This window comes from Vicugna pacos, chromosome 9 (assembly GCF_048564905.1).
Source record: "Vicugna pacos chromosome 9, VicPac4, whole genome shotgun sequence".
NCBI classification, from domain to species: domain Eukaryota; kingdom Metazoa; phylum Chordata; class Mammalia; order Artiodactyla; family Camelidae; genus Vicugna; species Vicugna pacos.
In genome coordinates, this window is record NC_132995.1 from 74,004,953 (window position 1) to 74,149,131 (window position 144,179).

The 144,179-nt window shown below is 41.3% G+C and overlaps 1 protein-coding gene and 1 long non-coding RNA gene across 4 annotated transcripts; both read right to left on the reverse strand.

The window, feature by feature from the left end:
- Window positions 1–4,362: 4,362 nt before the first annotated feature.
- ABCD3 (ATP binding cassette subfamily D member 3) lies at window positions 4,363–68,325 on the reverse strand. Of its 2 annotated transcripts, none has more exons than XM_006197335.4 (23): window positions 67,896–68,325; window positions 51,381–51,417; window positions 45,272–45,370; window positions 41,728–41,816; window positions 35,289–35,358; window positions 33,817–33,914; window positions 33,335–33,458; window positions 31,097–31,153; window positions 29,040–29,182; window positions 26,367–26,436; window positions 23,992–24,061; window positions 23,802–23,899; window positions 23,586–23,677; window positions 21,912–22,003; window positions 21,758–21,821; window positions 21,561–21,624; window positions 15,874–15,951; window positions 15,706–15,771; window positions 15,515–15,604; window positions 14,921–15,040; window positions 9,319–9,423; window positions 7,832–7,888; window positions 4,363–5,858 (listed from the first exon to the last, which is right to left on the reverse strand). In XM_006197335.4, the coding sequence occupies exons 1-23, from the start codon at window positions 68,003–68,005 to the stop codon at window positions 5,781–5,783; spliced, it is 1,971 nt and encodes a 656-aa protein (XP_006197397.1). In that variant the 5' UTR covers window positions 68,006–68,325; the 3' UTR covers window positions 4,363–5,780. The 2 variants fall into 2 exon arrangements, with proteins under 2 accessions (XP_006197397.1, XP_072824272.1); XM_072968171.1 differs by lacking the exon at window positions 67,896–68,325 and adding an exon at window positions 67,431–67,535.
- Window positions 68,326–97,342: 29,017 nt separating this feature from the next.
- Window positions 97,343–100,236, reverse strand: LOC140698540 (uncharacterized). Of its 2 annotated transcripts, none has more exons than XR_012076358.1 (3): window positions 100,096–100,236; window positions 98,829–98,882; window positions 97,343–97,651 (listed from the first exon to the last, which is right to left on the reverse strand). It is a non-coding gene; the product is annotated as an uncharacterized lncRNA (long non-coding RNA). The 2 variants fall into 2 exon arrangements; XR_012076359.1 differs by lacking the exon at window positions 97,343–97,651 and adding an exon at window positions 98,448–98,655.
- Window positions 100,237–144,179: the final 43,943 nt, after the last annotated feature.

A 144,179-nucleotide genomic window follows, 5' to 3' on the forward strand; every position in this document is an offset into this window, starting at 1 on the left:
CGTGGGGCTGCCTGGGACACAGAGCTTAGCGCATGAGACAGAACAAGCTCCCAGAGAGGACATCTGACTGGGCGATTCCATCAGGCTGCTCTCTCCCTGCCAGGAATAATAAACAGCACTATGCAATTCCGTGGCCTCATAATCTAAGGAATTTGAATGGTCCCCTAAAGAAAGTACTGGCAGTGTGAAGCCGGTCTGGGTAGCAATGAGGTGTCTGGCTGTTCACAGGGAAGGAATTCATTACACATCCAAGTAAAGCGGTGCTGCAATGATGGGGGAGTCTGGACACTGCGGATGTTAATCACCATGCAGGTTTCCACAGCCGTCCTCACAAGGAGCTGCTGCTAAAACAACACCTTAATCAGCGCTGGACAGAAGACCACGTTCTACTTGCTGGCTGGTGTCCAGAAACGACTGCCCTCCAGTGGGCCAGATTATACTTCATCACTTATTTTTGCTCTTAGTTTCCCATAAAGCTGATTGTTACTAAACTAAGCTTTCATGCTCTGAAGACAGATTTTTACCATCTTAAATTATTAGCCATGTTTGACTTAACATATAGAAACACCTGTGAAACCCAGACACACTCACCTCAGTTACAGCTGACGGCCTATAAGTTGAGGGCCCGTCTCTGCAATAAACAAAGAACCAATGGTCTCTATCAAGTAGTGAATAAACTCATCCCCAAATCCAGTTTTCACCTGATCTAAGACGTGTATTTAGCACGTATTATTCTTCTCCAGTGGCGGCCTGAGCAGCTTTCTGACTATTCCAGTGCGGACGCTCACAGTGGACTCTAGTTCTCCGTTCCTGCAGCCCTGCTTTTCAACTGCAGACCGAGGTGCTCTGGCTTTGGTATGCAGCACATTCCTTCCTCGTGGCTGCAGAAAAACTGGTTTCGGGGGCAGACGCGTGACCTTCCCCAGTCTGGGAGGGTGAGTCCCAGGGCTCCTGCTGGGAATACCGGGACGCTCTCTTTCTTGACGAACATGGTGAAGAAACAGGCAGCCCATGTTGGTTAATCCAATGGTGCTCAAAGTGTGGCCCCGCATCTCAGGGGATGGAACGGGAATTAGCATTCCTGAGAGTTTATTAGAAAAGTAGATTATAACCCTGACCTCAAACTTACTGAATTAGAAATCTGTTTTAACAAGACCTCCAAGTGGTTCTAATGCCCAATAAATTTCAGAAGCATTGGCTTAATCTGTAACTTACTGCAGTGAGAGGCTGGAGCAGCTCTTGACCCGAAAGGGGGCTTTCCCAGCTCTGGGGGAGGTCAGAACGCAGCCTGCTGTGCAGCCAAAATCAAACTGAGAGCACCTGAAGCACAGACAAGACCCTCTGTCCGCAGACTACGCTAGAAGGTCTGTGACACGTGGGCCTGTCAGGAGTCCTCCTGTTGCAGGAACAGAGCCTCGAGAGAACTTAAAACTGGGACGCCTGCTTTCTCCTATGTCAAGTGAGCTAATTGGCCTAAAGCTGTCAATCTCTTTTAACCCAAATCCCATGGTTATATGTTACTAGACAGGGCATCAATAATTAATAATTGAAAGATAACACCCTCTTCTTTCTGGGAGAAATGAAATTACTTGTTTGAAAAAATCCAGGAATTCTGAGACAGAAGTTGCAATTTATCCTGAAGGTACAAATTTTAATGAACTTTTAAAATTTAAAAGTTTAAGAAATTTTTAAAACTTAAAAGGTTTAAGAGAAACATTTTTGACATAATAATCTTAGCCTGATTTTCAAAACCACTGGAAAACCATGCTCCATCTGCAAAGAAACTTGTCTTCTCTAAGCATGTATCAGTCCAGAGAGTAAGAAGCATTCAGAGGGGCAGGAAAGTGTTTTCCCTTTGCGTAACAGCATTTGGGCCTTGTGTCCTTTATGACTAAGATTGTGGCGCCACCTTGAGTTCTTGAGGATTGCAACTTGACCAGAATTACGGACTGGATTGTAAAAATGAAGGAATCTAAATTAAAAAAACTCAAAAACACCTGGAAATGACTAAGAATGAAGGAACACAGTGGGGAGGGGTGGCCAGAATCACTGAACCAGAGAATCTTCTCTGAGCTGCTGCATCTGTACCTGTGATGGTCTCCTTAGTCCACAGCTGGAGCTCCCACCCCGACCCGCGACTGAGCATCATTTGAGAGCTAGTCAACCTGAGATGGAAGTTCTCGGGCCCCACCCAGACCTACTGAACCAGAACCTACGCTTTCCGGGTGACTACATGCACATGGAAGTCTGAGCATCTCTCCTGTCTGTGCTTTCCCCGAACATTCCGCCCGCTCCCCCGGATTTCACAGAGGCAGGGCAGGGAAGTGAGCGCAGAAGGGAAACACACCGCCCCCGTGGGTACGCACGGCCTTGACAAGAAGATGCCATTTATTAAACCTGAGTATCAGCCAGCTGCTAACCCGTGCTCGAAGTGCAAGCAGAGCCACGATCATACTGCCAATCCTACACATTTCACTAGGACAGTCCTTTGAGGACCTCTGTCTGCCTTAATCAAAAACAGGCAGCAGAGTTTATGTGCTCTGAGCCAGAACAGCGGCTTTTCCAGGCTAATCGTCGGACGAAGACGTGAAGGAGGCCTTGAGGTGTGACACAGTTCTGTTTCTTAGGCGGTAATAAACATGCACACGTCCTAAAACCGCGGTGAGCCTGTTGCGGCTATGGGCTTTTATGCCTATGTGTCAAGCTGCCATAAAGTGCTTACAATTTAAGAACGATGGAAGTGCATGTGGAGGATGTGGCAGGGGTACGGGCAGCAGGGAATGTCTAAGATGGACGAATTAAGAAACAGCCACATGGCACACTGTTTAAAAAATAAAAAGTAGTTACCACAGAACAACTGGAAGTTCAAAATGGCCCTAGGGTGTGGGGACGGACTGTTATTCATTCATTTTTGGGATTAGATGTTTTTTTTTTGAGAAAAAAGTTTTATTTAGATAAGTTAAAATCTTTTTAAGTATTAGATTTTTTAAAAGCAGCATGTATATGATATGCTTATAGGTTAGAATTCCAACTTTTCACAAAAGGCAGAATAACTGACATAGTTTCCTACAACTACCTACACTAAGGTCCATCTGATAGAAGAAAGTTCACTCTGCTTTTAGGCAAATTATGGTTTTTAAACACAAGTTAAAAGATAAAACATTATATAAGGAAATGATAGATGCCATAATATCCCCACAGTTTTAAGCCAAATGCTGGTCATTAAGGGGGAGGGGAAGGGGTGAAGGAGGGCAGGACATGCCATCCCAAACAGGCCACATCAGCACCAGGACCAGTCTGAGCTAAAGGCACTTGGACAGCAGGTGCAGGAAGGGCGCTCTGACCCTCCCCTTCTTCCTGAAAACAGGATAAAACTCTCCACCAGAAGGAAAATGACACTCTCCCCAAGGACAGGACACTGACGCTGAGACAATTCTATACACATAACCCTGAGTTTCCTTTAGCCTCTCCACATACTTACTGTTCCACAATTGCTTCTCTTTGTTCAGCCTCGTAGCCTTTAGGTTTTGCCACTTCTTTGGGGCTTCGTTTCCTCAAGAAGGTTTTCATGTCACATAAAACTTATTAAATACATTTGTACATTTTTTTTCCTGTTAATATGTCTAACGCCAATTTAATTCTTAGGCCCAGCCTAAAACTCTAAGAGTGCAGACGTCAAATTTTGCCTCCCTTACAGAGGCAAACCCTAGATACACTTTATCCTATGAGCAGTGTGCAGCAAACAACTCTCACTATAGACGTTTCTGTTTTCTCACTATATAAAAAAGTAGTGGGAAAAGATGTGCCCTGATCAGTCATGTTCTGGAAACACTGGATCCCTTTGCTGGAGGCCTTCTTAGAACCACCGTGTTAATGGGCACTGTGATTCTCCAGGAAAGGGATCTTCCTTTATGCCTCAAATGGTGAGGCACATTAACGTTTGTTAAAAAGGAATAAAAAAATACAGAAAAAAAGCCCAAAATGAACTTCTGGTTGCAAGAATCCATCACAGAAGGAACCAGGAGGCAGGCGAGGAGAGCACTTCTACTCACAGTTCCGGGGGAACCTAGGAATCTGAGACCCCCCACCCCCCCAAGCCGGAACAGCCTTCCCGGGACTTAACTCTTATGGTCTCCTGGCGACTTGGTAACATTTGTGAAGTACACTGAAGATTTTTTATGCTTTTTCTAGAAGAGAAATTCATTCTGTTAAAACCACACTTGACAAAACTTTTTTAAGAAGAGACACTGGGTGCTACAAGGGCTTTCCGAATGTTATTTTTGTGTTTTTAAGGCAAGACTGTATGAACTCTGTATGAACCACCGAGGACTGAGATACCAGAACAAAAAGAACAGGTAAAGGTTGTACAGGATATGTGATTTTTTTTTTAATCTGAACAGAAAATAAGTAAGTATACAAGTTTGCTAAAGAGAGGTGGTAAAAATTGAATGTTCTGTATTACGGAATCAGTACATCAGGTTTTACTTTGGTAGTCAGTGATTCTTACAATTAATTCTGCAAAAAAAACAAAACCAGTTATGCAGAAATAAGAATATAAAAAGCCCCTTTTTGAACTCCACTTTGATAAAACTGATTTCATATCTAGCTCACTGATAGTATTCAATTTCAGTTCTCCCTGTGAAAATAATACACATAGTCATTAATGGTGGCTTGGTGAGATGAAACTGATTTCTCTTAGGATACAGTTCAACATAATAGCCCAAATATAAAAACTTCATTAAAGATTCACAGAGATAAACCAGTGCCTTAGGAAACGTAATTCACCCATGTGCATAATTTTATAACATATTTTTAAGCATAAAATCACAGTCGAAGACAGTGATAACATTGCATACTCAGTGCTTTAACTTTATGTAGTGCATTCCTATGGCTCATCTGGAGTTTAACACCATGTAACCACCACACTTCTAATGAATGGGCTTCGAACATACACAAATCCATCCAATTCTTCAAACATTCTCAAACTCTTACAAGACCTTGAGCTCGACATGTAAAGACTCTGTGTTTGAACATCTCAATCACTGGGAAGATTAAGCGCAAAACATAGTAACCATCCCTTGTAGGCAAGACTGCACATACACTTTTGTTGCATCACCACAAAGAACCCTCAAAAAACTCAATACTGAAAACTGAGAGGGGCACATTTATTATTTAGCCAAAGAAATTTCAAATGGCTCTCCTGGAGTCAAATGCACCCCAAGACACATACAAGGAATGAGTATTAACTGTGGCAGCTAAAGACATCTGCCACCACGTAGTAAATGCTATTGTGCAATGATGTCATACATTTTGATAATACACTATGATCTGCTTCCCACTGTCGTGGGACACAAGAAAATGAAACTCAAGACTATCTTGTTAGAACAGGACAAGTGATGACCCCAATTTTAAACAGGGTTCTTCACTGAAGGAAAAGATAGAGCCAAAAAGTCAAAGTAGCTGACTTCAAATGGTTTGCATCCCAGGATGAATCAGGTTACACTGATTTAAGCCCAATTTAATTTAGGCAGATTTTTAACCACAAGAATAAGGACATTCTTAGTACATATTAATAATTAAACCAACATATACACAATTAGCAATATCCTATATAATATTAAATGTTTCAACAACTTGTTCTCAATTATTTTATATCCAGTTAATTTGTTGCTTTGTTTAAAAAAAAAACAAGCTCAACATAATCTTACAGTGTACTTTGTGTTTCTAATCATATTGTGTGGTTATTTCACTGAAGTGGGTACAGTGCTGCTCTCCGGAGTCTAAGAGCCAAACTCAACTGTATCTTCCGTTATCTGTTTGAATTCGTAATTGCCTCTGCCGTCCATGTGCAGGTAGTACTACGGGAAAGAAGCGGGGAAAAACCAGTGAATAAGAATTTCCTTTTTATCAGGAATCCATGTAGAGGTTATTGTGTAAGAAAATGATTGGAAATAATTATTTTAAGCTACTAAAGTCTTTTAAAGTTGATACTCAGAAATGCATACTATTTTCCAAGGAAAGACTAAATGAAGAAGTCTGCTCTTTTAAAACAGTCACACTATACCTCTGCTGGGAGTGGATATAGCACTGTCCTTTATGAGAGCTAAGACACCAGACTTCATGATTTTAAAGGAACCAAATCTACAAGCATCCCACCAATTATAATGCGTCTGTCACTCCGCCACCAAGGAGCCGACCCACCACAGTGCGAGTCTGCTGGGTACGGCAGCCTCTAAAATACTTACCTTACATCAGCTTGGGACCTCTAACTTGCGGCTTTTTGTTTGTTTGTTCTTTGATTTAGCAGAGGAGGATAGAGCTACAGAGTGAGCCGATACATCCCATCCTATGAAGGCACTTTGAGGAGAGCAGGTACAAAGCTTTCTGTTTTATTTAGTGTTTTTTTTAATTTACAGAAGCAACCTCTGTTTCTCCACGTTCTCTACTGTTGCATTTAAGCTACTCTGGACTCCAGCACCGGAGTGCCTCGTGTCGCCCTCCTGCACGCGAGCACCGGCCTGATGGTTATTCTGCTGCCTGTCTCCACCCCCGGGGGAGAGGGGAAACCTATGGCTGTCATGTTTATGAACTTCTGAGAAAACACAAAGGCTCTGGATATATTTTTAAACTGCTTTGATTTCTTGCTATTTAATTTCTCATTCAAGTCATGAAAAAAGGGCAAATCATAACATGCCATTAAGATAATAAAAGCTATCTTTAAAAGTCAACAGCTATACAGAATTTCATTACAGTTTCTTTCATACAGGCTACCTCTTTGCTCCTCGTGGTCATCTATGAGACAGCCAGGCAAGGGCCAACAACTTTATTCCCTGAAGGAAGGGATTAATGCCAGAAACGGTGGTGCCTGAACCCGGTTTTCTGACTTAAATCCCATGCTCTTCATTTCACTACCTGTACACTATCACCTAAACCGTAAGGTTCTTGAAAGTAAAGACAGTACTCTGTTCCTTATGACTCTTACTCCATTTACTACATTTGGTAAAAAAAAAAAAAAAGTGCCCAATCAGGTATGCATTTTATGGGACAAGATACCCTTACCATGTTCCGATTTTCCTCAAACCCTTTCTTTTAACTAAAATTTCTGTATCATTTAGTAAGGAAAAAAAGGAAGGAAGAGAAGAAGGAAGGAAAGAGGAAAAGGGGAAGGAGAAAGAAAGCGCGAAAGAGAGAAAAGAAAGAAAAAGAAAAAGAGAAAGAGAAAGAGAAAAAGGGAAGGGTTTAATTTTAGGGTTTAATCATTTTACATTAAGAGTTGAGAAGAACTGCCGTAGGGAAGACGGCACTGCGGGAGCACTCACGCCCATGTAAACCTCGCTCCAACATCTTTGTAAATTACCATGAGCACCTAATGAGCTCCATTTTATCACCGGGTAATGACGAACATAGCTAACATTACTCATCTCCTTCCTGTAGTCCAGACCTCTACCAAAACTGTCCCTAAACTTTCTGCTGTCTAGTCCTTCTTTAGATTCTTTCCCTTCTGTCAATACAGAATAGGAAGAAAAAGTCCATTTGGCCACAGCTGTGATGAGATTGTGCACATTTTAGTCAATTATACAACTGGAGAACCACTAACTGGTTCTCCCATCTATAACCACAGGTTGTTTACACACAGTGTAGCTTTGAAATTGACAACTACAATAATATTTAAGAAGATCCTATTTTACTTTATAAAACTGAATTAGTCACTTTTTTCTTTAAGGTATATATTTAAAAAGGAATATACACCAGGAAATCTAAAACCATTATCACCCGAATTCACATATGAAAATAAACTTTCACTATACCATTCAATGCAGGGAATACAAACCTCATGGTGTTTCCAAAGAGACTTTCTGTGCGACACAGTGAAGAGGGTGATGCCAACCTATACAAGGAAAGTGATCAGGTTTCTATCAGTATCACAGCTGCAAATTAAACTAATCTGTATAATTTAAGTTGTTGAGATGACTGTCTTCAGCAGCTATAGTTAAAAATCAGTGCCCCAGAGAACAAACTACAACCAATGCTCAGTGTTCTAAGGTGGCGCGAAGGACAGGCCACCAACCACATGATAGAAGCTAACAGGTCCCAATCGAGTCTTTAAGAACAAAACTAAACTAAGAGGAACTAGCTTAATTAAGTGTATTATTCTGTTTGGGGCAGAAAATGTATATTCTAGCACATTTTCTATTTTATTGTGAAAAATATATGAAAAGAGTATAAAGAAAAAAGCAAAAGGTTAAAATCGGGAAAATTAAATCAATAAAGGACGGTCTACAGTAAATTTGTTTTTCAAATGCAGGGTCATAATCTTTTATTGCGAACCACTGTTTGGGAATGTGTCTTGGAACTGAGATCTTGGACAAGGAGTACTGACCACCCCCAGAGGGTTCTGGGGCAGAATTCTGTATGCTACACACATCACTAATACTGCAACAACACACATGGACGCTGACGCTCAGTGAGACGAATGAAAGAGCTTAAAAATCTTCGTCAGGCGTGGTTTGGCTACCCAGGGAGCTCTCTACAAAACAATGACAAACCTGGTTTTAGAAGCTTACTGGATTTTAGACGGTGAGTAAGGGTTTGTGGGTCATACTTCAGAATTTCAAAACCACAACAACAGATACAGCTCGTTGCTCTAGGTCAGTGACTCTCAATTAAGGAGAGGAGGCAGGGACACTTGACGATGTTTTTTTTTTACACTGTCACAACTGAGAGTGCTACAGACATCGAAGGGTAGAGGTCAGAAATGCTGCCAAACATCCTACAGAACAGGGGACAGCCCCCCACGACAAAGAGCCATCCGGCCCTAAATGCTGACTACTCCATAATCACTGAAGGAATGAAACCAATGCAGACGGCCTCAGAAAAGACTAAAAGGAAGCTTTGGTAGAATGTTACCCAGGCCAGAGAAAAAGGCGAATAAATTAAAAATTGCCAAATAACTACTGTTGAGTTTTCTTGATTAAACAAAATTATACTTAGTTAAAGTTAATGGAAAAGACTAAAAAAATCAATGTATTAACACTGAGTACTGGGAATGAGGTAAAAAGGAAACAAATTTAAATGTTTATTCCATACGTAATACATGGCTAAAAGGAATTACATACAGAATTCATTTATAATTCTTTTTGTTTTACTCACATCCATTAATTACCAGTTCAAAATCTCCGTGAAAGTAAGATACAGCCCCTGGACAGTACTTCCAGTAATTGTGTCACTTTAAAACTTGCAATCTCCTCTTTGGCCAGATACTCGGCTGGACACAGAGGACACTGGGGGTGGAGGGCACTGAGCACCGGTCACACTTACCTTTCGACAGTGACTGTAGATGTAACCTTCCACATCCACACTGACTGCACTTGTGCATTCATCCAGGATGGCAAACTGTGGCTTATGATAAAATAATCTTGCCATCTGAAGCATAAAAAGAAATATTTTATATAATCACATGCAGACTGAAAATTAGTAAGCTAAAGCGGATTTACTTTAAATATACATTTACAGTCTTGTAAAGCAAGGGTGAAAACTATTGTCTCAAAAAATCTATCTGTCAGAAACAGAAACAACACAAAGAAACCCAATTGTTTTTACTGTCTTCCCGAAGAAAGGGAAAAAACATAACGTGTGGGAAATACTGTGAAGAGTAAAACAGAAACTTCTAAGACTGATGTGAGATGAAGTTGAGTTTTTAACTAATATTAAAATTCTCTAAATAAGATTAAAGGGTACACACTTTAACCAAATCTTCGAATTCAGATGACGGATGGCTCAGGTGCAAAAATGGGACTATTTTTAAACATTCTGTTGCTTAAGTAATGACATTAATTTTAAGTGGCCAGCTAACATTCCCACCAGCAGCGTCTGGGTGCTCCTGCCCCGCACCCCTGTGCTCAGCACCGGGCGCGCCCAGCTTTCCAAGCCTTGCTTGTTTTGTGCATGAAAATCAACGTCAAGGTTGTTGCAGCTTGCCTTTCTCTGATTAGCAGGAATGCTATTTGCCATATGTTGTTTACTTTCTGGGAATTATTTATTCTGGTTCTTTGTCTATAGATATTCCAATCTGCCACCTGCTCCTAATGACGCTATCTATGTTGCAAGACCAATGGACACATTTCTATCCTTGCCCAATTTATCTTCTCTGCAACGTACAACTCAGGTGACCACTCCCTCCTTCTTGAGAAAGTGACAGTGAAACCACGGTTTTAAGCTTCCTCCCATTTCTTAGGCTACTGGATATCTTAGAGAACTCTCAGACTTAAAAAATCTAAAACTCACTGACTTTTTAAATTTCTCCCTTAAAATCCATTCATCCATTCTCCCCATCTTGAACATTTCAGAAAATGACACTATGAAACAGCTGCTAAATCTAGAAAGCTGTGAGTCCTCCTTGATTTCCCTTCTCCTCCTCCCTCCCACCCCCGCCTCGCCACCTTCAGTCCACCGAGTCCTGTGGAGTTCATAGTCGACTCAGTTCCCCCATCTCACAATCCCGCCCACAGCCCGGGCACAGTCCTCTCCTCCTGGACGACCACATTAGCCCTCTTCTTCCTCTTTTGCTCCTCTCCAGCCCAATGTCCATGAACCAGAGAGGATCTTCCAAAACTGCAAGTCAGAGAGTTTCACTCTTCTGCTTAAAACCCTTCAGTAATTTGCCATTTCACTTAGAATAAAAATCAGACTCCGTCCCGTGGCCTACGAGGCACTACACAGCCTTCCTCTGACTCACCCTCTAACCTCCACATTCCAGCCGCCACCGTCTCCTCTCCACTCTCAGGGCACGAGGTGTCTCAGGCCTTAGGGCTTAGCACGTCCTTGTGTCCCAAACGCCTCACTCTGCTTCTTGCATCTTTCAAAGTTCTGCCTAAGGTCCCCTCCTCAGATAAACCTGCCCTGACGCCTCCCCGCAGCCCAAGCCGGCCCCTCTGCAGCGTCTCTGCAGCCCTTCGTCCAGGATAAACTGCACCCTGACCGTTTCTCTGTGTCCTGCATAGGCTGTAACATCCACAAAAGCTGAGGCTCTTTTAATTACTCCTGTACACCCAGCACCTGAATAGCACAGGAAACATTCGAATATCGGATAAATGAATGATCGAAACACATCAACAGGTTTCTTGGGGTTTGTATCTTGTTTGTATGAGGTGAGGAAGGAGAAGCAGCAAGGACAGACCATCAAGAAGTCCGACTGCGCAGAGGATGGAGGTCCTGACTGTGTGGGGCCTTTGGTCAAGTCAGAATTTGCTTGTTAGATCACAGAGACCTGAAAATGTCTTTCTGGAAGAAAAGGACTAGAAGAGATTAAATATAGGTGTGTGTGTGTGGGGGGTAGCACATAACGAAGGAAAGGGATGTGATAAAACTGGATGAGGGAGGGTCCCAAAACACAGACGGAGACACTGAGCCTGTCTCAAGAGGAAGGGTGACGTACCTGCCGAAGCCTGGAAGCACGGCGGTCAGGACGGCCCAGGGCAGGGCTACTGAGAGGAGAGGTCACTGGAGGCGCACCCCAAGCGCCCCTCCTCCGCGCTCACAGTCACACTGCTGCCTGAGCTTGCCAAGGCACCCCCCTCAGCCCCCGCCAACAGCTTTAACACTTACTAGCTATCTTTGCCTGGCAAGCCCCTCCACTGCTCTGCTTCCTCTGTGGAGCAGGGCACACACGGCCCTCATCTCACAGGACTGCTGTGAGAATGAAATGAGATAGCCTGTGGAAACTGCCTGGCACACTGCCTATCACCTATTAAGCACTCAATAAGAATTAGCTGTCATTTAACTGAAATAATAGTTTCTCTTTTTTCTTTAAGGAAAGGTGAGTTATTTGGCTGAAAGTGGTGGAATAGGTAACGGGTTGTAAAGCTTGAGATTGGCAGTTCTCAAACGCTTATCAGGAAAAACGAGACAGAGGGACAAAAAGAAGTAAAATGACTGCCCGGCCATGCTGTGAGCGAGCCCGTGAGGCTCGGAAACCACGGAAGTGTGGCAGCACCGATCCATCTCATTCCCTCATTTCCTCAGTGGTACTTAGAAGCTTACGTCCAGAAATGCCAAGGCAAACAGCTGCCCTTGGGATGGTGTTTAAATAGTCTGAGGAAACAAAAAGTGGGAAAGGAAGTTAAGGGGAAGGGATCATTTGTCTGTTCTTCTAAGAAGTATCTCCTGAGTACCTCCTATGCGCCAGGCCCTGGATTACTAAGTCTGTGCTGGACAGGAAAGGAGGCAGAATCAGAAGGGATCCGATCAACTGCAGAAAAGGAAAGGGTCAATATCAGAGAAATCTCAGTGAGTCTGAAGAATGAGGGCAGTTGCCAGCTAGGTAAAAGAATCAATTACAAAAATGGATTTATAAAAGCACTAAGAATTTTATGACAGCGAAATCTCTGGTAAGGAGGGTTGGGCTCTTCTTTATACTTCTATAAATGTTTCACCTTTCCTATCACATACACTTTTTCAGGATCTAATGTAAGAAAACCCATTGCTGAACAGGAAGAGCAAGAACAGTGATGAAGAAGAGATAACCACGGGTCAGAGAAGCAAGAGAGCCCGACTCACGACACCAGGCAGAGCAACTCTGGCTGATGGTGGCTGGACCCCAATGGATGCAGTGGACATGAGGGACATGGCATTCGAGACTTCAGGGGGCAGTGAGAGAAGAGAAGTGGACAGTCCACCTGCACGCTGAAGGCTGTGCACTGCGACGCAGCCGTTAAGAGCAGGAGCGCTGGGTCAGGACCTCAGTTCTCTCGCTCAGCAAGCTGCTTCCGCTCCCCAAGTCTTCCCTTTGTCCGTACCTCACTTTCCAGGGCTACTGAGAGAATTAAATAGGACCTGCCATTCAAAACTGAGCCTTCCCTCATCAATACCCCAGTGCACGCTTTTTGTAGCCGTGACTGAAGACAGCCTGCCTTGTACAGCAGGAAACCGAGAGCGCTTGGCTCTCCTCACTAGATTGCCTAAAGGCAGGCACCAGCTAAGGGCCCGGCCCGGAGCAGATTCTCAGCTAACACCAAACTCTGTGAAAAGCGTATGATAACTAAGTTTTTTCACTGTTAAAATCGTGGAATAATAATATTTCCCCCTACATTTACGCTGACTTTTTTCAAGGAACTTTCAGCCATGTGCTCATCAGACCTCCCCTTATTCAACAGCGTCACTTCATCCCCTCAGATTCAAATCCTGACTCTCCTGCCCAGGAGCTCCTTTGGTTCATTTGTTTTACACCGACCTTCACTCTTGCAGATTCACTGTTTGGGTTACACTTTTCAAGTTTCTTCTTCCTAAAAATTATGATTTTTATAATTTATAAAAAATGTCTTCTCTTCCCCTCAACTTTTCACTTTGAAAAATTTTAATCCTACTAAAACACTGCAAGAACTGAAACGAATACACATACACTCTCCACCCAACTTCGTCAGTGTTCACATTCGTTGCCTTTTCTCTCTCCCTCTAAACCCTTCAAATAGCAAAACAGGAGGCTCTCTTTTAAACTTCACATTCAGTTCTCCAAACACTGGCCTACACAAAGCCCAACCTTTCAACGTCTTGGCCACGCAGCAACGCTACAGGAGAGCTTTCCCCACTTCCCAAACAGCTCGGTCGCGTTCATCTGGCTTTACGGGACTCCTTCCCCCCACCCCCTGTTCTTCTAAGGCAGCCTCTCACTGTCCCAGGCATGCCCTTGGATTTCTTATCATCAAACAAAACTCCTCTTGTGTACCTTTACACCACACGTACAGGATTCCTTAGTTCAAACACACTTTTCTTTCTCTGAGTTTCCACTGTGTCCAGTTGTGAATCCTGCCTTATCCTTCCACGCCCTTTGAGGCCACAGCGTAGGAATTTAAATTACTTTTCTTGACTTGCAGCTACTTCTACAGGCATTTTCTAAATTGACTAAATCTAAAAATGCCAAATTCCCACTGCTTTAGCTCCTCTTTCCACTCTGGTCGCAGCTGATACGTCTCTTGCCCTTGGTCGATGACTCATCCGTCACTCTAGATTAATCTCCTGTCACAGCGCTAGGCAAATCACAGTGTTAGGTTGATACGAAGTTCATATAAAATGGGTATCATCTGGGGAAAAACAACGTGCAAAACAGTCAGGGGCTCGGAGGTAACCGGGAGGCAGGACACAACTGAAGGATACAGGCAGGCCATTCCACAACAAGCCGCTTCCTCTGCTGTCTTTCCTCGGCTACAGTTTTCCCGCTTCCAAAAAATTAACACTTCCTCGCAAAAGAATCCTCTGGATCTGCTCTAACTATGGTATGTCCAGTTAGAAAATGACTCTTTAAAAGTTCTCTCTCTTAACAGAGCACTTGAGTACTCAGAGTACCACACTTAATATGCCATGTTTGATTAGGGGTAAGTTTTAGTCAACTACAAAATTAAAATATTTTCTTTCAAATGTTTCTTTATATTAGGAAAATTTTTAAATTCTGAATAACCTTAGGTAGTTGATACTGAACCCTGAAACAAGGGAACATAATAATGACAGAGGGAAAGGGCAAGAACAGAATAAATGATAAAATGATAATAAAATTAACCTCTCTACTACCTTCACTTACTTTAGCGAGAACAGCCTGAGGAAGACAAAGGTACGTCCACAGGGAAAAGGCACTGAAAGGGATCTCAGAGCCCGACTGGGACCAGTGTGCTACCAAGTTCCCCAACTTCCAGAAAAACGGTTAATGGTACATAATTGCATCTGCATCCTTTCCTTTCATAGGAATATTTATGAATTTTTCTGAATTCCAAATTTACATGCAAGTTAGATTTTTAAGCCCTTTTAGTATCATTTAAACTAAGCCATACTATAATAATTGCTAAATAAAAAGATTAAAACTGTGTGCCTTGATTATCAAAATGCTGGCTTTATGCAACCAGGTGCATTGTTGTGCAATGGCTTCAATACGTACCGCCATTCTTTGCTTCTCTCCACCACTGAGCACATCCATCCAATCCTGAACACTGTCCCAGCCTCCTTCACGTTCAAGGATATGACCCAGCTGGACATTATCTAAGTACTCCTTCAGTACCTTTCAGCAAAATGATTAAAGATGAAATCAAGCTTAACATAATCCAACGTTCTCTGTCTTGCTTTATTTTTTAAATTAGAATCACTGTAATTCTACTGCCAGTATCACTAAAAAATCACATTTCACAAAACAATGAGGCATAAAGGTAAACCTGAATCCTTTACTTCCTATTTATACTAATTTGGACAAAATATATCTAATAGCTTAAAGAGAGTAACACTACTGCATATAATTAAAGGATGAGGGCAATGAGAAAACAAACAATAGAAAGACAAGGTTAAACACTCGACATGTCATATTTAAGTAAGATGGCTAACATCTTTCCTCAGTTTGGAAAGTGCTAATTGATAAGGCTTTAGAAGGCTTCACGGAAGGCCGGAATAAACTCCCTGGCATCTAAAATACTTAACTGATTAAGACAAAGAACCTGAACGGAGTGTTTTCGGTGGGTCTAGGATATAAACGTTTCCTTACGAGGTCAGATATCCCCTTCTTCTTCTGATCTTCTCTTCCATCTGGATATATCACTTGGTCTCGAAGTGTTCCCAGGGTCATATAAGGTCTCTGAGAGTAACAGAGCAAAAACCATTGGAAGGCAATTTTTCAAAAACAAATAAAAAGCTCTTTAAGTCAAAGATTATAAAACAACTTAAACAAGGTCTTACCTGGGGAACATAAAATAACTTTCCTCGCTCTGGTTTAGTCAGACGTCCTCCAAAAAGAGGCCATAACTATAAAAGCAAAGGTGGGGGGAGGGAAACTGTAAATTTTACAGCGTGGTAGATCATATGGCAAAATAAGACTGCAAAATCTTGAGGCCACTTTGTACTTACTTCACCAAGAACACGGAAAAGTGAACTCTTCCCACAGCCATTTGGACCACAAATTAGAACGTTGGCCCCAGATCGAACCTGAAAGAAAGTTAGTCTATGAATTAATTAAACAGAATATATACTCAATGAGCATTTCCTTAGTCAAATAGTTCTATGCTCATGATAAGCTTTCTATTTTGTCTGTAAATGCGGTATTAGGTCGACGCAGTGAGGGTATGGTTGGAGAGACCTTTTACTTTTGTTTACTTTCAATTTTTACTTAGTTACTTTCTTTCCATTTAAAAATCACAATTGACTGCTATCAACTTAATCCCAATCAGAATACAAAGACCTAAAGTGAATTCTTGAAAACAGTAAATGTGTATGCACACACAGTCTCTTTTTTAAAAATGGAATTGTACCATTTATACTGTTCTACAAGCTGTTATTATATAATATATACACACATGTTTTTCCAGGTCAGTATATTCAGATTCTCCCCATTCTTTCCTTAACAGTTGCAGCATACTTCATAGTAAGGATGTACCACAATTTATTTAAATGCTCTCCCTTTTGTTAAATATTTAGGTCATCTTCATTTTGTTTGCTCTTTTAATAACACTGCAGTGACACTCTGAGTCAGCGAGCAAATTTATGCACGAGTGAGAGATGTTTCCACAGATCGGATTCTTAGTAATTACAAGTGTTGGATCAAAGGATACATGGATTACAAGTATTTATAAAATGCCACCAAATTGCTCTGCAACAACGTAAAGATAAAATCAAATGCAAAAATACCCAGTGGTTAAGCTCTCAACTTACAGTCCCGTGGAAGTGCTAAGCAACCCTGTGAAGAGTCACAGAACCTAGGTCAGGGTGCAGTGAGAGGCTAGCGGGAACCCCACCCCAGCGGGACGAGGGCGGCAGGCGGGTGGGCGTCGCCAGGCTGTGGAGCTGGCTTTGGTAAACTGCTGAGCCTTAGTTCCCTATTATTTAATTCAGTGAATACGTACTGAATACTCAGGGCCAGGCTCTGCTCTAGGCAATGCAGCTCCATTAGTGAATAAAAGAGACCAAAAAAGCCCAAACAACAAAAGCCTCCCCCAGATCCTTACCGTAGCAGCATGCCTTCTAGTGGGAGGGACGTGCACTAAAGTATATGCATAGCAAACAAGCAAGTTAAACAGTGTGTTAGAAAACAAGTGCTGGGGAAACACAGATCAAAGTGAAAAACACCCGTGGCTGGGCAGGGAAGGCTGCACCTCTAAGGTGGTCAGGTCAGGCCTCAGTGAAAGTGACAACTGGGCAAAACTTAGAAAGGAAGAATAACTTAGGAATTTAACTGGAGGAAAATGGTTTCAGTCCCAAGCCCACACACAGAAAACAGCTGTAAAGGCAGAGGCAGGAAGGTACCTGCCCTATTCAGCAACAGAAAGCGGGCTGGTCTGGCTGCAGAAGAATGAGCAGGAGGGGAGACTAGTAGGAAGGGAGCTCAGAGAAGCGAGAGGAGGTGGCAGGGTTAACGGCAGGCAAATCCCGCAGGGCGCTGAAAGGCGCTCAAAGAACTTTGGCCTTTTCTGATGAAATGCAGTCAGAAGGTGGGAGCAACCCAAGCGCATGAATGATAAACAAAACATGGCATTTACGTACAATGGAGTATTATTCAGCCTTAAAAAGAATAAAATGCCACAACATGAATGAACCTGAAGGCATGATGCTAAGAAAATATGACAGACACAAGAGGACAAATACTATGATTCCATTTGCACGAGGCACCCAGAATAGGCAAATTCATCGAGACAGAAAGTAGAACAGGAGCTGAGGGGCGGCGAGAAAGAGGAGCTACTGTTTAACGGGTACAGAGTTCCTACTGTGGTGAGAGTTCTGAAGACAGCGGTGAAGGCTGCACAACACACTAAAGGCACTTAATGCCACTGAACTGTATACTTAAAAATAGTTAAAATGGTAAATTTCATGTATATTTGACCACAGTTGATTTATAATAAAATACCGCAACTTATGCACATCAGTGTTAGAGAAGGAGCTATTCTGATCAACTCTTCCAGATGAATGATGTCTCTTTTTCTGAGAAACTATTTTAAAGAGTCACTTTGATGGACTTCTTCTAAATACATATTTCCTCTTCTTGTAAAACTGAATACAGTGGATATTCCCAATCTGCAATGTCATTACACATAACTATACTCTACTATGACAGTGACATCCTCAGGAGCGCAAGTTCAGAGAGCCATCAATTAGACGGTTTCCTACCACTCCTCATTATTTCAGCAACGTCAGCCATGTGCACTTTTTTCTGCCCCTAACTGCTCGTTGCGGTCTCCTCTGTATGCAACACCCCCCACACCATTTGGTGCAATACGCCAGGAAACCCAAAGACCAAGTTTGCAATCATGTGTATAAACAAAAACTTGAGTTTTCTGAAGTCCTTAGGTACTCTTTTATGCTCAAATGTCTTAAACTCAGCATTAACTCTTCTTTATTCTGTGGCTTTTGATAAGTGGGACAAAATTTCCAGTTACGACACCAGCTATGTTAAAGCAGGGAAAATTTTCCCATTTTAAAGATTTATAGAAACATTTTTTTTTCTGGGTCGAGGTTAAGACTAAAAGCCAAGAGTAACTTTCACTGAAAATTAAGTTCTTAATAACACTATTATTATTGATGCTCCTGAATTCCTAGGGCAACAAAAGCTGTGAACCACCATATATTTACCAATAAAAATATTCCCCCAGACATATCACTTCTTGGTAAGTCCTACTTCCTATGAATTTACTATAATAAATCCTCAAAATATTCTACATATAAATATTTACATAAAAGAGAAATTACATGAAAGTTTGCTGTTCATGGGCTTTAAACATTAAAATATGCTTACTGAAAAAGTAAAAATTTCAGTAAGTTACAGCGTATTATTTAAATGCCCACATTATAACCTGCAAGTTGTTATTTCTTCAGTCTACGTAAATATGTCATTGCTGAGGTAGTTTATAAAGGAATAAGATATAAAATCTCCTATATCAAAGAACCTAAATTTTATAACCCAAAAGGTAAAGTAATCATAAGGTTGGAAACATTTATTTGTGGTGTCCAAGTCTCAGTTTTATTACATCTCTTTGCAATAGAAAGGAATCCTTATTTTCAAGTAAGCCAGATAGATAGAAAACAATCAGATATTAGTAAGAAATGAAGGATGTTTGCTGAATAAAGGAAAACTATGTTATGAATAACTGGACCAAAGGGACAGAAGCCAAAAAAAAACAGCTCCCAATAGAGGAGAAAACAAAATGAAAATCAGGGTAGATAGCAGGTGACCACAACATGGTCGCAAAGTAGCAAGACTCAAGCAAGTACAGGCATAACTGGTAACCAAAGTAAGACTTCCCAAAGGAAACCAAAGTAAGAGCAAAAAAGTAAGGGTCTTCCGGAGATTAAGAAGTAATCAGTACACTGTATAGCACAGGGAAATATACACAAAATGTTATGATAAATCACAGAGAAAAAAATGTGACAATGTGTATATGTCCATGAATGACTGAAAAATTGTGCTGAACACTGGAATTTGACACAACACTGTAAAATGATTATAAATCAAAAAAAAATGTTAAAAAGAAAAAAAAAGAAGTAATCAGGACTGGCCAGAAGTATATTAACATTCAAACATAAGTGCTTCAAAGGGAAGGGCTTTGGACTAAAATGCAAGTGACCACATTAGTGTGGTAACCTTATGACAAAATGATCAATATCACAGATCATAATCATAATCTATTTACTCCATATATCTGTGCATACAGATCTCAAATCCCTTCTCACTACACTTAAGCCACGTGGGCATCTGTATTGTTGGTGTATCCTATGTTTGCATAAGGACAAAGGTGAGGGCATGTGGGAGAAAGTGCCAAGAGGATTCTTCAAAGGAGAAACCTCATGGGCCTTTTCACTCTTGGGCAGTGACAATGAAGAGGCCACTGGAAATCTAACAAAGATGGGGTTCTGAGCTCTGAAATCAAGCCCCATGGGTGGCCACCCACTTTGCCGAGGAGCCCCAGCTATCTGACAGGAGCACCCAGAGCTAAATGAGAAAACCCCTTGGTCACACTTGTGCCATTAAATATTTACCAACTACGTTCACAGTTTCTCTATTTCCCTTTGTGTTTCCTGGCTTTAAAATAAACAAGACAATTATGACAATGTAGAATACTCATTTGTTGAATAAACCCAAAGCACTCTGCCTAACTAACGCTTTCCATTGTTACAGCTCCTGAAAAGAAAGTGGAGGTGTACGTGATAAATATACGTGACTAAGAGTAGAAAAACTGAAGACTGACCTATGATTACAGCACTTTGAGAACAGATTCAATAATTATACTACTTATCTTATAAACTATCAGACAACATTCCTTCAGCGAAAGCAGCTGAAAAGAACCCCCACGTACAACACAAAGTACAGAAGGCCATGGATTCTAGAGCTATGCTGTCCAGTGCGACAGCTGCAAGTCACATGTGGCTATTTAATTTTAAAGTTTATTAAAATTCAGTAAAATCTTAAATTCAGTTCCTCAACCCTACTAGCCACATTTCAAGTGTACAGTACCCACATGTGGCTACTACACTGGACCCTGCAGATACAGAACGTTTCCATCACTGCAGAAAGTTCTATTGGACAGTGTTGTTGGAGAGAAATGGTATCTAGAACTGGAGAAACAGCCTACATGACAGAAAGCTGTTATTAACCTTCAAGATTTTTCAAATGTAAACTATTCACAAAGTCACAATGGACACATGACCTAAACAGAAATCCTTAGGTCTGTGAGAGGCTTATAAAATCATACAAAAACCACTCATCTTTTGCTTTTTCTTTTTAACATGGCCTGCCGTATTCCCTTTTGGCTCGCAGACTACGTATGCACTTGGCATGAGATGTGATGTGACCTGGGTGTGGCTGTCTGCAGGGCTGCTCTGTGGCTCTGTCCCTGTTTTCATCAGTAACAGGGAAGTCTGTATTTTGTTTTTTAGGTACAGATGCTCCTGCACCACCAAAACAACACCAAACCAAATTATTTTAAGGAGACTAATGTTGTATTTGCATGTTTAAATATGCACTTTACACTGGAGATTCCAATTAACTGTATCTTCTACGGCTTCCTTGAGATGGACTTCATTTGCAAACAATTTTTTTGATAGCAGTATTTGAAACTTTGAAGTTCTGTCAATAAAAAAATAGATTTCTTACTGTTTCAAAGACTTACTTTTTGTTTTTCCTTCCAGTTTTATGGAGATATCACTGGCATACAGCACTATATAAATTTAAGATGTACAGCATAATGAATTGACTTTCAAACACCATGAAATGATATCATAATAAGTTTAGTAAATATCCATCATCTCATATAGATACAAAAAAAATAGAAAAAAAATTATGTGTGTAATGAGAACTCAGGACTCACTCTCAACAACTCTCACATGTAACATACAGCAGTGTTGCACATTTATCACACACATCACATCCCTACTGCTTATTTATCTTATAACAAAGTTTGCAGCCTGTAAAAAGGCTTACATTTCAAAGCAATTTTTGGATTCAGAGACTAGGTAAAGCCTTAAAATTATTTTAACTATTCAGACAACAGTTTTCCACTTCACATCTTGAAGATGATTTAAGCATTCATTATAATCACGTAAAAACTTACTTCAAAATTAAGGTCTCGGATCAAGATATCTCCATTTGGTGTTGCTAAAGGAACATGGTCAAATCTAGGGAGGAAATTAATAAAAAGAGAATAATTTCGCACTGAACACTAAGCAGATGTAGCTGAAAGAGAAAGGCTACTGTGTAGTTCAGCAGATGTTTATTTTGGGGTGCTAAAGGACCCTCCTCTATACGTACTTTATAATGTTGTCTGCATTGATGATTTCTCCAGCACCAGGTATCAAGGCAATGCCTTGTTCTCCTTCAATACATTAAATGGAAAATCACTATTAGAGCACTTCGTCACGTCAGCAAAAACTCATACAATGTGACCTACTGCATCCGTATTTACCCTTTTCCTGTTGCGAGACCATGGTGCGTTCATATTTGCCATGATTTAAGTCCTTCAGTACTTGCATTAATTCTGTAATTCGGGCAGTAAAACTGAAATTAAAAAAAAAAGGAAGTCATAATCAAAACTTCAAAGGCTATCGTAGCTTTTATTTTTATTTATTTATTTAAATATAATTGATATATGACATTGTTAAGTACATATCTTTTATTTTTATACAAACTTAAATAAAGTTCCTAAAATTATTAGTTTAGGTGAAATAACTTAAAAGAAGTCTCATCAACATAAAGTATTAGTAACAGTACACATGATTCATTATTATGTTTCAGTAGGAGAATAGGAACATGAGGCTAAGAAAAGAGGTCTCAGGGGGTCTCACCTCAGCAGCTCCTCACTTCATCACCAGTAGGCCAGGACAGTTAATTGCCACTAGAATTCTAAGGAACTTTCTAGCAGATACCACAAAAGGACTAATGCGAGTGCATTCCTCAGACCCAGGGAGCGTGGAGCTTGAGCCCCCGCTGCCGTGAGCTGTAAAGCCATGGATACAGCTGGTCTTGCTCTGAGGAAGTCATTTATTTTAGGCAAGCCAAATGCACATTACTTCCCTGCAAACGTGGAAGAATCTGGAAGACTCCTCTCTTTCCCCGAAAAGGGGAAAAAATGAAATGCTCTTAATATTAGACAGAAATCGCTATGGGGATAGAGAGAAATCAAAACTAATGACAGGAGGCTGAGGAGTATGAGGCTGACAGGATGGTCAGAGCGAGAGCACTAATCAGAGAAGCAACACAGGATCCTCCTGTGAATAAAAGGCAGAAACTTCCTAAAGAAACAGAGCAGCCCACACGTCAGGGCTGCCAAGGACGAGAAAAGGTATTAACAAGCAGGAGGGGTGTCAGCGTTCTCAAGAGAAGGAGACCCCTCGTAATTGTTTACAACTTCTGTCTTGCCGTGAAGACTCCCTAACTGCCAAAAGGTGGAGAAACAGGAGGGAAGGAAACGAGCAGATTAATCCCAGGCCGCCACAGTCATCCCACTTCTTCAGACGACCTGAAACTTACGGTGCTTCTTTACATTATAGTGTTTCTTATACCACAGCAAGCCCTGTATATCAGACCTTGAACTACTGGAATATTTAATTCCATTTTATGGCCTAAGAACAATTTTACTAGACAACGTGATCACATTTACAACTAGACCTACAGAGATCACAAGGTAACATTTTTTTTTCCCACTAAAATAAACTTCATCTTTGTTTGTTTATCTTATGCTAGGTTGCCAGTATCAAAGATCTAAGAGGAAAAAAGTATGGTAGGGGACAAAAAAATTCAAATGAGAAAATTCTATTCACTAACTTAATAGTCTGTGAATTACGGAAAAACTGCCACAACTCAGCATTTCCCAGCATACTGAATACCAGTGTGCACGGAGCAGGCAGCCTAAGAACCACTAACCTAGTTTACAGCTCAAAACAGCTACCTTAAAGAAACATGAAAAGTTCACTAACAGAGAAGAATCTTCCTTAATTTTCTATCAAAATCAGCTTCCAAGGCCAGGACATGAGGCTTAAGTTGCTCCTGATCTTAACCTCAACTGAGCACAACTGTTAAGGATAACATGTATTTTTAAAATTATTCTCTGCAATTGCTCATTATTACTCATCTTACTTACCCAGCTAACCTAGTCATTTCACGGCCAGCCAGAACTATCCGACCCAGAGCTTGAGACATTCGCAAAAGCATTCTTCCACTTTGGTAGTAATCCTTAAATAGAAATAAATATTAGCCTTCACTTACATTTCTAAGATTAAAGCTAGGTTTCCTTTACTTTTGCATTTAAATTTTCAATCGATCACGCCCATGGTTCTGACTACTCCTAGCACCGTACCTCCAGGAGTTCTGAATGCGAGCTCCTGAGGTGCCGAGGATGAGACAAATCCAGGAAGGGACGGCTGACAACCAGGTAACCAACCACGGTGGCAAGATCTGAAACACGACGGTTAGGGTTTTAAAAACATCAACAATACTTCACTTCCTACAGAAATCTCATTCCCCCATCTCTTTAAAGGCATACTTACATTTGGCAATTATGCTATCAATGAAGCCCATAGAAAACCGAAACAAAATGAAATTATGCAGATGTTCCACCTGGCAGAAAGCAAAAACAAAAAATATATATATACTTTCTATGTATTAAAAAAGTGAATCTACCATGAGGACAAAATACATAATACAAAATTTATGTATTAAGCAAATATTTACTGAATGCCTATGATTTCTGATTATAACATACATATTTCTTTGAGCACAATGCTGATCACAGAGCAGGTACCAAATACTTCCTGAAACCATTTTTATGCAAACAGAATGGAAACTATATAAAGAATGTTGATGCATATCCTTTGCATGTAATAGTACAATGATACTGTATTCATAATACTGTCAGATATATATATGCTACAACTGATCAATAATCAAAACAAAAAAACAGAAAGAGGAGCTGATTTAGGCAAAACCCTAGCTGTCTGGAAATGGCACTCAGCACTTTGCTTCAGCTGGAGACACACGGTCTGTGCTTTCTCTCAGAACTGTATTACGCTCAACTTGAACCAAGTGCTAATGCAGCGCTGCACCGTTCGAGTCTGCAGCTTTAATCCCAGCATGTGTTACCTCAGAATTACAAGTCTAAAAGTGTATTTTATTCTCCATGTTTAGTGTTCTCGACTTTTCCACCTATCGGATTACCCAAGGTCCTGCCTAACCTGGCGCTGGGCTCTGTCTTAAACCTCGCCTGCTTTAGCTTCGCTCCTTCTCACTGAGCTCCAAAAATACTGGCTCCTTAAACCTGCTCCTGACGTAGTGCTTTCTTCCTGCTGGTCCCTCCGTCAGGAATACTGTCTTCCTAAATATTTACATTTTGTGACTAACTCCCTTACTTCATATGGGTTTCTGATAAAATATCACCTCCTCAAGAAAGGCCTTCTTGCCATCCCAGCTGAAACAGTTAGGCAACAGCCCCTATCATGCTCTCCCACTTTATCCCATTTTATTTTTGGTCATAAAATTCATTACTACCTGAAGTCATTTAAAATATCCAGTTGTTTACTTGGCTACTGTCTCCCTCACTAAAATGTGGGTTTCCTGGGAACAGGGTAGCCTGCTCTTAATATCTTCTACAGAAGAACACTGGCTAGAGCATCTATTCAGAGAATGCCTGCTGCTTCATTCCATGCTCAGTGCTGGAGATAAAACAATGAATAAAACAGACAAGGGCCCTGAGCTCACGGAATGTACATTCTAATGAAAGAGACAAAGCAGTAAACAAACAAGATGATTACAAATTACAATATAGGCTTTTAAGAAAACAGGTCATTAAATGGCAAGTAACTGGTGGAGGCCATTCTAGACCAGCTAATCAGACAAGGCCTAACTTCAGGGCTGAAATCTAAAGCGTAAGGACGGGCAAGCCACGTGACGAGCGAGCTGGTTAACAGCAGTCCCCTAGAAAACCACCTTAAATGTATTTCATCGGTGAACACTATCAAGGTTCAGTCATGTTAGGTATAAATAAGGTAAAAATTTAATTTCTGAAATGATTTTAAATGACAACTTCGTTAACCTTTTAAAATCACCTCAAATCTGTAATTAGTTTCAAAAACTTCCACTAAAATGTAAGCTCCTTAAAGGCAGGATTTGGTCCATCACATTTACCACTGTTACTACACTAAGCACCTGGACAAGCACATGCACCTAGATGGCACTCAGTATCTTTTAAATAATAATAAATAAAATTAATTGAATTCAAATTTTCTAACTGGCAAGTAAATAAAAACTGAAGAATAGTTTTCATAAGAAACAATGTTTATACTCTAAATCAACAGTCAGCAAACTATGGCCCACAGGTAATATCTAGCCTGCCATTCATTTTTATAAATAAAGTTTTATTAGAACACAGCCACATCCATCCATTCACACACAGAACGTGGCTTCTTTTGCGCGGCAGAGCTGAAGAGCTGCAATAAAGACCACAGGGCCTGCGAAGCCTGAACTACGCGTGAGCTGCCTGGCCCTGCAGTAAACAGAAGTCCGCCGCGCGGGCTCGGAGTGACAAGGCGCACATCTCCACGAGCACCGCAGGGCTCATCCTTTCCGTGACCGTCGCTCAGTCTGTCCCTAAGTGAGACTCCTAAGTCACCTCTCTGAAAAATACACTGACAAACATTTTAATAAACCTCCCACTTTTATTATTGGGCAGCTTAACAAATCGACGTGACAGTTTTTAGATAAAAACAGTATAAAATCCTTTACAGCTATTTTAAAATAAATATTTTAAAGATTAAAGATATATAGATACACACACACACACACACACACACACACACACACACACATCCTGGCACAGGCCAAAACATTCTTTCCCATAAATACTTGAGCCCCAAACGTGTCATCTTACCAGTTTTCGGAAGACTGAGTGGATTGTCTGCTTTTCTCTTTTATTTCCATTGTAAAAGGCAATTTCTTCACTATTGAAGAAGAAAATTTGGCAATTAATTTTAATGTTACCTAAGCCTAAAAAATAATGAAATACAGTATTTGATGCCTGAATGTTTGTATTTAAATGGACATATTGTGACTAAGTTCATCGGGTACATCTCAAGCCACAGTCTGAAACTGGCTGGCCGAGCGGAGCTCAGGAACACACACCTGACTGGACCACAGGCCGGACCACCCACGTATGTTCCTTATGCCACATGTAGTCTGGCTGGAAAAGGTGCTGGGCTGATTCTCAGAAATATGAATAAAGAAATGAGAAGAAAGTTTCCATGACACACAGGAAGGCAGGGCTGGGACAGCCATTAAGGACTACACACTGAGTACAGATCCAGCCAGAAGGGAGAGGGACAACAGAAGTCAGAAAAGGTAGTGATGTCATGACATACAGTCTCTGAAAGACAGAAAAGCAAACCAAGTCCTTATAAGAATAAGCTGTTCTTATTTTTGAAGCCCCACCATATCCTCACAACTCCCCTTTCCTTGAGCTGATTTGAATGGATTCGCAAGGGCCACAAAGATCTTAACTAGGAAAAAGGGGGCATTTTTATGGATGAAGAAAGGTTCAGTGAAGTTAAGTAAATTTGTGAAAGTCATGTCAAGTCAAACAGCTGAGATTGTAACTGGCATCTGACCGTAACATCTAGCTTTCCACTCTATGTACTATGATGTAAACTTGCCCAGAAAAGTACCTCTTAACAGCAAAGGAAAGTAAAGATTTACATAGGAGTCTAGAAGGCATTGTTAAAACGGCCTTCAGTAAACACCTATTATTTCTTTAAAGTCTTTTTTTCTTAAAAATTTATGTGAATTTTATATTCTAGTCCAAAATGTACCTGTATGTTTTTCCATCATAAAAACAAGGTAGCTCTTACTTCAGCCCCTTCAAGTAAAATTAACTTTCCATAAAGACGTATCATGTTTGACCTGCACTTCAGTTTCCTTTACACAATGATACAGAGAGCCCCGGGGAATCAGAATCCCAGTTTAACACAATTCTGCACTTACAACCTCTTTCTTACTTCCTTCTACTTTTTTTGCACATTTAAGTCTACGGAGAAAAAGGAGGTGAGAATACCACTTCTCAACATTTTAGCCCAAACCTAGAACCTGAAAGAAAAGCACATCCTAGAATACTGACAGCTGCATCAACAACTATCCTCTCCTGCGTTCTTCCTTCTAAGAGAACGCCAATCTTCTCAAAGTTCTCCATCCTCTACTGTGCACCCATATGGTTTAGGAATGGCGTTAACTCCACCCACAGTGGAACAGTTTCAACCAGTCTAAGCCAATCAATTTGCTGTAATTGTTTCAGTGACAACTCTGGCCAATGAGCTGTGAAAGAAGGTCTGCTGTGGATCTCCTGGACAGTTTCCTTGCTCTCTTAAAGAGACAGCAGAAATGGTCTGTTTTTGTTTCTGGATGTTTTGCAAGGGAGGAGGGCTGGTGAGATCTAGAACTACTTCTGCCATCTTGTGATCATGAAAGAATTAGCTGGAGGAAAAGGGCAACATATAGAGGAAAACAGAGCTAAGAGAAGAGCCAGAGCCCTGATCATGCTGTGCCTGAAACTGCTCTATCTTAAGAGTTCTTATGTGAAATGGTAAACGTCTTTATTGCTGGAGCCTTCTGAGTGAGGGTTTTCTGTTTCTTGCAATAGAAAGCATCTTACTTGATATCATCTTTCACTCACTTGGCAAAGTGCCTCCCTACTCAACCTTCGATTCTTCTGTCTCCCTACAGCACAAAACCCTGTTTAAAACTGGTATCATTTTAGCAATCCAAGAAAATAAAGGAAGAGGGAACTGTTAAAAGAATAATTTCCCAAATAAATTTGTAAATGACAACAGAGCAGTAAATAAATACTAGGACTCAAAATGACTTAAGGTTGACAGATCATCCATGTGTGAAAATTCTACTGAGTACTTGCCACATATTAAAAACAGTGCTGGAAGCTTTATATATATTTCATATTCAATCTTTTCAACAACCCTATATTATCTACCTAGTATAAATAAGAAAAGTGAGGCTATAAGTAACTTGTCAAAAGTCATATATCATGTAACTGAGAAGTGAAGGAGGTAGATTTTGAAACTAGTCAGGCTGGCTCCAAAGCCCAGTAATTTTTCTTTCTATGTTGGATTTTTAAGCTACCTAGAAACCAGGCAGAGACACACGCAGTGCGACTGGATTAACTCTGAGGATTCCAAACATAGTCTCAAATAAAAATATTTGCAGATAAATTGGAACAAAATTTTCTTTGAAGAAGTAAATCTGAATTTGAATGTATTCTGACTTTGCTTAGAGTGAAATTAACAGAACAGTAGTCAGCAGAAGACATGAAGAGGGAAGTCAGGGCTACCACACACTTAACAAGAAAAACGGTCAGCGAGGTAGAGGATCACTACTGTGTAAAACTGATAAACTTCATAATGCATATTTTCAAAAAAGGTAAAAACACACATAATTTCAGTAACAATGTTACTAGACTTTCTGGAGTCAACTTACGTGACTTTACCATCCATACAAGTGAAGTTTTACTACGGCTAAATACATCTAATACGCTTGTGCTTGCCTGTTTGTGATCAGCCGAGAATTAACGTATCTGTACTCTCCTTCAAACTTCTGCTCAGTTATTGTCATCTTGCCGATGGGCCTTCGAAGCCGAGTCAGGAATAGCCCAGAAACAATCAGGTAGGCCATCATGCTTGCTGGGCCCTGTTATTATTGGGAGAGGAAGACGGACAAGGGTCAAAGATACAAGAAATTCACTGAATGCAACACGCACAATTTATTATAATCAACTCCAGTGACTTTAAGAGAAATCGCTCTTTCAACTAATTTTTTTTCCCCTTTAACTGTTTTGTTTCTGAGAAAATGCACACTGGGCCTCTGTGTTTTCACTGCTCATCTATTCCTGCTCCATCACTCACCTCCCAGCTCTCCCAAATTTGCTCACTTACAAACTCCTGATTGCAGTCCCACTTTCTCTATGGCGTCTAAAACTCTGCTGGTAGAATTCGTCCTGATGTTTTCTTAAGATTCCATGACAGTTCTCAGGCAACTTTTTCACTTTCTCTTTGAATGTTAATGTTCCCTGAGGTCTCTTCCTTGGCTCTCTTCTCCTCCCGAATTTCCATCTCTAATCCCATCAATCTCAAGAATGCAAGATATTATTTCCAAATGCTATGCATCTTCAGCTTAGTACTCTGTAGACCCTCAAGCTCACTCCCCCCAAACGAGCGCGACCTGTCTTCCCGTCTCCCGCATCTTGCTTCCAGTGCTGCTCTCTCTCATGTGGCTAAGTACCTCACCCCCCAAGGGCCATTCCAAGGCTTTCAGCCTGCCTTGTCAAGCTCATATACATCTTATATTCTGCCACACTGAAATAACTGTTCCCTGAACATGCCATTCAACGAAGTTGTTCTTATATCCGGCAAGCCTGATGTAACTGATGGACACCTACTCATTCTCAAAGCAGCTCAAACATCACCTCCGATTCTCCGGGACACAAATACATTATTCCAACTTCTATTACTGGACTTGGAACTCTGCATTACGGTTGTTGAGTCTCTACCATCTCACTGGATGGTAACCTCTCTTCAGTAGGAACTGTATCTTACTCAACTTTCTACTCAGAACTACCTGACGCAGTATGTGTGGAATATAGAGCACACTCAAGACTTTAAAAATTCAGCATGATTGATTCAACTTATTTCAATAATTAGTACAAGAATAGGCAAAAGAGATAATTAAAATACAGTTTCTACCTCTAACAAAAGCAGGATCAGAAAACAGGAATACATGGAAATATATTTCAGTATTATACACATGTAGTAAGGACCACAAAAATACTAAAATACACAGATAAGGGGTATTTAGCCTATTCATCTGTTTATAGTAAAAACAAGTTATAAGAATGACTAAACCTGGCTCATGGGATATCAAGATGTGAGGTAGATAAGAAAATTAAAATAGAAAACTGCTTTCCCCAATGTTTTGGAAAGGAACAAAAACCCTACATAAATTATTTATTAATCAACTACAAAAGGTATATACGTACACATGTACATATTTACATAAAGTCACCACACTACTATATGGTTGTGTTATAAATATGTAACAATAACATCACACATTAAATGACTAAAGTCAGACTTCAGTGAGAATACTCAGAAAGTGTAAAGGTCATTTTTACCAACACAAGTGTCAAAGAGACAAGGTAATGAGGCTCATGGGACAGTCAACCATTTATAGTATAAATATTCTTGAAACTGTCATAGCCATTCTAAAGGTATTATGACAAACATTCAAATTTCACACTAAAATAGCTCTCTCCAAATATCTTTTTAAAAATTACCTTGCAACAATAAACACATGTACATTAAGTGTTTAAGTACTTCTGGTTATTAATGCCACAAAAATTTTCCAAGTATCTGACTTAAGGAAAATTAAAAAGCCAAATTAAAATACTTTTAAAATCTCTAGTATAGTATTATTTTATAACCATACTTTATTAGGTACATCTTGTAAAAGCACATTCTTTGAGATACATAAAAATTCTTAAAACCACCCAGCTATTCACAACCCAGTACTGCAGCAATTTAAAAGACAGAATAGAAGTCAACTCACCTGAGCTCCAATTGCAGTCGTTAACTTGAAGATATACAAAACTATGTCTAAAAATGGCTGTAAAGTAAAAATCAGAAGGTACAGAATTAAAAAGAACTAAATTGCCTAGACTTACAGCTAATACAACATGTCATATGTAAACTGCTATTCAACACTTGACACACGATTTTCAGCTGTAACTTTATGCTGTAACAGTATGTAGCACGATGAATATACAAAAGACACAGCTCTTATTCTTAAGAGACTGAAAATGGAGACAGTGTGACCAATGTCTACTGATCATCAAGTGGGATATTTATTACTTTCCATCAACTAACATAGCTCTACTGTGATCATTAGCCTTTAGTAACACAGTAATTTCTCCATTTAGTATAAAGACACTGAATAAAATGGCCTGAATTATAAGCTCAATTCTGCCACCAGCTTTTCTGGTTTCTATATATCTTCACCTGAAAAATGAGAGGGTCTTTCTGCGTTTAATGTTGTTTGATTCTACTACTCTATCACAATGTCTATATGTTGAAACAATCAAGTGAGCTTATGAATCTAATTTTCTGATATAAAACTCAAGCTTCTAGAACTAAAATAATACATTAATGTAGTACTCCTCACACAGAGACAACTCAACTGATGTACCAAAAGTTGTACATTATTTTGAAGTTTTTCAAGAAACTCAAACTCACTTTAAATCCATAGCTACTCCTTTCTGACTAATATCTGCATTATCACTAGGATAGGTGGCTTGGTTTAGTACTTGGCTTGTACTAAGCTGAACTTTTTCTTTTTTTTTTGCCTTATGAATTACCAAGAAGTTAGACATACTTACAAAAAATTCAAGTACATTTAAAAGTTATTGACAAAAATAATGACTCACTTAAGTCAGGGTTCAAGTAGATATTTTAAAAAGTAAATTACACTGCAGTACATAGCACCACTACAATTAATTTGATAATATCTTTCTCTATTGCAGGTATGACAAGTCCTGAGCTACAGACTTGCTCATGTGCCAAGATGTAATAAAGAATATATAACAATGTCTACAGAATTAATGAAAAATAGCATATACAGCCCCCACCCCTCAAATACAAAATCGGGAACAAACTTTAAAATGTGGTAATAGGAGCAGGAAAAAAAAAAAACAGCTGAATTAACTGAACAGTTTTTAGTTGTCAGTTTCTAAAGTTTGGATCAATTAGTAAAGGCTTACAGAGAGCCAAATGAAGAACAAAGTTTGGTACGAAGTAAAAAGTTATGTTAGTAGTGGGCCCATCATGAGGGGGGAGGCTCTTGTGAATATGGACCACTCTTCTCAGAACTGCCTATGCTCCCGCCATCCACATGGTGGAAGTGGGAGCACTCCCGTTCTTACAGGGTAAGCCCACCCCTATGATACAGTTTTTTGTCTCAAGACTGGATCTCTCAATCAGTTGTGGCTAGAGGCAAAGATAATGATCCAGTTTGAGACAAGATCGGACCCCAGACCAAGAGCAGTCATGTGGATTGGAGTGGGAAAAGGGGTATCCAAGATGAAGAGGGGAGGGACAGCTGGGGAGACAATCTTACAGGTGCCCAACACATATCCTAGTTGGTGCAGAGTTCATGCAAAGAAGACGGCTTAGTGAGAAGACTATAGCCAAAACTGTGAGGGTGGTGAGATGAGTCAGACAGGTAAGAACTGAGGTCATCAGTAGGAAGAAAACTGGTCTTTATCATCAGAGTCAAGAGCTTTGGTAATAGTCTGAGAAAGGGGGAAAAACTGTCCTTAGAAACACTGAAATAAACTAATATCTTGTGGGAAACGTTTTGACTATTATTTAAATAATCTATTAGAATTAGAGATACTGAAGCAGAGAAATGGGCAGGAAGAAGCCCAAGTCTAGGGTTATGGATGTGGAATTAAAAATAAATTGCCATCAATCTCTAACAACTGCCAAAACTACACAGGCCAAGAGATAAAAATTCAAATTTCTGATGTTTTACTGAAATCAGCCTGAAAAATTCTTATATAATCTTTATAAGACACTAAATTCGCAGTTCTCAGTCAAAACACCTCACAGAAAATAATATAGAAAATTAAATACTTATAGTTAAGACTATTACAACAACTATAATTTTCTTATTAAAGCCTTAAATATCTATATGCTGCTGTTGTGTTCATCAAATCAATTCTATATAAATAAGCTCAGATTCAAAATTCAACAAATTAACAACAATAACAACAAAAACAGAGCAACTTACCTTACTAAGATTTGAATACAGATCAACTACACTGTTACAAAACTTTTCTACATCTTGTGTAAGCAGCTGGTCTGGATTAGCTATTCTGTTGTCCAGATTTCCCATTTTATAATATGTGAAAGCTCTAAAATAACAATAAGAAAATGACTTTAAAACAAATAATTTTAAAAACAAAAAAATTCACATTATTCTGTGCAGTGCAAATTCATAGAAACAATAAAGTCTGGAACTGGAAGAGGCTCTAAAGATTGTCCCAACTTATTTTAGAGATGAAGTCAAGTCCAGAGAAGGATGACTTGCCAACAAATGGAAGAGCCAGGGTTCGATTCCAAATGCCCGAGGTCTTCCCTACATGCTTCTGGGTCTAAGAGCAACGTTCTTGAAAAACATATCTAATAAGAAAGAAGACTTCCACATCTCAACATCACAAGTGTTACTGTTCAAAGTAAGCAGCTTTAATGTAAAAACAGGTTACCACTTACTGGAGATACTCCTCATAGAGGTACTTAGTCAGTCTTATTCGGAAGCATAGTTTGAGCTCATTTAACCCAAACTTCAAGAAGTTATTAACCAGAGAGATCTAAAACAAACAGATACATATTACCGGTTTTGCTTCATTTCTACTTACTAAATTATAATTTATTTCCCCATCACTGGTTTTGTTTCCAAATCCTATGATTTTTAAAACTGGCAGTCCAAATTGATGTAAGTCAGTTGTTTTACTTAAAATTTACAAAGATACAAAGAGAACATGCTAAACTAAATGCAAGTAGCTGTATTACACTATGTTAAACTTTACCTGGAACTTAACTTTAGAATATGTTAAGATCATTAATTATGAGAAGCACCTTGATCCCTTTTTTAGGTGGGGGAGGTAAGAAACAGAAGCCCAATCTGTCACCTTTCCATCCAGCGCACAGAGACTGTTTCAGGAGCCTGAAATTCACGCTTAGTGTATCTTCTCTTCCTACTACACTGCAACCCCAGACGACAGAATTCCATATACACTTCATTTGCATTTGTTAAAAAAAAATACTGCAAGTTTTATACCAACTAATGCCATTTTCTGGATTATTTCTGGAGTCATCTTTACTACTCTTTTCTATCATTTATTAAAATTAATTTTTTTATAGTTCTCAAGTCACATTTACATAATTTTCCCAAGAAAACACTGGTCTTGGACTGAATCTCAGTCTTTGATTTGTATCAGTGCTGCTTATCTCAATTTTTTATTTTAAAAGGTCTTAAAACCATATATGTCCGTCATCAAGCTTTAGTAAATCTGACATATTTTCTCATTAATTCACAATCAAGCCCCTTTCTTTTATTCCCACATCTGTAATACTGAAATTCTTACAGTGCCTATAAAATAGAATAAAGGTAAGAATCAAGCAAAGAGAATTGCTTATGATTTAGACTACTTAACCTTTATTCTTAATAAATTCAGATAATAAATGCCAATTCAACTTAAACTACATTAGTGGCTCAAGTTACTACAATCATTTGTGACCTAAAGCAATGATTCTCAACCTGAACTTCTGCCACCCCCCCATCACTCCCCCAGCCCCAGCAACCTCGCTATAGGCTCCCATAGGAGATCTGGCGGTGTTTGGAGGCACTGGAGACATTTTCTGTCACCGCAACCAGGGGAGCTGTACTACCTCCATCTAGTGGTGCTACTAAACATCTGAGACCCTGGACTAGAAGTCAGAGAAAAAATCCACACATGTGTATACCCACAAACGTATACAATGAAACTAAACCATAATTCCTTTAAATTTGTCTGCCTAGTATAAAGGTTTGCATTGAAAAATTCCTCTGCAAGTTACAAAACTAAACTTGAAATAGAAATTTAGTATCATAAATCTTTAAAGAACTTGAGTAAAAATCCTTAAAAGATTTTAGTAAGATGTGATTTTTCCTGTGCAAAAACTTTTTAAAGAATTACACTTACGAGAGGCATGGCAGCGATGAAGTTGAATAAGTATCTCTTGAAATCTTTTCTGTTACGACCAATGATACCACTGCAAACCATCACATGCAATGCATTAGTTGCAAAAGAAGCAATATTCAACACTAAAAAAATCTCTGTAAACCTCTAGAATTATTTTTGGAAATTTTTATTGAATCACAAGAATCAGTAAGAAAAAAGATGCTAAATACATTTTCTTACAAAACATGAACTTTTGAAATTTTATCATTTTAAACAATTTGCTTGAAAATCACTATAAATGGCAAAATGAAATGAGAATAATAACTAGTTCTTTCCTTAGTAACAATGGTCATTTAAACAGGCTTAAGCATTACAAAAGGGGTTTTATCTGGTGAAAACAATTAACAGCTTTATAGACCGAGGAATGGATTACTGTGGATCAAACAAACCAGTGTTTCTTTGTCTGTTTTTAAATATTTTAATATCCTGATTGTCATCTGTATGAGCTAATGGCAGGGAGACAAACTAATGAGAGATCAACTAACTCTTACTATAAAGGGCCAAGAGCAACTATTTCCAGCTTTGTGGACCATACGGTCTCTGTTGCAACTACTCAGTTCTGCTATTTGTAGACAAAAAACCGCCGAGAATCAAACTGACTGCGGTGCTGAGAAAATTCTACCTAAACAGATGGTAGTGGTTTTCAACTAAGCCAGATCTGTTACCTCTTTTTAATCTGCTTTATTTATCTGTTTTTAAAATATCCATTAAGAACTTAATTAAAGTAAGGGTTCTTCTACTTTTTTAAAAAAAGTCTGAAAACTATTGTATCACTATAAGTAAAGGACTTCTGAGTTTCAAATGTCTGTGAAGCATAACAATATAATTTATTTGATCACATGCTGTTTTTTCAAGCAACATTTATTAATATTATCAAACGTAAATTAAATATATTTTGAAAAACAATGCACTAAATGATTCAAATCTAGGTCCACACATGAAAATGACTGGTATACATACAACAAAGAAATAACTTGCTTTTTATGAGGGAGAAGGTGAATAATGCCAAGTAATATGAACTGGTCTTTTAGGGCAAAAAAGTTCCATGGTCAAATAACTATGGGAAAACCTGTGTTAAACAAAGCTAACAAATGTCTTTACCAAAGACTTTCTCAAAGCTCTAATGTATCAGATGCTGTAAAACTCTCTGAGAGGGCTTTGTGGCACTGTAGCATTTCCTTCATCATTGCTAAGATTCCCAAGAATATACTTGAGAAGTGTTATTTTAGATCGATAGAAAAATAGTCTAGTTTTGACATAACTGCTAAAAAGTAAAAAAACAAAAACAATTAAGCTGAACTAGAAAAAAGTTAAAATAGAACCACACAAAAATGTTGTTTACAGCAGTAAGTATATTAGAGACAAGAAGCAATTAAGACACACAAAAAGTTTAGAGATTCAAATCTAAATTGTTTGAACGAGACTTTACATAAAACCAAAGTGCTTTCGTGCTGCCCAAGCTGTGAAACACACAAGATGATAAAACTTTGGTAAAGCACATGCCATCTTTCAGCAATGGTTTACCATTGGAGTAGCAGCTATAAATTTAAAAAATGGTTTCTTGAATAAAGTTTTATCTCTGCTTATTATTCCGCTGCAAAAGAAAAATAATAATTAATAAAGAGTAATTTGACAGTAGCCCCAATCATAATCACTTATTTCATAAAGATCCCTACATGCTTTGAAAGTATTTCAAGAAAAGATAGTTCAGTAATTTTAAAATACTACATGTAGCCACATAAAATACTACATGTAGTTTATATTTATATATAAAGTAACATATATATATTATGATTATATATGGCAGTATAGGGGAATAAAATTTGCCACCCAAAAATGTGTTTCTTTGGCATAAGGATTATTTCAGGCTGGTTATTTTTAAGAAACAGAAGACTCAGGGAGTCTTTCTTTCGATCTCCCCCTTAGCTGCTCAAAGAATTTAAATAAAAGGCCAGCTTTAGGAATAGAGCTGTCACCAGAGATACTGCAAAGAACACAGGCTAAGTGTGGTGGGTGGAACACAGGCTACGTGTGGTGAGTTTGACACAGGCTTAAGTAGGCAGGAGCTGGAGACCAGAGTCTACTCTGTGTCCCACAGTCTTTACCAAGCATCTGCTTTTCCGTCTTCATGTGAATTGCCTTCCTTCCCTCTGAAGTCCCAACCTACTACCCCAACATCCTCTTTTGTCTTTAGCTGAAGATGGTGTTTAAGATGAGGACTTCGGCCAGTTTCCTAGGTCTTTCCCATGTATATATGTTAGTAAAATTTTGTTTGATTTTCTCCTGTTAATCTGTCTCACATCAATTTAATTCTTAGACCAGCTAGAAGAGCCTAGAGGAGCAGAGGAAAATTTCTTCCTCCCCAACAGCAGCAACAAGATATGAAGGATTAGCTCCATTATCATGGAAGGACCTCAAAGGACCTTCTACCGCAAAGAAGGGGTCTATTCTATTAAAACTTGCCCCTACTCCAAAGTCTTTAGTCACTGTTAACAAGTAAGCCTAAACGATGTAAAGAATATTAAAATTAAGTACATTAAGGACCATAACAAGTCTCTCTGAGACTATTTTAACAGAAATACACAAATCTAAACATACTTTGGAACGGGCAAAATGGAAAAGGCAGATAAAGACATTTACAATGTAGTTTGAGTAGCAAATTAGAGAAATGTGTTATTTTTTAAATAAACTATTCTACATTATGAATTCACAATATTTTAAAACTTTTAATTAGATCAAACATTAAAGATCTCATGCATGGCAGAGGCTCAAATATATTTACTCAGAAGAAAGTTAACAATTAATTCTAAAATGATCATTTCATAAGTAGTGTTTTTGGTTAAGAGTATAAGAAAGTTCCTTGTACTGTTGTTGCAAGTTTCCTGCAAGTTTAAATTATAAAATTCTTTTAAAAACTTTTAAAACTTTAAAAAAATTTTTTCTACATCTCATAACTAAAATTTAAAACTGAGTACCCAACAAGTTGATTACTCTATCTAGTAGAATTATAAACTGGCTCAAGCTACAAAATAACTATCCTTTTGTCCACTATCATCGATTAAATTAATGCACTATCTACTCTTAGTAATGCATTTTCTCCAGGGCATTAAGTCTTTGGAAATCCCTAGTTTAGAAGATTAAATATTATTCGTTTAGGTTACAAAAACATGAAATCACAAAATCTGAATTAAAAGGAAAAAACTTTTAAAAATAATCTTCTATAACATGACTGTACAGGGTTCTTTATATGTATTATGTAGCTGATTCTATACAGATATCTAACATAATGTTGTTCACAGTGGATATAACCTGTTACTTTCGTCACAGGTAATTAATAATGCTATAGTTGGGGAGGCTGTAATTTTATTAGTAGATATGACATTTAAATAATAAATCATTAAAAGAAAAAATACAAAATTCTATAATCATGCAAAAGGACAAGAATGCCTTCTCTACATTAATTATAAAAATGACTCAAATTACTCATGCAAAAAATTCACAGAAACAGAGCTTAACAATGAAACTGATCCTCCTAAAGCTGATGCGGTAGCAGCAATGAACAAACATTTTGATTATGTTTATCTTAACTCCTTAGATCTGTTAGAGGGTTCCTCACTGGGGCACAAACACACAAAACCAACCAGAATCCCTCTACAAAAGCCCTTCAGGAGAACCAGACAAACAACAAAAACAACTCAGCTTCCAATAAATTAAATATGAATATACAGCCGCAAGGGACTGCTTGAGGAAAGCTCTAACATGAAGGACAAAGATCAGAACAACAAAAGACAGCGAAGGAAACAAACAAAGCAGCAGGGAGCTAAAAAAGAAAAGAAAAAAAGTCACAGGCTTGAAAGAATGATGGCTACCGAAATGAACATTCAAACAACAAAGACAGCTCTTAGAAATAAAATTAAAACAAATAAAAATTCAGTCATAAAGTTAAAAGAAAATATCTAGAATATAGGGGAAAAAGGTCAGAGATGAAAATAATAGAGAAATTATAAGATAATCAGATGATTAGTCCAGGGGGTCCAACACTCAACTAATGAGGATTTTAGAAAAAGTACCAAAAAAAAAAATGGAGAGGAGGAACTTTTTTTAAAGACACAAGAAAATTTCTCAGAATGAAGAATGAGTTTCTAGAGTGAAAAGAGCCCACCTAGTGCCTGGCACAACCACAGTGAGCGAAAAAATTCACACCAACATTTCAGTGACATTTCCAAATACCAGCAACACAACATCAACAATGAAGGAATAAAAGCTTCCACAGGAAGGAAAAACAGACCCACCGGCATGGAAGGCAGACCAGCACAGGGACGGGCCCCAGCCCCCAGTGTGGAACCTAGACTAGCCGCTTTAAACCTTGGCTGCACATTAGAATCACCTGGGATGCTTCGAAAAGCAATAACTAATTGAATCAGACTCCAGGGGTGGGACCAGGCACTAGCAGTTCTCGAAACTCCCCAGATGATTCCAACAATCCTGCAGCCAAGGCTGAGACCCACTGAGCCCTATACAAGACAACAGGGTGATGCTTTCCAAATTCTAACAAAAAGTGATTTCCAGCTTGTAATGCATAATAAACAGCTAACTTATCAATCAAGTGCAAGAACAGAGGACTGATTTATCAGATTTACAAGATCTCAAAAATTTACTTCCCTTGTACCCTTTTCTCAGAAAAAGCCTGCATCTGCCAAAATGAGAAAGTAAAAAATGAAGAGGAATATAAAAGATCCAGAAAACAAGAGCAATTTAATGCAGGAAAGATGAAAAAAATTCCCAAGATCACAACAAAAGTAAATTCAAACGTAACTGCTATTTAGAGGAGCTCAAATGTAATCAATCCTGATGAGAGCAGGAAGACAGAAAACTAACAAGATGTATGGGGTGGGGTGGTAACAGATAAAAATCAATAGCTTATCTGGTGTATCTGACATAATACTGAGATTTTATAGTGTTGTCAATAAGCTTGAGTTGAATTAGTAAGAAGCAGGCAAAAACTTAAAGCACACAAAAACTTCAATTTATAAACGGCAGAAAAAAACAAAAAGTTACATACAAAAGAAACTACCAGAGAAGAGTGTGCGACTCAGCTGTAAACAAAAGTCAAAATCATGAAGACAACAAATTCTGATTTAACAAAAAAACTGCAATACAACATTGAGAGAATGAGAATGAACCTGGGCAGGAGTGTAAAAGAGCCAATTCTCCTCTTCCAAAATAGAAGTAAATGTACGCATACTGAGACTGAAAAATCTAGGAACAGTAACGTGTTACGATGAAATGCAGAGATAAAATGAGAGAGAAAACAGGAAAAAGTTAGAAGACAGCTGGCTGCAGGAGTGACAGTTACGGGCAGGAGGAACGGGGCACAGGACTGAGGTGCGAGGCGATCTGACATCATGCTCACGTTTTACTTTTTAAGCTATCCATGTATTACTTTAATTAAAATAAAAAGGCATGGGACTGACCACAGGATTCAAGGAGACTTGAGCTCAACATAGGCGTCTACACGATTTACACATATTCTGAGGTATATTGTTAGGGTTTTAATTCTATGCGATAACCTTTATTCTGCCAGGGAGGGGTCAGAAAACATGAGCATAAGGCACTCTTCCTCTCCTACAAATCCTCTAAGAAGCAAATCAGAGATACGAGGGGGAAAAGCTTTCAAAATTAGGGAGCATTTAAAAATTTCAACTACTGGCATTCAAAAAGTTATCTTAAGTTAAGTATTTTAAGAAACTTTCTGATAAAATACTGCATACCAGGAAACAAATACTAACAAAAAAATTTCTACTCTGACATTCAAATTGGTATCATAAGGAATAAATTCTTTATTAACAGATAAATGTTAATATTCTGACTATTATTTTTGTTTTTAAATTCAAAATCATTAGTTGCAGTGATTAACAACACAATATGTACAAAGACTGTAATAAAAAAAATATAAAACATTAACCAGAAATGGAAGAAAATGTCTAAGACTTTTTTGCCTCTTAATAAACATTCTCAATGTGATTCCCTGAGATGCTTCGATATGTTCCTCAAATTATCTCATTAATTTCAAACATCCAACTTTGTGACTTTTTAAAACTCCCATTACAGTAATTATTACAATGCCTTTACATTTTCTGTTTCCTGTCTCTGACCCTCTAAACAACGCCAGCTCTGCAGGGCTTGGCACAGGGTCTCGCCTGCTCACAGGTACATACCTACAACTGCCTGCGGCACACGGGAGACACTAAGTAAACATCTACTAAGTAAATGAACAAAGGCACAATTTGACTTAAGTACTTATACCTAATTTAGAATCTATTTCTTGCTTAAGATAATGCTTAAATGTAACACAAACCAGTATTTCACACATACAGGAGGAAGGTGAAGAGAAAAGTACCTTTCAATGAGTGTCCCATTTTGAATCATCCAAACATCACAATACGTTCGAGACACCAGCATAACAGCAATGAGTACCAAGTAACCTGTCTAAAATAAACCAGGTATAGTAAATTAACCAAACACACCTCAGAAAGTAAGAGAAACACTACCTTGGTGGAGACTTTTGGTTTCTAAATTCAAAGCTTCATTTTAGCTTTAATATAGTTGGCTGACATTTTACCTACAGGCAATTTTTAAATACAATTTTAAAAGAAGTTTAAAAATATAATGTAAATGGAAAAGGCCTTATAGATCATTTAATCTAACTTCCTAATCTGGAATTCAAAAGTGAATCCCAGGCAGGTCAGACGACTTGCCTTCATACAATCAGTCAATGACAGAAAGCAGTAGTGTTTACTTGGGTACCTGACTCACAGTGCATTGTGATTGTCATATGTTCTCAATATACAATTCTAATAAATAAAAATGACAATAACTGCTAATACAGAGTTAAAATACAAACACTGAAGCCTAAAATTTTGCCTAAGTAGAAAAAATTTGGTTCAGTTTGTTAAAAAAATCTCTAATAGTGCCCCTGCCCCTGCAGGGCTTTCAATTTAGTTATTAAGGCAAGATTTACACGTAAAAAGTAAGAAAACAGACCAGTGTAGGTAAGTATATTTGCATCACTTCAAGTGATGAGTGGCAGGATGGGAAGGTCTGAGGTAGCAAAAGAGGTTTATGACATTAGAAATACATTAAACAGACCAAGTAAAACAAAGTTGAGAATGAGGATTATGAGTTAAAAAAAAAAAAGAAAGATTTAATGCAAAGTAAAAAACAGACTAAACCATAAGAATTATGGTTTTGAATATCCAGCAGAGCTACCTGTTGCAAGCTTCTAGGCAGAACAAAACGTTAAAAAGTGTTGTTTGGAGAGCATTACATAAGCAATGTTGGGCAAGATGGATGATCGAGGGAGAGAGGTGAGAGGCTGAGGTACTGGCTAGAAGTCAGTTGCTGTGTGAAGCAAGAATCTACCCTCCAGCCTCCAACTCCAACACACGCACATTCAAGGTGGACCTTCAATGTTCTAAACTGGAGGACTATGACAGCAACCTAGAAGCTGAAGTCAGGGAAGAGGGTGTGTGACAGGGGAATGTTGGCTGGATTATGTGTTTGATTTCAAAGTTACAGAATTGAGGGGCACTTACACCTACGACTTGTGTAATTTTTGCAAAATCAGTATTATTTTTTTAAAAGGTGAAGGTACTAAAAATATAGCCCTTTAAGTGAAAGACAAGGTGAGGATTCATAAACACAGAAGTAATAAATGAATCCATAAGAACGAAGACAATGTCAAAGAAAGCCGATGCGACTGAGCTGTGACAGCTGCCCCCCTTGTCTGGGGAGCTGGCTAGTGGGGAAGACACCGTCTCCCCACCCTGTCGCACCACCTCAGAGTTAGCTATTCAGCTGACAACAGAGGAACGTGCTGATTTTCATCAGTACTATCTGTAGGTGACGCCTTAACTGTAATGCTAACTTCTAATTTAGACCTTAAACACAGTCTCAGTGCTAAATTAAGCAACTGAAGAATAAAGCTAACATTAAACAAAGTTTTTTCCTTTATGTTCTTTGCTTAATTTTTTCTTAAAATAAGTACCAAGTTTACTTGTTTCACGTAAGCAAAATCTGCCCAACTTTGATGACTGACAGTCCTGGAATGTCTTTTTACACAAAAGATGTCCGTAGAATCACGATTCCATTACTGGGTTTGTAGAGCACGTCAGAAACTTAAGATCAGTCTGTTCAGACAGTCCCTCGCTTTATGATACATATGAACTTCCATATATTCATACACAGTCTCTTCATTTCTTTATTTCACACAGTGATTAATTAATCTATCTCTAACTTCAGTCATCTATGATTTCTACGGGAGTTCATTTCACTTCCTGAGCTGGGGTTTTTATACCCCTTAACGATAGTTCATAAAACAGCTCTGTGGCTTGAATTTTAAATAAAGATTCTTCAAAGTCAGACAAGTTGTAGAATGAGAAGTAATTATGTCTGAAGAGTCATGGGACACTGCCACAAAGAAGACGATGAGCGTTAGGTTGCATTTTAAATATATTTATCTTTTGGAGGTGTTGGGCAGGGTCAGGAGGGGGGAGGTCGTTGAAAGTATGAGAGCACAGGGCCTGGCTGTAACACAGCAAAGAATCTCCCAGGCAAATGGTATTGAAAAGAAGGGCAAAGTCAGCATGTGATTAACCCTATAGGAAAGACAGAAGCCAAATGTGGTTTTTTTTAGAGTTTTAGAAAGAAGACTAGTTAGAAAAGGAGAAGCAAAAAGACCAATTAAGAGATTATAATAATCCAAGTAAGTGAGAACAGTAGGAATGGAAAGAGACTCATCTAAGAGAAGCTCAAGGATACTTGGAAAAAACATTTAAAACATTAGGGAGGAAGCAGATTTAAAAAGTGTCAGTGTGATCTCATTTTTATTAAAATATGTGCTCACACACAAGAAGACTGTACACCAAAATGCAAACAGAGGTTCTCTCTGAGTGGGAGGCTAATTAGGCACCGAGGGAAATAAATAACTACATGTTCTAATTTTTCCTTAAGAAACATATTATTCTCTACCTAACTGAGAAAAATATTATTAAATTATTTTTTAGTTTCTCAAGGCGGAATCAACAAGACATCATGCTGACGTGAGGGGAAGGAGAGCAAGCGTGATGGAGGAGTGGGCCTTGTCTCGGAGAATTTCAGAGCTTCAGAACGTCTTAGCCTTTTCCTGCTATCAACAGATTATGAGGCTAATGCTTTTAAAAATCTGAACAATGGGGAACAATTATGTTTTAAGAAGACATATTTGGCAGAAAAGATTTAAAAGGGGGAGATTCTTTGGAATGAGACTAATTAAAGAACACTGTAGTATCTAGCCAAAAATGTTTAGAAGGAAAAATTAGCAGACACCAGCGACTGAAAGGATGAGGGAAGTATGGGGAGGAGAAAGAGTCAAAAATGGTGTATTTAGTGTATAAAAGGAGAATACCAAGGTGACTAAGGAGGGAGATCACAGCATTATTTTTTTAGTCATTAAAAATACAAACAAATAATGACAAAAATAATCTTGATAAAAAGGCAAAGGAGGGGATAACAAGACTTTATTCTTACAACCAGCTCACTTCCTGAAAATACTTGAATTCAGATTATCATTTAGGTATCTTAAGAACATATTTAATCAAATATGAAGAAGCAACCCTTGAACATCTTCCACATTAATGTGACTTGTTAACATCTTAATGCGATAAAAACATCTGTCTTTCTAAATTAAACCTTGTTTTCATCATGTTATAATAAAGCAGTCCTGGACAGGGTAGCTGTGCTGAAGTATTCTAGTATCTCACATAAAATACGAACAAGAAAACACTATTTAAAAACTGGCACTGTTTAACAAGGGTACTTGTAGGACAGGCAATGATTTAAAGATAAAATTACATCATGTGACCTTTCAAGTTCAACACTTAACATTGTAATTTCATAAGACTTACCTCTTTGCAAAATGTTTTGGGGATCATGATTTTCAGAATCTGCGTGAGCCTCAAAAAAAACACCTTGTCCACCACAGCTCGCTCTTTTTTCCCCTCTTTCTACATTAAAAAACAACAACAAATCTTTAAAACAGCTATAACAAGTAAGATTAAAAAACTATGTCTCATCTAAGTCAACATAAACAACCATCAAGATGGTTGTCACATTCAAAGAACACAGGCCTACACTGTTCTTCATCTTCAAACATGCTTTCAGGAGAATAAGGTGTTGTCAAAAACTGAATAATGAAGCAAGAAGCTCTGAAGCCAGAGAAATCTGCGGCAGAAGGGCACTGCGCCTGGAGGGAGCAGCCAGCGCCCAGACCCGGTGGAAGCCCGGCTCCTGTGCTGCGGGCGGTACGCAGGCCGCACGGCCGGCCGGGGCGCGGGCCGGGCAGCAGCGGGGGGCCAGGCGGAGGGCCAGCTGAGGACGGGCCCCGTGCTTGCTCACTGTTCACTATCCTCCTCCTGGCCAACAGCAGGATTCTGTGGAACTCCTGAACAGGAATTTTCCTGCTATCAATTTCAGGAAAATTTTGGATTCCTAGATTTATCATTTAGTGTTTCCAGTATGCAATCTGCCAATTCACTTCCTCTTCCTTATAAACTCACAGACAAGGTTCCTTCACTCATACAGTTCACATTCTAGCAGAGGAATCATAAAAATAAACCAACAAACAGATTGGTACAGGTAGACAAGGCAGGGTCGTGAGAGAAAAAAAGCATGATTCAGAAAGTATGGTAAGAGTCTCTTTTGGGACGTGATGGTTAAGCGGAGACGTAAATAAAATGTAGTCCCGTGATTACCTCGGGAGGGGGAGGGTGGTAAAGCACAAGGAACACCAACCACAAAGCCCAGTTCAGGAGTAAAACTGGTGTGCACACCGGACCACTGCAGAGCAGAGGGGACAAAATGAGCGGAGCGAAGAGGTGGGCAGGGCCTGTGAAGAACTGAGCCCTGAAGCCACAGGATTTCGAGTTGGTTGTCAGTGTGCAGCGTAACCACTAGAGCAGTAATTCATCTTATTACCCTCAGACATTTCTGCATTTTCACTGGTCCATGAAAACAGACGCATAAAACAGTTTGCAAGGATAAGGAAAAAAGTGACCTGAACTGGGCATGGTGGAGGTTATTTGCTTTATTACCCCTGGGCTCTCTGGAAGAACAGCCAGGAGAAACTTCTCGGAACAGGCACGCCTCTACAGAAGGACCCCATCCCCTAACCTAGCCCCTCCCCCAATGCCTGTAACCACAGCTCACGTATTTATTAACTAGTGCACTCTTGATAAACAAATATCCATGGTGTTGTAAACTCTATTAGTTAGACAAACAGGTATAAATATGCTTTAATGAAACTAATGTCTAACTTGATAAACCTCATGTGACTAGTCTGTGTACTGAAACAGAATAATAATAAGCTGCCACCCCTATGCCAGACACTGTGCTACGTGTTTCACATCTGTGATCCTAACAGACACTGTGTGTAGTACAGAACTGCAGACCAAGGAAGGAAGTGTGAAGACAGAGTGTGTAGAGTTAGATCTGAAGAAGAAAGAACTGGATGAGAACCAGCCGACCCTGTAACTGCTGGAACAGAGTTCAGGTCTTTCAAACCTTATGAAGGGTGCAGACTTCATCCAGCTGACTCATAGGCCCAGTCCACTTCATTCGCATCTACATGCATTCATTCATTCAATAATGAATGACTTGCCCAATGATGGGGGACGCATCAGAGAACAAAACAGACAAAAAGCACTGCTCACTGTCTGTTTACGTTAGCTAGCCTACTCTCCTCAAGCCAAACCTTGTAACTTCAACCTAAATAATTCCCCAAACCGAGAAAGGATAGGAAGAAAAGAATAAAGAGAAGGCAATGCACATCAAATGCTTTTTTTAAAAAAAAAAAGTTAAACTTGTACTCTCAAGTTTTTCCTCCTGTCTCTGCCTCCCTACCTCAGCTCATCCCGCCAGCAGGCAGCATCTCCTCCATTCCTAGACTGAGCCTTGGACAGAATAATTCCAAGGGAAAATGGCCATCTTCTGATTTAAACAGAGAACTACCTATTTCTAGCTGCTCTCAAGAAGTGATCTAGGGCAAACAATCAGGAAGCTTTGAAAAAAAAAAAAAAAGCTCTAAGTCAGTAACAACGAAGCACCTGGTATAGAATTAGCAGTTTACCTGGTAGGTAATTCCTCCTCGTCTTCTTCTTCTGTTCCTGTTGTCACTGCCCCTATTTCTTAAGCTGTCTGAAAGCTAACTTTATTATTTTCATTACATTTGAATCCATGAAAAGAACTATATACTTCCTAGAGTCAGGAAACACCAAACACCTGGACTGGAGGACTGCCTCAGAAAGGCTGAAGGAATATCAAGATGCTCTACCACCCTTGATGACATAGTAAAACTCATGCCTGAAACCAATCTAAATGCAAACACCTACAGAGAATGTGCATTTCATAAACACAACTAGTCTCTCCTAAGAATTCATTTTAAATTCACAATTGACTTTTCCCACCTCTAAACTTCCCAGTAATTTTTAAAAGTACAAAACAAACCCCACTTTAATGATACAAATCTAACATGCAAATCATAGGAAAAGCAATCATTAAATAAAGATCATCTAAGAAGTTAAAGTAATAAAGCAACCAGAATGTACTTAACATTCAGGAGTCAACAAAGGTCCAAGAGCAATGAGAAGTTCCCGCTGATGTGTCAAATCAACTTAAAAAGGTGAGATGAACTAGAACTGACTGAAAAAGATGTTTGAAATAGCAAGTAAAATGAAAGGCTATGGTGCTGACAAGAATGTAAGCATTTCTGAATATTGTTAGAGAACGTGTAAACTGATTAAACTATTCTGTTGCATCTATCAAAATGTAAAATGTACACTCATTGTAAAATGTGAAACAACCCAGCACATTTACCTTTAGAAACTTATCCTAGAGGTACTCGTGCACGTACGGTTAACACATAAATGAAAAAAACTTGTGCACTGCTTTATACTATAAAATTAGAAACATAAATGCACATCAACAATGGCATACTACATAAATCATGGTAAATTTATGCAATGAAAATTCTGCACAACTGTAGAAAAGGAAGCAGCTCATACTCATATAAGAGAATAGTATAGAGCAGTTAAAATTCACTAGATCTAGTCATCAACAAAGATGGATCTAAAGAAATCATACTGAAAAAAGGTAGAATGATACATATAATGATTCAATTTATAAAATTTTTAATATGCAAAATAATTCTACCTATATTGTTCACAGATATATATATATACACACACATTCCAAAAGTATAAAAATATGCATGGGAATGCTAAATATCAAGCCCAGCAGCGTGTACCTTTATATATTTTGAATTTTAGACCCTGTGTATTACATGAAAATTAAATGAATAAATATTTTAAAAATCAAGTCAACTATCTCTTTATACTATTTTCTAACTCTATTAAATCTTTTCTCCTTAAATCTTGTCTTACGAAAAGTATCACACTCCAACCCATCTCACCAATGATTATTAAAAATTTCAGTGAAAAAAAGTCCCTTTTTAACTGCTTCCCCTCATAAGTAACATCCTCACTATAGAAAAATATGATGAGCAAAAATAAGAAGCCTACGCTACCAGCGAGAGATACCAACTGTTAATATTTGCACATCTTACCAAAGTTCATTTTACCATATGCCTATGTGTGCACTTCCTATAAATTTTATATATTTGGTATCAGTGTGTACACTGTCTTATATCCTTTTTTTGCCAATCATTTAATCTATCCTAAATTTAGCATGCTTATACCATATGACTAGCAAACAAGTATACATTTTAAAAACTGTACCTAAAATGGAAAGAATTTTAAAATGAGTGCATGAATTTGCTGGACTGAATAGTTGCAGTGATGTCCTAGAGCTTGCAGATGTGATGATATGCAGATAGCGGCTGTAACTCAGGTACTAAGGTTTGATCACTAGTGTAATTTAGATATGAGAGATTGTGAAGATGGAGATTTGCTAGAAGACTGGAGATAAGCACATCTTGCCCCATTTTTCAAACATTATGGAAACGAAAGAACAGCACTTTTGATGTCAATCTCCAGAATATTCAGAGAACAGACATTGACATGGGGGGCTTGGGAAGACCTGACAGACACGAATCGCTAGAAGCCAGCCTGAGCCGACTACAAATAAGTCACATGAAACCCTTCTGATTTTCTTCTTTAAGGATACTGTACCTAGTACATTAGCTGACATGTACAGCATAAATCCATGTGGGCAGGAACCGACTTTGATAACTGCTGTACATGCAGAACCGAGAACAATGCCAGGCATATATGAGGGGCTCAATCAGTATTTGTTGAAAGACTTAATAAATGAATTAATAAACTAAGGAACTTAATGTTATTAAACTATTGTGCTCTTCCAATGGAGAAATAAAGACCAGATTTTGTTACAGCTGGATATAGTCACAGCTGAATAAATCATAACCAGAAATAAAAACAAACATCAAGACATGCCACAGAGGAATTTTCTTGTCCTAACCTAGTCAATACTATTGAGGAAGATAGAGAAGCACGTTAAATTTGTAGGTAACACTTTCCACCTAATGTACTAGATGTTAGGATTACATTCAAAACTACGCTAATAGAATAGACATACCACAGAATAGACTAGTAGACCCTACAGACTGAGATTTACAGGGATAAATTAATGTGTATTTGAAAGAACACAACTGAGTTACCTTATGACCCAGCAATGCTACTCCCAGGTATACATCCAAGAGAAATGAAAACATATGCCTACACAAAAGCTCGTACGTGAATGTTCATAGCAGCATTATTCATAATGGCCAAAAAAGGGGAAACAACCTGAATTTCCCTCAACTGATGGATAAATAAATGTGATAGATCTATATAATGGAATATTATTTAGCAATAAAAAGGAATAAAACACCGATACACTCAACAACACAGACGAAACTTGAAAACATCATATTAAGTGAAAGAAGCCAGTCACAAAAGGCCACATATTTTATTTCTAAGAAATGCCGAAAATAGGCAAATCAATAGAGACAGAAAATAGACCGGGGTTACCAGGGGCCAGGAGGAGAGGGTAATGAGGAATGACTGCTAATGGGTATGGAATTTCATTCTAGGGAAATGAAAATTTTCTATAATTAGATAGTGGTAATGGCTGTACAACTCTGTGAACGTACTAAAACCAGTGAATTGTATACTTAAACAGATGGATTTTATTTGTGTATGAATTGTATCTCAATAAAGCTGTTATTTAAAAAAGAAATAAAGAAATCAACTGATAAAATACGGATGTAGGAAATCTGTCAACAGAGATGTTCACCAGAAAGGTACCTAAGGTTATAATTGACCATAAACTCCACTTAATGTAAAGCAGTTATGACTAAAGAAGTAAAAGCAATTTTAGGCTGAATTTTAGCAATATGATACTCATATCAAGAGATGTAACAGTGCCAAGGCATTCCACATTAGGCAAGTCACATCTGGACGAGCACACTCTATTCTAAGCATAATGTACAGAGAACTACCTGGTACAGACCCAGAGGAGGGCGCCCTATGTACTGAAGAACTGTCAGAAGCCATGTTACGTGAGAGATACTTAGCGGGATTAGGGTTGTTTGGTGTGGGAGAGAAGGACTCAGAAAACACAACTATCTTACAAAAATACAAGAGTCTGTTAGAGGAAACAGAGTAAACCTGTCCTGCTTCTACAAAAGACAAAACAGAGTCAGTTGTTAAGAGGCTACACAGGGACGGTGAATCTTGTCATGGGCTGGAACTACGACACACGGCTGCCTCCCGGGCACTCCCACTTGCCATGAAATGAACCAGTTCACGTAAATACCAGAAGTCACCTTACACAGATTCGTATTTTAGGAAGAATTTCTATAATACGTAGCAGATTGGAGGTGATATTTAAGTTCCCCTTTAATTCTAAAAATCCATGATCTTATCCTAACGCAAAAACATGTAATGAAATAAATGAAACAAAAGCATGAAATCCTAAAGAGTAGATGCTTTAAAATTTTACCTCATTGTTCTGTAATGATGGCTTTCCATTCTTCTTACTGCAAATAAAAAGAAAAAAGAGCGAGAGAGCTTTACTTGCAAACTGTTCCCATCATAAAAATTATTTTAAGATATCAAAAGAATATATCAGATTCTCCAAATGAGTTTCTTCTTTTACATGTCAGCCTGAGATAGACTATGTTAAATGCAATAGTCCAGCTGTCTCTTACTAACTATAATTCACAGGAAGTGCTCAGTACATGTTGACTACTACAATCATGCATCAGGTATTATGTTGGTAATTTAAAAAAAAAAACACATACACACTTATTTTACAAATTCTCCCATGGAAATGTGGAGTCTGTTTTTCTATCTTTGAATTAAGGCATAGCAATGTGAATGGCTCTAACCAACAGAACATCAGCAAATTGACACAAGCAAGGGCTTGAAAGATGTTTATGCCCTGGGCCCTCTCTCCTGCTGCTAGAAATCTTCTCCCAGCCATGTGAGCAATCCTAGGTTAACTGCCTACAGGAGAGCTCATGTGTCCTTTCCCTGTTACAAACGAAAACACTGTCTTGGAAGAGTCAGCAGCAGCCCCCAGGTGACTCTGGCACTTGAAGCCGGGTCTCACTACTAACCCAGACTCTCTCCCTAAACCCTGTAATATCAGGCTTGAGTTCTTTTCATACACACCATCCTAGCACGCCATGCTTCTACATAACATTGATCACGTTCTAAATCTCTGTCTCCTCCCAGTAAGGTAGTTCCATGAGATCAGAGTTACTGCAGGTTGGCTCTCCAAAGCAGAGGTGAGGTGGTGTTTGGAGTACAAAGTGTTCATTAGAGATCAATGTCTGTGAAAGGAAGGTGACAAAAGGAAGTTTGGGCAGAACTCAAGCTGTGATGTAGGCCCAACAAAATTTCAGCCAGCCGGGCAGGGAGCCCTACAGCAAGTACTGTCTGTCCATCAGAGCGCTCTGTCCTGAGCTGAAATGGTCAAGTCTTTAAACCTCCTTCCAGCACAGTATGCAAATGCATGCTGCTCCAGGGAAGTCATGACCTGGGGGGAAGATGGCTCTGCAGCTAAGGGGGACTCTAAGATGTGTGCGGAAGGGGTTACCTGATGATCTGCATTCCTCACAGCTGGACAGTAAGCCCTTCTTTGAAGGGAATGTGGGGAGCACATCTCCCTGCCCACCGCAGGGCTCATGTATCACCCAGCCCACTACGTTCAGCACCTAGTGGAGCTCCAAAAACTCTGTAGAATGAACATTTTCAGTAATAAGACACCAGGTCATTCAGTAAGGCTAGAAAGGCAAACTACACTTTGGTAGGCGCCATCATTTTTAAAGTGCTTGGGGTTATTTTTGATTCTAAGTTCAGCTGTATTACAGGATTATCTCATTTTAAATTTTCATGAGATGGCAAAACTGTTTCAGAAAATGCCTGCCATATACACGTTCAAGCATGCACAGTTAATTACGAGCACCTTTTATAAGGCTTTCTAAATTCCTCTTTTTGAAGAATTCTTTAATGTTTCCTCAGTTTTGAAGATTCCAGCTACATAACTCACACAGATTAAGATAAATTAGAGTAGTATACTAGAATCCTATTTAACAGCTTACATTTTTTTCACTTGAAATGCCATGCTAAAGATTGGAAAAAAGTTAATTTACTTTCAAATACAAGATCTACTAGTAGACAGATTCAAGTGTACCAAAAATTCAGTATTTTCCTTTTCTTAATAATTTATCCTATGAAACTAAAAAGGCTCTACAACAGACATGTCTTCTACTCCTGTGTGTTCTACTACTGAAAAAAATCTATTTATCCACTAAATCCATTAAAATAAAAGTTTTTGTGTTCGAAATATATTACCGACATGCACACTAAATGGCAAGGTATCTGTAATATCTACAACAATCACTGACTATCAGTTGTCTTGTTATATTTCAGGGTTTAACCAACTGGAGTTATTTTTAAATCTAATTTTGTGACTATGTGAATCATGATCACTCATACAGCCAGTCTACTATACCAGCATCGATGTCCTTTTCAGTCAGGAGCTGCTCATCTATATTCTTCTCGCTCAATAAATCAGCACACTTTACAAAATGACAGCAGTTCATATCAGTCCTTCCACTGCCTTGCCCAAGAGCCCTGCCTGGGCAGAGGCAAGGAAAAGAGAATCACAGGACCAGGGTAAGATACAGAAAAACAAGTCGGTTGCTGAAGTGTAGAAGACACACACACAGAAAAGACACACTATCAAACGCATCTGCTACTGAAAAGCCAGGTAAATTATAAAAGTGACGCGGTCAAGAATCACTCAGATGTGCACAGCTGCCTTCTATATGCTAGGAACTATTCTTGATCAGTGTTTCTCAAACCTGTGGTCTCAGGATCCTCAAAACTTTTATTTTTGTTATATGGGTATTTATCATATGGAATTTCAACCTTAGAAATTTTTAAAATATTTACTCACTTAAAGATAAACACATTACACATTAAATAAAATTTTTGCAAAAACATCTGTATTTTCCCAAACAAAACCGCTTAGTAAGAAAAGTGGCGTTGTTTCATATTTTGGCAAATCTTCTTTATGTCTGGCTCCATAGAAGACAAATGAATTCTCATATCTGAGTCTGCATTTTTTCCTCCCTACTCAGTACAGATAGATATTTGTTAAATAGGAGTATTCTAATAATTGTGGATACTCTCCTGTGATGTTATAAGATTTAATGCAGTCTGAAATCACAGCAATAAACTTATACTCTGATACAATAAAACTCACTGGTCTACACTACATTTTCAATGGCTCTTTTTACCCATTCAAAATTTTCTAAGGTCATGCATTAGTCATTTGGAAAATACTGGTTCACTGAGTTATAAAGTAGACCTTCCAAATATATTAGACAATATTTTTAAAAAATTGTATTTGTTAATATTGTTGACCAATCTTATCAGAAAGTTCTCAAGCACTGGGGAGCTATCAAGCTCATGGCTGCACAGAAGTTCTCCAAATTCTAATTTTCAACCACAAAGCATTTATTATGCTGGTTATCAACAGCAAAAGAAAAACACAAGAAAAATTTCCAAATGTTTGTAAACTGTGGTAAATTAAATACTGAGACAAATCCCTAAAAAGGAGGAATCTTTTTTCCCATCCTTGAATGTGGGCCAGGCTTGTGTCTTTTTCTAGCCAACAGAATATGGTGGAAGCCTTTCTGCTTTCACCTTGGCTTCTTGCAATGCTGACCTGCAATTACCATGTGAGGAACTAGTCTGGCCTACCAAATGATGTAAAGTCGTTTAGATGAGAACCAAGGCCCCCCAGCCACCAGCCAGCACCAACCATAGATGTGAACATCCCAGCCAACCCTCTGGCTGAAAGCAGCAGAGGAACTAACCAGCAACCCACAGAATTAAGGGGGAAAAAAAAAACTGTCTTAAGCCATTAAGACTTGGAGTGGTCTGTCATACAACAATAGGTAACTGACATAAATAAATTCACTTGTGAAATGTCACGGGTCAAAGAAATTTTAAAAATTTGAAATGAATGATATACATATCCAATGATATGCTTACAAAATAACAGTTTACCTATCAAAACCCTGTGGGATGCAACCAAAGCAGTGCTTAGAGGACCTTCTAACCTTAAACGCACACATTAAAAAAGAAGGCTGAAAATTCATCATCTGAACAATAGAAAAAGAAGAAAATTAACTGAAGAAATTATAAAGAATAAAAGAATACAGATAAAAGCAAAAAATGATGAAATAAAAGACACTCAATAGAGGTAAAGCAAAACTAAAAGTCAGACTTTAAAGAAAAAGAACACATTTAAAAACTCAGGGCAAGACTGGTCAAAAAAAAGAGAGGGCAATATAACCAGTATCAGAAATTGATCTCTGAGGGTTACATAAAACCCTCCTCAAAACCTCAACAAGCTGATTCTACATTTAAACAGATATAATGCAAATGCAAGCGGTGATCACTAAGGCACATTTCATGCGTTTGTAAGATTCACGGCATTTATTAAGTAAGGTTCCTCCAAAGCATCTATACGAGAGCATGAACGTTTAATTGAATCAACAGGTTCATAATGACACTTAGGAAGAACTCGTTGCCCACCTTCAGGAAATAACAAGGAACTAATGTATTATTTTAAAACCTGATAAATAAAGAAGCAAATACTTACCTTGCCTTTCCTAACTGAACTGTACCACTGGGTAATCAAACAGTAGACGAAGGAAAGTTTCTCTTTATGGAAGCATTCCACCTTCTACATGGAGTAGTAACAGAATTCAAATATCCCCATTTTGCAAGCCCTAATAAACTCACTGATTGAGGCATCACGTATCAGTGGCTGCTCAAATCAAAAAAAGAGAGCCAGCCAGACATTACATCCCTTGGGAGAGAGAGTACAGGACATCGGTAACTAGGAAGTGCTCCTGTCCAAAAAAAACAAAACAAAATCTAAATTTGATCAAGCTTTTAGATCTGACTGCCAATTTGCAGGAAACACAGAATACGAAGGAAAATTATGAAACTGGCATAATCCAGATTACAGAATCTGTATCAGTCAAACACCGGACTGCTTCAACAAATAAACTGTAACAAAGAAAGGGGAAAGAGAAATGGCACGAAGACACGCAGGTTAAAAGAGACCTGAACGAGAAAAACACCAATACAACTAAATGATAGTGCTCCGGAGCGCACATTTGGGTGGTAAAATTATAAAGTCATGCAAAGATTCAACTGCTATCTAGGTCAGGGTGGCAGAGGGAAAGGCTGTGATTGGAAGGGGCATGTGGAGGCTTCAGCGTGGAAGGCAAATACATTTCTCGACCTGGGTGGTAGTTACCAAAAAAGACATTAATTTATGTATGTGTTTTATGCAGTTTTCTATATTTGTTGTATAATATACAATAAAAAGTTTTTTTTTAATCTTAAGAGTCTCTCACTATGACTATAATGTTTTAATATTAACATGCTACAATAAAATTTTAATAATTAATTTCACTTTGAATTTAACATAAGATTTTTTTTTTAACCCCTGCACGATTTTTGGCTGTTCTTTTGAATCTGAAACTGAGTTCTCTTACTGAGTTTATGATGAATCTCTCCATCCAAAACTTTATCCCCTTTCTGGTCCCCTCTGACTTCTGGCTAACTGAACTAATCAACCAGAGTCAGACGACTAAACCCGCTGTGGCTCGTCTCCCACTCCCTTGCTTAGTGCCCTGCACTAAACCCTTACTTTGCTGCAAACACCTGCTGTCAAGGGTTCGACTTCCCACACAGCGGGCACATGAGGCTTTGCTTGGTTAAGTCCGTCTGAAGGATTGGATAAAAATACTTTATTCTCTCTTGCAGCTTCCACATGGCTAATTCAAAGTTAAGAACTCTTATAATCAGGTATCATTTGTATCTTTCAGATTACTCACTGATAAAATGAAGATTAAAAAAAAAACAACTATCTCAAAAGACTGTTGTGAGGAATAAAGGCAAAATAGTTAAAACCATGCCTATACTAAGTTCTCAAATACCTACTAGTAATGCTACCAGTCCCTCCAGTCTCTGCAGCCCCTTGTTCTCAAATCAGAACTCCACCAGTGTCGGCCTCTGCTCTGGCTGCTTCCCCACCTAGAACGCCTTTTACCCCTTTTCTCTTCAGATCAGGCACAGATATGAAGTCCCCCCAGGTAACACCCAGAACAGGTAAATAGACAGCCCCAGCTCAGTGCTCCCCCCAAGGTATGTGTCCACCACAGGCCTAGTCATAGACCAGACTCGTGCAAACTTTCCGTGTATTTCTATTTCCACAACACTAGGGTTAGAAGCAATGTCCACCACTTCGGTATCTCAATGCCTAGCCTAGTGACACACAACAAGCAGTCAACAGAATGTACCAAATACATGTTGTATTTCCTCCTACACTTCCTTTCTTCTATAAAGCGAGGGAAAGTAGCTATCTGTTGAGCCAGTGATTAAATACATAGAGAAATATATTCACTCATTCAATAAAATGGAAATTATCAAATACATTAAAAAAATGAGATCCTTTCATTGATTCTGTCCTACACTTGCTTTCTCCCCACCCCTATTCCTTTACTAAATAACACATCTTGGGCATTATTGCAAGGGGAGGGGAGAAGCAAATGAATACTATAATTGAAAACACCTTAAATCTAATTTCCTAATGCAACAAAATTGTATTCACAGGTAAATGGAGAATAATATTTTAAATAAAATATACCAGGAGGTTTTTTTTTTAACTAGAAATTTGATGTGAAATGTTAAGAGACAGGATTCTCTCAACAGCCTGTGAGTTTAACAGCAGAAATCCTGTCTAATTCAATTTTTAATCTTCCCAAGTGCCCAATACAAAGCTAGAATGAAATAGGTTGTCTTCTCCCACCACAGGATCCACCTAGGAAACAGACCTCTCTCATTCGCTACTGCGTGTCCACAACACCGAGCACTAAATGCTGAATGAAGATACAGGCTTGTATCACACCCCTACCTTGAGAACAGGACCTCTCACCTCTACAAACCCAGCCTGACACATAGCAGGAACGCAACGTTCTCTAAGTTAGTGCATGATCTTTGCGTTCCTTTCTTTGAGTGGTTCATTGATTCCCACGCCAACCTACTCCCTCCAGTCCTAGTTCTGGAATGAGGAAAAGATCTGATTTGACTTCAGTTTCTCCTTTTGCTATAACTTAAGTTCACCTCCAAGATATAATGAAGAAAGAAGCATAAATTCAAATAATACTGAATTGGAAGTCAGAAGATTGAGTTTGATGCAAATTACTACGAAGCATTTTCACAAGCAAGTTAAAAGCATGCATAGTAAAAAAGGAAATGCAACAATACGCTAATACCATACTAATCAAAGCTAAGATGCACCGGTTATAAACTGCACCCTAATTTCAGAGAAGATGAAATGTGAAAAAGCATATTTACATATGAAAAAGTGCATCTTGGAATCAATGAAATATGACAATAATCATTACAGGTGTTTAGTCTCTTCTTTTTTTCTACTATTCAAATTTTCCAAAGTGTGTATTTATTTTGATACTGCAAAAATATTTACTTTGTAAAATATAAAGCATGGAAACAGTATTTAATTATGAAACAATTTTTTAGGTCTAGTCCTACTCACTAAAGATAAATTTATAGGACCATACCTTTTCCTTCCAACAAGATACCATGTCTCACGTTGCTTACTTCATAAGTTTATGAAAGTGTACAAATGTTTTAGTGACATGCAGTGACACAGACACAGCATGCTGATTAAATGACTAAATTATTATTTACCTAGAGAAGTTGCCTCATTCCACATAGTACATTTATTTTTAATGCCAACAGGTAACTTCTTAAGCATAGAGTAAGTCATACAACCTACAATTATGTCTACTGTTACGACACCATGATGGCAGTGTGCGAGCTTGCTTACACCTATTCACAGACATCAAATTAGATGAATGCCTTGGTGAGCTTTATTTTTGATTTTACAGTTTATTAATTTAATTGCATTAATCCAGGACTGCTAATCTAGCCAAAGGACAACAAATGTACGTTTTAAAAAACAAACAAAAGCACCTGTAGCATACTCACTAGTTCTACCTAACAAGGCTTCAAGCTTATCTTAATGTGCATAGTGGTTCCCACTGAAGAGCACAACCGCCAGTCATCCAGAGTGTTTTATCTTCACATTTATGAAAGGCTATATTCTCGACAGAGATGCCTAAAACAAAAGTGATTTCCTCATAAAAAGGATGTTTTGAGAAAAGCCATATTCTTAAGCAAGGGCCTGATGCCTATTTTTTTTTAAGAGAAATGACTACAAATGTCATTTTTAAACAACTCTAACATTCTGTAAAAATAATTCCAAAAAAATAACAATAGAGAAATACAGTACCCATTTTGCATAAAATTTAATTTGGCATATGTAATTCTAAAGAAAATTACAAAGAGCACCTATCTTTCTTCCTCATAATTCTAGTGTGTATTTTATTGCAACAGATTAGAAGGTGATGATATTCATCAGGTCTTGGATGAGTCTGACATTGAAATTCTGGGGGGAAAAAATTAAGAATTATTTATGTAAGTGAATAAGATGGCATAGGTACTTAGAAGAAAGTGGTAAATTCTAAGAGCAAGCATGAGTTCACCAAAAAGTCATGTCAGACCAAACTCATTCCTGTCTCTAAAGGGGTCATGAAAATCCTGTAATCTTAGTTTATTATGCTACAAAGCATTTGATGACAGAACAAATCAGGTGTTCTACACCTTTTCCATGTAAAAGAGACGGATGCCACATACAGCTCTAGGGTCTTGTCTCATTAGCTCCATGACCAGAAAAGAAAGACTCTTCCCCACTGGCTCCAGCAGAAACATCACAAAGGAGGAAGGACTGACTGGCCCAGTGTGGATCGGGTGCCTAGCGCTGCTGTCAGAGTGCTGGTCATTGTCAGAAGGACAGGTGTGAAAAGCAACAGACAAGTTAAAAGTGAGAACCAATACAACACCCAAAGGGTATCATTTAAAAGAAATATAAATACATTGTTCTGTGCTTAGTCCTCTCCAGGAACCTCATTTATTGACAAAATATGCAGAAGGAGCACTAATTAAATGTGCAGGATGCAAAAAAATTTAGGAGGAAGTGATGTGCCCAAACAAAAATAAGTGTAAAGATCCACATTCAGGTTTTTAAAAAAATCAAACACAACACACTGAGAAGGGGGAAGTAAGGGAAAACAACCACGTAAGCTACATATGACTGAAGAATAACAACTGTCAAAAAAAGAAATGTAACCTCACCTATTGTAACAAAAGCTCTGGATTTACAAAGCAGGTAACAGTCCATTTCACTCTGTCAGTCAAACCTCCTCTTAAAGGGGTGGAGAAATAAAGAGGACCGTAGTCAAGGAGCAGCAACCGAAAAAACAGAGGCCTGAAACCACGCCACGTAAAAGCCACTTAAATACTGTCCAACTGTCCAACTCTGATTCTACCAACGCAAAAGGCTTCTTCAGGGAGATTTTCATGGCATATTTGAGGAAATTTTTAGGAAGACTCAAGAGTTTCTGCGAACCTAACAGTGGGATGTTTTGCTGTCCTTTAGCAAGCACAGGGAGAGCTAAAGCGGTCTTTTATTTACTGAGCTTTGTTCCAGCGGCTGAGTTAGAATGCTTTCTTATTTAATCCTCACAACTAGTGAGTTAAGTAAATACTATCATCCCTGCTCTACAGATGAGAAAACTGAGGCTTAAAGAGGTTGAGTAAATTGACCAAGATGACAGATCTAGCAAATAGCTGAATAAAACTCTGAATCCGTATCTAACTCTGAAGACCATGTTTTATCCTATACCAAGTGCAGCCATAATAAAGATAAGTTGCTGCATATAAAAAAATGCATTCTTTCAAATTAAAATAATCCTGTAACATCATTTTACACCTCTAAAGTAGACCCCCAATTCAAACACTCCTTAATGGTAATTAGAGGATTAAATCAGCACTCATTCATAGTATTCTATGGAACAAATTACAAAAAGTAAAGTATGGAATTTCTGTAGCTCCAGAATGTTCATACATTTTCCACAAACACAAAGGAACACTCATAACCTTCCTTCATTAACCCTATTTCTGGCAATTTATTCCAATGAAATAATTCAGTGGAGACAGAGATGTTCACTCACAACAATACACAGTATTATCTACAAAAAATGCAGAAGCAATCAAGATACTCAATACGTAAGGGTAAAATAAATTATGATACAGTCACACGAAGAAATATTTATCTTTTTTTAATATAGTAATGAAGTTCATGTAGAAACACAGGAAAGGTGTCTATACTTAAATGAAAATAGCAAAACATTACATAACTATGTAAAAATATATGCACATAAATAATAAAAGGTAATAAAAATAAAACAGTATGTGTGTTATGGTGATGACATTATGGATAACTTTCAATTTTTAAAAACTGTCTCTAATGTTTCCACTCTATTGTTAATCTTCAAAAGCAGGTTATAAAATGATACCCATTTTTATAAATTTGTAAGATCTGCTTTATCCATGTACATAAAAGGGACCCAGCTCCTAAAGAGCTCATAATATACTTAAGGATACATTTACATTTGCAGCAAGAAAAACACTGTTACTTAAAACAACAGTAACCACATCCCTAAGAAATGAGCATCACAGAGTTGGAGTCATTCAACGAACATTTTTGAGTGCCTACTATTTGCCAGCCCCAGCTCTAGCCACTGGAGCTTGACAATGAACAAAACAGACAAAAATTTCCTGCCCTCATGGAACTTACATCCTAGCAGCAGAGACATATAATAAACAAGTTAGTATATAAACTAAATAATGCAATTGATAGTGCTAAGTGTTAAAGATAAAAGTGAAGCCAAGAAAGTGGGCAGTGTGTGTGTGCAGGAGATGCTATTTTAAACTGAGTGGCAATGGAAAGTCTCACTGAGAAGGTATCTGCTAAAAGACTGACAAATGGGAAGGAGTAAACAGCGGGGCTACACAGGGAAAGTGAATTCCAGGCAGGGGAACAGCAATCGCAAAAGCCCTAAAACGGAATGCCTGACCAATGATGCTAACGTGTCCAAAACTGAGAAGTATAATTAATTACATGGTCTACACCCAGTTTCCCCCAGCAGACCACAGACAGCTACACAGTTCTGAGAAAATAACCAGCATCTGCTGGTTTCTGTACACAGCTGCTTTTCCTGGCAAATCCTTTAAAGCCTTCTTTACCTATGATTGCTTAAGCGTTTCGTTTTTACTCTGAGGATCCATACGAGGCCAGCCCCTTCAACATTCATGCACATTTCATCCTAAGGGTCTCCTGCAATTTCCAGCCCCTCACCTGACTCATGCTTGTAATTCGCAGAACATTCAGTGAGCGTATGAAACAGAAAGGTAAAGCCAACCCCTTCTAGAGCTTGCTTTGAAAGGAGCAGACCCCAGGAAGGAAAGCGGAATTCAGTGCGCAAGAGAGCTGTAGGAGGGTCAGCGGGAGAGAGTACGGGGGTAGAATCTAAAGATGTGAGAACATCCATGGGTAGAGAGAAGACCCAGTGACAGGCCGCAGGGCTGAGGCTCGGTGAAAAACAGCCAACAAATCTCCAACAGCGAGAATATCCAAGAAACTTGTAAAAAAAAAAAAAAAAAAAAAAAAGAATGTCTCCATTTTAAGCTGTTCACTGCCGCCAAATAATCCCTGTCACTAGTCTCACGTTTTCAGTAAAACTCTACCACAAACACCTGCTTTGTGACTGATGCTTTAGAGGAATCAAGGCAGATACCAAAATGACAGGCTCAAGAGACAAGACATAAGTGGGATCTAAAATAGAGCAGAAACAGAGAAGGAAAGTTAGACATGACTGAGAGAAACACAGCTCCCTGAAACTTCTCAGAAATATTTGGGGGAGGAAAATGTGTGCCCACCATCTATCAGCTGGGGCTTTGGAAAGGATGAAGGACCACTCCGTAAGCTGGTGGACGAGGCTACACTGATGGCGAACAGCTAGATCGAACCCAGTCAAGCAGTGAATAGATGAAACAAGGAAAGGACCTAAGTCCACGGTTCAGAGGTTAAAGGGGGATGATCATCATTCAGATCAAGAGCTGCTTCAAAATACTTCATGGAAAAGGTGGCCCTGACCTAACTCTTAAAGGATAAGAGCTAAAGAACAGAGGACAGAGAGAGAGATATTCCAGGTGTGGCTAATATTATGAATAAGCCTCCAAAGCCAGGAATGAGTGCAGTTTGTTCAAAGAGCAGTTCAGAAACTGGCCTACTTGTAACAGAGAGTAGTCATTGGCAAGCAATGGCATGTAAGGTTAGCCAGGTAAGGGGAGACCAGATAAAGAAAGGCTCTGAAATCCAGCATGAGAAATCTGAACTTTGGCAAGGATCCATGGGGAGGGAAAGGAAACTGCTTTGTTCTGTTTTTGTTCTTCATTTGGTTTATTTAGATCATAAAACAGCTTAACAATCCCACTCCTAGGCATCTATCCAGAGGGAACTCTAACTCAGAAGGACAGATGCACCCCATCTTCACGGCGGTACTGTCACAATAGCCAAGACAGGGAAACAACCTAGATATCCACTGACAGATGACTGTATATTTGGACAATGGAATACTACTCTGCCATAAAAAAGAATAAAATCATGTCATTTGCAGCAACATGGATGGACCTGGAGATAGTCATATTAAGTGAAGCTAGAAAAAGAAAGAAAAATATCATATGAAATCACTTACAAGTGGAATCTAAAAAAAAAAAGATACAAATGAATTTATTTACAAAACAGAAACAGACTCACAGACATAGATAACAAACTTATGGTCACCAAGGGGAAAAGGAGTAGGAAGGGATAAACGGGGAGTTTGAGATTTGCAGATACTAATTACTATATATAAAATAGATAAGCAAGTTTCTACTGTATTGCACAGAGAACTATATTCAATACCTTGTAGTGACCTACAAAAAAAAGAATATAAAGGAATCAAAAAGGAATATATGTGTGTGTATATATGACCGAAACACCATGCTGTACACCAGAAATTGACACAAAACAACATTGTAAACTGAGTATACTTCAATTAAAAAAAAAAAGGAAAAAAATAGTTTGGCAATGTAGACCGGTCCCTTCCCTGCCTTCTAAAAGTGGTCCACTGATTTCCCAACCCCCAGCACATGTTTTACAATCTCAAGTACACAACTGTCACTTCTCCGAAGACAACATCTCTACTTATGTATGTCGGTGTCTCTAATTGCCTGCCCATCACCCTTCTTCAACTATCCTACATCATCTGCTACTCTGTACTTACTGAATGTCTATCCCTTGACATGTGCAAACGAGGAATTTAAAGATGACTCAGCCCATGCCCACCAGAAACTCAGAGTCTGTCCCAAGCAGAAGCCAAGAAAATAAACTAGGACCACATAGCGTGGTAACCAGAGCAGAGGAATGCTTAGAGCAGCATGAGAGCAGAGGAAGTAACATCAGATTGGAGATCAGAAAAAGACAGAAAACATCTAAGAGAAAGTGCTAAATGAACTGAATCTTGAAGGAAAACAAGCATCAAAGGGTGGGGAGAAGTGGAGACGACAGTGACCACAAGCAGACTGCAACGGCCGGGCAGAGCCTGTCCGACTCCGAGACTTAACTCCATACAGCCGGCCAAGTAGGAGAGGTGGTGAAGGACCAGATCATGAACACCATTCTCTCATACTAAGAATTTTGTGTTTTAGAATAGCAGAAAGATTTTAATGAAGAAATAACACGTTTGTATTTCTGTTTCTTAAAAAGAACTCTGGTGGTAGCAGAAGATGGACTGAAACAGCACCACCACCAAGCTTCCTCCTCTCACAAAATGGTACAAAATCTGATAAAGGCTGCTATTAACATTCAATTTAGCTCCAGTTATTCATTCCTACCCCCTTTCTAGGTTTAGCTAACATCCTTCATAAAACCTTCCCTAATTCTTTCTAAACACTTTAATCTCTTCATTCTCAGAATTTCTAAGGCATGACTACCTGTACACTGCATGGCCATCATCTTACATTTTTAACAAATTCCCACTTAAAAATGTCAAATATTTCCTGAATGTATGTGTAATACACACACACAAACACACATCCCTGTCTCCATCCCACAGCACCTAGCACAGTAATACAACATTCTGAAACAGATACTTCCTTTGAACTGAATACACGGTCTCCTTTATTCAAAAGTAAAAAGATTCCACTATTTGTCAAAAGTAATAAACAAAATTAGATGTATGATTAAGCAAAACTAGGGTGAAAAAGAGTACAGTGGTCATGGGGAATGGGAACAAGGGAGCTTTCTGGGGAGATAAAAATGTTCTAATTTATGAAAAGGACATTTACACTATTGTATCCACTTATTTAAAAAATGTATATGATGCATACAGTTCAATACATATAAATTTTACCTAAAAAGCTGTAAAAATAAGGGGTAGGGAGCAAAGAACTACAGATGAAACAAGAATGGTACAATGTTGGTGGTACTTCTTGTTTAAAGTGTACAGGGGGTCCATTATATTATTCTGCTTACTTTGAATATGTGTGTAATTTTCCATAATAAAAATTCATATATATGTATATATGTAAAAATTCATATATATATATATAATCTAACATATGATTTGACTGGGTAGAATGACTGCATTAACAAAACTAAGAAATTATTCAGAACATTAAATTACTCCTCCCAATGTCTGGAATTTATATGACACTGTAACTTGTAAAGTAGTTCTGTTAGTTTTATTGCCCATCTGATTCTAAGGAATATTCTCCAAAACAAATCTACTGTTAATAGCTCAGACGAAAAAAGCCCAAGTAGTCACAGGTTCCTTCATTAGGCACTAGACAGTAAAATTAATTAGCTCTGTTAGCAAAGATACCCCGAAAACCGGTAAAATACAGTTAGACTTTTCTAATCTTCAAAGTGTGATGCCAAGACAGTGACTGAAAGATATCTAAAAGATTCTGGAAGTATATTACCTATAAAGACATACTCAACACCATTCTTAATGGTTTTAAAATAATTCAATCATTTTATCTCAGTGATTTAAACTTCATGTTTATCTGCTCATAATTTGCACTCCCCTCTCACAAACTATTTAATGTAGAAAATACAGATTTTTCCTTACTCCTGTCAGTGCAAAAGATTAACAACAATCTTTCGTTCAATAAATTAACTGTTGCATAATTTAATCCCCCGAAAAAGTTCACAAAGTTTCTCAAAAGGAGATTTTAAAGTATTTTATATAATAATGAACACAAAAAATTGCTTAATAAGAGATTCCATTATACTGTTTTGCTATTATTGCTACTATTTCCCATCAGACTATGTTTAAAATTTCCCTTACTTAATAAGCTATGGCCTTATTAATCAGTAACTACTTTAGCTGTGACAGGAAGGGGCTTGAAGAGAGCTTCTGGGGTGTTGTTAATAATGTTCTTATCTGGGTGGAGATCTGGGTGATGATTACATGGGTGAGTTCCATTTGTGAAAATTCTTCAAGCTCTATACACTTACGTGTATTTTTCTACAAGTATATAATACTCCAACAAAGCAAAGTTTAAACAAACAAAGAGCAAAAAAGCAAGCCAGAGCTGTTAGGTTTGTCTTCAAGTCTCCCTCATACTAAAACACCTGCTCTACGACTGAAACATGTCTCGGGAAAAATGTAACTCAAGGTTATTTTATAGCATTCAATGTTTTGTATTGCCATATTCCTTGATAACAAATAACTTCCATTAGCAAGTGGGAGCTCAAAGCATACAATCTAATAGAAAATTTTGTTTATATTTCCCAGAATAAATCATTTCAAAAGTGAATTGAATAGAAGAAAAGTGAATAGGTACTGCATTGTCCAGACAAGATGCATATCACTTTCAACTTCATTAAGTAGATTTAGGAAGGAAAAGAAAGACCATCGCTCCAGACTTCAATAAGTTAAGGAAGTCAGGAGGTTAGTAAGAATTTCATGCGAAGGAAGGCCAAGTAGTGTTTTAGTCCAAAGGCTAATGTTAACCAAAACAGAAGGCACCTGCGCAGAGAAACGAATGAAATAAAACGCATGAAAGCACGATGCGAAGATTTAATATGAAATATCCAATGGTGCCAAGAATGCTTGGCAAGTATCCTTTTCTCATTCATTCGCTTAAGGCAAGTGACTCCCAGCAAATAAAAAATTGTCTGTAACCTCACAACAGGCACCCAATTCTCTCTCTTCCTTCTTATAATCTTCTAATCTCCCAAACTTAAGTCTAAACACTAAAATTCTCCAGGGGGGAAACAATACAGTATAAATAAAAAGGTTCTTGACCCTTATTTAAGACACATTTTCACCTTCCATCTGCAGAGCCAGGGAACCGATCTAGCCTTTCCGGGTGAAATGCCAGGGCGTCCACTAACCAACTCCAAGCGGACCCCACTTTAGAAAGTAACTTTGCAAAGTGGACCCAGGATAGTTCACAAGACCCATCCCTCGCGACTTACCAACAGCAGCTACTAAGAAATCGTGCCAAACCTCATCCAATGACTTGGACAACAGCCTCAAGCCCAGTGAGTTCAATCCCCGTCCTTAAGCCACACGCACACACGTCCACAAAGCAAACCCACAGTCTGACAGATGAGATGGCAAACCCAGAACACACCCAGAAAGTTGATGCAGAAACGAGGCGGTCTGGGGAGGACTCGGGGGCCGACCCCTCGGGGCAGAGGCACAGGTTCGCCAGCGGGCGCAGGAGAAAGACTGGCAGCCCAGGGGGCAGAGTGAGCGAGCCCAGTGGCCGCCGGGGCCGCGGGGACACCCGGACGCCCTGACACTGGAACCCGGCGGCGGCCGCCCCCTCGCCGCTCGGTCTCTCCGGGCAAAGCGAGCCGTCCGCCTGGCGAGGGAGGAGAGCGCGCAAGGAGCGCCCGCGGGGGCCCGGGGAGGCGGCCCGGCCACGGCCTTCTTACCCGTGCAGGCCGAGGGCGCGGCGCCGCTTGTGCAGCAGGCAGAGCAGCAGAAAGGCGGCCCCCGCCAGGGAAGAGTTTCGCACCGTCAGGTACTTGCTGAAGGCCGCCATGGCACAGTCCGCGAGAGCGCGCCGGGGACGGGGACGGGGACGCGGCGGCGGCGGCGGCGGCGGCGGCAACTTAAGTGCAGGAAGCGCGGAGGCGGACTTTGCCTCGGCGGGAGCGCGCGCAGGCGCCGCCGAGGCCGGAACAGTCCCGGGGCGCGCTCTGCGCACGCGCGGACCCTCGCAGGGTCGCCGGGAACGCGGGCGCGAAGACGCCCCCGAGCTTCCCGCTGCGGCCCCCAGCTCCTGCGACGCCTTGTTGTCGCGCCCGCCTCAGCCCTGACCTCCCCCTCGCCGCGCCACACACGCGCGGGCTTTCACAAGAACTGGAAGAGCGGGCCTGGCCTGCGCCGGGTGCTTGGTGGGACCTGCCGCCCCATCCGCCGTGATGGGCCGTTACCACCCTCTTAAAGGAGCCCGGGAAGAAGGGATGCGGCCCCAGCGGGGACTGCACAGAACTGAGCGCACAGCCGTCGTCTAGACCAGCGTAACTGTCCGGAGCTCTGCAGAGGGGTACCGAAATGTGGGAAGAGTGACTACACTTTCCCAAGCCGTGGTTTAGAATGTCTGGGGGATTGTGAAATCGGCTTGGTGGATGGAGTCCCCGACTTTTTTTTTTTTAATGAAAGGGAAGAATAGAACACAGTAGAGAAATCTGAGTGCATCTCGTGTGACGGAGTTGTTCCGATAAATTTTTACTCCAGGCTTGAATCTGTCTGCCCCGGGGAGTGATGCAAAATGTATTTCTTAATATAAATCTTACCAAACGAAAAGCTTGAGAAACACTGTTCTTTGCAAAGAAACATTTAAACACAACAGGCGTGCATTGTATTAGTGCTGGCCTTACTCCCGGAATTAGAAGGGCGTTACAGATTACAGCATTCTTCTGTCGGGCCCTGGAATACAGAAATCCTTATCCTTAGCATTTAGACTAGCATGTGTACAGTGCCTAGCGAGTCCCTGTCCTCAGCTGAGGAAACCAGAGAAAAGCAAGTGTGTCAGAAAGTAAGAACATAAACCTCGCATAATACACACACATTAAGTAGCCCACATTAACGTAACCCACAAAACAATTTACTCAGTGTCTTCTCTAAAAATAGGTAGTTGCCTAACACAGATTACAAAAATCACAAGGACCCCAGATATAGTAGTATATGGGTGTGTGTGCGTGTAGCTGTGTTCAACTGTCTAAATTTTGCTAAAGTAAAACTTACAAATTCGTCATTTGCTATGTTGATACTTTCATTATCTCTTTAACAGGTAATTAGGTCTATTGGGCACCGAGAATACGATGATGAACAAATCACAGTCTCTATTCTACAGAGGCTGGTAGAGAAGAAAAAACATGAAAAAAGAATTATAAATGTGGAAAGTACCACAATAGGGGTATGCACAAGGCACTGGGACAGCACAAAAGAAAAAGGTGCTTCATTTTGAAATTTTCAGTTAAGGTTTGATACAGAAGGTGATTTTGTAGCTGAGTCGGAAAGGACCAAGGGAGTCACTTGGGAAGACAAGAGAGGAAGTGGGGAAATTACTAACTTCACTAATAAATTGCACAGTACTATGAAAGTGTTAGGAACCTTGGGATAAAATGACTGTATCATCTTGGAGTTTGTAGCAGTAAAGGAAATGCAGCATGCAAGATTAGTGCAAAATATATCTATTTAGTAAATTGATTATATTTCAAAGGAAAGATATTTAGGAAGTAGACTATAGGTGAAAGATAAGAATGACTCACTGGACAAGATATTCCAAAAGGTACCCTTGTTCAAGAAGCATGAGTGATTCTTAAAAAATGAAATTAGGTAATATGAGCTCAAATAATTTTGCTGCTCATAAAGCCCATTAGATAAAGACCATCAGGAGCAAACCTGTAACCCAGCAAGGTTAGGTTTATTGCCACAGCAAACACCACCACACAGCAGAGGAACCGTGCGCATGTCTCCAAAAAACAGAAGAAATGGGGATCATTATAGTGTTGGGGGAAGGGAAGAGTTTAGGTAGATTCTAAATGAAATAGTGCTTAACAGACTCAGAGCAAATCAGATCTGTGTGCAAAGGGATTAATATCAAAGCTGGGTGAGAATCAGACTAAAGACTCTATTTCCTTGAAAGATAAATTTAAGATTAATGTAGAATATTGTGTCTCCAGGCGCCTTATCTGAACCTCTGCACTGAAAATTGAGGCTGCTTCTCTAAGTTAAAGTGGCTTGGGTGGTTTACATCCTCCAGGCAAGAAAGGAATGTTCTGTTCCTACTAATATGAGTTCCAGACAATGAAGTTTCCATCAACCTAGGATTTTAGAAAGTTCCTTAGCACTGTGTCCTTTGATGACTACCCAAAGCAATTTTTCAGATTCACACTTTACAATACTAAATAATTAAGAAAAAATGTGATTTTTATTGGGAGATCTCAAGGAGCTTTAATTTTTAAAGAATCTGAACTGCTAACAAGGGAGAGGAGACCGGTATATGGAGTTAGGGAATGTAGGAAGCCTCTTGAAGAGATGTTGTGTCAGCCAGCCTCCAACACTGTCCCTAATAATCCTTGCTTCCTGGTGTTCATGCCTTTGTGTAATCTCCCTCATGTGAGGGCTGATCTGTGTGCACAAGGGAGTACAGCAGAGGTGACGGTATGTGACCCCTGAGACCCTTGAGCACTGTGGCTCCCGCCTTGGTCTCCTGAATTGCTTGCTCTCAGGGAAGCCAGCTGCCACACAGAACAGTCAGACAGCCCTGGGGAAGACTCGAGGACACCCACCAGGAGCCAGCTCCGCGTTGCTAGCCTTGGGAGCAGGTCTTGCGTCCCCAGTCAAGCCTTAGGTGCCTGCAGCCTCATAAACAACCCCGAGCCCAAACACTCGCCGCAGGTGTTGCACTCCTGACTCACACCCACTGTGGGAGATAATAAGTGCTGATCATTGTTCTCAGCTATGAAATTTTGGGGTCATTTGTTCTACAACTGATGTGACTTGATCCAAGCCTTAAAAAACAGGTAGACAAAAGGGGCTTTAGGAGAAGATGTAATAGGGACAAAGCTATTGAGACAAGAAGGTACAAAGCAGATTCTGGAAGACGATCAAGTCTGGTGTGGATGGAGGTTCGAGAAGAGGTGTGAGATGGAGAAAAGGATGAAATGTTTCATGGAAGTCAACTTGTGGAAGATCTGAAACACCAAGTTAACCAGGTGGGATTTCATTCTGCATGTAAAGAGGGAGTATTGCAGGTTTGGGGGAAGGGCAGTGACCTCAGCTATCACTTAAGGAAAACCATGCTAGTGGCAGTGAGTAGGCTGGATTGAAGGAGGAAGCATCAAGTAGAGAGACCAGTTTGAACACTCTTGAAATAATCTGGGTAAAAGGGTGTGAGCATCTGAGTCAGAGCAGCGCAGAGTAAACAGGAAGGAAAGGACTTTGTGGGTTCAAATTGGATGGGAATGGATGAGATTGTTATTTAGTAGGAAGAAAACAAAAGATTTAATTAACTCCGAGATTTCCTGGTTGAGTGCCTGAGAGGAGGATGATATTTACCAGAGGGCAGGGGCACATAAATGGCACATACCGTCAGGAAAGGTAACGAGATGCAGATGAATTAATGCCTCATGAGTTCCTCATAACTAAGATAAAACCCAAGATCCTTAACATCTCACACAAAGGCAGTAGTGATGTAAGCTCTGAATTCTATTCCTTCGACCTGAAATGCCAATCCCTTCCTGCCCTAACATCCTTTAAAACAAAGCTTTAATGGTCTCCTACCCCAAACTGTCTTTTCTGGCCACTTCCCCCCACCCACTTCCCTCTTTTGTACTACTTCTGTTTCAGGTGCAAGTCTATTAATGTATAGTAGGTATCTGGAGAGGCAGATCTTAAAACTTTTTAAAAGAGAAACTGACAATCGTTTATTTGAAAAGGTAAACAAAGAACAGTTCATCTTTGCTTAGAAAAGAGTCACTTGAAAAACCCGTGTTACTGATACAAATAGAAGGAGAGTTAGGTGCACATTGCTCTGGGCAAAGTACGTAAAAGGACATCGCGACAAGACCATTCCTCCAGAGAGCCCTCATTAGCCCAAATCAGCAATGGCAACGTTTACCTAGGAGAGCCTCCTGGGAAGAAAGGCTGGGGTCTCAACCTCTTTCCTTTTGAAGTTCAACATTATTAGAACCTTCCGATGGACTGAGGTACTCCCGTCTCCCAGGTCTAGGCTCCTCAGGAGAAACTCTCAGAGGAAACAAGAAGTCTGGGCTGGTGAGCTAGTTCATCAGCAGAGCCTTGTGGCCACAAGGAGACCTGGTTCCAACTGAGTATTTGACTAAGCCACGAAGGCCTCCCAATTCAGGCATCTCGGACTATCCTTGTTCTTTGGGAACAACATACAAGCACAGAGGAATCTTGAGAGCCCACGCTTCGACCGCTCTACAACTTGTGCATCTGGGACATCCTGGCAGGAGAGCAAGGATACTCAGAACTGAGGAGAGCCAGCTGGAAATGGCAACACCTGTTGGCAGCCAGAGGCCTTCGGCGGCTGAAACTCCAGTCAACGATTACTTGGAAGCTTTAGTTCCCACTCTCACCTAGAGAGAAGTCTAACTGCTCTGGGCTGAACTGACACCTGTGGCTTTTGGTGAATTAGATGAGAAAGCCTCAAGAGTAAGATACTGGATTTCCTTGTCAGGGCCTAAATCAGGCAATTAATTGGAAAAATAAACGACATAAAGTGATACGTGACTTTGACCGCAAACTAATGAAGCAGGTCATGTTGATTAAAAACATACTCTCATGCAATTATGCTTTTTGTTTCTTTAGAGTTGGTGTATCCTCAGACCCTGCAGAGTGTTGGCACAGAGCAGACACTAGTAAGTGCTTGTTAAACTGAACAATATTTTGGGATGTTGAGGAATGCTCAGTGGAAATGTCCAGTAGGTAATCAGAAAATTAAGACCTAGTCCTTAGGGAAAAAGATCAGTACTAAACATTCACATGAAAATATTTGGTAGTGACTTACTATGTGCCAGGAACTGGAGTATTGGTGAGAAAAACAGAATAGTTGTCACCCAGAACAGTCTAGGAGAGGAACAGATATCAAGCAAATAAATAAATAAAAAGTCCCAAATATAATAAGAGTTTCAAATATACATTTAGAAAAAATATGTATGGATTTTGAGGTCTTCCGTACACAAATCAGGGGAAGGCTTGAAACTGAATAAGAATGAGAAGAATAGGCAATTGAGAAGTGGGACATAATCCTATGAAGCAGCTGCATTTTAGGGCTGGAGGAAGGAAGAGGAGCCAGGATAGTGAGATAATTTAAAAGGTAGTATGGGAACCCAGAGGCATGAAGATCACAGAAGTCAAAATAGAAGAGAGTTTCCAGAAGGATATAGGAGTGTTAATTCAGATTATCAGTAAGTATTGGAGATACAGTCCTTCATGAAGCCTTTTCTGGACTCTCTTTTCCTCTCTTTGGTGTCCCCAGTCTACAGATTCAATGCCAGCCTTATCAAATTACCAATGGCATTTTTCACAAAAATAGGACAAAAAGTTAAGTTTTATATGGAAACACAAAAGACCTCGAATGGCCAAAACAGTCTGAAGAAAGTAGAACAGAGCTGGAGGAGTCACACTCCCTGTCTTCAGACTTCATTACAATGCTACAGTCATCAAAAGAGTGTGGCACTGGCACAGAAACAGACACATTGATCAGTGGAACAGGACAGAGAACCCAGAAATTATCCACTCTCTTATGGTCAATTAACCTATGACAAAAGAGGCAAGAATATACAATGGAGAAAAGACAGTCTCTTCAATAAGTGGTGCTGGGAAAACTGGACAGCACATGTAAAAGAATGAAATTAAAACATTTTTCTAAAAACCACATACAAAAATAAACTCAAAATGGAGTAGAGACCTAAATGTAAGGTCTGAAAGCATAAAATTCTTGGAAGAGAACATAGAATACTCTTGGACATGAATCATAACAAGATTTTTTTTGGATCTGTCTCCTAAAGCAAAAGAAATAAGCAAAATAAACAAAGATAAATAAATGGGACCTAATTAAACTTTAAGCTTTTGCACAGCAAAGAAACCCATAAACAAAACAGAAAGACAAGCTCTGGACTGGGAGAAAATATTTGCAAACAATGCTATCAGCAAATGATTAATTTCCAAAATATATGGACAGCTTATACAGCTTAATGTTTTTTAAAAAACCAAGCCACCAAACAGTTTTTCACAGCAACTGAACCATTTTATATTTCTACCAGCAATGAATGAGGGTTCCAATTTCTCCATATTCTTACCAACACCTATTTTTGCTTGTTTGTTTATTTTTGATTACAGCCATTCTAGTGAGTGTGAATGGTATCTTATTGCGGTAATAATTTGTATTTTCCTAGTAATTAATGATGTTGAGAATCTTTTCATGTGCTTGTTGCCCATTTGTGTATCTTCTTTGGAGAAATGTCTGCTCAAGTCCTTAGCCGTTTTTAAAATTGGGTTGTCTTTTTGTTGTTGAGTTGTAAGAGTTCTTTATGTATTCTGGATACTAGATCTTTATCAGATATATGGTTTTCAAATAATTTCTCTCATTCTTCAGGCTCTCTTTTCACTTTCTTGATAATGTACCTTAACGCACAAAAGTTTTTAATTTTAATCAAGTCCAATTTATCTATTTTTTCTTTTGTTGCTTGTGCTTTTGGCAACATATCTAAGAATCCACTGCCAAATCCAAGGTCATGAAGATTTATATTATACTTTCCTCTAGGTGTTTTATAGCTTTAACTCTTACATTGAGCTCTTTAATCCATTTTGAGTTAATATTTGCATGTGGCGTGAAGTAGTTACCTAATTTTGTTCTCTTGTATGTGGATATCCAGTTGTCCCAGAACTATTTTTGAACCTATTATATTTTTTAAACGAACTTTAAGTATAAAACAAATAGAGAAACTTAGTCTTGTCAGACATTCCTCCTTTTGGGGATGTCCAAGTCCTGGGGTCTAATATCTCACTAAGGAATTGTAGAGGCCCCTTCACTTACCAGTTGTCTGTCTGCACTAGCCGTGTCTAACACGTCATTGTCTCAGCCTGCATAGGAGACCTTGGATGAAGCTGGGGATCTTCTGACCTGGCATCCAGCTAACCTGGTACACTGTGCAGTTAAAGAACCCTGCTCTCCTCCATACTTGGGCAGGATCTATTTATTCTCTTTAAACCCCAGTCTTAGTTTAAGCTTTAACAGTCAAAAGTCATGAAGCCACCCTACCAAGCCCTGCTGAAGCGGTGAAGCATAAAGCTTGCTCCGGGAACGGGAAAGGAAAAGGGAAAATGATAGGGGGAAAACATACACTGGCATCTCAAGAAATTATCCCGCTACACATGCATGGGGAACCTACCTACAGGAAATTCAAAAGTAAGCAAGCTAGTCCCCATCCTCTTGAAATTAGCAATGGAAGGGCAAACACAGGGCAGAGTGTTACAGGGAGCCTAGTGTCTGTTAACGCTTGTTTCTACATTTGCTCTCCATTCACATTTCCTTTAGTTCTCCATCTGGTCCACTGTACCCCACACTCGGATGCTCAGTTCCAACCATTTTTAAGCAAATTCTCATTGAAATAGTAGTTATAGGTTTTTTTATTCCTGCAATATTGTGTTAGTTTCAGGTGTACAGCAAAATGATTCAGTTATACATACATAGTATATTCTTTTTTAGATTCTTTACCATTATAGGTTATTGCAAGATATTAAATGCAGTTCCCTGTGCTATACAGTAGTTCCTTGTTGTTTGTTTTATAAATAGTAGTTTATGTATATTGATCCCAAACTCCTAATTTATCCCACTCCTCTCCTGGCTTTCCCCTTTGGTAACCATAAATTTGTTTTCTCTATCTGTGAGTCTCTTTCTGTTTTGTAAATTCATTTGTACTATTTTTTTTAGATTTCACATATAAGTGATATCATATGATGTTTGTCCTTACTTCACTTAATATGATAATCTCTAGGTCCATCCATGTTGCTGCAAAAGGCATTATTTCTTTTTTATGGCTGAGTAATATTCCATCATATGTATATACACCACAGCTTCTTTATCCTGTCATCTGTTGATGGACAGTTAGGTTGCTTCCATGTCTTGGCTATTGTAAATAGTGCTACTATGAACATTGGGGTGTATGTATCTTTTAGCATTAGAGATTTCTTTGGATGTATACCCAGGAGTGGGATTGCTGGGTCATAGGGTAAGTCCATTTTTAGTTTTTTAAGGACTCTCCACACTGATTTCCATAATGGCTGCACCAAGCTACATTCCCACCAACAGTGTAGAAGGGTTCCCTTTTCTCCATACATTTCCTGCATTTATTATTTGTAGACTTTTTAATGCTGGTCATTCTGACCGGTGTGAGGTGATACCTCATTGTAGTTTTGGTTTGCATTTCTCTAATAATTAGAGGTATTGTGCATCTTTTCATGTGCCAGCTATATGTCTTCTGTGGAGAAATGTCTGTTTAGGTCTTCTGCCCATTTTTTGATTGGGTCATTTGTTTTTTTATATTAAGCTGTATAAGCTGTTTGTATATTTTAAAAATTAATCCCCGTCAGAAGTATTGTTTGCAAATATTTTCTCCAAGTCCATAGGTTGTCATTTCATTTTGTTTATAGTTTCCTTTGCTGTACAAAAGCTTTTAAGTTTAATTAGGTCCCATTTGTTTATTTTTGGTTTTATTTCCATTACTCTAGGAAAGAGATCCAAAAAAAAAAAAACATTGCTGCAATTTACATCAAATAATTTTCTGCCTATGTTTCCCCTTAGGAGTTTTAGAGTATCCAGTCTTACATTTAGGTCTTTGATCCATTTTGAGTTTATTTTTGTATACGGTGTTCTAATTTCATTCTTTTACCTGCAGCTGTCCGGTTTTCCCAGCACCACGATTGAAGAGACTGTCTTTTCTCCATTGTATGTTCTTGGCTCTTTTGTCATAAATTGACCATAAGTGAGTGGATGTATTTCTGGGTTCTCTGTCCTGTTCCACTGATCAATGTGTCTGTTTTTGTGCCAGTGCCACATTCTTTTTTCCTTCCTACTCTGGATCACTGTAGCTTTGTAGTAAAGTTTGAAGACAAGGGGTGTGATTCCTCCAGCTCTGCTCTTCTTTCTCAAAATTGTTTTGGCTATTCGAGGTCTTTTGTGTTTCCACATAAAACTTAAATTGTTTGTCCTATTTTTGTGAAAAATGCCATTGGTAATTTGATAGGGCTGGCACTGAATCTGTAGATTGCCTTGGATAGTATGGTCATTTTAACAGTGTTGATGCTTGTGATCCAAGAGCGCAGTATGTTTTTCCATCTGTTTGTGTCGTCTTCAATTTCTTTCATCAGCGTCTTACAGTTTTCGGGCTGCAGGTCTTTTGCCTCCTCAGGTAGGGTTATTCCTAAGTATTTTGTTCTTTTTGATGCAGTGATAACTGGGGTTGTTTCCGTAATTTCTCTTTCTGGTATTTCGTTGTTAGTATACAGACATGTAACAGGTATCTCTGTATTAATTCGGTTTCTAGCAGCTTTACTGAACTCGTCGCTGAGCCCCAGAATAGTAGTGACCGGCTTGGTGCCCTAGCTGAAGGCTGAACTCTCAGTCACCCCCTTGTAAATGGGATCCAGTCGGCCAGACACAGCCCCTGGGCCTCAGTAAAGCTAAGTGTGACTCACTATTTGGCCGCGTGCCACCGTCTCCCTTTTAGGACTGGAGTGCTGGGACTGGACGCTGTGTTGAGGCATCTCAGCCCTCCTTCTCAGAAGCACAACTTTGCACAGTAACTTGGCCAGCCTAGCATCCTGCTCCTCGGTCCTTCTGTACGACATTGGCCATTGTCTGACTCCTGGACCCTCTACCACTGTGTGCCACCCACAGAGCAGAAACTTAAAAGGCTGCTAAAATTCAGTGTGCCAGAAAAAAACATAATAAAGCCAGAAACTTTTGAAATACAAAGCTTGTTAAAAGGCTGATGAAGTCTTTATTATAATTTTTTAAAAAACTGCAATGAGTACAGTTTTACCAATTTAGTTGATCCTTGAACAACACAGGTTTGAACTGCATGGGCCCACTTATACACAAATTTTTTCAATAAATACAGTACCTGTATTTTCGTTTTACAGACCTTTAAGTTGTGTGGAGAAAAGTTTGTCTTCAGTAAGGGATCAGCAAGAATGGGACATTGTGCTGTACACCAGAAGCTGATACATTGTAATTGGCTGTACTTCAATAAAAAAATAAACAAGGGGTCCCATATGTGCAATCAAAAGGACTAGGGTTTGAATCCTGATCCTATCCAAGCTATCTCCCCTTCCACCTTGAGTGCGTCATTCACGAATCCCCTTGCTTCTGAGGCAGAGCTGGCAGTGCTGCAGTGTTCAGCGGGAGGAGGGAGGGGTGGGGCCAGCACCCTCAGCCCCGCGTTGTTCGAGGGTCACCTGTGTAGCTATGGACAGTACTGGTAAATTTGGGGATTAAAAAAAATGTAAATTGGCTTATAATAAAAATGTGGATCCAAGTTAATTCATAGTACATTATTTCAATTGCCTGTTTATAAAATGTATCAAAGATCTATCAGTGATCTTTTAGGGAGAAAAGCCTAAAATAAAATATAAAACAGCTAAAAATATTAGGTGACTTATGATTTAATGTAAATGACCATAGGCAAAAATGCCTTAGAAGTTATAAAAAGGATCAGATTAATATGAATGGCATTAGTACAGGGAAAAGCTCTATGAATGTTCCTTTTATAGAATCTTACTCTTACATAATGGTTGCAATATCCTTTCTTCTCCCTCTGAGACCATGAATGATAGCTCTTTATTTTTGAGTTGTCTTCTCTCTGCATGCTCTGTTCCCTCCAAGTTGTGATTTCTGTCATGCCTTTGTCTTCATATGAGATTTTCCCTGGGTGTCTGATGATCCTTGACTGTATGCTCATGACCCTCAAGAGTGTGAAACCATTTTTAAAGCACTGAGTAAAAAGCAAAACACCGCCCGCATACAGGCATCATACTTGGTTCAGCGGACTTAGTTTACTGTTTACTTTATGCCTTGGTTTCTCTTCCTGTACTTACTTGGGCCCTACTTTGTGAAACAGGCACAAAGTGATTCTTTAAGTCGTAATGATGACTATGAAGGAGAAAGCTATAAACAGGCAAACACGAGCAGAAGATGCTAAGGCTACCATGGGCCTTTACATCTGGACCCACGGCCTTGTTTACAGGAGAAGAGAGTGAGTGAAGGAGAGACGCAGGGACTCGGCCAAGGTGCTGTGACTAATCAGTGACAGAACCAGTATAATCTTCCCTAGTCCATTATTTGTTTCTCTCCTTCTCCTATTTCCTCCCTCTGTAATGTGGTTACAGGAAGACAGACGCATTCAGAGTAGTGTCTTGATGTTGGTACCCACTTAGACTCAGATATTTCTGTTTAAAGTTGTCGACTCAAGGCTTCAATAATCAAAACAAGATTGTTAGAAAATAAATTTAAAATGACACCACAGTTGACTAATAATGAGATTCATTAAATAATTTAAGAATATTGCCAATTAAATACCTTTTTAAAGACAGCTATGCCTAGGAAAGTTGACATGACTCCCACCTCCTCATCCTTGGGAAGGTTTTGATTGTTTTGTTTAAAATTTTTGTTTGTTTATTTTTTGCTTGGAGGGTTAGGCCCATCTTTTGATCTATTCTATTCCCTTGGTTTTAATTAATTGTTTCCTAGTATCCCTGATAGCATCTTAGAGCAGCTTTGTCCATAGTTTTATTTGTGCCACAGGGATGGATGGATATTTTTTCAACATGATAAAATATCTCCACCTTACTCCTAAAGTTAGCTTCTTAATGAGGAAACAAGCAGCATTCTCCTTGAAGTCAGGAACAATAAAGATACCTGCTGTCTGCACTACTATTTAACATTGTCTGGAGGTCCTGCCCAATGCAGTTAGACTACAGAAAGCAGTCAGAGGCAGAAAAATTGAAAAAAAAGAAGTAAGTCTATCTATTTGCAGGAAAGATGATGGATCCCTGGAAAACCCTAGAATAGGAGTCAGCAAACTGTGGACTACAGGTGAGATTCAGCCCTTCATCTGTTTTGTAAATAAAGTCTTAGTGGAACACAGCTATGTCTGCTCTTTTGTGACTTGTCTAGGGCTTCCTTTGCACTACAACGGCTGAGTTGAGCAGTTGCATCAGATCTTCAGACCCTCAGGTCTAACATATTTACTCTCTGGTCCTTTATATAAAATGTCTGTCAATCTCTGCCCTAGAGAATCAGTGATAAAATTATCTCAAACAATGAAAGAATTATAAAAGGTAGTAAGATACAAAATTATCATGCAAGAATTAATAACATTTCTATATACAAACCAGTTAGAAGGTATAATGGATGAGAAAACCCCATTTACAATAGCAACAAAAAAGAAAAAATATTTAAGAATAAGCTCAATAAAAAATGTTCAAAACCTGTATAAGGAGAGTTATAAAACATTCCCCAAGATAATTCTGAACAAACAGAAAAACATCCCTGTTCATGGTTAAGATGTTTCGACATCAATATGTCTGTTTTCCCTAAGTTAATTAGTAAACAGTGCAATTTCAAGAAAAATTCCAGTGAGCTTTTTATGGAAGTAGATAAGGTTATCCTAAAGTTCATATGGGAAAATAAACACACGAGAATAGCTGAAAAGAAAGGGTTTAACCCTTTCAGGTATTATAACATACTATAAAATTGTGGTATTGACATATGAAGAGACAGACCAATGGAATAGAACAGAAAATCAGAAATGGAGCCAACTGCATATAAAAATCTAGCATATGATAAAAGTAATGTTTCATCACTGGATAAATGTGTATTTTTTAATAAGTGGTGTTGAGACAACTGGATAACCGCTTAAAAAAAAGATAAATTTAAATCCATTCCTCACATTGTACACCAAAATAAACTCCAAATAGATCAGGGATCTAAACATAAAAAACAAATTACAGAAGTACTGCAAGAAGAAATGGGTGAATTCTTCCATAACCCAGGTATCAGAAAAGGCTTCCTAGCTATGACTAAAAGCCCAGATAAAATAAAAGAAAAAATTTGATAAATAGAAGTAATGAAATTTTGAAAACTTCATTATGTCAAAAAAATCAGCATAAGAAAAATAAAAAGGCAAGTGATATACTAGAAGAAAATATTTGCAACCTTCATTGCAGATAATTGGATAATCTCCCTAATCTATAAATAACATAATACTGAAGGAGAAAAATCCTATAGAAAAATGGACAAATTAAAAAAATCAGACAGCTTATAGAAAGATATAAAAATGGCCTTTAAACACATTGAAAGATGTTTAACTTCACGTGTAACAAGAGAAATGCAAAATTAACTAAAGTATAATTCTTACCCATACATTAGCAAGAATTCAGAAGCTTGGCAATGTTACTCTGTCACAAGGTTATGGGGAAAAGAGACACCCTCATACATCACTGTGGGAATGAAAAAAGAATTGAGGGAACTCTGGCAATACAGATACAAACACAAAATTATACATGCATTTACCCCCTGATCCAGAAATCTAAATTCAAGAAATTTAGAAGCACAAGGATGTATACCACTTTCAAAAGTACAAAAATGCATATGCAGAAGAATCTTTCTTGCAGCATTATTTGAAATCTCAAAGTAGTGGAAACTAATCAAAGACTCAAGCATAGGACATTGATTGAAGAATCTTTGGTACAGGCACACAGTGGATTCAATGCAGCTGTGAAAAATAATAGAGAAGATCTCTATGAATTGAAATGGAGTAATTTCAGGCGGTACAATTAAGTTAAAAAAAACAGAACTCATAGAGGATGTTACCTTTTATGTACAAAAGAATAGAAAATAAGGATACATACATGTATTTGCTGGTCTTTACAGAAAAAATCACTGAAGGAGAAACCAGATACCAATGAAAGTGGTGGCACAGAAGAGTGGGAGGAAGTAGCGTGGAAAGAATGTGAAGAGAGTATCACTTCTCTGAGGACATTTTTTGACTTGTGAAATTATGTTTATGTTCTACATTCTCAAAAATTAAATTCAACCACTGAGAATGGGGGGAAAAATGAAAAACTGAAAGCAAAAAACCCCCAAATTAACCTTTCAAATGAATACCATAACCACATTGGAAAAAGAATAAGGAAAGAAAGAGTCAAGGAAGGAAAGAAGGAAGGAAGGAAGGGAAAGAAGAAAGGAAGCCAATAACTAATAAAGAAACATTTGAGTACACACCCTCTGTCTTGGGCAGGGCGGAGGGTAGGAAAGAATTGCAAGTGAATCCTCAGCCCGTTTTACAGATTTGTTCATTGTAGTAGTAAGGGCAAATACTGAAGCTGTTTTAGGATATATTATAGGATTGAACAGATGTATTGATGTTCTTGGGAGCTAGAGAGCTCACAGAGGAAGAAGGGACATACAAATACAGATTGGAAGAAGACAAGACAGAACCCTGAGAGGATGGATTGGAACTGGATGTCTCAGGTATGAATTTATGGTTTCTAAAATAGCATATCAGGTGTGTGTGCACATATAAGTGCATGTACATCAATATGTGTGAATATTTATTTGATTATGTCCATGGAAAGGGCTGAGAAGCAAAGATACTGGTAGCGATGATCATATCTACACCCCGACCTTTAACACCATTCTTCACTAAGAGGAACCATGGCTCCTCAAAGCAATGACTAACACCAGGGATGGAGCAAGGTAGGTACAAGATAAGCCTGGAACATCTATTTATGCCAGGAAGTAAGGGAGTGATTTTTAAAAAACTGATTGGGGAGTGTCACAAGAACCCAGCAACCATCTTGAAGAGACTCATTGTGGCCAAATCTGGGATAATTTGTGGGCCAGAATAAGTACAGTAATGAACTGTAAGCAATTGGAGAAATAGAAATGAATGAGTTCATGCCTATAAGAAATAAATGAACAATAGTGCAGAGGAGAGCGTTCTCGATTGCAGCTGAATACTGAGGGCCAGCTGTTAATGTGGAGGAGTAAGCAAGCTGGAAAATAATCATTTTGCAAAAATCACAGCAAAGATTGTTTCAGGCAGGAATCACCAATGGACACTAAATCTAGGAAGAAATTTTCATAAGAAAGAGAATATTTTCATGATCCTCAATTATCTCCCCACAGGCCACCTATTAATTACAACAGAGAAAAATTAGTTATTTAATAATGAATAAATTAGACAACATCTCGACTGGGCAATCCAAATGAACAGCAGCAATGCAGGACAGGTGGGCAGCGCACGCCTCTGACCGCGCTACCTCGCGTCTTCTATGCAGTGTTCTGGTCTGGAATGCATCATGTGGACCTAATCATGAGGAAACACCAGAACAACCTGAAATGAGGAAGATTTTTCTAAAAGAAAATAAAAGGTGTAGCATATTTGTCAAAAATGTAATGTCATAAAGACAGAGAAAGTCTTTAGAAATATTCCAGATTAAAGGAGGCTGAAGAGCGGTGACAGTTAAAAGCAACAGCTACCTCTGCACTGGGTTTTGTGTTGCGGGAGGTAGGAACCTTTGTTGAGAACGTTATTGGGTCAATAACTAACAGAACTGGGATATAATTGATAGAGTAGAGTATTATACTGATGTTAACTTCACTGAAATTGGTAGCTACCCTGTGATTATATTAGAGAATGTCCACATTCTAAGGAAACATATAGTGAACTTTTTAGGGGTAAAGGGCCATAATTTTGGAGCAAAGGGCCTTTAAATGGTTCAGGGAAAACACACACACACACACACACACACAAATGATAAACTAAGTTTAGACACTTTCATGGATAAATCTGGATTAAGGGTGTATGAGTGTTTTGTGCAACTTTAATGTTTGCTACTTTTGGTAAATTTGAAGTTATTTCAAAATAAGTTTTTTAAAAAGAGAAAAATTCAAGACTAATTCAATAATGCTCACAGTAGCTTTATTCATAGCAGCCTAAACCTAGACCCCCGTATTCATCAACAGAAGGACAAGTCAACAGACTGTGATCCATCCATACAATGGAACACTACTCAGCAGCAAAGAAGGAAGGACTGCTGATAAGTACGGCAACATGGACGAGTCCCAGAAACACCGGGTAAAAGAAGACACACGCACACGCACACACACGCACATTCGCACACACGCACACATACGTGTGTGCACACACACATGCACCCACACACACAGACACACACAACTTGCCTCAATGACTATGAGGTGCAAGAACAGGCGAATACACGTGTGACAGGTCAGAGAGTGGGTGCATTTGGAAGTAGGGTGAAACTGACTACAAGATAGGATGAGGGGACTTTCTGGGGTGATGAAAATGATCTATATTTTGTTTGGGGTGGTGATTTCATGGGTATTTACAAATGCCAAAACTCATCAAACTGAACCCTTAAGATCTGTACCTTTTATGGTCTATAAATTGTAACTCCCAGTAAATGAATAAATGTTAAACAAACAAGCGAATTTTTTTAAGGGAGATATCTTAAGGGACATTCAGGTTGAAAGAGATGTTAAACATCTCTGGAATGTATTCCAATGTTAAGACCATTATGCCCTGAGAAAGACCCTGGGTGTCTAAAAATAGGGAAGGAAATAAATGATCTTAAGAAGATCTAGGGTATCTGAAAACATGGAAGGGAAATAATTTTTTTTAACTTTTTTTATTGAGTTATAGTCATTTTACAATGTTGTGTCAAATTCCAGTGTAGAGCACAATGTTTCAGTTATACATGAACATACATATATTCATTGTCACATTTTTTTTCACTGGATCTACCATAAGATCTTGTATATATTTCCCTGTGCTGTACAGTATAATCTTGTTTATCGGTTCTACATTTTGAAATCCCAGTCTGTCCCTTCCTACCCCACTGGAAGGGAAATAATTTATCTTAATCTTCTTGGAACCAAACTTTAGGATACTTAAGAATGTCCTGTGGGAGGTACGGTTAATTTCAAAACATAACTAACCAGTTTGTTGGTCCAGAGAGGTAGATGCGTACATGGCTACAGTGGGAAGGATGTCTAGGTTTTGCTGCGTGGGTTTTTGTCCGTACATGTGAGGAGTGGCGCATCTTCACAGAACTGGGGCCTGTTTGGGCACGATTCGTATCCTGGTTCGCCCCGCTGGGCGCCAGCCAGGGCTGCCACTACACGTGTTAGCAAGTTCCACCAAGTTCAGGCATCCATCTCCGGCAGCACATGAAGGAGTTCGTTTTATTCAAGTGATAAAAGGATTAGTTCACAGAAACTACAATGCATCATAGAAATAATGTTAATTGAAATATCTGTGCCATATTTCAAGTACCCACAGTCATTACGGCATAGTTTTATGATTGCAGCAGCCCCTCTGCTGTGGCTGCTGGTGACGCCTTCGTCCAGAGGCGCTGGGGTGGTGTTCTGTTCCGGTCCTGTGGCAGCTCTGCGACTTTGCTCGGGCTGGCTCTGTGAGTTCTGTGCTTGACTCCTTTTGCTCTGGAGCGCCCCGCTGGTCCGGCTGAGGGCGTCGCTTCCCGTTGTCACAGCTAGCATACAAATTCTGGAGTTTGCCAGTCTTCTCAGTTCACCAAATTCAGTTTCAAGGGCACGGGTTTTCTCAGTGATTCTTTTGTTGTTCTAGAATGTTGTGCTTCTAATTGCTGTCACTGCAGTCTTTGCAAAACAGGGACTTCCATGAGAAAACCTCTGCTGGCGCCTGCTGTCTGTGAGCGTCTCTGTGAATCCTAAAACCCCCGCTGCAGCCAGAGTGGAAGGGTTTTTTAACAGCCTTCCATGGCCTAACGTGGAAAGTAACGATCACCCGCCCCCGACACACAGCTGCCCCTTTACCTAGAGCTACAGCAGCCGGGGGCGAAGTGATCCGCTTACACCGCGCAGCGTTTTACGAGTCAGCCATTTCACACTCACCCGTGTGTGCGTTGCGGATTGATCCGGATGAGAGTGCACGCCTTTGAACAAAAACACCAGGAAGTGGACAGAAAAACGAGCAAGGGATCTTGAATCTGAGTTTCACCTCATGTTTTTGTCATAAATAACTGTGTGATCTTAATCTCTGATTCTCAGCTTGCTCAGACATGAAATAAATAGTTCAGCACTGGCTGCCTCCGAGGATGGGGCTTGGAGCTCCTGGGCCAGACAAGGACATAGCAATGGAGATGAAAAGAGCCCAGAAGTAGACAAGCTCTTACATATTCACACATGCAAATGCCTGAGAGAGAACTGTTGTTCATATTACACGTTTCTCTACCACTAAACAAAAATACGTGTGTATTACTTTTATACATTTTAAAAACACAAAAATTATAAAATAGAAAACTTTTGGAGAAGTTGATTTCTAACATCCTTTATTGCTTGAAAATGTTTATTATTAAAAATGTTACCAGAAGGTGTTAGGGCAGGGAAAGAACGTATGAAAACGCATGGCATCACTGCATGGGGGTGGAGGGAGAGCTGACCTACATCATTTGGGAAAAGAGTGTTTTTACTGGAAACTGGAAGACTAAAGACAAGGAGAACAGACCCAAAACACTGTATTTTACTTGGTAACCGTGTGTCACACAAGGGCACAGTTTAGCAATTCTGATGCTGCTTTACAAGTAGACTAGGGTTGAACAAAAATAAATGAATTATAGACAATGGGGATCATGTTTCTTATTTCAGAGAAAGTAGATTACAAATTAGCAAAGGAGGGAGGACTAGAATGAACTGTGTGGCGTTTGATGAATCAAAGATATCAGCGTAAATTCAGGTAGATAAAAACGGATGATACAGAAATAAAAAGAACTTCATTGGCCAAACTTGGCACAGTATGAGCAATAAGATTAGTAACAATAGTATTGGATTATGACTCCAAGAATAAAATAAGCGTCTATTACTCCATACTAATATAAAAAAATGATTGAATAAATAAACAGAGAAGAAGGGAAAACTCTTCCTTATAGAAAAAAATCCCAAAATTCCAAATAATAAATGTAGAAGAAATGAGGGCAATAGAAAAATCACCGTTTGAACACCACAGTAATAATTATTCAAGGATGTATGCTAAAATTAGTGGATGAAACTTTAAGGAGAAACAAAATATTTGCATAGCGTCTCGCCAAAATATTTACTAAGTGCTTTAGTGGTTTTTAACATATGCCCACAAATTCTTTGACACTCCTCCCTCCAGGAGGTGCCATTCATTTCCCTAGGTCTTGAGTGTTAGCTGGACTTACAAACCCACTTGTAATATAATGTGGAAAGGGAAAAATAGTAATTTTACAGTGTAGAAATGGCAGATGGCAGACATCATCTTAACCAAGAGATGAAGGTTAATATCACCAGTAATAAGTTGATTGGTACATGTTGATATCATGTATCCTTGATACGATGCAATGAGAAAGGCTCTTCATCTCTGTGCTGTTCTCAAAACCCCACAGCCCCAGTCTAATCATGAGAAAACATCAAACTCAAATGGAGGGCCATTCTACAAAATATCTGGCCAGTGCTCTTCAAAGGTGTCAGGTTCATTAAAAAAACAAGGAAAGACTGAGAAACCATCACAGATTGGAGGAGACTAAGGAGATGCGCTCACTAAATGCCATGTGGTATCCCACTGACTCCTTGAGCAGAAGAAATATAAGTGGGAAACCTAGTGAAATTCAAATAAAGTCTGTAGTTTAGTTTCTCATGTCTACCAAAGTTTATTTCTTAGGCTTGGATAAATACCCAAAATTACACAATGTAATAGCATTAGGGGACGCTGGTGAAACATATGCAAGAATTCTTTGTATTATCTTTGTAACTTGTAACTTTGTAGCTTATCTTTGTACTATCTTTGTAACATCTGTAAATCTAAACTGCTTCAAAATAGAAAGTTGGGGAAGATGTTATGATAAAATGCACTGTGTCAAAATGAAAAATAGGTACGTCTAATCAGGAGCCCTATTGTTGAATCCAGAATCAAGTTAGAAACTAGAATGAATGAATAAATCCCAAAAAGATGTTAGATGTAAAGAAATATAGGCCGTTACACTCTTTTTTTCTTGAAATATAGTCAACACCTTGGATTTATTAACAGGGCTGGGCACATACCTCGCATGTCCTGTGAAACTACAACTCATTATTTTGTCATTAGCTTGCTTTTCGTATCTCTAAAAGAATCTCAGGAGAACATCGAGTCCCAGGCTTGGGAACCATTTCACTCCCATCCAGACCCGTAGACCCACAGAAGAACATGAGCATTAGTACAGAGCAATTTAATGCCATTTCAGTTGCTAGATGTTGTTTTTTTCTCCCCAGAGATAGAAATGTGTGATGAATTATATTTGTGTGCATTTAAAATTAAGAAGAGTTACATAAAATTGTTCTATAAATGAAAAAAAAAACCAACCTTCTATTCACACTAGTAACAGGAGCCCTATTGTTGAATCCAGAATCAAGTTAGAAACTAGAATGAATGAATAAATCCCAAAAAGATGTTAGATGTAAAGAAATATAGGCCGTTACACTCTTTTTTCTTGAAATATAGCCAACACCTTGGATTTATTAACAGGGCTGGGCACATACCTCGCATGTCCTGTGAAACTACAACTCATTATTTTGTCATTAGCTTGCTTTTCGTATCTCTAAAAGAATCTCAGGAGAACATCGAGTCCCAGGCTTGGGAACCATTTCACTCCCATCCAGACCTGTAGACCCACAGAAGAACATGAGCATTAGTACAAAGCAATTTAATGCCATTTCAGTTGCTAGATGTTGTTTTTTTCTCCCCAGAGATAGAAATGTGTGATGAATTATATTTGTGTGCATTTAAAATTAAGAAGAGTTACATAAAATTGTTCTATAAATGAAAAAAAAAAAAACAACCTTCTATTCACACTAGTAACAGCTTATGGAAGGAAAGGGGAGAGGACGGAAGAGGAGGAGGAGCTGCCGGACACCCCTGGGTAGGTGCTGCCTCCGTGGCGAAGCTTCGCGGGGTGGCCTGGAGAACAAGGTTGGATGCAGTGTTTCTGTGAAGCAGCCCCGAGCGAGAAGCGCCTGCGAGTAACTGCAGTCGGTGTTCTGGTAAAGGATGAACGTTAGAGTTCACTGTGGAGATTCTGTCGTCAGGTCCAAGGGGGGGAAAGGGAAAGACTGAGTAATTACTAGAGCTTCCGTACACAGTAGTGTATCTCATTTTATTCCCGAACCAGCCCTGCGAGACACATACTATCAGCCTCCTTCTACAGCTGGGGAAACTAAAGCTACGGGACACAAAGGAACTTGCCCAGGGTCACACAGTCAGTAACTGGAGAAGACAGAATTGGAACCTAGCTGAATGTGCCCTCCGAGTTTGCGCTCTTAACCACAACACAAAAAGTCGGCAGCTGCGCAGACACAGGAACCAAGAAGACAAAGAAAGGATAGGCAGGAATACTGTGGGAGGGAGCAGCATTTGCCTCTGGTGCCTGAGATTCACTGCTAATGGCTGCAACCACACACACCTACAGAAGCAGTTTGTCCCCAATTCCAGGGCCAATTTTCCAGCCAGCTCTGTCCTGTACAGGCCTGGAGTTCGGCAGAGTCGAGGCTGCTTGGATGGAGATTGGGAACCCTTCCACCACGACAGAGTGGTGTCTGGAAGGGGTGTGCTGCTCTCAGACCTGCCGGCAAGAGTACTGTTTCTACACTGGCTAAAACAACTGAAAAACTAGAGAAGAACAAACTGATTTTCAAAGCCTCGTGTTCCTTGGGTTACCCTTCCCAACTTCCCTGTCGCAGGTGGCATCTAATGTGCCTTCCCCAGAAGCTATCTCGTGTCCAAGCTCTGCTCCCCCCCCCGTGCCATCTTCCTCTCTCCTCCTCTGTGAAGACTTGCCCCTTTAAAACCGGATCCTCTGAGGATCCAAATGCAAAACTCCTAATTCTGTTTCTAAATTAACTGGAGGAAATAAACTAGAAGGAAAGATTAAAGTAGCAACTGCCCTTGATTTTTCATAATAGACAAACATACTCTAAAATTCTTAGGAGAAAACTTGCTTTCTATTTCTGTCAGTCTGTTTGTTGAAGCTTTTTGGTAAGTCACCCATTCTGTTCAAAAGGGGGAAATTTTGTTTTAAATAAAATTTAAGTTAAGGGGCACTCTTAAATTAGAAGAGACAATGGAATGCATTCCTTGATTTTTATACAGAAGCTTCTGAAAAATAAATTGACTCTAAAAACAGCTCTAAAAGGATCCTTACAGCATGCAAAAACAAAATCAAAAATCAAAAACAAAACAAAACAAAACTTTGGCCACCTGGGCAAGTAAACTTAGCTTAGTCCATTTGCCAGAAACACAGTTTGGATCCAAGTATTCTTTTGAGTTTGTATCTTAGACGTGGCTAAAACTTTAAATGAAACTATAAGGTCCCTGTTTGTATCCGTCTGTATGCTCATGTGTGTCTGTACATACATGCATACATGTGTTGCAGACATGTGGTAGCCTTTATCTCTAGATGGTATTGCTAAAATTAATTTGTAAAGAGCTCTATTTAAATGACTTGAAAACAAACAAGCACTTACATGAGTTAAACAAAAATTATGGAAACTAAGCCAAAATGATTTTCAAGTTCACATGATCTAGGATTAAATTTTAGTAAATGAAAGCTAGCTTAAGATTGTTGGTTTAATTAAAATAAGCATGTCTTTGAGAATATCAGCTGAAAAGAATGCAGACATACAATCTTAATTCTACTTGGATTTATTGGCCAGATAACTTCATATTATCTTTTTTACAAAATTTGCCAGCAAGAAAAACAACTTAAGAAGGCTAACTGTTTTAACATCATATACGAAGTTTTTGTGAGTAAGCTAAATGCAGTTGTCGGCAATAAATGATTTAGGCCGGTGCAAGTGGGATATGCTTTTTGCAATTACTATGGCTTGAAAAGTAAATTCCTGAAAACTTGTTGGTAACTTGAAACTTCAGAGTTTTGCTGAGATTATATTAAATGATGGGCAGTTATTAAATATCTAGATCATTTCCAAATAAGATAAAATACTGAAATGTTACTAAAATATGTTCATCCACTTTTTATTTTCTTTACAAAGGAACTAAAGATATTTCAGTTTATTGGTAAACATATTTTGTGCCACACTGGAAAATTTACCATGAGGAAAATACATTTTTATTTTAGTCTGCTCCTGATGAGAGACTGTGAAGGATTTTTTTCTTTACCTATTAAGTAATCTGTTTAGAAAACAAAGATTTGTGTTTTATGAAAATAATTTCTTGCCCTTCATTTGGTCTTAATCAGGTCTTTCATGACTAAAGGAAACTGAATCTTCTTAATATTAAAAGCTAGGTTTTGTTGCATATGTAATCTTTTTGCATTTGCCTTTGAAATCTTTTATTGTTACTGTGGTCAAACAGATACTTAAGTACCACGTCATAATGATCTGTGGTCCTGTTTGGTCAAGTGTCCAAAAGCTTCTGATATTTTTGACAAATTTCCAAAAATTATATTCTAAACAAAGTCTGTTTGAAATTTAACTAACTTTGAGTTCATCCAGAGGCCCCTGGAAAATCTTAAAGAATTTGTCTCTGACCTAGGGAAATGTTAAAGTAATCCAGATTATTTTATATGCTAACTTCCATGGGAAGCTTGTCAAATAAGAAGAAATACTAAACCCTTTTACCTTATATTTGTACAGGTACAAGTTAATATAAATGTTCCAAAATTGTGTGAAATTTCTGAAATTCTAAGATGTCCTGATAAAATGTTATTGGTCATAATTTTAAAATGCATGTCACAGAAATAAGCAGATCCTCTTCACAATGAACTCTCATCAGATCTTTAATAAGTGGGCTTTTTCAAGTCTTTTGTCACTTATAGACAGTTACTGTTTTACTCTGATGCCTTTGCAAATGTATTTTATCCAGAGAAATTCATGGAAAGGATTCTAACAGTTACTCTACAATACAGGGTTTTTGATGACCTTAAGATTATAACACTGAATTGGGTAAAAATTTCTAAAACTCTAATAGAAAACTGACTGTTACAATCATTTATGTTCCAGATGTAAAGGAGCCCTTTTTCTCCTCTCCTTAAGCTATTTGTAATTTACAGCCATTTGGCAAACTGAATCTTCACAACAAAGGTTGAAGCATTTATCTTTTTCTCCCTACCTCATCCCTCAAGAGTTCTGAAATTCTTATTAAATATTCTTGGATTTCATGACACTGTACATATTTGCATAGGTTTGGTGAATCTCCTTGTAACGGGATGCCCGATGCACCTGGCTCCTGCTTCTCTTGTTCCACAGCTGATAAAAGGAGACAGACTTCTGTACTGTAAAGGCCTAATTGCTTCTGTTAGAATGCCCTTGCTTTAGTAGAGCACTCTGTTTCTAACATGCTTTCAGAAGACAAAGACCCCAAACATCGCATCCTACAGCCTGGAGATTTTGTGCACTGGCAGAGATGACTCCAGAAGGGCTCTCTGGCCTTGCTGGAAGGGCCCCATCAGGTTCCGCTGACTAACCGCTGTGTCGCATGTTGCACCTAAACAAGGCACCAAATCCCAACTAGACTTGCCAATTGCATGGCAGTCTGAGACTAAGCTCACTAGGGTCTGAAGCAGATGACTCCTGAGATGTCTGTACCAGGCCTGTGTACCTTTCTTTCAATGTCATCTCTTACCCTTTTGCTCCCTCCATTCCATGGAAGGACAGTGCCCTCATCCTTATTGCCCGATCCCTTGTGAGAGAGGCAAACCTCTCTGATGGCTGGACCTGCCACTGGAAACCGCAGTCTGTACGAGATAGCAATGGCCCTTTGGCTCACCCTGTAAGTAATTTTGTTGGAGTTCCAGAGGCTGCTGCCTGTCCCAGTCGTTCCTTGGGCCCATTTTATAGTCAGTGTGCTAAGCCCACCTGAACCCATTCTTTGCTTCAATGTGACCCAACCCTGGAGTGAGAAAACAAGACCTTTTTAGTGTTTGTCTAAAAGATTCTGCAGAGTTGGTAATGCAAATTGGATTCTTTGTAAACTTGCTGACACATTTACATACCTAGGTAACCTCTCTGAGTGTAACAACAGCACGTCTAAGGCTTTGTTTAGTAACACTAACGTCTCTATGCTAGTGATTGAGCCCATAGATATTATCACTTATGTGGAGACCTTGCGTTCACCCCCTGGTTGTACCTTCATATGTGGAAGTTTGGCGAATGGCTTGGGCAATCCATTGCCTTGATAGCTGGCAAATACAAGGACAGTGTGCCTTTGCTGTATTCATTGTCCTGTTCTCTCTGTAACGGAACAGAAGCCTGTCATTGGTCTGCCCCGTTAAACACCTGTAACTGCCTTGAGTGAGAACTTCCGGGAGATGTGCATAATTCTGGCTTTGCCTCCACGGGGAGAGCTTCCCATGGGCTGGCAAAAGTGCTGGTGAACACGTGATCAGGAACCTCTCTCTGACATTAGGAGAGTTAGCTGACTCTGTAGCCAACACAGTTCCAGTTCAGCAGTGGTCACTTCACTTAACCGGCCAAGGTAACCGCATAATCTCTGGTTACCTATGTGGCTGAGCAAAGAGCAGTCTGTGCAAGAGCAAAAACCTCTTGTTGCACTTGGATAAATGCCTCTGGGGTAATAGAGACCTGATTACATAAAATTAAAGCGCAAGCACATTGGTCACAGTAACTTCCGCCTGACCACCCACGTCTTTTGATTTACTTTACTGGCTACCTTCAGCTCTGCGTTCCTGGTTTAGAACCATCTTGCAATTATGTTGTTTTAAATTCTGCTTTGTATACTTGTTAATAAGTCCTGCACCTATTTCTTGTCCAACCTTTCTAAAAATGACATGCCTGAAAAGATGATGCTACCTCATCGCTTTGAGATAATTTCTAGTGCTTACAACCTTGACCAAATGTGGACTTTCAGCCAGAAGCGCCTGGGAGTTCCCCCTACTGCTTCATTTGTTACTGGAGTGCAGCTTCTTGAGGCTTCTGATTCGTGTGCTTCGCTTTGATGTGGGACATGACAACCAGGGAAGGTCTTTCCTGGCACCAAGGGACAAACCACTATATGCAGAGATCTTGACTCTTAATCAACGATCCTTAGAGGAAAGATCTTGACCAAAAAGGGGAAATGTAGAAATAAGGAAACTTAAGGCAAAACTGGAGTAGGGACAGGCCTGGAGGCTGAGCGCTCATGCCCAGCCACGCACTGTCAGTTACTCCAAACAGGAAGAGACGCAAACCTCCATCTGCTGCCCACCTGACTGCCCGGCAGGAAGAAGAAGATGGCTCTCTACCCAAGAACAGGCCAGCCGGTCAGAGACTGTAGCAGCCCAGCCAATGAGAAGCTTCGAACTTGGCACTCCCAACTTCTTCCAACGGACTCTTTGATTGTTTAGCCCCTCTCAGCTGCCTTCTTTTCCGCAAGCTTCTCTTCCTAGTTCTCTGGACTTGCCTATGGTCTGCCATGGTTCACATATCCTGAATTGCAATTCCTCTTTCAGTTCCCAAATAATCTTGCTTTTGCTGGTAAGATAACTGGCTATTACACTCTTAAAGTTGACAGGGTACAGCAGAACAAACAGAGGACCAGGAACAAAGAGACCTAGGTTGTAATTTTTACCCTATAGCTAACTGGTTTGTGAGATTGTTGAATTCATTTAACCTCCCTTGGCCTTGTTTACACAACTGAGAAGTAAAGATACTGATCAAGATGATCTTTTAATGCCCTCTGAGCAATAAAATTCCTTAGACCACATGAGGTACAAGGGTTCTAAATTCCTGCACTATGGAATGTGAAATACGTTCTAAAATGTTCCCTTCATTCTACCCCCTTGCCCAGTATGCTAATCCCAACACCTAATAGGTAGTTAACAAATGTTTTTTAATTAGAATTTACCTCATTGAATAGTCATAATAATCCTCCAGGGGAAATAGTATTTTTCTCTTTGTGCATTTAAGATAACCTTACAGAGGTTGAATAAGTAAAAGAGATAGATTAAAGTCTATCTGCTCCATAGTCAAGGCACACTTTCTGAGACATGAGCAAACTACTTTCTATGTAGAGTGTCTGTTACAATTCTTAGCAATAGGATCAACTTTAATCTAAGAGCAAAACTAGAGCATTTTTGCAGTATTCTCAATTATGGAAAATATTTACTCAAATGGCTGTTTTGTAAGACACAGTAATAGACATGGTGTTGTTTATTGAGAAGTTAGTACTCTGGCCCTTCCCTTTGAGTGACACAGATTAGCTGGGAGACAAATTGTACACGTGTGCACAATGAGGAACACATATAAAACACATTACAAAAACATGCAAGATTATAGGGCAAATGCTAATTGCTATCCTTACACTCTCCATCCTCTGCATATGTCAGTGATCAGACCCCTTGAGTGATCTCCTATTCAACTGCTTTCACTAAAAGAGAAGACAATATTTACATTGTATTAAAAACCAGATTAAGCGTTTCTGGTATTTCTGTTCCAGTCACACTGGCGCCCTAATAAGCTCCTTCCTTTCCCATAAGCAAGATTGCTCCCGTACTGTACCTTAATATTTAGGTCTTACCTTTGGTTCCTAGACCCATCTTTGTCCAAGACACTGCTTTGGCTTCCCTGCTTTTGTTCCAAATTCCATCATTTTAAGCTTGTTTCACCCTATTCCTCCTCCAAGCAAAGAATTTAATTACCTGGGAAAACCCTACCCCAGTGTCACATTTGGGAATTGATTCCCTCTTATCAGGGAAAGGCTTTAGAATGCATCACAGTACTGAATGCTTTTCTGTAGAGGGCATAAATGTTCCTAAAACAATAAGGCCAAATAGCTTTTCTTTCCCTGCTTACAGTACAACTAAATTATTGAAAAGAATGTTTTCAGGCAAATTCAGCAAATTCCTCAGTCCTCAGTCCTTTCAATTAAAATACAAATAGTGTACACAAACTGTATACAGATTCTTCCTTAAGCTAGATTTTAAAGGACTTCAAGCAAATTGCCACACACATAGAATTCTAAACTCGGTAAGTTTTATTCCGAGCTGCTCACCTGTTTATGTACATAGACATCCACAGCCACGCTGCCTCCTCCACATGGTTGGGTGTCACTGCAGATTAGAGGGCCTATTCAAGGGACCCGCTTCTGGAAGGGCCGCTATGGAGACAAGGCGACTCTGACTATAATCTCAATGAAAAGCACTGGAGGTCCACATCCAAGAGCCTGCTTGTCTCTAGCCAAAATCTCAAATATGCAGTCAAACCCTCCTACTTACTCAGGGTCTTCACTTTTGAGTCCCTGTGTTCTGACTCCAGGCTGTATTACATCTGAATAAAATGTGATCAGCATCAACTTCACTCCAAGGTGTATTTTAGTCCTATCAGATTGGTGTCCTCTCTTCTGTGGAGTATTTAATAAGCTTGATTTTGTATATATATATATATATACACACACACACACACACACAAATATATATACATTTATAAATTATATATATTTAATAAATATATTTATAAAGCATATAATTATATTTATAATTGTAAATTATATATATATATATTTCTTTGTTCTGATGTTAGGATTTTATGTTCTGTTATTTATTTCCCACATGACATAAACCTCACCAGGGGATGTCCAAGCCAATGTCCAATAGAACAGAACCAGCTTCTCATAGGCCTACAGTCAGTGGGACAGACTGCTTTCTTCCATAGTGGCAACCGGCAGCAGCCCTCTCTTCATCAGCTCTTGACTTTCATAGAAGAGCACAACAGCCCCTTGTCCAGAGACGTTTGAAAAATCACCGGACACAGGTCCCTCTCAAGGTTATCCTTATCTTCCTCAAGGTGTGATCTGCCTTCCTTCATTGCTGTCAGTCTGATAACTGTGGTAAGATCTCAGCATAGTCCCAGAGTGGAAATACAGTTCTTGTTCTGGGAGGAAGTAGCCTACATGCCAAAAAAACTTCAAGATCTGCTTGGTATGACTATTTCAGGGCTCCAAGGAACACGTATGTATGGGGATCTTGAGGATATTAGATCAGGGATGGTGGTAGGAGGTGGGGATACAAAGCTGTGTAGGGTACAGCTTACTGACACAGGAGTCCTCCTCCATGACCTGGCGCTCAATGTTCTGTGGCAAGGACACCAGAAACCTGTTTAACATGCTGCTAAGATGGCTCTTTGAAGCTTGTACACGATAATAGCCTGCTAAAAACGAGGTGGCGATGCAGGAACTGCCTTGGCATAGTATTGAAGAGGAATACCAAAGATTCAAGGAAACAAAAATATTAGAATGAATTTATTATGTGTGAGCCGAGAAATTGGCACTTGACAGTGTCCCCAGGAGGACCCAGAGGATGCTTTTTCACTAAAGCAATGAGGAATGCGTTGCTAATTTAAGAAGCTCTGAGGTAACTATCCCATATAGGCTGGTGTTGACAGAAGAAGGTGTTGCCAGGAAACTGAGATTGCTAATATCAAAGAGATGTAGGATTCTGGAATGACGGAGGCCAATGGACTTAACTGTTAGAATAAAGGGGACGTATGCCATGATGAGCAGCAAGGCTATCTGCAGTAGAACACGGTATGCCTAGGCCCTCAGCAGTCAGCAGCAAGAGCTCATAAACGCGGCACCCCCTGGTGGACAGATAGATAGAGAGTCCGTCAGAGCATTATTTGGCTTGTAAGAAAGGAAAAAACAAGAGCTGGTGAACAGAAAAACTTTCATCAACTTTCATTTTAGAGGAAAAGAGTCCCTCACCCAGTTTCCAAACGTGTCATCTCACAGACCCAAAGCCACTCACACCCCTCAAAAAGAGGCGGGTCCCTTGAGGAAAGCCAGTGCAATGCTACCGCAAGTGTATATGATGAATGTTCCCACGATCCCGCCCAAGGGGATCTAAGATTGTTCAGCAGGGCTGATATATACTGACAAAAAAAAAAAGAATCAGCAGGCTTTCTAAGAACTATTGAGTACAGGTCTACGGCTCTGTGTGGACATTGACTCAGGGACCTGAAGTACCTTCGTTATCCTCTGGTTGAAATGGGGCCATCGGGAGGCCAGGGTAGACGTGGGATTCTAGCTCAAGGGTGTCTCAGTGGGTTCAGTGGATCTCTCGGATCTCCCCTGTGGTTATTTCTCTGGTTTCTGAGTGTGCAGTTGGGATCCACATAGTTAGTAGCTGGGAGAACCCTCACATTGGTTCCCCAGCCTGTGGAGAGCCGTTATGGCAAGAAACTTGAAACTGCCCCTTCCCCCAGCCAAGGTAATGTGCTGGCAGGGTTGTGCGCCAGCTACCCAGAGAGGTCGCTAAATCAGTAATTCATCATGGAGTTTTGGGGTGATTTTTTTTTCCCTTCCCTGTTTTACTCCTCTAGACCCTCACTCTTGCAGCTTAGGATTACTTCCCACATAAACTACCTCCCTGCACGGCTGCTTTTTGGGAGACTTGGGGTAAGATGGTTCTTCGGTGGCCTTGTCTGTGTTACTCCACTCATTTGGGGAATCATGCCTCTGTCTTCTGTAGCCACGTGATCTGAATGGGAGCTGCCACACTCTCAGGGAACTTTTCTGGTTGGTCAAGGGATGGACGTGGAACACAAAATGGGCCCACTGGAGTGCTTCTCCAAACTTTCTGTATCTGAAGATAATGGGAAAAAATAGCCTCAAGGCCGGGCACTACCAGCAGAACCTGGAGTCTGGCCAGACCTGCAGAAACTGACATCTGCCAAAGCAGCCATGTCTGCCTCTGCCTCTTCTGGAAGAATGATTCGACTTCCCCTCCCCTTCCCAAATATCTTGAGTGTATCTCACTGAGGAAGGTAAATTGCATCCGGAAATCTAGCTCCTGAGCTTCCAGTCCCTTGACTGCAAGGGAAAGCATAGAAGAAGGTACAAATGAATGCTGATGGCTAATAAACAGTAGCAAACTTGGGGGGCAATGTATACTTCAAGACTACATACAATGACTGGTTCAGAGTAGAAATTAAATACATGAAAGCAAAATCGGTTCAAAACCCAGGTAGCGTGGGCGCACTCTGGTGAAAGGCTATGTCTGCTACGGACCACCTCCCTTCAGCACTTCTACAGGGTGCGAGTCATCAGCCGTTTCTGCAAACATAGGACATAAAAGATGGACCCTTTTCTGTGCCATGATATTATTTCTGTCTGTATTATTTGATCTACGTAACAACCATGTGAGGGTGACATTATTATCTCCATTTTACAGATGGAGAAACAGGCTTTGAAGAACTATGTATTTTGCTCGACTTTACGTGGTTGGTAAGTGACAGAAACAGGCCTTGAACCCGGTGATTTTTAGCTTTGAGGTTCATGGATTTTTCCTCTGTACCATGATGGACTATAACAAAAGTACAAACGGCCTTTGGAGTATAAATGGATTAATTCCAGTTGGGGGAATCTGAGAACCGTTTTGGAGGAAGCAAGTTGTATGTCTGGCCTTTTGAATAATTCAACAGGCGACAGTCTTCCCAGTGCTAATCACAGGTAATAGAAAAGAATAAAACCTAAGTTATCTTAGTAATTTAACATTTGCTTTGACAAGGGAAAAAACACATACAACTATGTATTAAATATGAAGAAGAAAATGAATATAACCTTTGTAAAAATTTTGGTGAAAATCTTTTTAGTCTTTTTTCCTGAACTTTTTTCTTCAGTAGCTATGGTTACATGTGGTACAGTCTATTGGTATCTGTGTGTGTGTGTATATCCTCACTGTCCATGAAAATTTCAAGACAAGCCCTGAGTGAGATAGTGAGATAAACATCTCCTGAAGTTTGGTTAGGGCCACATTTCTCAAGTTGTGGGTAGTGACTGACGGAAATTCGTAACTCAGACGGAGAGGCTCTGAAATGCAAAGTTATTTGGAAGATTAGTTACCAATACTTTTCACGGGCAGGAAAACAGAATTTGTGCATGTTTGAGGCAGTGACTGATACATACAGAGTACCTTTGTATCATCAAGTGAATGGTACTCAAAGGATTTTTTACAGGCAGCAGCGGATGGGTGACAGTGGCTGCCCTTCAGATGGGGAGTTGCTTTGTGTAAGATCATGTTTACCATTCTCTGTCCTCTTTTTTCATAACTGCTCCACTGCAAGTATGGTCTCTTAGCACGTTTGCTCCCCTCCTTTCTTCTCAGCTCTCTCTCTCTCTGTTTTATATTCTGGAGTCACATCAGGTGTTAAGAAATTCAAGGTCTTATTCCAGCCCATGATTATGTTTTACTTGGTCAAGATTTCTAGATTTCCTGGAACTCCAGTTCCAAGAGAATCTTTGTTTGCCAACATTCACCTTGTAGTATGACCACTTCCCCTTCCCCTGGGCTAAGAGAATGCCCAGCGCTCGCTCAGCAATAAGCCCCTGAGATGTTTCAGGGAGGACAAGACTCGATCTGCCCAGATCTGCTACAGGAAAAACTCAGTTCTCCAGGCTTCATCTGCGTGGCTTCCATCCTGCATCCTGTTCCCGAGTGGCCTCAGAGTCATCCACAGAGGCCATGATTTTGTTTTTTTAACCAAGTTCAGCCTCTGAGCAGTGTGCCTAGTCTTTATGTGTTCACGGCCCTTTAAGGCTGGGAGAGCCAACGGCAGCTCTGCTTCTGCCTCTCCGTCTGCTGTGGGCGTTGGAGAGAGGACCAGGCTTTTGGCTCTAACTTCGCTCGGCGTTGCTTCCCCTCAGGGTTCTGAGCAACCTTTCACTTCCAAAAGTAGTTGTCTACACTGAGTGGGAGCTACCTCAGGGTTGAGAAAGCCTCTTTTCTCAGTCTGCTGGGCTTTCAGAATCTTCCTGGCACACCTGAGCCCGCTGGGCCTGAGCCGGGCAGAGTAAGGCCCACGTTCCTCCTGAGCAGTTGCGGGCTTACGACATTGTCCTTTGTGGCAGAAATGCCCACAGCAGTGCGGGGATTGGCATTCTCTTTAACTGAAGGGTTAGTTTTAGAAGTTGATTCTCGGAGCGATGAAGTTAAGGGGGTAGCCTTGCTTAGGATAAGAAATACTTGTGTTAACTACTGCTGAGTGAATTCCCGGGCTGGGCCATGTTCTCAAACTCCACACATGTTATTTCATTTTTATCAACACAGAAAATATGGGAAAGGCGGTATTATGTATCTCATCACAAGTGAGCAGAAGCTGAGGAGACTGAGTGACTTTCCCGCAGAGAAACAGAGAGAAGTCGAAATAACTGAAATTATGGTTTTTGGTCAAGAATATAGCTTAGCTGTGTTCCGTTAAAAACTTTAGTACCTGGAACAATTTAAAAACAATTCAGATAAGCTATGTTATGGAATATAATTAAGTTTTAAAGAGGAAATTTGAAGGTTCAGCGAGAGCATTTAACATGGCATGTAAACTATGTGAGAAAGTTCAGTGTTCAGAATGATCCCTTTCATATATTACACACAGGTAAGAGATTGTATTTGGGTCGTAACAACTTACAGAATTTATAACATGATGATTAGCAAATTCTAGAATTAAAACCAAACTGAGACTTCAATAGCCCTAAGGAGTAAATCTGATAACTGGTGGGTGTCTAAGCACCCGAGTTCTGCTGCTGACTCAAATGTTACGACAACTATTGCTGCTGAATAGACAAGGAATGTATTTGTTTTATTAAAATATGTTTTACAATACTTTAACAATTTCTTTCAAAATCAATGAGAATTTAACTCTCAAAAAACCTTTTGAGAGTGACATTGGCATCATAGTGGCAAAACACATCCCTTGTTCTGTCCCCAACTCAAAAAGAAAAATTCAGCATTCTTACTCATAATCAATGGCAAAACTGAAACTCAGATCTAGGTCTGACTGCCTCCAAATTCTGGCTCTCAGTCCCCATGCTGACAGCCTCCCACAGAGAAAACACTGAGATTCACTTCATTAGCTTGAACGTAGGATTCACGTTACTTTTAACACTATTTGGAACCCGTGCAGATTAGTCAATGATTTACAGGGTCCAACTGTATGCAAGGTACACCAGCAGGTACAGTGAAGGACAAGTCAAAGTGTGACATGGCTCCTTGCCCTGAAGTTACAGAGATGTCATCAAACTAAGTGCTGGATAAAAATGCAAGAGTTAGAGAACAGAATTAGGCAACAATTCACGACGTACCACAGAAACATACAGAGAATTTCCTATGTATCAGACCTTGTTCCTCTTGTTACGGAAATGACAGGCCAGCCAAGAAACAAGCACCACTCGGAGGGTTGGAGTACTCAGATTTATTACGCCGGCAGGCTCAGAGAGGCTTCTGCTCCGAAGCTCTGAGCACCTCCAAGACGTGCACATGAGGTTTTATAGGGTTAATTACAAGTATGGGGCTATTAGCCAATAAGGCTCAAACAACAAAAAGCAAGGAATCAGTACACTGAGCTTATCAATTTGGAACAGATCACGTTACTGACACTTGTTGAGCTTGGATTTATGAGTTAGCTTGTTAGCCCAGTAAACTGACACTAAACTTTAGATTTACAAGTTAGCCCGGCAGAACTTACATCAGTAAACCGACACTTATAACACTTAGATTTGTGACTGAGCTCGTTAGCCCAATAGACTGACACTAAACTTCAGATTTATGAGTTAGCCCAGCAGAACTCAGATCAGTAATCCGACACTTGTTGCACTTAGATTTGTGACTTAGCTTGTTAGCCCAGCTGGGCTTTTCCTTCACATTCCCCCCTCTTGATGCTTTCACAACCCTTGTTGGAGTAAGCATCATCATTTACCTGTTGCAGGGGCTCATAATTGGAGGCTAACATCTGAAGTTTTATAGCCTCTATCCGCTCACTGACAAAGCGGGTCAGGAAGTTTAGGACACAGGGCCCAAACAGCAGAACTGCAAAAATCAGGAGTAAGGGACCTATGAACGGTGCCAGCCAGGAGGTCCAGCCCCAGGGGCCTGTCCATGGGCTCTTATCTAAAATATGTTTTCTTTTTTCCACTTTTCTTGTAACTCTTGAACCATTCCTCTGACAATTCCTGATTGATTGGCATAAAAACAACACTCTTCATTTAGGAAGAGGCATAGTCCCCCCTCTTTGGCCGTGAGTAAGTCCAGACCCCTCCTGTTTTGTAAGACCACCTCGGCGAGAGAGTCAATCTGATTCTGCAGAGTTCCCAGGGTTTCTGCTATTTGTTGGAGATCGTGGCTGAATTCACCTGTAAGCTGATAATAGTAATAAGAGGAAGAGGCGATGCCCCCGATTCCTGTGTCTACCCCTGCTGCCACTCCGAGCCCCACTAGCAAGGGGATCAATTGTATAGCTCGTTTTATTCTCCGTGGATGCTGGTGAGTTATGACAGGGATGGGCAGACTTCGATTATTAGGCATAATGTCCATTCGGGGAGTGAGATAAGCCAAAGCACATAACCCTGCCCATCTGGCAGGGAGGCACCGGTAGGCAAATTCGCCACATACAAAATAAGTCCCGTTATTAGAACACCATCTTTGTGTGGGTTGGCACCCTAGACCCATACAGTGAGAGGTTTTAATACATTGATTTATAGTTAGATTGCCCTCTAAAGGATTAGTTCCATTGTTGAAATAACATTCTGGTGCCTTGTAGGCGAGCTGTACCCAGTTCAGCCTGGAACTCCTAGTGGTAGAAACGGCATCGCTATGAGTTGTGGTGAAAGTCTTAGTGAGGTTTGTCAGAGGTAAAGCCAGGTGCTGGATGGGGCCAGGACGCAAGCATAGCCAGCAATCTTTAGCCAGGTCTGGATTGGAATGATTGAGAATCCCATGGACTGCGGCTAACAGCCCATTTATTTGTGGATCCAGATCCCGAGGCTCGGCTAAAGATGGAAGTTTTATTGGCTTCCGGGTAGGTAATAACTTCCGGTGTTGCCTCTGGACTGCTTGTTGGACTGCTTGCCGGCGTGCCTGGTCCTGTACGCCCCCTCCATCACTCATCCCATAATGTGTTTGCTTGGTCCAGCACACCAGCTTGCCGGGTGTGCCATAGCATTTGATGCTGGATACATAATAAGCCTTAATTGTGCCAATCCAGTAGGATTTTCCCTGATATGTGCACTCTGCAGCGGAGTCATAGCATTGACTCGGCTGATAAGTATAAGCTGAAAATACAGGCCGGTATATGGACCACCTGTCACCCGGTTCCATGCAGGTGCATTGTACAGCCAAGGAGAGTGAGGACATTAGCATTAGTAACATCAGCCTTATGATTATCTTAGACATGATGCTGCGGTGATGGCACTAATTATAAGAAGATATAAAATAGCTATCAGGATTTTATGGCCTATGTTCCAGTCAGATGGGGTGGCGCTAGCTAGCCCCACTGCTAGTACACAGACTGGTATAGAAAACAAGGAAAGAGGCAAGGGAGCACAAAAGAAATATATTTAACAGCTGCGTTGGGCTTTCCTCAAGCTTCGGCCGTGCGTTGACTAGCCAGCTTCCGGGTGTGGCTAGAGCAGGGCTCGTCGATCCTTTTCTGGTCCCTCTTGATCTTGATCTTGATCTTGAGCGGGTCTCCCGGGACACTCTCAGTTTTCCAGGGACCCTCTGTCTGAGGTGCAGTCGCTCTCTTGACTCTGGAGTGGTGGATCCAAGGGACGATTCCTGCAACTTTAACTGCTGTAGGAGTAGTTAATACCACTAAATATGGTCCCTTCCATGTTGGTTTGAGAGGTTCCTTTTTCCAATCCTTCACCCATACCTGGTCACCTGGTTTATGGGGATGCACTTGAACCCCTAATGAAATGGGGGTTTTCTCTATCACCCAACCCCAAACTTCTCGTAGTACTTTTCCTAGTCCCAACAGTTGTTGGTGGAGCCCTAGATTTCCTATTTCTGGGGTGGGGTTTCTCATCCTGACTAAAGGTGGCGGTCGCCCATAGAGGATTTCAAAGGGAGAGTACCCAGTATTAAATCTTGGGGTGCATCTAATTCGCAGCAGAGCCAGGGGTAGAATGTCCATCCAGGGGAGCTGGGTTTTTTGGCTGATTTTAGCTGTAATTTGTTTTAGAGTCCTGTTCATTCGTTCTACCTTCCCTGAGCTTTGAGGCCGGGATGCTGTGTGCAGGTTCCAGTGGATGCTCAGTGCCTCTGCCACTTGCTGTACAATTTCTGCCACAAAGGCGGGTCCATTGTCAGACCCGATGGAGGCAGGCATTCCAAATCGAGGGATAACATCCCTGAGAAGAGCCTTTGTCACTTCCCTTGCTTTCTCTGTTCTGGTGGGGTAGGCCTCTACCCACCCTGTGAAGGTGCAGACGAAAACCAGCAGGTACTTATATCCCTTACTGGGCCCAAGTTCAGTAAAGTCCACTTCTAAATCTTCAAAGGGAGCCAGTCCGCATCGTTGTATTCCCATTGGCCCAGTGAGCCCTTGTTTTGGATTGTTTTGTGCACAGAGCAAGCAGTGTTGGGAAACTGATGCACATAGAGTAGGGAGACGAGAAATTAGGAAATATCGCTTTAAGAGGGCCTCTAAAGCCATTTTTCCCATATGTGTGGCTTCGTGCTGTTGTTGGACTAAACGATAAGCTAGTCGTTCTGGGATGAAAACCCTTCCATCCGTCATGATCCACCATCCGTCCTTTCCTTTCTTTCCTCGTTCAGCCTGTGCCCACTTGTTTTTATTGTGACTATATTCTGGGGCAGTGGGTAGCTCTGGCACTGCCATAACTTTAATTACTGAGTGTTCCCAGGCGGCTGCTTCTCTTGCCTTTTGATCAGCTAGCCTGTTCCCTTGGCTCACAGGGTCATTTCCTCTTTGATGTCCCTTACAGTGAATAACGGCCACTTCCTTTGGATCTCATACTGCCTCCAGTAACTGTAAAATTTCTTCTTTGTTTTTGATTTCTTTTCCCCCAGCAGTCAAAAGTCCTCTCTCCTTATAGATGGCTCCATGTACATGCAAGGTTGCAAATGCATATTTGGAATCAGTGTATATATTGACTCGTTTTCCTTTCCCTTTCCTTAGTGCCTGGACCAGTGCCCAGATCTCTGCTCGCTGAGCAGACCATCCTGGGGGAAGGGACTCTGCCTTTATTACCACTCGGGTTGTTGTTACAGCGTAACCTGCTCGCCGTTGTCCATCTTGCATGTAACTGCTGCCGTCTGTGAAGAGTTCCAGGTCTGGGTTTTGCAGGGGCTTGTCGGTTAGATCAGGCCTGCTTGCATACACCTCTTTAATGATTTCTTCGCAGTTGTGGTCAGGCTGCCCTTCCCCTTCAAGCAAATATGTGGCTGGGTTTAAGGTTTGCACAGTCTCTAGATGGACTCTTGGATTTTCACATAGAAACCCCTGGTAGTGGGTCATCCTTGTGTTAGTTATCCATTTGTAACCTGGGCCATTCATCAGGGCCACCACAGAATGGGGCACTTTTACATTTAAAGTCTGTCCCAGTGTGAGTTTGTCTGCCTCATTGACCAGGAGGGCTGTGGCAGCGAGGGCCCGTAAACAGGGTGGCCATCCTGATGCTACAGGGTCCAGTCTTTTAGATAAATAGGCCACAGGGCGCTGCCATGGCCCCACATTCTGAGTTAGGACTCCAAGAGCAGTTTGGTCTCTTTCATGTACAAACAGATTAAACTCTCGTGTTACATCTGGTAAGCCTAGTGCTGGGGCTTGAGTTAGTAGTTTCTTTAGTTGCCTAAAGGCATTTTCCATTTGAGGGTCTCTTTTCCTGATCCAGCAGTTGCTTTGTAGAGGGGCTTGGCTATTCTTGAAAACCCGGGGATCCAGATCCGGCAAAACCCAGCTGCGGCCAGAAACTCTCGCAGTTTTCTTTTTGTTTCCGGTCTGGGTATGGCGCAAATAACTTGTTTTCGTTCTGGTCCTAGGGCTCGGTGTCCCTCTGAGATAATAAATTCCAAGTATTTGACTGTCTTTTTGGCCTGGACCAGCTGAGCTGCTAATATCTTGTATTGTCCAGGTCCACTTGAGCAAAACCAAACCCATGGGGGTAGAGTCTGGGCGCTATTTAGCCAGGAGTCAATGTAAGGGAATTGATCTGGGTGGCCTGGGGTTCCAGTGATTATTTGATAGACTGTTCGCACTGTTGCTAGGTCCAGAGTTTCTCCTGAGGGCCACCCGACTCCAAAGGCCGGCCATTTAAGCTCACATAAAGTGCAGAGCCTGTCAGGGGTCATTTAAATTTTACAGTTTCCTGAGAACCCCTTTTTGAAATTCTTAATCATGCAGTCTAGAGTGGTGGGTTTTGACTTAGAGCCTCCCATTCTTTTAGATATTTAAGGATAATAGTTCTGTTGCTTTAGATGTTTGGGAAGGTAGCCTTTATATCTTTTTTCTTCACTCTTCAAAACACCGGAGTTCCCAGAGAGACTGCTCTCTTGCTGGGTCTATGGGTTGTTTTAAGGCTAACTTGGTCAGGGACTCTGGGTTCTAGTCACAGCTGATGTCTCTGGATCTCAAGGCCTCAAGCAGTTTCAGGGACTTTTTTTTAAATCCTCTCTATATTCTGAACTAACGTATCAGGGGCGTGGGACTGACGGCAGATGGCAAAACAAATGGACTAGAAAAGGGACCTCCAGGGCTGGGCAAGCCCGGTCCTGAAGGAATTCGTCTTCTAAACTTACGTCCTGGGTGTCTGGGGCTAGGCAAAAGGGGCACTACTTGGGTCAGTTCAGTAGGGGAACAATAAGTCTCGGGTGTTCTGTGACAGAGTCAGGTAGGAGACTTTCTCAAAGAAATAGCATCCTAGCCTCCAAGGGCACAGGGGCGTTGACTCACTGGCTATGTCCTTTTCCCTCCCAGTGTAGCCACCCTGTGCCGGTGTCGCAGACAAGACAAGGGAGGGTTTTCGTTGCGTCCACCTGGCCGCTCCCCTCGCGGGGACGAAGGTGCCTCTTAGCTTTGGCGGGTCAGTATAAGCCGCTGACTCCGATCGGGACCCTGAGGGGCCGATACCGCCCTGAGCCGTATGAGGTCACCACGGAACCGCAGGTTGGGACTCACTCGAACTCCGTAGCAGAATGCCGTGGAGCTACAAACTCGAGCCTGATCGCATGCTTCACAGGCCGCTCATTCATTCACACACACACACACACACACACACACACACACAGAGATTAACAACATTCCTCCCACCAATACCAATATCCTGTTTCCTGTAAGAGGGGATCAGCCTCCTCTTCTGTCCACTGGGACAGGACCTGATTCCTGACCTGATTCCTGATTTCCCCGTCTGAGATACCATCAGACGGAGAGCCTGTAGGAGGGGATCAGCCTCCTCTTCTGTCCAATGGGACAGGACCTGATTCCTCCCGGGGGATCCTACCTTGTCCGGACGGCCACCTGGTGAGTCTGTCCGTCCCTCCATGGAGTCTGGCTCTGGTTGTAGCCCAGCCACAGCTGAGTTGCCGTCACGAAAGAGAACCCGGAATACCGTCGGGCGGCGCCACCTCTTTCACTGCCGGAGTCCCGTCCCCCAGTCGGCTGGAGCCACCAGTCCAGCGGCTCAAGGGGCCGGCGTGATTGTATCTCGCTGGGGCCTCCAGAAATGTTACGGAAATGACAGGCCAGCCAAGAAACAAGCACCACTCGGAGGGTTGGAGTACTCAGATTTATTACGCCGGCGGGCTCAGAGGGGCTTCTGCTCCGAAGCTCTGAGCACCTCCAAGACGTGCACATGAGGTTTTATAGGGTTAATTACAAGTATGGGGCTATTAGCCAATAAGGTTCAAACAACAAAAAGCAAGGAATCAGTACACTGGAGCTTATCAATTTGGAACAGATCACGTTACTGACACTTGTTGAGCTTGGATTTATGAGTTAGCTTGTTAGCCCAGTAAACTGACACTAAACTTTAGATTTACAAGTTAGCCCGGCAGAACTTATATCAGTAAACCGACACTTATCACACTTAGATTTGTGACTGAGCTCGTTAGCCCAATAGACTGACACTAAACTTCAGATTTATGAGTTAGCCCAGCAGAACTCAGATCAGTAATCCGACACTTGTTGCACTTAGATTTGTGACTTAGCTTGTTAGCCCAGCTGGGCTTTTCCTTCACACTCTAAAAACATTTTTTATTGTGGTATAATACACTTTTTAAAAACCTTTTTGTGGTATAACGTACTTAACAAACTCACCATTTTAAGTGCACAGTTCAATGGCATAAGATACATTCACATTTTTGTGCAACCATCACCACTTTTCATCTCCAAAACTTTTTCATCAACCCAAACTGAAACTCTGTATCCAATAAACAATAATTCACCCTTCTTTCCTTCCTCCACTTTCTGGAAACCCCTGTTCTACTTTCTGTCTCTATGTATTTTACTCTTTTAGGGACTTCATGTAGGTGGAACCATACAATATTTGTCCTTTTGTGTCTGACTTATTTCTCTGAATGTAATGGCTCAAGGCCAATCCATGTAGCATGCATTAGAATTGTGTTCCTTTTTAAGACTGAATACTAAATATTCCATTATATGTATCTATGACATTTTTGTCTGTCATTCATCTGCTGGTGAACATTTGGGTTGTTCGGAGCACGTTAACGAGAGTTCAACTTTGAGATTATTATCCCCATTTTCAGATGAAAAAACTGAAGCTGAGAGAGATTGAAGGACTTGCCCAGTACGTAGTGAATTTGAATCCAGAAGCCCGAGTAAAGAGCCTGAAGTCTTAACCATTATGCTCCGCTGCCCCTATGTTTTTAAGTGAAAGGTACAGCTAACTGCATTCTCGCGTTTAAGGATGAGAAAATCCGCAAAGGCTGGATGAATTGGGAGAGGACCTCTGGGCACCAGGTGTGGCTCTGGCTCTGGACCTTATGTTACAGGAAGTGAAAGATTTAAATAACCATGGGCTCCAAGAGCCAAGGTTTGAAAGGGCGGGGACAGGATTTGCTTTGAGAGGAAGGGTTATGTGAGGTCCTGCAGGATGAGCTGTTTTCCACAAGGGAGGTCGTGTGTCAAGCAAAACACCTGCTGAAAAAGTAAGACAAGCAATGGCCGCAGCTTGCTTCCTCCCCACAGCCTGCCCGGGGACACGGCCTCTCAGGCCTGCGCTTCCTTCAACTCAGCCGCTGGGTACAGAGGACTGAAGAGTTTTGAAAACTGAATATACTTTTTCTCCAAAATCTGTAGTACATTTAACTTTTTAAAACAAATGACATTTAAAATGCAACAGAAAGACTGGCTACTTGAAGAAATGTGTAGGGTGATTACAGGCCATCTCTTTTCTTTACATTTTACAGAGTCATTCGTCAACACTGTCCAAAGACGAGCCGTCTTTTCACTGTTTTGCCTCCTTCTGTGGTGGGGCTGAGGGGCGGGGAGGTGAAGGCAGGAGGAGCCATTGGCTGGCCCGGGGCCCCTGGTGTTTAAGTGGTGAGCCAGCTTGAGGCTTCATGACTGTGAACACCTTGAAAGCAAAACCTCCGGCTTCTTTATCTCTGTTTCCCTTGGAGCCCAGCACAAAACAGCCATCCAAAACTTTGAAAACAAAGGTCTCCCGGGTGGCGTGCAACCAGAAAGCAGGGACGCTTGGAGGGAAGAGGAAGCAAGCCCCTGGGGCGGGCTTGGCCACTCCGGCAGTGTGACCACCAGCAAGTTACTTAAATGTTCTGGGCATCAGTATTCTTAGTTGAAAAATGAAAACCATAATGCTGGGTAGTGAAAAGAGAGATACCTGTTTGTTTCCCTTTTCTCTGTCAGCTTAGAGGTCTCCCCGCTCACGTGAAACCAGCGCCCCCATCCAGCACAGCTGGCACGTTCAGCCACGCTCACAGCTTCTGGTTCCCAAAGGGAGAATGCTCGCGCAAGCACACAGAAAGTTTACTGATGAGAACGATGCTACCGCAGCTCAGCTAAGGCAGGCAAACTGCTACGGGATGGAAATGGAGAGTTACTGTTTAATGGGCTCAGAGTTCCAGTTTGGGATAATAAAAAAGCTCTGAAGATGGTGTTAGGGCTCGTGGTGGTCCACCCCAAAGTATGCCACAAAGGCACATTGATTATTCTGGACTGAAATGTTGCTTGAGAAGCAGCCAACACAAGAAGGAAGCTCTGATCCTCCCCTGTCACCCAGAAAAGCATGAAATAAGTCTCTCATGTGAAAGGTGCGCCCCCGCATCTGGAGGTTGAAGGACACCCTTTTTGCCAAAGACAGGGATTCAGAGCTAAGAAGCATGAATTGACAACAAACCTTGTTACTTTTTAAAATTTACATACCTCAAGCCCAAGCTCTATTTAGGCTTTTCACTGATTAGTCACCCCAAACCCAAGTTTCTCTGTCCTGTCAATTCCTCACAAATTTATTGTTTACTTTTCTAGAAAGTAGAAAAGCTGCCTGTTTGGGCCACCTTCTAGGTCCCATTTCTACAAGATCTCCATGTGCATAAATTAAAATTTGTTTCTTTTTCTCCTGTTAATCTGTCTTGTGTCAATTGTATTATTAGGCCAACCATACGAACTCCAGCGATGTAGATGGGGAAGCTTCCCTATTCCCAACAACAGGCAGATGGTTGCACAACAGCGTGAATGTGCTTAACATCACTGAACTGCACACTTAAAAACGGCTGAGATGGTAAATTATACACTATGTCTATTTTAACACAATAAAAAAATTCTTTAAGATGCCCATAAAAACTGTACATTTTCTGAATCTTCTGAGATCATAATAAAGATTACAAATACAACATTTTGGGTTTTCTAAGCTTTCTCAGAGAGGGCTGTCTTCTGGGCTAATCTTCAGCTTGTGACATGACTCAGTACGAAAAGATGAAATGGACCCCCTCCCTCCCTGGCTCCCCTCCTGTCTGCTTGGGAAATAGTGAAGTAGGCTTTGAGCACAGCACAAGAGGGTGTTGAAAGGAAGCCCGCGCAGCAGCTGCGATGTAGTAACTTCAGGGCAACGAGGGACGAGACAGGAGGAGTCAGAACAAGCCCTAGTTATCATCATAAAATGGAAACTGTGAGCCAGCAGGTGCTGTAAGGTAGAGAGAGACCAGTAAGGGACAAAAATAGGCTCGTTTCGAGACAGCTAGATCCCAAGAGGAGCAGACAAGTGGGGAGAGCTGAGTGAGGCGAGCAGAGGAGCCTGGTGGGGCGGGTCCTGGAAAGTCAGCTGCTCCCACTGCCGTCTCCGTGCAGCCCCTCACCTCAGATCTCCTGTGTCCAGATACTTGGGCTGTTCGTGGGCATCCATGCATACATCCCTGCAGAAACGAACCCGCCATGCCAGGTGTCACTCAGACCTCTTGTGTGTTACTCACTCCATCTGTGAGGGGTTCCTCAGTTTGAGAGGTATAGAGATGAAACGCGGCACAGGGAAATGCAATAAAAATGAATGGTAATCTACTGGGAACTTTACTAAGAATAGGATCATATAATTTGGAGGAAAAATAGCTGAGGTCACACTAGTAGATAAAGGAAGACCCATAACAACCATCACTGCTACCAAACTAACAGCCACTCAGTGATGGGGCTGAAGAGGAGTGCTGGCAGCTGGCTGGCTCAGCCAGGGGTCGAGCCGGAGACACAGGCTTGTGTGCAGTTAGCTGATGGAGAATGTGACACCTGGGAGCATGGAATGAGGAATGAGAACAAAAAGGGAAGAAGAAAAACCAATAAGGAATGCATTCTCTCTCCAGGTTGGTTTCTCCTAAGGATGACCAGTTACTTTTGAGAACCTTTAGAGAATTATGAAATATGCCTCAGAACTGTTCACTCAGGAGAAGCCGACGGAAGCATTTATCCATAGGTTCCCGACCTCTTTCGGACAAAGATTGCCACTGAGAGAGTCAAGTCCCCTTGGGGGAACAGGCACCTGAGGGTAGCCTCTGTGTCAGCATCAGAGAAGCCCCGACAAAGCTGGCTGAAGCGTGAGAGGCTTTGGTCATGACAGCACGGCTGTTTACAAGAGGTGTCTGATACAGTGGCATTTGTTCCTCTTAGTCCAGTCAGGCCCCTCTGATCACAGTGAGCCCAGAGAGATGAGTTTTTCCTAAGGGAGGTTAGGAAGAGAGACCTCACTAAGATAGTACCTTCAACTTCAGCTATCCAGAACTTTCTTCTTCAATTCAAATGCAATACAAATACTCTGTCTATTATATTATAATAGATATTATAATAAATGAGAAAGCAAAAAAGTCACAAGGATGGTGCACTTTGCATACACATTTATATTAAAAGCATTTATTGTGTCACTATCCATACATAGGGAGTGAAAGTTCCTACATTCAAATGTCTCTTTGGCATGCAGAGTACTTTGAGCTGAAGGCAGTCAGGAAATAGAAGACTCGTGAAGTCTTTCTTTTTGGTTCTCCCTTACCTGCCCGAAGAATTTAAATAAAGGGCCTCTTGGGAATAGAGCTGCCACCAGAGATATCTACAGAGAATGTGGGCTAAGTGTGGTGGGGAAAATGAGGCAGGATGTAAAGATCAGAGGCCACTGTGTCACACAGTCTCTGCATGGCCCAGCAAATGTTTATTTACCACACATTTACTTTTCCATCTTCATATCAACTGCCTTCCTCCCCTGTGAATTCCCAAACCCCTACCCTCAACACTCTCTTTTGTTTTTAGCTGCTGGTGATACTTATGGTGAGAGTTCTGGCCATTTTGACAAATTACCCAGTTGTCCTGGGTATCTCCCAGGTACACACGTTACTCAACTTCTGTGTGATGTTCTCCTGTTAATCTGTCTCATGCCAATTTAATTCTTAGACCAACCAGAAGAACCTACAAGGGTAGAGGAAAATCTCTTCCTCCCCATCACGTGAAAAGGAAGGAAATCCATCCTTCAAAGAGATGTTCACATTTGTATGACGAGACCTTTTTCAGTGTAAGTGACAATACCCTTGTGGGGAAATAGGAGGGGTAGCCTGGGGAATGTTATATGTAACGCATGACAAGGATACGTCTTACCCTGGTTTTCGCTTGTCTGAATTATAAGAGTTAATCAGCCCACATTTAGAAATTCATTTTTAAGAGCCTTTACTAAGAAACTTGGGGCTGATTCCATTTCAAGATAATATAATATAAATGACATTGTCGAACTTGGAGACTTTTATCATAAGAGACTTATTTCAGAGCTTTCAGTCAGACAGCAGCAACAATGAGCAGTGTCTGAGGAGAAATGATTTGTCCAGTGGAGTGAACACTTGCCTTTGCCCTTTGTGCTCTCAGTGCTTGTCCTTCCCGGGCGACTGGCACAGTCCTATCAGCTTGTCACCCCATAGGACAAAGTCTACGTCCTTATTTTACCCAAGTCTCTCTTCACATCTGTGCATTTAAAGAAACACATGCACAAATGTCATGCTACACATGCTACAAAATATATGAAGCAAAGCTGACAGACCTACAGAAAGAAACAAGTTCACAGTTACAGTTGGAAACTTCAACACCCCTCTCTCAAAATGAACAGAACAACTAGACGGAAAACTAGGAAGGATACAGAAAAACTCAACAAGACCATCAACCGACAAGCTCTAACAGACAGTTACAGAACACTCCACTCAACAATAGTAGAACACATGTTCTTTTCAAATATACATGGAACGTATACCAAGATAGACTATATCCTGGGCTGTAAAACAAACCCAAACAAATTTAGAAGAATTGAAATCATACAAAGTATATTCTTCAAAAACAATGGAGTCAAACTAGAAATCACTAACAGAAAGGTACCAGGAAAATCTCTAACATTTGAAAAGTAAACAACACACATCTGGGTAACTCATAGGTAAAAGAGCAAGTCTTAAAAGAAGTGAATAGAAAAATACATTGATTGAACTGATTGACAATAAAAATACAACACATCAAAATTTGAGTACATGGCTCAAACGGTGCTGAGAGGGAAATGATTAGCACCAAATGCATACATAAGAAAAAAGAAGTCTCAAATCAATCATCTTAATGTCCACCTCAAGAACCTAGAAAAAAAAGAGCAAAATAAACACAGAACAAGCAGAAGAAAAGAAATCATAAAGGTAAAAGCAGAAATTGATTAATTGAAAACAAAAAAGCAATACAGAAGTCAATAAAACAAAGAGCTGGTTCTTTTAAAAAAGCAATAAAATTGACAAACCTCTAGCAAGGCTGACAAAGAAAAAAAGAAAAGACACAAATTACCAATATCAAGAATGAGACAGAAGATAGCATTGCAGACCCTAGAGACATCAAAGGGATATCATGAACATCTCTACACACATCAATTTGACAACTTAGATGGAAAAGACCAATTTCTCAAAAAGCACATACTACCACAAATTAGTCAATATGAAATAGATCATTTGAATAGCCCCGTAACTATTAATTAAATTGGATTTGTAATCTTAAAAAACCCCAAAATGAAGTCTCTACGTCCACAGAGTTTCACTGAAGCCTCCTACCAAACATTTAAAGAAGAATTTAATACCAATTCTACACAATCATTTCCAGAAAAATAGGAGAGGTAAGAACATTTTCCAGTTTTTTTTGAAAGCTAGTATGTCCTGATATAAAAACCAAAGAGAGTATAAAAAGGAAAACTAAAGACTAATATTCCTTATGAATATAGATACAAAAACCTCAACAAAACACTAGCAAATTGAATTCAGCTAAGAATTATACAGCATGACCAAGTGGAGTTTATTTCAGGGGTGCAAGGCTGATTTAACGTTCAAAAATCAATTAGTATTATCCATCGTATCAATAGGCTAAAGGAAATAATTACATGATCATGCCAATAGATGTCGAAAAAGCATTTGACAGAATCCATGGGACTTCATGAGAAAAACTTTTACAAACTTGGAACAGAGGGGAACTTCCTCAACTTAACTGTTAAAAAATCTATAAAACAAAAACAAAAACAAAAACCTACACCTAGAAACTAGAAGCTTTCCTGTTAAAATCAGGGCTATGGTAAGAATGTCCCCTTTCACCACACCTTTTCCACATCATACCAGAAGGCAGTGACTTCCTCTGAGTCTGGGTACTTGGCCCCTGGACCTCTAAAGGAAGCCAGTTTAAAGGGATTAACCTTTATCTCTTCTGTCCAAGAAAATGGGGCATAGTCAGACCCACGGTCACTGTGACAAAGGTTTAGACAGAAAAGCTGGCCAAAGTTAAGATCAGTGTTTTTCAAACTATGAGTGTTGAACCATTAAGGGATTACAACCAGTGTTTTTTATAAAATGACATCAGGAATAGAGAAAGAATATATCAGTACGAATCATATAGTAAGGGCAACTTCTGTGAAACTTTTGTCTCAAATTGACCTATTTATGTGTGTTTAAGAGTGCACTGTGGGTGCCGGTGCACGTATTGGGTTCAGTAAATGTATTTCTCACTGTGAGTTGAGACAACCATTTTAGATGGATCCAGAAGAAGGCAAGAGGTTCAGGGCTCAGATCTGACCCAGCTCTTCTGGGACTAGCTGGGGACCCAGAGAGTGGATGTCCACGTAAACTGAAAATGTTGTGCCTTATCTGTTTGTCTTCCTACCGCTGTCGGCCAGCTTTCTTTTCAAATTGTAACAGTGAAGTGTAAATACTGGCATTACAGGCAAATTTCACTTGGCTATAAAAACAGATGCTCGGTACATATTTGTCGGAAGAATAAATAAGTGACTCTCTTCTGCGTGCTTTCAATTCTAAACTCCATGAGAACAGAGACCATGTCTAGTTTTGTTTGGTATTGAGTTCCCAGTGCATAAAGGCAGTAGGATCTCTAAAAATTTATTGTTTCAATGAAGAAGCGTTTTTTAAATTCTCTACATCAAACATATGCTGCTTTTTAAAAGCTGAAATATAGTTGACATACAATATTATATTGGTTTCAGCTATATTACATATTGATTTGATATTTGCACACATCATGAAATGAACACTGCAATAAGTAACTGCTTGTCCCTATACAAAGTTCTTACAATATTATTGACCATATTCTTTAGGCTGTGAATTACATTCTTCGTGGCTTGTTTATTTTGTAACTGGAGGTTTGTACCTCTTAATTCCCTTCACCTATTTCACCCCGAAGGCCCTCCCCTCTGGCAACCCCCTGTCTGTGCTCTGTATCCATGAGTCTGTTTACATTTTGTTTAGTTATTTTTTTTTTAGATTCCACATGTAAATGAGTTCATATGGTGTTTGTCCTTCTCTGTCTGACTTACTTCACTTAGTATAATACATTCTAGATCCATCTGTGTTGCCACAAATGGCTGAGTAATATTCCACTGTATTTATACCACATCTTCTTTACCCATTCATTCATCAGTGGACACTTAGGTTGCTTCCACATCTTGGCTGTTGTAAATAATGCTGCCTTGAACATTGGGGTGCATATGTCTTCTTGAATTCGTGTTTTCTTTGGGTAAATACTCAAGACTGAAATTGCTGGATCATATAGTAGTTCTATTTCAAATTTCTTGAGGAGCTTGCATACTGTTTTCCATAGTGTCTGCGGTGTAACTTACAACGCCACTGACAGTGCAGAAGGGTCCTCCTTTCTCCACATCCTCACCAACACTTGTTACTGGTTGTCTTTTTGAAGATAATCATTCTGACAGGTGTGTGGCGGCATCTCACTGTGGTTTTAATTTGCATTTCCCTGGTAATTAGTGATGTTGGCATCTTTCCACGTGTCTGTTGGCTGGCTGTACATCTTGTTCGGAAAAATATCTATTCAGGTCCTGTGCTCATATTTTAATCAGGTTGTTTACTTGTTTTTGATGTTGAGTTGAATGAAATTCTTTATTTTGGGAATTAACCCTTTATTGGATATATTGTTTTCAAATACCTTCTCTCATTCAGTAGGCTAGCTTTTCATTCTGTTGCTAGTTTCCTTTGCTGTGCAAAAGCTTTCCAAAAGATAAACACATCAGCCTCATCATCTCCTTGGCATTGAACTCCTCTGTTAGGAAACCAGGGGGACTCTCAGATAGCAAAGCACTGTAACAGAATGCATAAGCCTTTCATAATTGTAATTCCTCCATCTTTTTTCTCTCTCTCTTTTCTTTTTGTCTATAAAAAAGAATGCTTGAATTTTTAAAATGTAAAATAAATAGATATTTCTTCCATAGTACATGTAAAGAAAAACCCCAGCCCTCTTTGAGCATCTTCTTTAGCTGTCCACATAAAAATAAAGCCTCTCAAGGCTCTGACTTTTATCTTCAAAGCCCAGTGTCAATTAGAAAAGAGACTTTGTAGTTTTTTGAGCTCTAGATTCAGATCAGTTTGAACCATCTGCTTCATGTAGGATCTTCTCAAAAGGTAGCTTCAGATATTTATAATACAAAAGATTTTAGGGCAAAAAACCAAGTCTTCCATGTTTAGATCCAAGGAGACCCTATAACATTTTAGAATTTCTCAAATGTGAAGTTTTGCTGTCTCCACTTCATTCATGAGAACATACCTTCTGATTCAGAAAAACCTCAGAATGAGTGACTCAGCATTTCTATTGTAGACTTTTACTAGGTGACTTCAAGCACATTAGCACTGAAGGAGCACTGCCCCAGGATTAAGCAATTGACCCTTGACTTAGTCACAGGGAGCCACCCACTGATAACTTTTGCCTTTCCCCTTTCCCCTAGTTTCTGTGATGATTTTAAAAAATAACTCTGGAAATTTATCTGATAGATTATTGTGATCAGTGGCGGGGAGCAGTGAGGTTGGCAGGGAAGATAGGCTGCACAAGTGCCCCCATCCAAAGTCCAGCTTTTTCCCTAACTGTGGGCTGCGGAGAATGCGATCGGCAGCCAGGAACTTCCAATGAGAAGAAGGGAAGGGACTCCCAGGGCAAAAGGGCAGGGGAAGCAAAGGTAAATCTGTTGATCCTCTCTGTTAATCATGTCCCTCTTGCTCCATGTCATATAATGTGCTGTTTGTCAGATGAGTAAAATTATAGAACAATATATAAGGCTTTGCTAGAGACAAGGGTTTCTTATGCCTATATAAGCTTTGGTTAAAAAAACCATACTTTTTGACAAAAACAACAATAAAATATATTTTCGAGAGACACTTGAGGAGCTGCTTATCTATTTCCTCAAGGGCAACAGTACAAGTATGAAGGCCCCCAGTTGCTGCCAACCAGACTATAAGAGCAAAGGGTCTCTACTGACAGGCGGTATTTGGTCCACACAAGGGATGCCCTTTGAACAGGCTGGTCATAACAAGATTCTTAAAACAAACAGAATATGAAATTGTTACGGAAATGACAGGGCAGTCAAGAAACAAGCACCACTCGGAGGGTTGGAGTACTCAGATGTATCACGCCAGCGGGCTCAGAGGGGCTTACGCTCTGAAGCTCTGAGCACCTCCAAGATGTGCGCATGAGGTTTTATAGGGTAAAGTACAAGCTTGGGGCATTTGGCCAATAGGCATGGAACAGCTTTAGCAGCATTATCATCACAAAAGTGGAGGTGGGGAGGCAGCAAACCAACATTCCAAAACCAGATATGTATCTTTGAAAATCCAGCTGGCTAGCAAAAAAACATGAACAGCAAACCAACACTAATTAACCTAGATTTACAAGTTAGTCTAGCAGAACTCGATCAGTATTCCAATACTTAGATTTGTGAGTTATCTTGTTAGCCCAGCCCAGCCTCTCCTTCACATTCCTAGACTTGTGGGTTATCTTGTTAGACCAGCCCGGATTTTCCTTCACAAAATAAGAGCTCATGAGTTCACTTCTGGCTGCCTTCATAGATGCTCAAATAGGAAACGAAGTTGGATATTAATGTCTGACCCCCTCTCCCAGGCCAGCAGTGGGTCACGCGGTGGGCAGGGGAAGTGAAACTGGCCTGCGGCCATAGGCTTGGGGCCGCAGGGGTTCAAAGACTAAGTGTCAGTGGAGGGAGCCGTGAGAAGCAAAGTGTAGTTAGTGGCAGTCGGATCAGGCTGCAAGTAACCGTGCAGTGAGAAGTGGTCGAGCAGAGGTTATGTCTGTGGATTCTAAGATCTGAGTTCAAATCCTAGCTTTGTCACTTAACTAGCTGCGTGACCTGGGCAAAGTACTTACACTCTCTCAAACTTAGTTTCCTTATCTTCAAAGAGAGGGAAATAATAAACCCATAGTTTTGTTATAGGCCTTAACTGCAAGGGTTTATTCAAGGTACTTAAAAGAGTGCCCCAAACTGAGCTTAGTATACGGTAACAAGTAACAGACTCCCCTACGGAAACAGATTTAAACGTTTAGAAAATGTATTAACTAACATGGGCGGCACGCTATTATCGTCATCTCTGTTCCTCCATCCTCAGCAGTGACGGCATTTCAGGCTGGTAGCAAATGGACACAGGCTCTCCACACAGCACACCTGTGGCCTTCCTGTGAGGGAGAGAGGTGACGTTCTAGGGAAGTTCCTCCTCATCCTTCCTCTGACGTCTCAGTGCCTGAATTGATCTACTGGCGCAGAGAGTGAATGGGTCGCTCACAGACCAATCAGCCCCACTTCTGAAGCTGGGGCTGGAAGTAAGCGAACATCTAAATGGTGTTTGAATCCCGTCAGGAAATCACCCTGCAGGGGTGGGAGTTGGTGGTGGAGAGTGGATACTGGATAGCCAACCAGCATCAACCCCTACAACCAAGGTGGACAAAGAGCAAAAACCGGCTGCAGGGGTGAGATGGGGGGGGGCACAGCACTGCCATCCGCGGAGCCTGGAGGATCAGCCAGAGCCACTTCGCCTTCTGAGAGAGGGCTGTTTAAAGAGCGTGGGCAAGCCTACAAACAGAGGGGAAGCTGCAGAGGACACCAAGTGTCACCCTAATTCCTCGTTAGCTCTTCTCTCCTTTGCGAAGAGGAACAGGATTTTCTAAGTCCACTTGATGGCGGGCTTTGACCCACTAGGAGCGTTACAAACAAGGTGAATTAACGTCAAGAACTTAAAGAGTCTCACATTTTACCCTACTTGCACCTAAGGGATTAACCTGCCACAATTTCATGGATGTTGGCAGAGGATTTGGGACTCCTGGGTCAAACACAAAGGACTTTGTCACTCAACACAATAGCAATTGCCAGAGTGTGAGCATTCGTGCTGGTTCCACAAGCCCCAATTTCCATAGAATGATGCAAGAAGGGCCAGCTGATATCTGTACATGTAATGGGTTTTATCACAGGAGAGGAATGCTGAGCTTAGAGAACCCAAATATTACAATGGAAGGTAAAACTGCCTGTTCTTTGCTGCAAAAGTAAACATTATCTTTCTTATACTAGACAATGAGCATGGCTGTCCACACCATCTTGGACTCTGGAAAAAACCCTTGTGAGTCTGTGACTCCACTGACCACTCTGATCAGTCTGAGGAGCAGAGGCTAAGACCAAATCTGTCCAATTTTTCTCACACAGCGGCATTCAGTTAAGAGATTTTCAGTAGGATTCTAGTTAGCAGAATGAGGCCAACCTGTAGGATTGATCTCACTCTTGCCTCCCGGGATTTCAAACCCAGGCAGCTGGACAATTCCATACGTCATCTGATTCTACCTTAGAAAGTCGGGAGATTTTGCCCCTTAAGTTTCTCTTTTGATCTTTCTACTTGGCCTGAGACATTAATCCAGGTGCAGCAGGATATACTGATGATTGCACAGGCTCGGTCTTTGGCCTCAAAGAGGAAGTCTAGTGCAATGCTCTCATCTGTAACCCTGACCAGTGAGTTGAGGCCAACCTGAACGCCTTCCTTGGATGAGGCAGTACCACTAAGCACTTCACCTAATGTCAGGGACTGGTTTTGAACACCTTCTCTAATTGGATGACCCCTGACAGAAGGATAACTCCACATAGAGTGTGCATAAGTGACAAGTCAGTTAGCTCTCTGGGACTCTCCCCTGAGTAACTGAAGGTAGCCTCTTTTTGGAGAGACCTCTGCATTCTGGGGGCTCCATGATCTACTGGTGGTGCTTTCTTAAACACCAGAACTTTCTTATGGTCACTGCTACATTGGAAGTCACTGTGTTTTCAGAAAGCAGTGGGGATAATGCCTGGATTCCACAAAAAAACTACCGTCCTAACATCACGCCCATGGAAGGAAAGTGTTGTTTATCGCTGTTGGGAGTCCCTACATAAGACCTGTGTCACTTAGAGGGAGATGCTGACAGTGCCCCCAACATAAGCTCTTAGCCCCTGTTTTGCATCATTTCCTCTCAAACAAGGTATGTTTCATACCCTTTGTCATTCAGCTCACTCCCCAAAGCAGTTGAATAGTGCTCCATAAATACTTGGTGGGTGAATTTATCCATTCAGTAATAAATAATCTAATTTATCAATGCCCTTCTTAAAACATCAGCAGGGTGTGGTGGTGTTCTCAGGACGGTACACCTGTTCAGATGCTTTAGATTACACACGCACACACAAAAACCCCAAGCTGACGTACAATAATGGAATTCATTAGCCTACCAAGGAGTCCAGTGAAGATCTGGCAGGATGAGAAGGAGAGCCTTACGCTGTGGTGGAGGCTCTGGTTCTGCCTGTCGGTCATGCTGTTGGCTCAGGACCTGGTGCCGAGGCTGGGGTTAGCCTATCAGCAAAGCACCTGCGGCCACCCCACTCTTCCCAGGGCAGGTCACGCCCACCCAGAGGACGGGAGCCTCCCCAGCCGCAAAGCCAGAGGGGCTTTGGTGGGATCAGAACAGCTTGGGCCACCTTCCCAGCCCTGAACCAGCTACAGCATGGTCCTGTTTGACATGGGCTCAGGTGGGTGCCCACTTCTGAGCCAATGACCGCTGCCGAGGGAATGGGGCTTCAGGCCAGTCAAACAGTCCCTCTGCCGCTCCGCCCCCGCACCTAGGGCTGGGGACATCTCGCTCTGCCCCCCTCACACCCATGGCTGGGACACACCGATCCTGCTAGGGAGAGAGGTGGGGAACTCAACTCCTCTATTGTGCATTCATCGGGTGTTTACTCACACTGACTGCGTGCCAGACACTCCTCTAGGCCCTGGGGTTACAGCTGAGAACAAAATGGACAAAATGGACACTACCAGGAGGGGACACAGAAAATGAGCAAACACATGAACAAGCCGGCAGGGTAAGCACTCCCAGGAATGACGGGGGCTGCTGCGCTTCAGAGGGCTGTTGGGGGGACCTCCCAGGAAAGGTGACATTTGAAGAGTGACTTGGAGGACGTCGGGGAGGGAGCACTGAGGTGGCACAGACGCCCGGGAAGGGAGCATGCTGTCCTAGCTGGGGAACAGCCAGGGCCGAGGGCCCCTCCCCGTGGGCCTGGGCGGCTGTGGCAAGGCCTGAGAATAGCACGTAGGGAGGAAGTCAGCCACGTCTTCCAGGGGCTGATTTTTAGGTTGCCGCGGTGTTGGATGTATGTCGCTGCCGTCTCCACTTATTCCTCAGCACAGAGTCCACCTCCCATGAGTGTCTGCCAATACCAGATACTAGCTTTCCCTGCCTGCCCAGTGGCCAAGGCCTGAGCCAGGATCCAAAGCCCCAACTCTACTCTCCTAAGTTGGAGTTTATGATTCAAGAGACTGGAAAGGGGAGTGACTACAAGCCAAGTCAGGGGAGCCTCCTCCAGGCAGGAGGCTCCAGCCAGATTCTAGGGCAGAGGTGAGTTGTGTGTGAACAGCAGTCATGGTCATGGGACAAGAGATGAGGGTTGGATGAGACAGAGGTGACAGAGATTAAGGGCCACGTTCTGGCAGCTGGAGCAGAAAGGGAGAGAGAAGTCAGGTGAGGAAGCAGCGAGAGGGAGAGTGACAGCCGGGAGCGCGGGCGGGAGCAGCAGTGTGGTCAGAGGGAGTGAGTCCAGTCACATGGTGGCGGTCTGTTGGACACGGGCCACACCCACAAGGGGCAGGCTGGGGCGGGGCAGCCTCCCATCTTTGGGGAAGAGTATCTAGAAAGCAAGAATGGAAACTAATCAGACACATTCACAGATCTGGTCTTTGCACATGTTATTCATTCCATCTGGCAAACTCCTATTCATCCCTCTGCATCCAGACTAATTGTTACTTTTTGTGTGTGAAACCTTCTTGTACTACCTTGAGGCAGAATTACTTCTTTTTCTAGGCTTCTGGAGCCCCTCGTTGACACATGCATCTTATTGCTATGCACAATGCACTGTCATTTCTCTGTTTTGTCTTTAGTACTAGACTGCAGGTGGGCTCATTAGGGGCCAGCGAAATGCTTTTGTATCCCTGGCATTTAATACTGTGCCTGGAATATAATCATCAAATGAGTAATGAATGAATGAATAAAATATTGATAAATGGAAAAAAAGCTAGAGGTTAAAAGTGGTAGCAGAAAGGGGTGAAATGTTGAAATATTCAAGTTAGGATACTGAGACATTCATAGAGAATGGTGGGACAGACAAAGTTATCTTTGTGAGCTCTTAGAAGATTCTATCTGTGGAAGGAGATCTAAATCTTTGATCTAATACCAAATATGAAGAAGAACTGTAGTCATTACGTGGAATAGTTCGAGAAGAAATGTGCAGAGAGAAATAGATGAAATATTACTTGAAGTTGAAAGCCAGAGCCCACAGAGAACCTGAAGTCATGAGTCTTTCTCAGATTTTCTGGAAACATAACAGTGACGTTTTATGGTGCAGTCGTACAATGCAGTCACGAAAACCTTACACACCCAAGACCGCTTTTCCCCAGCGCGTCCTGCAGGGGGTGGGTGCCTTCTCAGCAAGCGCAGGAAACAGGATAGATCCGTGGCGCTTTTCTGGGGGCTGACCGTGCAGCCAGGCCAACGGCACTTTTGCACTGTTCTCATCCTTCCTTCCCTGTCTCAGGACACTTTGGGAAAATGAAAGTTGTACTGGCTATGGCTGTGCTTTGACTTCCTCTATTTTCCCTCAGTGGTTTCAGGCTTACCCTCTGTCTCAGTGGTTCTCAACCCAGGAAACTTCTGAGCCTTTCCACTGCCCGCGCCCACCACCAAGACGGAGATATTCTGATGGTCACAGCTGGCATCTGTTGGGTAGAGTCCTGTCCTAGCGCACAGGAAAGCCGAACCACAGAGACTTATCAGGCCCCAGTGTCCGCGGTGCTGCGGTCGGGAAGCCCTGCGAAGCCCACCCTGTGGCAGCAGCACACAGGTGTTACGCCAGCTGCTTGGCTGGCTAGCTTCAGGGCTTTGTGGTTCTTGACGAATGTAGGAAATGTGGAGGGCTTGCCTTTATTTCCACTCTTGAGCCCAAAACAAGACTTTATCAATAAATCTTACCTTGCACTTCAAATTCGATCACGTCTGAAGTCCACTTCAGAGGGGGGATTCTTCAGGTACTTTTTGGACCAACACTAACACCACCATTTAGCAAGTGCTTAGATGACACTGCTTGCCGAAGGGCTGTAAACATGGCGAAGGGTAAGGCAAGATGACAACAGTCACTCAGATCACGCCCCGAGTCTTAGCAGAGCAGACGCAATGTGAAGCAGGAGTGTGAGGGGCGCGGGACCTGCCCCATGCCCCATGTTCCGGTGCTGGCACTTACCAGCCATTGCCCTTCAGCAGTTACCTCTCTGTGCTTCAGATTTCTCCTTGGAGATGAGGATTATCGTAGACTCCTACCTCTTAGAGTTGTTGTGAAAATTAACTATTGGCCCATCTAGAGGCTGGCAAGCACTCATACGGTTACCAGGATGGGGAGCACTCCTATTTAGTGGTCAGAGTGGTGCTACGCGTGACCAAGCTTGAAGATAGTTTACATTTTCTTTGGCTGGCCAGCTTTAAAATTTTGCAGTTCTTAACAAATCTTAAAATGTTGGGGGGAGTTTCCCTTTATTCCCACTTTCGAAGTTACAGTGAGATTTTACAGATATATATTATATTGCAGATCAAATTTAAGCAAATTTAAAAGTGTGTCAACACTGTAACAGCTACGAGAGCAGGAGAGCAAACACCTGCGCAGCTCTTGGGACCAGAGGCCCCGCCCCAAAGCTGTTGTCTGCGCAGTTGTGTGATGCGCCACAAGAGGGTGCCAGAGACTTCTTTTGAAAACTCCAGTAGGCTGGGTTTTATTTAAGTTATACCCCAAATAGTCTCTAGATGGTGCCCAAAGATTCCTTTTGAAAACCTAAATGGCCAGTTATTCATTTGGTATTTAAATTATAGTAAAAATAACATATCGTTATCATATTTAATTGGAACAACCCAATACATGAAGTCAAGTGCAAACATAATTCAACAGAGACCAAATCTTTTTTCTCTGATCTACATCCTACTTATAGGAAAACTCCTGCAGAAAAAAATTCTTTTTCTATTAATATATTGAAGTTTCAACAACAAAAAAATTAAACTCACACTTCACTGGTGTTGATTCAGCAGCATGGAAAGGATGGGGTTCCTGGGACCTGCTATACGGAGCCCCATTTCCCAACTTTGAAGGATTACTGTGAAGAAAGCTGTGTCGGCGACTCCTGGTTTCTTTTCCATTACAAGTTCACACCTGAGCAAAGGAGAGCTAACTCGGGGGGCACAGCAGCAGGGTTTTGTTTTGTTTTGTTTTTTTGAGTCTTGGGCTTCATTCAAAGAGAACCTCAAAATATGGTTTTAGACAGACATGCAGGGCCTTGGGCTAGCAAAACCTCACTCCCTATCCCCGTCTCCTGCCCTGGGGCCAATGCTCTGAGCCAGGGCAGAGGCTGAGGAGTTGAATGCACCTGCCACGCACAGTCCCACAGGCCGATCAGCACCCACAAGATGGGAAAGACCAGCTAAGGGACACAGTTAAAACAGCAGGTTGGCATAGCTTTTAAGAGTGTGACATAACAGCCACAGAGAAAAAGAACTTGGGGGTCTTTCAGATGCCCCACTAGGACTCTTCAAATAGTGATACTGCCTTGGAAATGGTGTTCTCACTTTACCTTCTCTCTTTCATGCTTACCTAAAGAATAGGCTTAAGAACAATAATGCAGCAAGAGAGAGCCCCGAAGTCTGGGACCAAAGAATCCCAACTTTGTCAGGTCAAGAAAGTGGAGAATATAAAAAAGAGTGAAATAATGCCATTTGCAGCAACATGGGTGGACCTAGAGATGATCATACTGAGTGAAGTAAGTCAGACAGAGAAAGACAAATATCCTATAATATCACTTATATGTGGAATCTAAAAAAAAATGATACAAATTTTATTTACAAACCAGAAACAGACTCATGGACATAGAAGACAAACTATGGTCGCCAAAGGGAAAGCAGGGAAGGGATAAATTAGGAGTTTGGGATTAACAGTTATACATTAGTATGCATGAAATAGATAAATAACAAGGACTTACTGCGTAGCACAGGGAATTATATTCAATTTCTTGTAATAAACTGTAATGGAAAAGCATCTTAAAAATACACATGTGTATATATGTAAAACTGAGATTGCTTTGCTGTACACCCAAAACTCACATTGTAAGGCAACTACACTTCACTAAAAAATAAAATTAAAAAAAAGAAAGAAGGCGGAGAAGGGTGGCGTAGAAGAGGGCGGGGCAAGGGCAATGATGGATGACCACTCTCTGCCGGCACAGTCTTAGTGCCCACCTACAGCCAGTTCCTGAATCCTTAAAAGAACTCTACCAGTTTGGTGCTTTTACCTTCATTTGGCAGATAGGCAAACTGAGAATTCGAGAAGTTACTTTTGCAAGGCCACACAACTGGTAAGGGGTGGAACCAGGAGTCAAGCCAGAAAGCTAAGAAATGCCAGGTATGTGAAGTGTTAGCAAAGGTGGACACCTAGCTCTTCATAACCTTCAGTGCTCACTCCGTGGCTGTTGTCAGAGGAGCCTACGGAAAGCGGGTTGTTTGCCCTTTCTCTCTGACTGACGGGGCGATGGCCACAGAGGGCATGGATGTGGCTTCGGCACTGCCCAAGGGAGCAGACTCCAGTCGCTGTGAGGAGGCCCCAGGGTCTGGGTGGCCCCCAGCTCAGAGCAGAGCAGCCCCTCTGTACTCTGGGTCACAGTCTACCCAGTAAAACCTCCTGCCTTTCTCCAAGGTGGGAGTTCCCCTCCACTCTTTATTGCTATGCCAAGAAAAGAAAAGTGCTTGTAAACGGCTCGGGTGCATGAACAATCTAATTAAGATAATTAAAGTAATAGCTTGTGAGAAAAGTAATAAAACTAATTATTATAGAGTAGCCGTGTGCGAAGGCGAAAATCGCTGACACTCTTTAGGTCTGAGCTGCTCCACCGGGCGCAGAAGCACACAGCCAGCTGGCCAGGCCCCTTCTGAGGACATGGTTCCTCCCTCCCAACCTAGATTCAAGCTCTGCTGCTTCTCCCCTCAACGTTTGATTTCCCTGTTGGCAGCAGCCATACGCAAGTGAGCCTCCAATGATTCCAACTCCAAATTATTCCTTCTAGTCAAATGTCTGAGTTTTTTCTTTTCAACTCAGAGAATTCTGAAAGTTTAGACTCTGAGAACCTCAGCACTGAAGGGTCATGTGGCCCCCATCCATGGGATGCGTGACTCCCTTTGCCAATGTGTCTACGTGGTCCTCACCAGACTCCGCTCCAGTACCTCTCAGAGACGAGGGGATGACAGCTGTGGCTGCTCTGACCGCTGTCAAATACCTTTTCTTTCTGTTTTTAGGTAAACTCTGTCCCTTTAACGTTCCAGTATTCCTCATTCTACCCCTCAGGGACACAGAGAATAAGAAAACGCCTCTCCCCAGTGTCTGAAGACAGAGCTCGGCCCGTCAGCTCCTGCCTTCCCAGTGTTCAGTTCCAGCCCCAGGAGCGGAGCCCTGGCTGAATGGTCCCACAGTTTACCTAGGAGGTGTATTTCCCTGAAACGGCCAAACACAGTCCTGCAGAGGTGAGGACCAGGGTCTTTGCCGGGAGGAGCAACAGTCATATCTGAAGGGGAATGGAACATCAAGTCCGAAGGAAGACCAGGAAACAGAAGAAAGATACCAAACAGTAAATGTGTTTGCTCAGAGGGGCAGGCGTAGAGGAGGAGCAGGAAGAGGTACAGGTCCAGAAAGGCAGTTCAGAGCTAAGACCACGAGTGGTGAAGTTTTGCAGGAGCTCCCCTTTAATTACATAGTGGTTCCTACATATCCCACGGCCATGGAGGGCCGGATACCCTCAGCTACACGCTGGTAGCTCTTCAGTTGCTCATCGGATGACTGCTACCGAAGCTGCCTTTGTAACCCATTCTAGAATCTTGTTGAACAGCTCATCAAACAACTGCTCATTAGTTGGTAGAAACCACCTGACACTTTTGGGTAATAGTGTGTCTGAGAGGTGTTTAAAATGGACACCAGAGCCTGGAGCAGGCTTTCTTTGCTCAGGAAAAGTCGCTTTAGTGGACCCTCTTAACTGTGTAAACAGAGCTTGATAAAGTACGCGGAAAGCACTTAGCATAGCCAGTAACATCAGCACCCATCCCCTCCCCACTCAGACTAAGAGAGGCTCGGGGCTCCGTGAGCCAGAGGTGGCCTTGAGGAGAGAGAGAGGCCACACCGCAGAATCAGGCAATTACATCAGACGTAAAGGTGGTAACACTGTGGCAACTCCCTGCTTCCTTACGCACCTCCCAAGTTGGCAGCTGCTGCCTCTGGGCACAAGCCGGCTGCTGCCCGCCCAGCCCTCACCCCCACAGCGGGGCCACACTGACGGGCCGCAGTCTGCGCGGCACCAGGTTCCCTGTGGTCTGCCTGGCCTTCGGCAGGAGAGGCCAGAGTGGCTGGGGCTAGGAGGGCCCCAGGGGCCAGTGGCTGCCATGCCCAGAGACCTGCTGGGGTGGGGAAAGTTCAGTGCTCACCTGTGCTTACAGGCAGCATCTTGGCACCAGGTGCCAGGAGAGGGAGAGCCCGAAAGTAGGCAAGAGGGGACTGTGGATATTTCAGCTCCACATTATTTACTGAAAATGTAGAGAAGTGTGAATGTGAAATAAACGCTCTCAAGTCTGCTCGGTGGGGGAGGCAGTGAACTCTCATACTCTGAGTCAACAGAGCAGGTCATCCTGGTTTCACCTGGAATACCACACTGACTTTGTTCAGTTCGTAGGTCACAATCCCTTTCTTCTTCCAAGTTCCTCAGTGGTCACAAGTTCACTGGGTAGCCGGTGTAATTCATCCAGACCAGGAAATACACGCTCCCTTAGAGTGGGAGGTTTCGTCATTTCACAGGTGTCCCCAGCTTCCCCTTGGCCGAGCCCTGAGCTGGGTGCTGCAGGAAGGACGAGGAGCTCTGTGAGTCTCTCTGACCACCCTCCACCCTCCTCAGGCTGCAGGTCTCCCTTTACAAAGCACATTGTGAGCTTCTGGCTTTGCACCTGCTCACACACAGTAAGATGCCTGGTTAACCTGGCAAGTCCTCCAGCTGCCAAGGCTACTTTATCCTCTAAGGTAAAAATGGAATGGGAGACCCAGCATCTCTCACCAAATCTCTAGACGTCCCCAGAGGGTTATTCTTCAAGTCGCTTCTGGGCTCCGGCTTCCTGCTTCTGCTCCATTCCCCATCCCTACTCAGCCCCTCACCTCCTGCACACACTGCTCCTTCCCCACACCGTGTAACCCCTCCTGGAAACTCCTCCAATTCCTGCACCCCCCAAACTGCATCCCCAAGAAAAACATCCCACTGTGTCAGGTCAGGTCCTCTGGGATCGTCACCAAGACAGAATTAGAAATGTGAGAGATTTCTTGACAAAAATGTGTGTGAAGGATAAAGAAGAAAGAGAGAGCAGAAGTAGGTGGGGAACCTTGGACAGGATGCAGGTCTGACACCTGTGAAGAGAGAAAGGGAAGGAAGGAGGACAACCTGTCGGAAGAGCCTTGGCCAGGGCACAGCTCTGAGAAAGCCCTGAGCCGGCAGGCGGGGAGGTGGAGACAAAGAGCACGGCTGGAGGAGCCCTGCAGCGGTGGGGACGGCCTGTGATCGTCCCTGCAGTGTTCGGTCACTGTCTGCGGCAGAGGGGGAGACGGTGTCCTTGGCGTGGCCGTTGTAGTGTGTCCCAGAAGTGCAGCAGCTGGCAGCTGAGGGACCCGCACTCTGCAGCAGATTCTCTGGAGGAGACACCTAAGCAGCACACGCCACAGCTGCCACGCCCGCTGACGTGGGGCCCCGCACAGCAGACCCCTCCTGGGGGTCCAGAATAGAGGGTGGTAAGACTTACACCAAATTACAGCCCAGCACAGCCAGTAGTATACAGCCCAACGTGGGACACCTTTGTGTCTAAAACTCACTCAGCCTTTCTTGACCACTTGCCGGCTCCCTTCGTGGAGGCCCCTGACAGCAGCACCTGCTCCTGCTTCGCTTCCCTCAGCCCTGTTTCTCTTCCTCTCTTCTCTTCTCTTTCGGCTGCCAGTCTTCAATCCTCGATACTTTTCTTCTGCAGCAACTTGTCCTTGGAGATTTCATCTTTCATATCCAAGGTCATTTGCTCAGCAAAGGGTGGTCTCTCTGAACAAGTCTACTTCCATCTTCAAAATGAATGTTTTCAGGCCCATTACATAATTTTCCTGTACATTTCTGTAGAATTTTAAAATCTTAGCTGTAGGTATTAATTGATAACTGAGTGCATTTGCATTTTTGCCAAATACTTAGATATGTCTTCTACGATCCTTGCCGGAACTATAGATTACTTCATGAATGATTGCAACTCAGTGGACTTCAACAATATTTATGGAGTTTCACTCAGCCCTAGAAACTACACTAAGTCACTCTGGGCGACTGCAAAGAGAATACAAATTAGCTTCTGCCCCTAAGAAATAAGCTGGCTTCTGGCTTCCAGAGAGAAAAGTAGGCATGTGTTAAAGGGGTCAGTGTGTACCTCCCTCCTGCTGTGGCTGATTGGCTGTCTACATGAGGAGGCTGGAGATGACTTCTAAGGTCCTCATTCAGGTGTGGTGACCAAGATGTCACTTATCCAGAGGAAGGACAAGACAAAATATAGTTGGGGATGGGGGTAAAGAGAATTAATCAGATGGTTTTAGACAGGTTTCAGAGGCACTCAGTAAATAGTTGTTGAGTGGATGAATGGATGAATGAAGAGGTAATGACATGAGATTTTCAAAAGGCAATTGGAAATTCCAATTTCAGAAGAGTAGTGAAGGAATGACCTGCAAAGAAATGCTAAGTCAGGGGCTTGAATGAAGCTGCCTAGAGGAAGTAGAATGTGAGAAACTGAGTGAACTAAGTCTAAAATCCTTAGAGATAATGTACATGAACATCCTGAGTAAAGAAAAGGCTGAGAAGGAGCAATGAGACAAGAGGGAAAACACCTGTCTCAGTGCAGACAATAGTGTCAGCACTCATCACCTTCCCTTGGCCGACCTGAGAAGGTAAACAGAATCACAAGAAGCTAGAATAGAATAGGATGGAGAAAAACCTGTTCTTTTCTTCTTTGGTGGCCACAAAACCAGCCGTTTCTGCAGAGTCAGGGTGCAAAACACTGACAGAGGGGAGTTTAGCTTATGCAGGGAAGGAGGGAAGTGGGTGGTGCCACTCTGCACACTGGGAAGAAAGATGTTCAAAGCCAGAAAACACTTGAGCATGGCTCACAGAGGCGGGGAAGGAGCTGATGGAGGAGTTACTGCGGTGGGGAGAGAGGGATGGGCTTACTGATGAAACAGCATCCTGCAGGAGCCTTGGGGACACTGTTGAATCCCTGGTGCAAGAGAGGGGTTCACTTTGGAAGGGAGTGGGGGCCGAGTCCTCGAAGCAGGAGGGGAGGTCAGATGCCAAAAAGAAATGGACTATGTTTTGAGTAGAATGAGAGACATTGAGGGGGAGGAAGGCCTTCCCACCATTTTTTAGAGCAAGAGAGACAAACGGCACAATGGTTCTCGGAAAGGGTGAAAGATCTGAACAGGCAACACAAAGGTGGCACAAAAGAGACACAATGGCGGCCAAAGGCAGCACACAGGCAACACAAAGGCGGCACAAAGTCAGCACAAATGCGGCACAAAGTCAGCACAAAGGCGGCAAAAGGCGGCACAAAGGTGACACAAAAGAGACACAATGGCGGCCAAAGGCGGCACACAGGCAACACAAAGGCGGCACAAAGTCAGCACAAAGGTGACACAAAGGTGGCCAAAGGCGGCACAGAGGAGTTGGGAAGGTTTGCATTCTCAGCCTCGGACTGGCTGCAGCTCACTCTCAGCGACAGCTATTCTCTTCTTATTTTTCACATGTTGTCTCACTTGACTCTTAGAACAACCCTTACAAACCCGTTTTTGAGACGAGCAAACCAAAGCACAGAGAGATCTGTGATGATGAGCGGGACTTCAAACCCAATTTGTCTTGAGCCCATGCTCAAAACTGCCTTCTCTTCTACCTGACCAACCCCCCATCAGTCCTCGCTGGACTGCGCTCTTGCCAAGCCCTGCCCGGGATTCTGCGGCTGGTTTCCCACTCTTGGCCCTGTGCCCTCTCCGAGGTGCTTCCTGTATCAGAAATACCCTGTCTCGTCTTCCCTGTCTGCCTAGCACACCGTTCACTCCACCACCTCTCAAGGATTTCTTCACATACACCTTTTCTGTGATGTCTTCTCTTTTTAGATGAATCTGAGACTGAGATTCTCTTGCCCACACATGCACTGTACAATGCGTGTGCTTTCCTATCCTTGGATGCCCAAGTTTGTGGGAAACTTTGTGTCTACACTGATGTCAGCTCCTTAAGAGTGTTGGAATCTCCGAGTGGGGAGGGTTGCATAATCAGCGCTTAAGACCTTCTTACCAGGCTCTCTTCTATGATGTTAGTTAACAAATACCTTTACAGAATATGACGCTGATGCCAATAAATGTTCATTTACCAGCCTTCTCTATATCAATCTCCAAAAAAACCCTATAAGAATTTCAATCGAGGTAATTTTTCTTTAAACCAGATTGTTTCATTTTCTGGACTCACATAAATCTAGGCACTTGGTAATTTCACCCTGATACTTTATCTACACTTGAAATTTTTCAGTTGCTCTTGAGTTATGAGGGAAATGCTAGCAAGTTTCTGCTTCCGCCCTGGTCCATTTCGGGAAATGTGCTAGATTTACTTGACTCTGACTTCTCCAAGTATCTGTCTTTCCAAGGAGCCATCCAAGCGCTGCAATAAGGCAGCGTTAATCTCTGCAGCTTTTCCTTCCCATACAAAGATTGTTTCTTCTTGAGTCATCATAGTTGATTGGTGGGAATCCCTGATTGCCCTTAATTTTCCACTCTTCTGACACCGCTTCCATTTCTGATACAGTTTACTGGCCTCGTGAAGGCAAAACAGAAAGCTAGGCTAAAATAAATGAAAGTAAAACCTGGTTCAATTTCCCCGAGTTCCTGGCTAATGCTCTCTCTCCCTGCTCCCTAATCGCTTTAAGGTATTTAAAGAATCTTTTATTGTTGTGGCTTTTTCTCAGACCATCCTTCCATCACCATCTACTTTAGATTTTCTCAGTTCACTTTTGCATCCTCTTAGAATTGTTCAAAACCCCTCTCCCTATTTTTTCTTCTTTTTTTAAACTTTCTTTTTAAATATGCTGGTTTATGAGTCAAGAGCCTTCTGTTTTTTCCACAGCAACTTTTGGCTATTCTCATGTGATCCTTTTTCATTTATCAGTTTGTCTGAACAGTTAATTCATTTCCTGGACAAGAGGATTTTTAAGAATCCTTAATTTGCCTTATTATCCACTTTGCCCCTTCAATCAACCCTTTGTAATAGTATCTGGTCCTTCTAATCCAGTTCAGCGTCCTCATCTACCTTATAATCAGCTCCTCCAATTCTTGTCAGCGTCTCTAGCTGCCCTGGCCCCCCCTTCTGCTTGTCCTTCTCCCATGATTTTAACATCTTGGCTGATTAAAGTCAAGCTCTCTCTTAGCTTTCTGCCAATCGATTTTTAGGAGTGAGTCAAACACAGTTTTATTTCAGGCTCACAATAAGTCTTTTTCTCTTGTGCCAACAATCACGTGTGGTAAACATGCTGATTTAAAGAATAAGCAAATTCTTATTTTCATAAAACTATACTTTTTTTTCTATCACCTCCGACTATTCATAGACCATTTCATTCCCTTAGGTGGTTTTGATAGTCATGGATATTCCTGTCAGACACTTTCACATGTTTTTTGAAAAAAATCTCATTTTCATGAATACTTTTTTCTTGGTCTTAAACTATCTGCACTTGCTAAACTTGTGCTGTAGATGTTTCTCGTGGTTTCTGATGGAAATAGTTTGCTTACCAATCCAGGCTTAAACTTTTGCTCTTTCTCTGGGTGGGGGACAGAGTTCTCTGAACTAATTATGAAGTCATTCTTATCTGGAATTCGTAGATAAGAGTTTGACACTTTGAGAAATAGAGGGGTTAAGTTATGAGCCGCGGCAACCAAACAATATGGCCCTGAGGAGCCGGGAGGAAGCCAGCCCTCCTAGCCCGCCCTCCAGCTCCTCTCAGGCCGGCCTCCGGCCTGGGCCTCTTCTGTTGTTGGCTTGTTTCCTCTGATTGTAATTCATTCTGTATTCCTTCCTGCTCCTCTGTCTTGGCTAATTGTTCTTTTCCCACACTACAGGGTTTTAATTTCCTCTAGTCATTGCCTTATCACCAATATCTACACTTCCTCCTCTCTTTCTGACCCGCCCCCAGCTCACCACTGACTTTCAGTGACCCGGACGCGACTGCCTAACTAGCTGTACCTTAGTTTGCCCATCGCTGAAATGGGAGCGCGCTCTCTCCCTTTCCTTCCAAGGCAGCCAAATCCACTCATCCTGGGACAGTCCTGCCAGTAACGAGCTACGGGCGGGCTGAGCTCTGTGACTATTGTCATGAACCCTCCGGTCAGTTCCACTAGCAAAGCTGGAAGCTGCAAGGATATGCCATTTGGCTGGGGGTGGGGGGTGGGGGGCGGTTGCCCTTACTTTCAGCTTGGCGAGGGAATCCAGCAATATAGATTTTAATTTTGTGCGGCACAGTCACTGACCAGCGCAATTTCCTCTGTGCTCTAAAAATCTGGGTGACATTTTGAGCAAACGTACTCTCTCTTTCCTTTCAGGGGAAAAAGAAAAGCTCTTTCTACCCATCATGGCACGGTGTCGTGTTAGGAACGCCACCACAGCGCACAGACTCACTACCCGAGTCTCCTCACACAGGGCTAAGAGGGAGCTCTTACAAACCCTACTTCTGAAACTCTGCCGCCGTCATTCGGCCGGAGGAGCGGGGAGCGGAGCCGGACGGAGAGCGGCGGCCCGGGGCGCGCGCCCTGGCGCGCTGCGGTCGCGTTTTGCTCCTGGAGGCGGTCTCCTCTTCCCTCGCCTCTCGGCGCCCAGGCCTGGGGTGGGGGGTGGGGGGCGGGGCAGCGAACTGTCCTCCGGCCGAGGCGGGCGTGCGGGGAGGCCTCTGTTTTAGGACCACGGTTCTGGTCACACCTGACGGGACTGCAGCTCGATCCCCACGGAGCCTTCTCGCACCTCGTCTGCTTCCACCAGCGACCGTCCCGGCAGGAGCTCGGCGGGACCGGCCGCGCGGACGGAGCTCGCGCACCGCGGCTTACGGTGGCAAACATGAAAGCTCTCTTTTTCTTCCTGAAGTTTGTTCCAGGGGGAGTTCGCCTTTCCCTCTTTTTTATATCGGTCAACGCAGCAAGTTCTCTTCTCAAGGCTAAATCTCCTGGCTGGGATTCTCATAGTTCAAGAATAATCATATTTAATCAAAAGTCTGCCTAAGAAAAAGGCCCACATACCCTGAGCCGTGGCGGTGATTCTGTGGTATTTGGATGCGTGTCTGTAAAAATATTTGGACCCCAGATGGCGGGTTGTTAGGTGCATTCATCCCAAACCAAAGTTAAAAAAATATTCACACACAAAACACGGGGTGCAGGGCGCGGGGCGGGGTGGGGGGAGTCGTCTCCGGGTTTTTCCAGTCAGGGTGCGTGAGTAATGGCAAAAGAAACAGCTAGAACAATAAGATTACTGTGCTGGATTCTTCGTGCGTTGTCAGGAATGAAGACTTCAAGTAGCGCAGAAAACATTCTCTCCCTCTGAATAACGCATGCCTCAAGCACAGCTCACTTTGACAGCTTACCAAGGGTACGTATTTTCTGAAAAACAGACTCGTCCTGCTGGTGGAGGAAGCTCAGTGGGGTGACCTGGCTCCTGCCCAGGCCGCACTGGGAAGCAGCCAAATTCAGCCGAAGCCAACAGCCTGGGGCCCCGCTCGTTAAGCGGAAATGACGTTTTCTCTGCAGGTTGATTTTGTTTTTAACAGTCACTTCTCAACTATCTACTCTAACGGGTGGGGAGGCATCGGATGAATAAACCAAAACACCGCAAAAGAAACCTGCACTGCGGAGTGCACGGCGTTTTTGTGGGAGGGCTGCTAATTATGCCACTCGGTGTCATGCGTTGTGGGGCTTTGGCCGTCCATTTGCTGCTGTGTTAGAGCAAACAAACGTGAACTGTTTTCTGCAGGAAGTTTGGCTCTTGCCTGTGGGGCCGTCTTAGGCGGCCTCTTTGCAGACGTAGGTCTAAGCAGGCACCTGGCCTGGTTACGGGCCTCCGTTCTGGAAAGTAGAGGCCACAATTCTAGCTGCAGGTCTGCATCTAATCAGAAATAGAGTTTTGACATGTTAGGTCCCTGCCAGACAATTGATTCTTGACGTCCCTGCTGCTTGATTCTTATCAAAGCTTGATTGGAGAGAATGACACGTATGGGAGGATGCAGACCTTTGGGTTTTTGTTTTTGTTTTTTTAAGATATTTTAAGTGTTATCTCTGGATCAAATCAGATAATTAAAGAACTTTGTATCTGAACTACACACTTTGTTTCCTCAGAGAACTGAGTTTTCGAGGACTTCGCTTTGCTGTGAGGCCCTGAGTGAAGTGACACTGTAGGAAGCAGCTCTTGGAAACTCACTTTAAGTGTTATTTATGACACCAGTGTCCTTTTTGAAGATGCACGGGAGAAAGTTCTTTCAGGTCTCCAGTCTCTGAGCCCTTGGTACCCGTCTTTCAAAGCATCACGGATCCTGTGATTGGTCTGTTTCCTTCATTGCTCAGAGTCAAATTTGGGGTCCCTCTGCAGTAACTGTTTGAATCTCTATGTTTGGAATTTCTGTGCAGCGGCTTTATTTCTTGCTTCACTCAACTGTCTTTTTCTCTTTGCCCTGATTTCTCTCTTTTGTTCCATTATATTCCATATTTTTATGTCACCTAAGATGCATTTCAAAATGAGACTGGGATGGAATGGACTCTTATGGCATTTCCTGAGCAAACATCAACAGGAAAATACCACTGGAGATAGCCCCAAAGCATGAATGATTATGGGAGAACATTTGTGAATGTTTTAATTATCCTAGACAATTGAGAATTTGAGATAAGACAGCTATTTTTCATTAATTTGACTGAAGCACAGAGGAAATCAAAGGACATGTTGATAAAGAGGAAGCAAAAACTCCCATTCAGATAGGACTTTCCTACTGAGAAAACCAGGACACATAAGAGGTGAGGAAGGTACCCTCTGGCCCTTCACTGGGTGGAAAATGGTCCTGAAAGGGCCCATCTGGGCCAAGGGCTGAAGCCATGGGCTGCTTCATCTGGGGAAAGGGTTACCCTACTGAAAGAGTGAAACGAGAAAATTCATTCTCCATCACAGTTTAGTGCTTCATATCCCTCTCGTCATATTGCACACATATTATTATTCTGATCTTAAATCTGAGCAAACGATTACTTGATCCCTATGTCCACCCTTAACAAAGAAGCTGCATTATGAAGATAAAGTCTATCAAACACATTCAACAGCGTGCTTGGCATTGAGGAGAAAGGAGCAAGTCAGAGTCCCTCAACGAGCGCAGCCCTTCTTAGCCCTTTTTGTTTGTTCATTTATTCAGACAGTATTAATTAAATACCTGAAGAGAGGACTGTAAGAGTAATTGTTAGGGCGGCACCTAAGTTACAATCAGTTGGGGACCAAGAAAGCCTACCTGAGGAGGGGGCACTTAGGTGAGGCCTGAGACAAGGAGCCTGTCCAGGAGTCAGGGGTGGGAAGGGAGAGCGCTGAGCAGGAGGAACAGGGTGTGCAGAGCCCTGAGGGCGGGGAGAGATGGCAGGGGCGGCTGGAGAGCAGGGAGGATGGGCCAGCATGCCTGAGAGGGGGGATGAGGTACCTGGGGAAGTCGTACTGTAGTAAGGCATTTCTTCTCCCAGGTGTACTCGTGGCCCATGCCCTTCACTCCTTCAAGTCTTCACTCCAGCCACCTTCTCAGTCAGGCCTGCCCTGACCACCTCACCTAAATTGTCACAGCCCCCTTACCCCAACGAGTTTCCTTTGCACCTGCCACCTTCCAGCATAGTACACTACATGATTTATTCATCACGTTTCTTGTTTGTTTCCCCTTTACCTCCTTCCAGAAGCTTCAGGAAGGCAGGAATTTTTATGTTTCATTTACTGATATATGACCAACATTTACAACAGGGCCTGGCAGGTACTCAGTCATAGCTTTGGAATGGAATTACATGGAAAGGCAATGAACGTTTTAAGCAGGGATGTGACCTTATCTCATTCATATTTTTGAAAGATAACTCTGGATGCTGAGTGAGAAGGATGCTTTAAATCTGAAAGGCACTTCTCTGCACTGCTTTACATCAACACCAGAATCTGAAACCAAGACTTGGCCAGGAAGACGCTGAATTTCTTTCCTTTTAAAATCATCCAGGTAGAGAAAGAAACAACACGGGTGTTATGGAAGCTTCAGGCACAGGGGTGAGAGCCACAGTAGGAAGTCTGTCAAGTCAGGTCAGGCCAGAAGCACACCCTCGTGCGTGCCTGCCAACAAAGCCCCAAGTAACAGGGATCATTACACGTCAGGTCACAAAAGCTGTGTTTGTGCCACGGTTCTCTTTGCTGGGGCTTGCTGCTGCCTTGGGGAAGAAACTGTTTACTTTTCATATCAGATTTTTATTTTAATTTTTCAGGTTTCACTCAAAAGCAAAGCAATTTGTACTAGTTAACTGTTTTTAAAGAAATCTGTTGAAAGAAATTGCCTCAGGATGGAGTGCTCATATTCCATTGAGAGGAGACTGATTGGTTACACAGGTTTAGAAAGCCTGCTCTGGGCTGACTCATTTATTCACCAAATATTTATTGAACATTTTCTACGTGCATGACCTTGCTGTGGTGGTCATGCACACAGGTTCCTTATAAAGCTTACCTTCTCGTTGAGGAAATGACATACGTGCACAAGAAGTTACACAGAGAGTCAGCCACGCAAAATGAGCCCCAAGGCAGCTTGTGAGTAAGCGCTGAACCGGGGGTGCAGACGCCAGGCTGAGCTGTTCTCACCACCTCGGAGAAATGCAGTAAATTTTTCTAAAGCTGAGTGTACAAACTTCATTGAAAGAGCTGACCGTTATTCTGAGAGTATGTCCTCTGTGCTTTTCGAGTGATAAAATGTCTTTTCTGTAATACGAGGATTGTGATGGTGGTCTTTTGCTTTGCTTTACGTCTTTATTTTGGCAGAATAAAAAACTGCCACTCCAGTATTTTTATTATTTTGAAAAGTCTTGCTGGTCTGTCAGATACCCCAGACTAGGAACTGCTACTGCTGGGGGAAGCAGGTTGGGCAGGAGGGGTTCATGGACCACGTTGGGTAACTGGGTAGGACGCTGATGGCCAGACTAGATGCACGTGGACATCCGGTACTGTCTCGCCAATCTTTGTTGAGTCGAATTTAACTGCGCTCTGCGTGGAAGGGATGTGAACAAAACCACGAGGTGGAAATGGGACTGGCCAGCTTGGAGTCAGTCTCCCCTCTGGGAAGAGTGGACATAGGTGATTACTGGAAAATAAGTTTGAAGAGTAAGACTGGGGCAGATTATGGAGAACTTTGAATGTTCAAGTAAGGAGATGGACTTTAGAGAAATGGGCAGCATTATAATGGGCAGTTTTGAAGCAGAAAAGTAACACGAAGGAGTATTATTTTTAAAAGATTAATCTTAGTGTAAACTATGGACTTTAGATGATAATGATGTATTGCTGTAGGTTCATTAATGGTAAAAAAGTACCACTCTGGTGTGGGATATCTATCGTGGGGGAGATTGTGCCTCTGTAGGGGCAGGGAACTTTGTACTTTCTACTTAATTTTTCTGTGAACCTGAAATGCTCTAAAAAATAGAGTCTTTTTAAAAAAATAGGCATCTGAGTGCAAAATGAGTGGGGCTGGGGAAGACCCTGTTGTGAGAGACCTGAAGTGTATATGGCTTGGGGAGTCTTCTTGAAGAAAAGGAATATAAAATCACAAACACAAAGTCAGGTGCAAGTGCTTGAAAGGGGTTTGTCTATGCAACCTGGATGTCCTGGAGTTTAGGATTCATTTGCTAAACGATAAACCCACTTCTAGAAGGGCAGAGGTCCCAATCAGGGGGCAGTTGTGATAGTTCAGACCCAAGGACAGAAGGGCAGAGAACAAAGTACTAGCAGAGAGAATGGAAAACAGAGAGTGACCTTGGGCGTTTAGAGGGGAGGAAAACCCATCGTGATTAATGGGACCTGAGGGGAGGGAGGGATCGGCAGAGGCCACCCTGAGGTTTGCAACTGCAGTCAGAAATGGAGGAATCAGGCCAGAATGCTGGGCTGTGTTGCCTTCGGGTTGGTGGCTGCACCTCTCTGAGGAGGTGGGAGCCAGCGGGCAGCCTTTCCTAAGCGCCAGGCCCACCATCTTGGTAGACACTGTGTGTGAGAGAGGTTTCTAAGCCAGAGAACCTGAGTCTGAAGAGAGTGGCACCCTCAATGGGAGGAAGTTTCAATCCTGTGGCATTTCAATGCTGTTTTCCCATTGGCCCCAGGAAATCTTAGAGGAATAGAAAACTGAACTATTTGCTCCAGGAACCAGAATAAAGACGGGAAGCAGTGGTTGCTGGTTAGCTTTTCCGGGAGTGGCCCAGAGGATGTTTACAGGAAAGATCCCTTTCTGCCCTCTGACTTGTAGAGCCGTTAGACTAGAAACAGGGCCTCCAGAGTGGAAACCCTCAGGGGCCAGAGCAGGCACAAATAAGAGATAAAGCAGAAGTGGAATTTCCCCAGTCACAAAGCACCCTTGCACATCCCTCAAAAAGAGAGAAAAGAAGTTGGAGAAGGCGGGTGGGGAATCTTCGTTAACTTTGAATTCCTTCTCTGTTCCTGCCGCTGCCCTCTTCAGCCTTGCGTGTTTCGTCCCCCCCTCTCCTAAATTCCCTTCCATCGACTAACTAAGAATATTAAATGGAGTTGTATAATACGTGGTTTCCCCAAATCATAGGTTATTTTAAAAGACCAGCCATCCTTCTTGTCGTTGCAGTTACATCAGGTGAAATCACAGTATTTACCAAGGTCACACCTAGTTTAACCAGGACTGGAGTCAGGCTTGGCCTCCCCTCGTGCTCAGTGGGGTTGCAGAACTGGCCTCAAATGCCGGGGTACAAAATCCTCGCGCATCCCTCCCCAGCGCGGCAGGGAACGTGGTCGTTATCCTGTTTGCTCATCTGAGAAGCGGAGATAACCAGAGGCGACCAGGGAGAGTAATCAGCAGAGGCCTCAGACGGGCAGGAAGGACAGATTTTGTGGGGCCCGAAGATTACATAACTTTGAGGGTGCTCTTGAATAAAAAATCTTACTTTTACAAGTTTTACATGCATACATTGCTAAGGCCCCTCCCAGGGTCTGGGAGGGGCTTGCTAAAATGGGAGGACCTGAAGCTTCACCTTCACCAGAGTCAAGGTAAATCTACTTCTGAATAAATGCTTAAAATCAATGTTAGCATTTGCTGTTCTTTGTTTTTTAAATGTTTATGGAGCACTTACTACGTGCCAGGCTGTGAGGTCCTGCTAGGTGTTAGGGGTGTTACACATCTGGAAATTCTACTCTCTAGGTAAAGGGAAGGTCATCTAATATCAAAGCAAGCCAAACTCCTTATCTAAAGAATGTGGTTTGATTTGACAAAACATCCCAAGCTAATAAATGATTGCAAAGCACTTTGCAGACCTCCTTAACAGGAACATGGCACCAGTGGAAGAAGTGAGCTCTTTGTAATCATTACTTAAAATTATTTTCATTTAAAAAAATTGTAGTAAAACGCACATAACGTAAAATTTACTGTCTTAGCCACTTTAAGTGTCCAGTTTAATGGCATTAAGCACATCCATATTGTGCAACCATCACCACCATCCAGCTTCAGAACTCTTACCTTGCAAAACTGAAACTCTGTGCCCACTGTAATCTAACTGTCCATTTTTCCCTCCCCTGGGAATCACCATTCTTTTTTCTGCCTCTGTGATTTTGATTACCTATTGTAGTCAAATATTCTAGGAGTATTTATGTCTTAGATCTAAAAGAATCCATTTATAGAGTACTTCATTCAGTATTTATATTTTTGTGACTGACATTTCATTCAGTATGTCCTCAAGGTTCATCTAGGTTGTCGCGTGTGTTAGAATTTCCTTCCTTTTTTGAGGCTGAGTAATATTCGATTGTATGTATATAATACATTTTGCTTACTCATTCATCTGTCAGTGGGCACTTGGGTTGATTCCATGTTTTAACTATTGTGAATAATGCTGCTATAAACATGCGTATACTTTCCTTTAGAACATTTGCATCCCCATGATCACTGATTAGAATGTGCTTGGATTATTGCTTGCTTTTGCTCACATGTGAATTAAATAAAACAGCCAAATGCCTGAGAACCAGCAATTAAACTTAAGTTCCTCCTCATAGTTGACCCCATATCTCACTTCCCGGACAAGGGCAGTGGCCCCAGTGGAGCCCTGATCTAGGATTTAAGGGATTTGGGTCCTGGTGCCAGCAACACAGTGAGTGTTAACTACGTAAATTATATTAGGGAAAATTCTTTCATTTTGCTGGGCCTCAGTTTGCTCACTTGTCTTGTGAGCGATTTGGACTAGGAATTCCTTTCCAGGGTGTTCAGCTCTGCCTGTGTCTTGGGAAATTCCTCATTCCCAGGCAAACAAGGATGGTTGGTCACCTCCCTTCTGCAAGTGCTCAAATCTGACACCAGATTTAAAGAAAAAAAAGTGCTGGATTAAATGGAATAGGGCTTTTTACCGCTCCCCCAGCCCCCAGGGAATATCAAAAGGGAATGTGGCAGCTGAGTCAGGTTAGGACAAAATTCCAAACGTGTAATTTTTAACAGGCATTTTGGGTAAGGGTTGATTTCAGATCCTGTTAAGAAGTCCTCCTTCACAGACGTCTGGTTAGGGAGGCTTGTATGTTAACGATTAGACAAGAGCCAGCCGTTCAAGTCTCAGCTGAGCAGCTTAACACATTTTCCACTTTTAATAAATAGCTTGACTTCTCATGGAACCAACCATAACACAGGTGGG

What these genes read in the sequence shown, in the direction of transcription:
- ABCD3 (XM_006197335.4), bottom strand. Translation starts at nt 68,005, where the DNA reads ATGGCGGCCTTCAGCAAGTACCTGACGGTGCGAAACTCTTCCCTGGCG. An exon ending in AATGGGACACTCATTGAAAG is followed by an intron (nt 35,359 to 41,727) that starts GTACTTTTCTCT and finishes GATGGTTTGCAG; the next exon opens with TGGTATCATTGGTCGTAACA. An exon ending in CGACTGCAATTGGAGCTCAG is followed by an intron (nt 29,183 to 31,096) that starts GTGAGTTGACTT and finishes CAATAATAACAG; the next exon opens with GGCCCAGCAAGCATGATGGC.